The 144,179-nt window shown below is 43.0% G+C and overlaps 1 protein-coding gene across 2 annotated transcripts; it reads left to right on the top strand.

Annotated features, from left to right (window-relative positions):
* The first annotated feature begins 69,192 nt into the window (after nucleotides 1-69,192).
* RAP2A (RAP2A, member of RAS oncogene family) lies at nucleotides 69,193-87,371 on the top strand. Of its 2 annotated transcripts, XM_075590826.1 has the most exons (3): nucleotides 69,193-69,900; nucleotides 79,871-80,134; nucleotides 80,749-87,371. In XM_075590826.1, the coding sequence occupies exons 1-2, from the start codon at nucleotides 69,587-69,589 to the stop codon at nucleotides 80,106-80,108; spliced, it is 552 nt and encodes a 183-aa protein (XP_075446941.1). In that variant the 5' UTR covers nucleotides 69,193-69,586; the 3' UTR covers nucleotides 80,109-80,134; nucleotides 80,749-87,371. The 2 variants fall into 2 exon arrangements, with proteins under 2 accessions (XP_075446941.1, XP_075446940.1); XM_075590825.1 differs by having other exon boundaries at nucleotides 69,194-69,900; nucleotides 79,871-87,371.
* Nucleotides 87,372-144,179: the final 56,808 nt, after the last annotated feature.

Raw genomic sequence — 144,179 nt, 5'->3', positions numbered from 1 at the left:
TACTTCCTGGACACAGAGGACCCAGGAACCTGCAAGAGACTGACATGAAGGGCCACCTGCTTAAGGTACTTCCTGAGACTTTGGGGGGATAGGCTGGTAATGAGAATATCCCTCCAGTCCTGCAGATAGGATCTGGGGAAGTAAGTTAGTTTGTTGTTTTTGTATGTTTTGCCTGGATAAAGGAAGAGGCAAAATACTGTCAAGATGTAATTGCACCTAAATCGGTCTCCATTATATGTACCTCTGCACACATCTCTTACACATACGAATAATGAAATTATTTAAATACCTCTTCAGAGCAGATTGAATACTGAACAATTACTTAACTTTGCAATTGCTATTAATTTACATGACAATTTTCATTTTGGCTGAAGACATTGACAATTTTTTAAGGTAGTCTCTACAGACCTTTATTGAAAAGAGGACTAAGGGACCTACGCTGTAAGCGTTCATAAAAAAAATCGACGGGTCATTTAAATCGCCTGTTTTTGGAGCGTTGCTATCACGGTATTCAGAAAGCCTCGATTGTCTGTGATAGCAAAATTCCCAAAACGGGGGAGTAGCCAGTGGCGTGATGATTGCATCTCTGAAAAGGCCTTACCTGGCGATTTATTTCAGCTGCAGAGAGAGCTACTTAGAGAGAGCTGCCTCTCCATGGGCAAATCTCGCCCGAAATTTATGTTTTTTTAATAAAAAATGTAATAGTGTAGATGAGCAGGGGTCTCAGGAGCAGAACCGCATTTATTTGAGGTCTGGGGACCCCCTGCGTCCCGAGATACAGATCCCGTTATGGGGTGCCGGCATCTCCTATGCATTTTATTCCCACGGTAACATCATGCGGAGCATTTAAATGCAAAGGAGATATGGGCACACCATAACGGTATCTCGAGAAGCAGGGGGTCGCCGGACCTCAATTCAACGCGGTTCTGCTCTGCAGAACCCCATATCATACACTAGTATTAAAAATGATATTGAAACAGCTGCTACCCACAATAAACATTAAAAACACAACAACACTAATACCCACCTCCTCTACCCCCACATGATTGATACCAGAGGCCGTTGTCCGGGGGTCCTCAGGTAGTCCCCACGGGTGCCTGTGGACTCTTGGGTGGTCCTTGCGGGTGTCCAATGGTCATCAGGTGGTCCCTCGGGTGGTCCCTGCGGTTGTCTGGGGGTCGTCAGGTGATCCCCACGTGTGTCTGGCCTGCAGTACCAATCATGTGGACACATTTTTTTGTAATCCATTGAAATAAATACACCCTCTCTCTCCCTCCCCCCCACCCAACACATATAGTACTGTAATGGGCAAAATAATGGATAATAGTGCATAGCCCATTATAAAATAAAACATTAGCCAGCCAGCATAAATAAAGTAAATAATCCTTTCTATTAGACCCTGTCATCTTGAAGGGCATCTGTGTCAGCATACTGCAGGTCCATGTCCTCCGATGCCAATAAGAATACATGAAAAAATACAATCTAATGGTCCATAACTGCTATAGTAATTAAGGAGGTAACACACCCTCCCCCGCTACCCACCCAGGAGGCCTAACCACCCACCCCGGGACCACTATACCCACGGGGACCACCTGAGGACCCCCAAACACCTGTCGGGACCACCCGAGGTCCCCCACAGCCTCTGGTATCAATCATGTGGGGGTAGAGGAGGTGGGTATTAGAGTTTATTGTGGGTAGTGGGGGTGGGTGAAGGGGTATTTGGCCCTTGGTGGGTAGCGGGAGGGTTTAACCCCTTCATTGCCTTAGCGGTTAACCGCAAAGGCAATGAAGTTGACTGTAAATATATTTTTATTGCATGGGATTCATGCCGGGGATCTCCGGTGCTTATATTATTGGATATCTGCTCCTGAGACCCCCGGCATCAATCTGATGCAGAAACAAAGCATTTTATTTTCTAAGTCCTGTCTCGCTGCCTCTCAGCAGCTTCTCACCAGACTCACGCCCACTTTTCTTGGCATGAGGATTTTGGGAGAAAATCACCATTCTAGAGCCGTGATTAGTCTCGATAACCTAATCGCGGCAACTAGAATTGTATAAGTTTCAGAATCTGGCGATAAGTGGCTTTTCAACCGGCGATTTTTTTTACGACGGTTGCAATTTTTGGCGATTCATGCCTTTATCGCCCACTTATCGTGGCTTACTGAATAGCAGAAGGCATTTTGGCCGATAAGTGCTTGAGAAGTGGCTTATCGACGCTTATAGCATACCCCTAAGTCTCTATATTGCAATAGTTTTAAGAAAAATGTATGAAGCCTACTTTTTAGAGTTTATCGAATAGGGTCCTTCCTCTATGTGTTTAATGTTGTGTTATATTGCAAACATGAATACTGTAATAAAAAAATCATTGTGGGAAAATCCTGTTCGTAGCAACTGAAATGTTTCATGGAATCTAAACCATGATAGGGACAAAATAAATAATCAGTTGATTATAATTTAGGATCATAAAGTCTGCCGATTTGCTTTTCTTTCTTTCTCTGGGACTTAACCACCCCTGCAGAGATTAATCAGTGCTCCTTTCTGATTGGAGTCAATAACTGCCACAGACCAGCTGAGAATGGAGAATTTAATAGCCAGTTTGACTGGTATGAGTCTTTTTAAGTAACCTTTATTTCTCCGAGTTGTAGTGACAGTCAACTTAGTAGGAAGTAAATGTAGAAAAACAGTCAACTAATTAGATGTTATTGTGGCCAAATTGTTTTACTTAGCACTGAAATTAGGCTACATCCTTTGAAACAAATTAGGAGGTACAACATTAGATCGATTTAGCAACATGATCAACACGACTTTTAACTTTAATAATTTTGAATGTATATTTAAAATAGTATAAAAATAATTTATTTATTATTAAAATATATTTATCATGGTCATTGTAACATTTTTTTATAGTGGCGCTTTCGTTTTAAAAAATCACGTTATTTGTGATTTTACAGTTTTACAGCAATTAAATGATAACATAATTAGGGCCTTATGCAGAGAGCATAGAATTTTAAAATTGGCGAATTTCATAAAAAGTAGCTTTTTTGGAGAGTTTTATTCTCCATATGCAGAAAAGTGCGAATTCTGCTATGTTTAACATGGATGCGTGTGGCGAGTTTAAATTGGCGAGATGCGCGCTTCAGAAACGTGTAAAAACAAATTCGCGCCTTTTTTTCCCCTTTACTATAGGCGGCGAGCGCCATCTTTTCCTGGCGTGGCAAAAATGCGAGAATCGCGGCATTTTTTGGCGCGATCAGCCGCTTTATGCCGTTCGCACCTCTCTGCATTCGGAGAGTTTTAAAAATGGCGAGATGGAGGTTCTCGCCAGCCGCGAGGCGAGTTTTAGCAATTGAAAAAACAAAATGGCGCGTTTTTCGGAACTCGCCATTTTCTGCCGGTTTCTGCGCGAAATTGTACAAAAAATGGCGAATTTCGAAATAACGATGCTCTCTGCATAAGGCCCTATATATGTTATATTTGGAGAAGAAAGGAAAGGGAGGGAGAGGGGAGAAGGGGTTGGCAACATATATAATCTATATTCATAACATACAGATGTAAGATTTACTGCAGGTGTGGGCGCCGCGAGGTGCGGCGTGACGCCTGTGTGAACACTTTGTTGTCCATATCTCGTTCGTGACTGAGCCGCACCTTGTCAGCAAGCTCGGCTACGGTCAGCCAGAATAATTATTTGTGTGGTTATTTATGTTATTGCAGTTCATTACATGGCCAGCAGGTGGTGCAATGAATATCTTTGGGGATAGGGTAGTTTCCCCAGGGCGGGTGGTAAAGCCTAACGGGAGTGTTGCAGGAGGGATTAACCCCTTCATTAGCTTAGAGTTTACAACTGCCACGGTAATAAAGGTATTAACTCATCCTGCAACTCTCCTGGGAGGCCTAACCACCCTCCTCCGGGCAGCTACAGTACACCCTTCACCCGCCCCATTAAAACACCAGTAACCCTTAATTACTTTAGCGGTAGTAACTGTCACGGGATACCAGGTTATTTACACCATTTTACCAGGATCATTCATTGAGCAAAACAAGGTAATTAAATAAATTGTAGTTTATTCGGCATAAATTCGCTTACACACAATGATACACAAAATACAGACAAAAAGACACACTTACTTTGGGACTGGGTCTAAAACTAGACTTTCCTACTGTAGGTGCAGAGAGTTTTACCCTGATTGGAACATACTGTAGCCTGGAATCTCCTGGAACCCAAATCGGCATAAAATTCCATACACCACCGCTATATTCGTTTTTGAGATCTTGGTCCCAAAAAACTGGACTTATTGTCTAGCGGGCAGGCTCAAAACTGAAGCCGGTTGCTCTGCTATTCGCACAGAAGCAACTTTGAAAAGCCCGCCTGTGCTCGAACTACCGGAGAGTCTGAATCTGATTGGCTCACCGATTCTTGTAGTATTTTCAGTTTCATTCACAAAAATGAACAGCCAATCAACGCGTGGCAACTTTGCCAATCAGTCAATCAGAAACAAGCCGGCTAGAAAAGCCGGTCAGTGGGAAATCCAAAGTAGCCAAGAGACATGGGCAAGCCTGCCACCTCTCCCTGGCAATCTCAATGCCACCCGCTAGGCAGGCTCCACCAGGTCTGGCAGAACAAGTGGCATCCTAGAGGACTGGAAAGGCTGTGTGATCTCCCAGCAAGGTCAGGAGAGATGTACCTCAACAGTAAGAGACAAATAGCTCCATAGCACAGATCAGTGAGTATAAAATTGTTTATATGCTGGGATGCCCACACCACTTTGCAGTCTCTTTTATCCCAAATGTCAGAAAACACTGTATTTCTATTTACGTGGGGTTTATTTACAGGGGTTAAGTAACATATTAGCAGGCCCACCGTCCCTTTAAGAAAACCAAACAAAAATCCAAAGCATAAATAAACACCTATCCCTGTCAGGGAACAAACTGACTTCTTCAGGCCCTTACTATCAGGGCTGCCAGCTTAGCCGGTAGTCAGCCTTAAAACATATACATTCCATACAAAGTCTCTGCAGATAATAATAATAAAACGTTTGCTTTATCTGTTTAGTCCAGGTTTTGGAACAGACGTCTTCCGCTTCAGCACGGTCTCTGTCATCCGTTCGTCTCTTGGGAACTCGGCCCTTACGTTGTGCCCAGAGAAACCCCTCTGTAGGTCCTCTGTACTAGCTTCTTTAACCAGCTTCCATTAGCTGGGAAGCCCCTCTGTCTCCCTCCCCTTCTCTGGGAAAAACAGTCTGTCACTCTGTGAATCTCAGCACGGCTCTCTCACTCTCTGTGGCAGCATGGCATCACTCTGTGTTTGCCTTAACCACTTCCTTATTCACTGAGGGAGTCCATCCTGATTAATTAGCCAGCAGGTGACCAGCCATTACAGAGAGGATTAACTCTGTGTGAGCTGGAAAGCACACTTACTGCACTGTTCCAGCAGCTAGCGATACCTGATGGTATCACAATGTGTAACAGGGTATGTCCCATTATATCTTTCTTTCCCCCTGTTATCCCTGTTATGTAAGTCCTATTGGCTGCAGGCAGTAACAGGTTAAATCTATGGGCTCTTGACCCCCCTTATGCCCCTCTTGTGAGTGATGGAAGTAAGGTGGTGACTCATGGCCTGTGTAAGCCTATCAAGGATAGGTACAGTCCATGAGCCTGGGACCCTTCTTGAGTCTTCCAAGTGGGCGTAGAAAACATATTGAGTAGGCTTCCTGCTTCGGTGAAGAAAGGAAGAGAAAGCTATGAGTCTCTAACATGGCGGGATGAGCGTGCTCACCCTCAGACTTTGGACTGAGGGAACATCAGGCTCAGCCACCAAGGCCTGTAAGACCAGGGCCTTTACAATCTAGAGGTCTGGGACCTTCAAGACTCTGCAGCACTGTAGGTAGAACTGCAGTGGATGCCTGCTATGTATGCCAATAAAAACGCTTGTTCTACTATACACTCCTGTCTGAGTATCAGTCCTGTGGCTTCCTCCTGTGGCACTATTTTTGCAATTCTTCCCTGGAAACCTGCACCTTCATACTGAAGACGGTGACGTCACCCAAGAGCGTCGGAAACACGCGAGGTACACGCGGTGCCTGAACGGACTCCCAGTGACTGAGGCGGCTGTGTTTGTATGTGCTGGGCCGAGCACTTCTATATTGTATGCATACTCACCTTCCTTTGTGAGTATTTTTTATCTATGTTTTTAGGAAGGCGTCATTAAAAGTTTTTATTGTGCTGCACAATCCTCTGTCCTTTTTCTGTTCCTTAAACGAAGAAAAAGGTGCAGGTTTCCTTAATGACAAGATTTGAAGAGACAGCTTTTCAGGATCCACGGAGACACCGGATACCACGAGGGGTTCGTGCTATAACCGAGGCTTCCAGGATCAAGAAGGCACAAAGAACAGTTTCTCTCCACCGCATGTGATCTAGCCACTTCTAGTAAGTAGGCATTTCAGATAACTCAGCTTTCAAATAACCAGTGTTTGTTCAAACATACTGCGCAATGTTTGTTCTCTTTGCTTGATATTTCACATATGCAGGATCAAGTCCATCCCATGAGAAGAACTGCTTGTTGCCCCTATGAACTGTGAACTGGGTTCGTTTTTCAAAAGCCACTCAAGGTTGTAAAATTGGAACTATCACCTATCACTTATTCATTTGGGACTTTTTCATCACACACTTATGCGCCAGGTTTTGTATCTATTTTTGTGTATATTTATTATGTTTTGAGATATATGAGATGTCTCAATAGATTACCAGGCAGCTTAGTTATTTTATATTTTATATTTTAGTACAATATTGTTAATAGTAGGTTTAGCGCTTGTCACAGTAATTTTGTATTTAATATATGCCAATAAAGACGCTTGTTCTACTATACACTCCTGTCTGAGTATCAGTCCTTGGGCAGGAGGGAGATGAATGCAGTAGTGGGGGCTGATTTCTGGACAACCTGGAACCCACTGCGGCTGGAGGCGCTGAACACCAAAGAGAATGAATCAGAGAAGAATCTAAGCCTGTCCTGATCTCCACACTACCGCAGATCAGCTCAGCTATCCTGCTGCAAATAGGTATTGCACCATATACTAGGTAGCATAGGCCATGTAATCTCCCAGGGGGAGAGAAACAGTGCTACATATGAAAAAGTATTAAAATGCACTTACAAAAATGCAATTATAAAAGGGCACATAACCCTAACGTGTGGTGGAGAGACAATGCATCACAACCGCTCACCAACCCGCCTCCGTCGGACGTCCGTTCCCTCACAGATAGACTCTCTGGGGTCAGTCCTCATCCAGCTGCTGTTCTTTGCCGACCTCGTGTTCTCACATCCCCAGGAGGATGACGTCACCCTTCTGGCTTCTGTGGTATGTTTGTAACGGGCAGCGCGTACCCTACTTGCTCAGTATAGTGTTCGAGCTCCAAGATAGAGGGATCCTCCCACTCTATGCATTTCGCCCTATCAAATCATGACTTCATCAGGAGTATACCTCCCATAGTTATCCTATTGGTCTTTATATCCTAGGCAATCTAGCATTAAACCATACTTACAATCGGTGCTTAATTAATTCATGGGGAACATGTGTACAAATGAGGAAATTGTGTCAGGATATTACTGCTCACAAATACTATAATTTAAGACGATGTAGGATTGTTACAGCAGATAGTAATTCAGAAACAAATACCAAAAATACATTATCAGGGAGAATGTTATCAGGGGAGACTAGGTGAACTATTATTCAGACGCAGAACATGTACTATTCATACCTATTGTTATTTCACTTGTTTTCGAGTTGGATTCTTGAAAGAATGTCCCTGAATAATCAGGGTATATATCCATATTTTAGAGAAAATATATTAAGTATATTTTGTAAGTGCATTTTTATACTTTTTAATATAAACTATTTTATACTCACTGATCTGTGCTATGGAGCTATGATGTGTCTCTTACTGTTGAGGTACATCTTTCCTGACCTTGCTGGGAGATCACACAGCCTTTCCAGTTTTTCCTGCTACACAGACCACAGATCACCACAACCCATTGCTATATGCCTGAAAACCACTTGCATCTTGTGAGTAGGCTGAATATAGAGCCAAGATAACGACCTGATATTTTCCATTCATTGCAATACATCTGCACTTAGATTTTTGTTTTGTGTTGTTGTTTCTCCTTCTACACATGCTCCCCATGGATTGTGAGAATACTTTTCCTACGTTCTGGGACCAGTGAAGACAGGCCCCACCAGAAGGTTTGAGCAGGGAGTTCTCAAATTTCTATTTGTATTCACAAAAGTCACTTCATAATCACTTTATTATATTTTTGTATGTAACAGATTTATTTATTCATTCACTTTAAAAATAGTCACCACTCTTTGTTGCTTTGCGCCTTATTTGTTCACCTTCACTTGTATCCCGGATGACTGCCATTGATCTCCAGACCTGGTACTCCGCTTTTCCCTGTTGACCAAATGCTATTCACACCTCTGGGCATCCTCTGGCTGCTTTGAACTCTGATGTCGAGAAGACTTACCGGCATCTATGGGTTAGCTCAGCCAATCTGTTTTGACATTGGTTCTGAATGTAAAAAGCATATGACATTATATCAAAGTATATTTTACTAGAATTAATATCAAATATTCAAGTCCTGGAACATTTGTGTAACAGTGATCATAACATGGTCTCATTTGAAATAAATTATCAAAAAACAGATTACTTGGGTACAACAAAGACCTTAAACTTTAGAAAGTCAGATTTTAATAAACTGAGGTCTAATCTACAAGTAATACACTGGGATGATGTTTTTGCAGGGAAAAATGTAGAAGATAAATGGGCAGCCTTTAAAACATTGTTAGAAAAGCACACTTGTCAGTGTATGCCCTTGGGTATTAAGTATAAAAGAAATAATGTCACTAAATAAACAGGTAGGGGAGGAAATGGACAAGAAGAAGAAGGCATTTAGATTCTTTAAGTCAGAATGGACGGAGGCATCGTATCAGATTTATAAGGAATATAACAGAAATTGCAAAAGGGCAATCAAATTAGCAAAAATGGATAATGAAAAAAGGATTGCAATAGAAAGTAAGATCAACCCTAAAAAGTTATTTACCTTAATAACAAAAAAATGAGAAAAGAAAATATAGGACCCTTTCAGTGTGAGATGGGTAGGCAGATTATTGGAGATAAGGAAAAAGTAGAGGTATAAAACAAATTCTTTGCTTCTGTGTTTACCAGGGAAGAATCAATTTCAGTTGTAGTGCCGCAGGAGGAAGCCACAACCTCCATATTAATAAACAATTGGTTAACTGAGGAAGAAGTTCATAAGCGACTTGAAAAAACTAAAGTAAATAAAGCACCTGCCCTGATGGCATACATCTGTTATGCCGGTGGTGCCCGCAGACCAGACTCGTCCCTTATACTGAGGTGGGGACGTATAAGTGCACGCACCCGCAGCAGAAGGAGCGTGTCCGGAGTGTGGGGTTTTGGCATTGCCAGGCCAGGTGTGAACAGGTGTAGAAATACTTGCCGGTACCGGTACTGAAGGAGCGAAGTGGTTGCCGTTAGCCAAAGGTCGGGGAGAGAGAGATCCGGAAGGTCGAGGTCCAAGCTGAGGTCGAGGGATGGAAGAAGCTGCAGGGTCAAGAGGGAGCCGGGATCCAGAGCCAGGTAAGCACGTCCGCCAAGCCGGGTCGTAACCTGAATGCACGAAGACAAAGGGAGAGCCAAAATAGATGTCTGTAGCAGAGACTATGTCGAGCGATGTGAGAGAGGCAGAACAGGCATTAAGTACTGTGGCTGACCAATGGTTAACGGAGGCAGGCCTGGAGGAGCCCTAGGAGCAGTCCAGGATTGGTTTCCATAATACGCTGCCAGGTGATAAGGTTTAGGGTTAACTAGTAACCAGCGTGTGGGAGGGAGGTGTGGCTTCACTACAAGAGCAGTGAATAAATTAGCTGGTGCTGGAATGTGTTCCGTAACAGCAGGGGATGCGCGCACAGAAGCAACGGCAGGCAGCCGAGCACCAGCCCCGTGCGGGGCAGCAGCAGCATGACGGGGAGGACGGGGAAGTCCCCTCAGCAGGGAGGCCGGGCGAGGAGGGAGCCGCACAGCCGCGGGAGCGGACAGAGGTGAGGGGAGGTCATGCTGCGACCGACGTGACCCCCGAGTCCTCACAGTACCCCCCCCCCTTCAGGGTCGGCCTCAGGACGATCCTTCCATGGCTTGGATGGAAACTTTTTCTGGAAGCGTTTAAGAAGTCCTGGTGCGTGGATGTCGTTAAGAGGTACCCAAGACATCTCCTCGGGTCCGAAACCCTTCCAATGAACCAAGAAATGGACTTTCCCTCTGGAGAGACGGGAATCTAGTATGGTCTGGACCTCGTACTCTTCGTTGCCCTGTATGATCACAGGATCTGGTTTAAGAGTGTGGTCCGGGAACAGAGGACTAGAGATGAACGGTTTTAGAAGTGAAGTATGGAAAACATTAGGAATTCGCATGCTTGTGGGTAGTTGAAGACGAAAAGCCACCGGGTTAACCTGCTCCATGATAGGAAATGGCCCCAGAGACCTAGGAGCCAATTTCGTGGAAGGGGTTTTGAGGCAGATATTTCTAGTAGACAACCAAACCTTGTCCCCTGGTTTGTAGTTGGGTGCAGGTCAGCGACGGCGGTCAGCCTGGACTTTAGAAGACAGGGAGGCCCTTTGAAGTGCAGATTTCTGGCCCAAGAGTCCTGTAGGAGGGAGTTGTGTTCATCCACAGCTGGAACTCCAGAGGAGATCTTGGAAATAGCTAGGCAAGCCGGGTGATAGCCGTAATTAATAAAGAAAGGTGTCTCACCAGTGGATTCATTACTGGTGGAATTAAAGGCATACTCAGCCCAGGAAAGCAATTCCGTCCAGTCACCCTGGGAGACAGAGACGAAGCACCTTAAATTCTTCTCGAGAGATTGATTGACCCTCTCGGTCTGTCCATTAGACTGAGGGTGATAACCCGAAGAGAAGGAGGAAGCAATGCCAAGTCTTCTTGTGAAGGATCTCCAGAATCTGGAAACAAACTGAGAGCCACGATCCGATACGATGGACGTGGGTATGCCATGGATAAGGAAAATTTCTTTGGAGAAAATATCGGCTAGGGCAGGTGAGGAGGGTAATCCTTTGAGAGGAATAAAGTGTGCCATCTTGGAAAACCGATCCACGACTACTAGAATAGTGTTCATGCCATTCGACCTAGGCAATTCGACAATAAAATCCATGGATATGTGGGACCAGGGGCGTTCCGGGATGGATAAGGGCAAAAGAAGACCATGGTGTCTCTGGCGAGGAATCTTGTTGCGTGCACATACCGGACAGGCCCGGGTAAACTCAAGAATAGATTTGGCCATATTGGGCACCCAAAAGGTACGACGGATGAGGTCCAAAGTCTTCTTGTATCCTGGGTGTCCTGCCGAACGGGAAGCATGTCCCCATTCCAGAATCTCCGGAATAAACTTGGCCTCCACATATAAGGTATCATTCGGGATCTCAAGATTGCTAGGAAGGTGGCTTTGAGACTTGATGATCCTCTCAAGATTTTTGAATGTGGCGACCGTGAGGATTTTTTGTTTGGGAAGGATAGACGCTGTAGTTTTCTCTGGTCTCTCATCAGAAGAATATTGTCTAGAGAGAGCATCCGCCTTGACGTTTTTAGTGCCGGGAATGTAAGACAAAATAAAATTAAACCTGGAGAAAAATAACGACCAGCGGGCTTGGCGGGGGCCTAAGCGACGGGCATTCTCGATGTATAAAAGATTTTTGTGGTCCGTGAGAATAGTGAACGGCTCTTTTGACCCCTCCAACAGATGTCTCCATTCCTGAAGTGCCAACTTGACGGCCAAAAGTTCTCTATTGCCCACATCATAGTTCCTCTCAGCTGGGGAAAACTTTGAGAAAAAACCGCAAGGGTGAAGTTTATCCTGGGGAGAAAACTTTTGGGATAGGACAGCGCTGGCCCCGCAGTCTGAAGCGTCTACCTCTAGGGGAAAGAAAAATTGGTGTCCGGGTGTCGAAGGATGGGAGCTGAGATAAAAGCTTGTTTTAGTGTTTCAAAAGCTATGACTGCCTCAGGAGACCAAGACAAAGGATCAGCTCCTTTTTGGGTCAGTGCTGTGATCGGGGCGATGATTGTGGAGAAGTTACGAATAAACTTCCGGTAATAACTGGAAAAGCGTAGGAACCGCTGAATAGACTTGAGGGAGTTAGGTTGCGGCCAATCAATTACGGATTTAAGTTTCTCAGGATCCATGGCCAATCCCGTGTTGGAAATAATATATCCCAGAAAAGAGGTGGTAGACTGGTGAAAGAGACATTTCTCCATCTTGGCAAACAAACGGTTCTCTCGGAGACGGGAGAGTACAAACTTGGTATGGATGATATGGTCCTGTAGATTCTTGGAAAAGATAAGGATGTCATCTAAATAAACAATTACAAACTGATTAAGGACAGCCCGAAAGACGTCGTTGATAAAGTCCCCAAAAACCACCGGAGCGTTGCATAATCCGAAAGGCATCACAAGATACTCGTAGTGGCCGCTACGGGTGTTGAAGGCAGTCTTCCATTCGTCGCCCTCCCGGATGTGAATAAGATAATACGCCCCGCGAAGGTCAAGCTTGGAGAACACGTTAGTACCTTGAAGTCTGTCGAATAATTCAGAAATGAGAGGAAGTGGGTAACGGTTCTTCACCGTGATGCGGTTCAGTCCCCGGTAATCAATACACGGTCTGAGAGTACCATCCTTTTTCTTGACTAAGAAGAATCCAGCTCCTGCGGGTGAATTGGAGTGCCGAATGAAGCCCCGTTTAAGGTTCTCATGGATATATTCGTCCATGGCTTCCGTCTCAGGAAGAGAGAGGGGGTAGGATTTTGATTTGGGCAAAGTTTATCCAGGTACCAAGTCTATAGGACAATCGTAAGATCTGTGAGGAGGTAGTAGTTTGGATTGGGTTTTGCAGAAGACACCCAGAAAAGCAGCATACGGAGCGGGCAATCCTCCCCTAGGGTTGGATGCATTGGCCAGCATGTGAAATGGGTGAACTGAAAGTTAACCCACCAGGCGCTCAGAAAGTGTTAATGAAGCTATTAATTGGTAGCTAAAACGTAAACCTGGGATTATGATTGCCACTACCCCCCAGCAGAGCCATCAAACATATAATTCTCAGCAACTGGCTTACCACAAGCACCAATGAAGTTTGAGATAAAGCAAGAAAAACTCACAGCTGGGGGATGTAGTATCGTGGCCGATCTGTCCTCTTGATTGTAGAAGCTGCTGATCCTGCTGCACAAGACTCCTCTGTATAACACAGTAAACTTGATGCTGATCCACACGAGCAACCAGCACTATCTTTGGCCGCCAACCCTGCACCCGCTCCGTCGCGGTGGGTGGTCACCTGACCGGCGGCAGTGCCGGGACTTCTGGGTTCGGCAGAGGAACGCAGGCAAACCAGTAATAGCCCAGCGTGCAGGCAGCAATCAGTGGTACCATGGAAATCCTCCCGGGGGAGGTCTATACGCCGCACAGCCATAGAGGAAAGAACTTCAGAGAAGGCTGATGTAGTGACTAATAAAAATCTTTAATGACACAGTGTGCAAACGGATCCTCTGACGCGTTTCGGCCCGTCAGGCCTTTGTCAAAGAGTGATCCGTTTGCGTGAGCAGCATACCTTTGTAGCACATGGAAACTGCAACACCTGTATGCAAGCCCTGAATAAATGGGCCACAGGTGTATGCCTTACCACTGCCACCCTTCGTATACAGAGTTAAAAACAGTGATAAAGATAAAATGACCAATCATATCGTTGTACAAGAAAACATATGACATAAACTAATATAACACATGTAAAACAAAAATCAATGATCAATTGGTCAAAATTAAAAACAAAATTGATTGAAGCAATATGCACACATGTAGTAAAGTCATAATAACATTTGTCAACAATGTTATAAAGTATGTTATAAAGTACCCCGGATGGATGAAACAGAATATCACAGGAGATAGTGAAGGGAACATGACATCATTATCTAGAGGCAAATATCATATATCAATTCTCTATCTGGTAAATGTTGCAGAAATGGAAATAACAGCCAAATATGCATGTTAAAGTAATGTAAAAAGAACCAATAAGAAAAAAGAGCCAATAAGAAAAAAGAACCAATAAGAAAAAAATGCCAATAAGAAAAAAATATAGAAGAAGAGATGGGGGGGAGGGGGTGTGGGGGGAGATGGGAAGTGTGTGCAGGGAAAGGAGGGGGGGAGGGGGAAGAGGAAGGGGGGAAGAGGAAGGGGGGAAGAGGAAGGGGGGAAAAAACAGGGGGGGGAAGGAAGGGGGAAGGGGAAGGGGAAAGGGATGGGGGGGAGGGGGAACGGGGGGGAAGAGGTGATGGTGATGGGAATGAAGAAGAAAGAAAAGAAGACACATATAATAAATGATATATATAAATACATAGATAATTTGAACAAAGATGTATGTGGACTATTCACCAAGGAAATGTTTCAATTCCCATTCAACATTTAAGCCATAGGGCTGCAATGTATTCAGGGAAAAGATCCATGACATCTCTTTTTTATTTAGCCGATTCAATCTGTCGCCTCCTCTAGCATAAGTGGAGACGTGTTCAACCGCAAAGAATGTAAAATTCTTGAGTCCACCAAGTGGACATTGTACAAAATGTTTGGATAGTGGATGAAGTAGATCTTGTTTATTGATTAATTTAATATATTCCGAAATTTGAATATATAGGGATCTAATTGTTCTGCCCACATATTTGTGTTTGCATCCACATATGATCACATAAACAACGTAACTTGTTTGACCTGTTAATAAAGGTGTTAATCCTGTGTTTGCCATTCGGGAACAGTGTGTTTACTCTTTTAGTGGGTACAGCGAATTTACAATATTTGCAAAAACCGCATCTATGGAATCCCTTTGGTATGTTACCTATACGAGGTTGACATGGTGATTTGAACATGCTTTTAGAAATAGATGAGGCTAATGTGTTGGCCCTTCTGAATGCAAATCTGGGTCCAGACGTTGTAAATAACTCCAAATCTTTATCCAATTTTAGTATATTCCAATGTTTGGACACTATTTATCTGATTTGTGACGCCTGTTTGCTGTATTTCGTGATGAATAAAGGACTGTCTTGGAATATTGTTTGTTTACTTCGGTTCTTTTTATTGTTCTTTTTTAATAAATCAACACGATCTACAGATTCAGCATTAAGAAGGGCCAAGTCCACATCTGCTTTAGTATATCCTCTAGACAAAAATTTAGAACATAGGGGCCTATGCAGAGAGCAGCGAATTTTAAAATTGGCGAATTTATTAAAAAGTAGCTTTTTTGGAGAGTTTTAGTCTCCATATGCAGAAATGTGCGAATTCTGCTATGTTTAACATGAATGCGTCTGGCGAGTTTAAATTGGTGAGATGCGCGCTTCAGAAATGTGTAAAAAAAAAATCGCGCCTTTTTTTTCCCTTTGCAATGGCCGCGAGCGGCAGTATCTTGCCAATTTTTTCTGGCGAGGCAAAAAGGAGACAATCGCGCCATTTTATTGGCGCGAACAGCCGCTAGATGCCGTTCGCGCCTCTCTGCATTAGGATATTTTTAAAACTGGTGAGATTGAGGTTCTCGCCAGCCGCGAGGCGAGTTTTAGAAATAGAAAAGAAAAATTGGCGCGTTTTTCGGAACTCGCCATTTTCTGCTATTTTCTGCGCGGTTTTCTCCAAAAAATGGCGAATTTCGAAATAGCGCTGCTCTCTGCATAGGCCCCTTAATGTTTTTGAGTGTTTCAAAAAGGTTTCCTGGTCTGAGCAGAGACGTTTGTATCTTAAAAATTGTCCTTTCGGAATCCCACAAATCAATGCCTTGGGATGGCTGCTGTTAGCATGTAGATAAGAATTCCTGGCATGGGGCTTTGTAAATATATCAGTTTGTATACCTGTTATTGGATCACCATGGATAGTCACGTCAAGATAGTTAATACTTGCGGTATCAGTTTGAAATGTGAAGTGAAGATTAATGTCATTAGAATTGATCATTTGAACAAACGTGTGAAGACTATCAAGATCACCTTCCCAAATGAAAATCAAGTCATCAATAAAACGTTTATAATAAATAATGTTGGAACGAAATAGATTAGTGCTACCATTAACGGGAACAGATTCCCATAAACCCATAAAAAGATTAGCATATGAGGGTGCAAAAGAAGTCCCCACAGCTGTACCCTGTTTTTGAAGAAAAAATTGTGAATCAAAAAGGAAATAATTGTGTGTGAGTAAAAAAAGAATAGAATCAGTGATAAAAGTGATTTGTGCTATAGAAAGTGTAGAGAGTTGGAGATAGTGATTAATGACCCAAAGGCCGTGTTCGTGTTCAATGATAGTGTATAATGACGTGACGTCCATGGTGACCCATCGGTATACCTCCTTCCAAACTACATCCTCCAAAGAGACCAATAATACCGTAGTGTCTTCAATAAACGAAGGTAAGGTTTTTACAATAGGCTGGAGGAATTTGTCCACATAACGAGAAACACCATCTCCCAAAGATCCAATACTGGAGACAATGGGTCGCCCCGGAGGGTTCTCCAGTGACTTATGGATCTTTGGGAGATGGTGGAACACAGGAATAATGGGAAACTCACATGCCAGGAATTGTCTCTCCTTGTTAGATAAAACAAACAAAGTGTCACCCAGTTCTAATAAGTTCTGAAGCTCCCCAAGAAACTTTTTTGTCGGATCTGTCTTGAGTGTAGCATAAAAATCTTTGTTGCTCAACAACCTTAAAGCCTCATCCCGATATTTAATGGACGACTGCACAACTATGGCTCCCCCCTTATCGGCATTTTTTATGATGATGTCTGTATTGTTCTTCAATAAATCTAGATCCAATCTTTCTTGTAAGGTGAGGTTGTCTGATGTATGGAATGAATCAGAGAAAGAGTAGCCCTTGGCCAATATCCTCAAATCTCTGTCCACCAACCTCTCAAAGGTCGACACACACGGACCCTTCGTATTGTTTGGAACAAATAAGGAACGTTTTCTCAAATTAGAATCTATATGGCCAAAAAAAGGGGGATCCACAGCTTCTACAGTACATCCCTCTTTATATAGGGACTGCATGTCAAACTCAAATGTATTCTCGGAAAAGTTTGGAACCTTTCTCACAACAACAATATCATCAGTGACGTCAGACGTATTAGTCAAAGGCTGAAGAGTTTTTCTGTTTTTTGTAAACAATTTTTTAAGAGCCCATTTGCGTCTATAATTTTGCAAATCAATTATTGTTGTAAAGAGGTCAAAGTTCTCATGAGGAGCATAGTTGAGGCCTTTGTTAAGTAATAATATTTGAGATGGTGTTAAAGTTAAATCAGAAACATTAATGACATTATTTGATGTTGAATCTAAGAGTATTTTTTCCTCTTGTTGTCTGCCCCGTATGGTTTTCCTACCTTTCTTGCCCCTTCTGCACTTTTTAAGTTTTTTGACTGTGTGGTGTCTGTACTAGGATATGTTGATCTTGAATGATCTTCTCTAAAGTTTGTCATATATGTTCTATCAAATTAACCGCCCTCTGAATCCTTGGCGGTGTGTTTATCCTGTGCAATAAAAGATACAGATGGTCTGTCATTATAGTCTGAGGAATCAGTATCAAAACTCTGTCTGCGATCTATGTGTGGTGATTTTAAGATAGATCTAGTGTTAGGTTTTTGAACATCCTCCTCTGATGACCATCTACGTGGTGTATATTGGGAGGGATATCTTGTTCTAACAAAGTCCCTAGTGGGAACAGGTCTCTCCCAGACATAGACCTGACCTTTTTCATAGTCAGTCCTATCTCTGGAGAATTTATCCTGTTTCTTTTCTATAACCCCTTTCTCCATTTTTTCAATGTTTTGCAGGAGGATTTTGTCATTATGGGAAAACCTATCCATATCTTTAAATCTATACAGTTCTTTTTTCATAGAATCAATATCAGATGTTAACACTTTTTTCTCATTAGCTTTGGCAACAACAATTAGTTCCATAAGTTGTTTGGAACATTCATCCAGTATCTTCCTCCACTGGAATTGAAACTCCTTATTAGGAAAACCAAAAGATGGCATTTTTTTGATTCTCAATCCTCTAGGGATACGCTTAACTTTTAAGTAGTTTTCCAGGGTTGTGATGTCCCAGAATAAACGAATGTCCTGGGTTAAAAGTCTCTCCAGTTTGACAAAATGATCAATAAGATCAGTAGCATTCTCACAAGTTATATTTCCTGACACATCATCAAAAATATGAAGGGCTCTTTTAGCTCTTTCAGTGTTATTACCACATTTTTGTACATAAGTAGTGGGTAGTTCAGTCACTGTCTCCTGATCTTCATCCATAATGATGGATAGAAATATGTAATATAGACAATAGATATTTAATGAAAAAATTATGAAAAAATGAAAAAATTAATTAATTAAAAATAAAAATAAAGAACAAGATGTAAATGTATACTGTAAATCCGGGTGTACAAATATAATCAAATGTTCTTGGTCACCATCAGCCTTTTAATTAAGTAGGGAGGAATCATTCATGCTTCCATATAAGTTCCAAGATTGTAACATGACTAGTATATGTCCTCCGTTTCAATGTATTTTCAAGCTGCCTGTAACATAGCACGTATGTGAAACGGGTGAACTGAAAGTTAACCCACCAGGCGCTCAGAACGTGTTAATGAAGCTATTAATTGGTAGCTAAAACGTAAAAAAAGTAGAAAAAACGAATGGCGCACAGCCAGGGAGTCAGGTGTGGGATAAAAAACTTTTCCTTTATTGTGTGTGTTTCTGTGTAATTTATTTATTATTAAAATTAATACTGTATTTTATGATGTCTCTGCACTTAAGTAGGGATAACTACTATACACATTTCATGTTCAACACTGGGGTGTCATTATTGCCTCTACTCTCTATATATCTGGCACTGAGGATGCTGAGCAATTAGGATAATTATTTATCTTTGTCTGTACATGCGCATCAACGTGTGGGCATGAGACTTAGAACAACTCTTAGAACAACTCTGCCCACACATGCGCACTGATACCGCAAAAAAGCCATCTCGAGTCCTTTATTGCTCCATCAGTTTTAGAATGTAAATGTCTATGTAGTCACGCATGCGCACTAGCTTTATTTAGCTGCCTATATTACGCAAGCGTCCCCTGACAGTCTCAGTGGGGAAGCACGGCACTCTGCGCATGCGCATCAGTCCCGTGTGCTACGCTCTGACAAGTGAGCAATATTAGACATATGTAAGAGTCCGGGTAACCCTTCCGCTACAACTGGGGAGATTTAACCATAAGCATCCTGCCAATCAGTGCTGGAAGGTTGGTTTGTTATGTTTTTCAGTAGTTGCGCTTACGCTCTCTTGCGCATGCGCAGTAGCTGGATGCCAATTACGTTACTATGGCGACCATAGGTTTTAAATAGCGTTCGGTTCATCCCTCATGCAAATTTTGTCCCTGAGGAAGCTCCGTAGTAGGAGGGAAACGCGCGTTGGACGCGTGTGGATGATGTCAGCCCCCTTAATGGGGCTATTTTAATACAGTACTTGTCAGCCATTTATTAGGTTAGCCATATATAAAAATTAGGTTAGTGGCAAGGCAAAGCTCCCTGGAGCGGTCTAAGACCTGATTAGGAGGTTATACTGCCACTATTAAGTGGTAATAAACGATACTAATAGCCACTACGATATACACTACTCTATCAAGCTGACCTGTGAAGTGGTGGGCTTAATTGCTCACTCCAGCTGTTTGCATCCTAGCAGCCTCCCATTCTCCAGTTTTAATGATATACTGGAGCATTTAAGCACATGAGACTGCTTGTTTGTACGAGTTATCTTATTTAATTCATTTTTTAAACATTGTCACCTGTATGCAAGCCCTGAATAAATGGGCCACAGGTGTATGCCTAACCACTGCCACCCTTCGTATACAGAGTTAAAAACAGTGATAAAGATAAAATGACAATTCCTATCATTGTACAAGAAAAGATATGACATAAACTAATATAACACATGTAAAACAAAAACCAATGATCAATTGGTCAAAATTAAAAACAAAATTGATTGAAGCAATATGCACACATGTAGTAAAGTCATAATAACATTTGTCAACAATGTTATAAAGTATGTTATAAAGTACCCCGGATGGATGAAACAGAATATCACAGGAGATAGTGAAGGGAACATGACATCATTATCTAGAGGCAAATATCATATATCAATTCTCTATCTGGTAAATGTTGCAGAAATGGAAATAACAGCCAAATATGCATGTTAAAGTAATGTAAAAAGAACCAATAAGAAAAAAGAGCCAATAAGAAAAAAGAACCAATAAGAAAAAAATGCCAATAAGAAAAAAATATAGAAGAAGAGATGGGGGGGAGGGGGTGTGGGGGGAGATGGGAAGTGTGTGCAGGGAAAGGAGGGGGGGAGGGGGAAGAGGAAGGGGGGAGGGGGAAGAGGAAGGGGGGAGGGGGAAGAGGAAGGGGGGAAGAGGAAGGGGGGAAAAAACAGGGGGGGGGAAGGAAGGGGGAAGGGGGGAGGGGAAAGGGATGGGGGGGGAGGGGGAACGGGGGGGAAGAGGTGATGGTGATGGGAATGAAGAAGAAAGAAAAGAAGACACATATAATAAATGATATATATAAATACATAGATAATTTGAACAAAGATGTATGTGGACTATTCACCAAGGAAATGTTTCAATTCCCATTCAACATTTAAGCCATAGGGCTGCAATGTATTCAGGGAAAAGATCCATGACATCTCTTTTTTATTTAGCCGATTCAATCTGTCGCCTCCTCTAGCATAAGTGGAGACGTGTTCAACCGCAAAGAATGTAAAATTCTTGAGTCCACCAAGTGGACATTGTACAAAATGTTTGGATAGTGGATGAAGTAGATCTTGTTTATTGATTAATTTAATATATTCCGAAATTCGAATATATAGGGATCTAATTGTTCTGCCCACATATTTGTGTTTGCATCCACATATGATCACATAAACAACGTAACTTGTTTGACCTGTTAATAAAGGTGTTAATCCTGTGTTTGCCATTCGGGAACAGTGTGTTTACTCTTTTAGTGGGTACAGCGAATTTACAATATTTGCAAAAACCGCATCTATGGAATCCCTTTGGTATGTTACCTATACGAGGTTGACATGGTGATTTGAACATGCTTTTAGAAATAGATGAGGCTAATGTGTTGGCCCTTCTGAATGCAAATCTGGGTCCAGACGTTGTAAATAACTCCAAATCTTTATCCAATTTTAGTATATTCCAATGTTTGGACACTATTTATCTGATTTGTGACGCCTGTTTGCTGTATTTCGTGATGAATAAAGGACTGTCTTGGAATATTGTTTGTTTACTTCGGTTCTTTTTATTGTTCTTTTTTAATAAATCAACACGATCTACAGATTCAGCATTAAGAAGGGCCAAGTCCACATCTGCTTTAGTATATCCTCTAGACAAAAATTTAGAACATAGGGGCCTATGCAGAGAGCAGCGAATTTTAAAATTGGCGAATTTATTAAAAAGTAGCTTTTTTGGAGAGTTTTAGTCTCCATATGCAGAAATGTGCGAATTCTGCTATGTTTAACATGAATGCGTCTGGCGAGTTTAAATTGGCGAGATGCGCGCTTCAGAAATGTGTAAAAAAAAAATCGCGCCTTTTTTTTCCCTTTGCAATGGCCGCGAGCGGCAGCTTCTTGCCAATTTTTTCTGGCGAGGCAAAAAGGAGACAATCGCGCCATTTTATTGGCGCGAACAGCCGCTAGATGCCGTTCGCGCCTCTCTGCATTAGGATATTTTTAAAACTGGCGAGATTGAGGTTCTCGCCAGCCGCGAGGCGAGTTTTAGAAATAGAAAAGAAAAATTGGCGCGTTTTTCGGAACTCGCCATTTTCTGCTGTTTTCTGCGCGGTTTTCTCCAAAAAATGGCGAATTTCGAAATAGCGCTGCTCTCTGCATAGGCCCCTTAATGTTTTTGAGTGTTTCAAAAAGGTTTCCTGGTCTGAGCAGAGACGTTTGTATCTTAAAAATTGTCCTTTCGGAATCCCACAAATCAATGCCTTGGGATGGCTGCTGTTAGCATGTAGATAAGAATTCCTGGCATGGGGCTTTGTAAATATATCAGTTTGTATACCTGTTATTGGATCACCATGGATAGTCACGTCAAGATAGTTAATACTTGCGGTATCAGTTTGAAATGTGAAGTGAAGATTAATGTCATTAGAATTGATCATTTGAACAAACGTGTGAAGACTATCAAGATCACCTTCCCAAATGAAAATCAAGTCATCAATAAAACGTTTATAATAAATAATGTTGGAACGAAATAGATTAGTGCTACCATTAACGGGAACAGATTCCCATAAACCCATAAAAAGATTAGCATATGAGGGTGCAAAAGAAGTCCCCACAGCTGTACCCTGTTTTTGAAGAAAAAATTGTGAATCAAAAAGGAAATAATTGTGTGTGAGTAAAAAAAGAATAGAATCAGTGATAAAAGTGATTTGTGCTATAGAAAGTGTAGAGAGTTGGAGATAGTGATTAATGGCCCAAAGGCCGTGTTCGTGTTCAATGATAGTGTATAATGACGTGACGTCCATGGTGACCCATCGGTATCCCTCCTTCCAAACTACATCCTCCAAAGAGACCAATAATACCGTAGTGTCTTCAATAAACGAAGGTAAGGTTTTTACAATAGGCTGGAGGAATTTGTCCACATAACGAGAAACACCATCTCCCAAAGATCCAATACTGGAGACAATGGGTCGCCCCGGAGGGTTCTCCAGTGACTTATGGATCTTTGGGAGATGGTGGAACACAGGAATAATGGGAAACTCACATGCCAGGAATTGTCTCTCCTTGTTAGATAAAACAAACAAAGTGTCACCCAGTTCTAATAAGTTCTGAAGCTCCCCAAGAAACTTTTTTGTCGGATCTGTCTTGAGTGTAGCATAAAAATCTTTGTTGCTCAACAACCTTAAAGCCTCATCCCGATATTTAATGGACGACTGCACAACTATGGCTCCCCCCTTATCGGCATTTTTTATGATGATGTCTGTATTGTTCTTCAATAAATCTAGATCCAATCTTTCTTGTAAGGTGAGGTTGTCTGATGTATGGAATGAATCAGAGAAAGAGTAGCCCTTGGCCAATATCCTCAAATCTCTGTCCACCAACCTCTCAAAGGTCGACACACACGGACCCTTCGTATTGTTTGGAACAAATAAGGAACGTTTTCTCAAATTAGAATCTATATGGCCAAAAAAAGGGGGATCCACAGCTTCTACAGTACATCCCTCTTTATATAGGGACTGCATGTCAAACTCAAATGTATTCTCGGAAAAGTTTGGAACCTTTCTCACAACAACAATATCATCAGTGACTTCAGACGTATTAGTCAAAGGCTGAAGAGTTTTTCTGTTTTTTGTAAACAATTTTTTAAGAGCCCATTTGCGTGTATAATTTTGCAAATCAATTATTGTTGTAAAGAGGTCAAAGTTCTATGGCGACCATAGGTTTTAAATAGCGTTCGGTTCATCCCTCATGCAAATTTTGTCCCTGAGGAAGCTCCGTAGTAGGAGGGAAACGCGCGTTGGACGCGTGTGGATGATGTCAGCCCCCTTCATGGGGCTATTTTAATACAGTACTTGTCAGCCATTTATTAGGTTAGCCATATATAAAAATTAGGGTAGTGGCAAGGCAAAGCTCCCTGGAGCGGTCTAAGACCTGATTAGGAGGTTATACTGCCACTATTAAGTGGTAATAAACGATACTAATAGCCACTACGATATACACTACTCTATCAAGCTGACCTGTGAAGTGGTGGGCTTAATTGCTCACTCCAGCTGTTTGCATCCTAGCAGCCTCCCATTCTCCAGTTTTAATGATATACTGGAGCATTTAAGCACATGAGACTGCTTGTTTGTACGAGTTATCTTATTTAATTCATTTTTTAAACATTGTCACCTGTATGCAAGCCCTGAATAAATGGGCCACAGGTGTATGCCTAACCACTGCCACCCTTCATATACAGAGTTAAAAACAGTGATAAAGATAAAATGACCAATCATATCATTGTACAAGAAAAGATATGACATAAACTAATATAACACATGTAAAACAAAAACCAATGATCAATTGGTCAAAATTAAAAACAAAATTGATTGAAGCAATATGCACACATGTAGTAAAGTCATAATAACATTTGTCAACAATGTTATAAAGTATGTTATAAAGTACCCGGATCGATGAAACAGAATATCACAGGAGATAGTGAAGGGAACATGACATCATAATCTAGAGGCAAATATCATATATTAAGGCCTGACGGGCCGAAACGCGTCAGAGGATCCGTTTGCACACTGTGTCATTAAAGATTTTTATTAGTCACTACATCAGCCTTCTCTGAAGTTCTTTCCTCTATGGCTGTGCGGCGTATAGACCTCCCCCGGGAGGATTTCCATGCATTGGCCAGCAGTCGAGGCGGAAGTACGGCTGGTGGGAACGGCTCCTCCGACCTCGACCTCCAAGCAATAGGATCTTGGGATGTCCAGCTGATGAGAGGATTGTGCTTCTGTAACCAGGGTAAGCCGAGAGTGACCGAAGTTCCAGGGGTATAGATTACATCAAAGGCCAATGTCTCCTTGTGTGAATGAGAAGAAAGGGTGATGGGGCGAGTTTCCAAGGAAATATATGCCGGGTTGATCGGACGCTCGTCAATCCCGACCAAGGCAATGGGAGACTTCTTCCTAACGAATGGAATCTGGTTCTTTTCAGAGAAGGCTTGGTCCATGAAATTTCCTCCCGCGCCGGAATCGATAAATGCCACAGTGGAGGTACGGAAGGTAGGACCCGAGAGAGAGACGGGAACGGTTCATTTCTTGGGAATTTCCTTCCTGGAAAGGGGACAAGGAGATTTAGCACCCAGGGAGAGCCCCTTCGTACTCACTGAGTTTGGTCGTTTCCTTGGCGAGCTTGCTGTATTGGTGTCCGGGAACGCTGGACTCCAAGTTGCATCGGCTCCGGAGCCTCCAAAGCGGGTAGCGGGGAGACGGCAGGTCCTGTGCTAGGAGAGAATCTCGGAAAAGGAGCACGGAAGGGTGTAAATCAGGGAAGCTGGCGTTGGAGGCGGCGTACCTGAAGGCGCTGATCCACTCGATTGGCCTGGGAGATGAGTTCCTCCAGAAGCCCTGGCCTGGGTTGTGAGGCGAGCTCGTCCTTGACGGAATCTGTTAAGCCTTGCCAGAAGACTGAGACTAAAGCCTCCTGGCCCCATCGTGTCTCAGCTGCTATGGTCCTGAACTCCAAGGCGTACTGGGCCACGGAACGACGTCCCTGGGAAAGTTCAAGCAAAGAGTCAGAGGCAGTTTCTTGGCGTGCGGGGGTATCGAAGACCTGTCGAAAGTCTCGTCTAAAGGTTGCATAATCACGGGTGATATCGGGACGGAGTTCCCAAATTGGGGAGGCCCATGCCAGTGCTTTCCCTGTAAGCAGGCTGTACACATATGCCACTTTCTTGCGACCAGTGGAGTACTGCTGTGGAGCCATCTCAAACTGGATCTCGCACTGATTGAGAAAAACGCGACAGGCGTGTGGATCCCCTGCATACGGTTTAGGTGCCGGGATCTTCGGGCTTGAAGTCGCGGCAGTACCCGGTTCTGGCGACAGTGGCGGTGCGGTCCCAGGTGGTGCCTGAAAAGAAACATCCTGTACCTGTTGAGTGAGGAGAGCCATTTGGTCAGTTAGGGCCTGGACTTGTTGATACATGGTCATCATCATGGAGGCCATGTCAGTCTGGTCTGCGTCTTGTGGGCTCGACATAATGTTACGCCGGTGCTGCCCGCAGACCAGACTCGTCCCTTATACTGTGGTGGGGACGTATAAGTGCACGCACCCGCAGCAGAAAGAGCGTGTCCGGAGTGTGGTGTTTTGGCGTTGCCAGGCCAGGTGTGAACAGGTGTAGCAATATTTGCCGGTACCGGTACTGAAGGAGCGAAGTGGTTGCCGTTAGCCAAAGGTCGGGGAGAGAGAGATCCGGAAGGTCGAGGTCCAAGCTGAGGTCGAGGGTTGGAAGAAGCTGCAGGGTCAAGAGGGAGCCGGGATCCAGAGCCAGGTAAGCACGTCCGCCAAGTTGGGTCGTAACCTGAATGCACGAAGACAAAGGGAGAGCCAGAATAGAAGTCTGTAGCAGAGACTATGTTGAGCGATGTGAGAGAGGCAGAACAGGCATTAAGTACTGTGGCTGACCAATGGTTAACGGAGGCAGGCCTGGAGGAGACCTAGGAGCAGTCCAGGATTGGTTTCCATAATACGCTGCCAGGTGATAAGGTTTAGGGTTAACTAGTAACCAGCGTGTGGGAAGGAGGTGTGGCTTCACTGCAAGAGCAGTGAATAAATTAGCTGGTGCTAGAATGTGTTCCGTAACAGCAGGGGATGCGCGCGCAGAAGCAACGGCAGGCAGCCGAGCACCAGCCCCGCGCGGGGCAGCAGCAGCCCGACGGGGAGGACAGGGAAGTCCCCTCAGCAGGGAGGCCGGGCGAGGAGGGAGCCGGACAGCCGCGGGAGCGGACAGAGGTGAGGGGAGGTCACGCTACGACCGACGTGACCCCCGAGTCCTCACAACATCCAAGAGTTCTGAAGGAGTTAAGTTCAGTAATTGCCAACCATTACATTTAATATTTAATGACTCCATTTGCACAGGCTCAGTACCACAAGATTGGCGTAAAGCAGATGTGGTGCATATATTCAAAAAGGGAGCTAGATCACAACGGGGGAATTACAGACCTGTAAGCCTGACTTCAATAGTGGGGAAACTACTTGAAGGTTTAATACGGAATAATATTCAGGAATAACTAATGGAAAACAAAATTATTAGTAATAGTCAGCATGGATTTATGAAGGATAGATCATGCCAAGCTAACCTTATTTGTTTCTTTGAGGCGGTAAGTAGGAATTTAGGCCAGGGTAATGCAGTTGATGTGGTTTACTTAGATTTTGCAAAGGCTTTTGATACGGTTCCACACAAGAGGTTGGTGTACAAAATAAAGCAAATTGGACTCAGTAAAAATATATGCACCTGGACTGAAAATTGGTTGAAGGACAGACAATAGAGAGTTGTCATAAATTGAACTTTTTCAAGTTGGGCTAAGGTTGTGAGTGGAGATCCTCAGGGATCGGTACTGGGACCCCTGCTTTTTAACTTGTTTATTAATGATCTTGAGGTTGGCATCGAGAGCAAAGTCTCCATCTTTGCTGATGATACTAAAATGCGTAAGGTAGTAGAATCAGAGCAGGATGTAATTTCTCTCCAGAAGGACTTGGAGAGACTGGAAACTTGGGCAGGTAAATGGCAGATGAGGTTTAATACAGATAAATGTAAGGTTATGCATTTGTGAAGCAAGAATAAGCAGGCGACTTACAAATTAAACGGGGATAAATTGGGGGAATCCTTGATGGAGAAGGATTTAGGAGTGCTTGTTGACAGCAGGCTTAGCAATAGTGCCCAAAGTCATGCAGTCCAGTAGCTGCAAAGGCAAACAATATCTTATCTTGCATTAAGTTTGTTGCAAGATTTTAACATTGCGGGGATACCGGCACCCCATAACGGGGACTGTAACTTGGGAAGTAGGGGGTCCCCGGACCTGAAATCAATCAGCTCCAGAGACCCCCTGCTACAATACTGTAGTATTAAAATGAAATAAAATCCCCGCAATTGCCTGTTAGATGCACGCAGGTAGAGTGACTGATTTAGCCTCTCTCTTAGTGCGCGTCTCTTACAGTCAGGTACAACCCGGTAGGATTAACACCGCAGGGACTCCTGCTGTATTAATCCAATGGGCCATTTAGTCTGCAGTGGACCATCTCGGACCACCACGCTTTATAGTGCATGTTTTAACCCGAGAAATGGTCGGATAATGGCCGCTGCATCTATATGCGTTTCATACAAGTATATCGGTAGTACGCGGCCCAAACAGCGTAATTCATGCATCGCTTTCTTCTCCATTATTAATAAATAACATTCTCACAATAATTTTACAAATGAAACTGCACTAGAGCCAGCTCAAAGAAGATGTTGGTTGAAGATTGTATATTTGGAAGAGGATTGAAGTAGATTGAATTATTTCACAAAGACTTTATTATTTATATTGTATTGTATGTCTTTATTTATATAGCGCCATTAATGTACATAGCGCTTCACAGTAGTAATACACATGACAATCATATAAATAACAAATAATATAAATAACAGATCATGGGAATAAGTGCTTCAAACATAAGAGTAACATTTAGGAAGAGGAGTCCCTGCTCCGTGGAGCTTACAGTCTAACTGGTAGGTAGGGGAACCTATAGAGACAGTAGGAGGGAATTCTAGTAAGTGCGTCTGCAGGGGGCCAAGATTTATGTATCATGTGTCCAGGATTATCCACAGTGCTATTCATATGCTTCTTTAAGCAAATGTGTCTTAAGGTGGGTCTGAAAGGTGGATAGAGAGGGTGATAGTCGGGTATTGAGGGGAAGGGCATTCCAGAGGTGCAGGGCAGTCAGTGAGAAAGGTTTAAGGCGGGAGAGGGATTTAGATACAAAGGGGGTAGAAAGAAGACATCCTTGAGAAGAACGCAAGAGTCGGGATGGTGCATAGCGAGAAATTAGGGCTGAGATGTAAGGAGGGGCAGAAGAGTGTAAAGCTTTAAAGGTGAGGAGGAGAATTGAGTGTGGGATGCGGGATTTGATCGGAAGCCAGGAGAGGGATTTCATGAGGGGAGATGCTGACACAGATCTAGGAAAGAGTAGAGTGATTCTGGCAGCAGCATTTAGGATAGATTGTAGGGGAGACAGGTGAGAGGCAGGGATGCCGGACAGCAGGAGGTTGCAGTAATCGAGACAGGAGAGAATGAGGGCCTGAGTCAGAGTTTCTGCAGACGAGCAACAGAGGAAAGGGCGTATCTTTGTGATATTGCAGAGGAAAAAGCGTCAAGTTTTAGAAATGTTTTGAATGTGAGAGGAGAATGTGAGAGAGGAATCGAGTGTGACCCCTAGGCAGCGGGCTTGGGCTACTGGGTGAATGATCATATTTCTAACAGCAATGTGGAAGGAGGTAGTAGGGCCAGGTTTGGGAGGAAGTATAAGGAGCTCTGTTTTTGCCATGTTAAGTTTCAGTCGGCGGATGGCCATCCAGTATGATATTCCTGAGAGGCATTCAGAAACTTTGGTCTGCATAGCAGGTGTAAGGTCAGGGGTTGAAAGGTAAATTTGTGTGTCGTCAGCATAGAGGTGATATTTAAACCCAAAAGATGTGATTAAGTCACCTAGAGAGAGTGTGTAAAGAGAAAAGAGAAGGGGTCCCAGGACAGAGCCCTGGGGTACCCCCACAGAGAGATCGATAGAGGAAGAGGAGGTGTTAGCAAAAGAGACACTGAAAGTACGATGGGAGAGGTAAGAGGAGATCCAGGATAGAGCTTTGTTCCGAATACCAAGAGTATGGAGAATGTGAAGGAGAAGAGGTGGTCCATAGTGTCAAATGCTGCAGAGAGGTTATTTATCTCTAAATTGTCATTTACTGTAATCTAATAAAAAAAATCATAATTTAAAAATACTCTTTAGTCATCTGAGGTTTTTAGGGGAATAAGTGGTGGGTTACATTTAAATAAATGGAATATCATATCATATGAAATTAACAAGAATAAGGGAAGGGTTATATACCACTTAGATTAACTGCACTATTGTGTCTAAAAAGCACACCAGTGCCTCCTATCATTACTGCAGAGTACTGCAATCAACACTAAAATGCAATTCTTTCTGGTCGCGGTGCACTCGCAGGTCAGCTGCACTCCCCTGCAAAATGTAAATAATTGCCGTGGACTTAGCCGTACCTTGCAGTGCCCACACCGGCAGTAAATCTTACTATATCTGTAGTACATATGTGGATAATAGTAATTTTGCCCATTACTATACTGTATGTGTTGGGGGGGGGGGGTGGTATTAGTGTTGTTGTGTTTTTGAATGTTTATTGTGGGTAGCGAGGATGGGTTAAGTTGGTATTTAAGCCTTGGCGGGTGTTTTTACCGCAAAGGTAATGAAGGGGTTAACTCTACCCACAACCCCTTCGCAAGGCCTAAACACCCACCAAGGGCCAAATACCACCTTCACTCACCCCCACTGCCCACAATAAACATGGCACTGGTAGTTAACCCCTTCATTGCCTTAGCGGTTATCCGCTAATTTAATGAAGTTACCTGTAAATGCATTTTTATTGCATGGGATTTATACCGGGGGTCTGATATTAATGGGAATCAGCTCCTGAGACTCCCGGCATCAATCCGATGCAGGAAAAATGCATTTTTTTTTTCTAAGTCCTCTCTCACCGCCTTCTCAGCAGTTTCTCTCCAGCATCACTTTTTCTGGCGTGAGAATTTTGGGAGAAAATCACCATTCTAGAGTCGCGATTAGCCTCGACAAGCTAATCAAGGCTATTAGAATTGCACGAGTTTCAAAACCTGCAAGTGGCTTGTCGCCGCTCACCCGGCGATGTGTTTTGGACGGCAGCAAAAAATGGCGATTCATGCCTTTATCGCCCACTTATCGAGGCTTTCTGAATAGCAGTAGGTATTTTAGCCGAAAAGGCCTCGATAAGTGGTTTATCGAGGCTACTAGAATAGGCCCCAAAATGCTGTAGTAAAATGTTATAGAGGAACAAAGGGGATTTAATTTGTTATTTATCAGTCTCCTGATAGTCTCCTAGCTGAAAACCCGAGACAAAACTGGTGCCAAATACTGCACCAGGGTTGTCAAAAAGAAAAACCTCATTGATTATAATAGGAAGGATTTGTGCAGACTTAAATATATGATCGCTTAACTGTTTAACAATATTGTATGTATCATTTCTTTGCTGCCAAGAGGTCATTGTATGAATTGATTAGATCATTGACCCATGATATATATCTCAAGATTTGAACATACACTATGCCACAAAAAAAAATAAGATTAATCTGCAAAGCATGATGCAATTGACCTGACAAAACTAGTACCTGAGAAAGTATTGCACTAAAACAAATGCCTTGCAAATGACTGCATAAATATTAATTACTTCCGTAAATATTCATAAAACAAAATGTCATGGTGCGAAACACCAGGAAATGTATAACATTTTCACTCTGCAAAAGAGTAGCCTGTTTATTCCTGGCTTTCACTGAGCTCATTGGATATTAATATTGTATGAGTGCAACAATAAAGTCAAATACAGCATTTCCGATATTATAGCTTTTTGCTGTGTCTTCAGAGAGAATTATTTCATTTTGTACATTCAGACCTACAGTACTACAACAAACCTACTGTAAAGTGTGATTTTTAACATCAGCAGTCTCACACAATTCAATGGAGTCTCGCTAAGTGATAATACTTTCCCATTAAAATGGTTTCAGGGTTCAGAGTCCCCAAACTCCCTGATTAGGGATTTTGAAGATTGAGATTTCAGAGACAATGCAGAAATGTTTTTATGACTGTAATCTGAGACTACTTGAAATGTATGGAATTATGGGATCATCCTACATTCTGTAAAGGAGAGTGAAGTAGCGATAAATATGCAGTCCAAGTTGGACAGGGGTGTGTATATATATATTGTGATGTAGCCAAAGGTGAAGTGCTTGAAGGGAGGTATTTAGAACCCAGCAACTTCCCAGGCTTGTACGGTTTCTCCTCATCTGGAGACTAGTTAATTAACTGCTGCTTTAATAAAGCAGTGCAAGCAAACCCCTACCCCTGCTGTTTCCTGGACAAGTCATACTCTGACAGCGACAGAGAGCGCTACAGCTGCTTACACAGGTAAAGGGCTCTGTCATGGTAAAGAGCTTAATGTAGCTTTCCATCTTGTAGATTTTAGTTAACAAAGTGTTAGTTAGGGCCCTAGAGGGGAGTTATTTTGTTTTGTTCTTGTTTATGTGTTATGCCCTGTTGATAATAGACCTGATAAGCGATCCATATGTATTATGTATGTGTTCTGTATGTATGTATGTGTGTGTACTGCTTCAAAATGTCAGGAAGGTGGTAATGGGTGTTCAAGAAGATGAACAGTAGCACTTGTGCTGGTAGTTTCAACTGTGCTATGGAAGCTTGAACAATATACCTTGTTAAAGTGGGAAAGGTACTTGCCAACGTGAGAAAAAAAAAACGTGTTATCTTGGGGGGCGCTTAAACCAATGGAGTGAGATATTTTAAACACAATTTATTTGTAACATTCAGTAAACAGGTGCAAATAAATTTTACATAAGTAAATAAAACGTGATATCGTAAAAAATTAATTCGCTGCTCAAACCCCTTTTGTGGATTGCTTTCCCAATCCTTTCCAAGAAGTCCATGTTTTCTTGTTCGGGGAGCGCAGATATGTGAAAAGAAAAAAAACACACACAAAAATAGTGCAAAAAGTTTAACATAATTCATTAATTTAATGGATCTTGGTCAAATCCTGCAGAGTTTGTACTCACAGGTTCCCAGTTCTTTAACGCACAACGATTTGTCAGTGGCAATACTGTGATTTCTTTAGGCGGCCTAGATGTCTGTACTTTGTAGGTGTATAGATGTACTATAATACCTTCTGGGATAAGGCAAAGAGAAGCCAAATAGTGCAGACGGTAAAAAAAAAACTTTATGCAATTAATAAAAGCCGGATACACTCACATGGTGTCAGATGTATAAAAGCATAGAAGCAAAGAAGTCAGTAACGTGCGCAATAAGCTGGGCACCTGGTTGGTTTCTCCACTTCTCTAACCCGCTAGATCCGCGTTGCTTGTCTTGACTGGTCTATGCTACCGCACTTCCGGGTTGAAGTCGCGGATGTCAGGAGTCTGGCAGGCAACCTTGCGTGAAGCGTCCCTCACAACGGATGTTTGGCTAGGACTCAACGCATTTCATCTGTGAACCGATTTCATCAGGAGTGTCTGTGGCTGTTCACACTACATTTAAATACCCATTACAGTCCTTTCATTGGTCGTCGCGGTGCTGAATGGGCAGGCTCATTATTAAATAATATATTTATGCTTAAAATGGTAATGTAGAGACGCATAATGTGACCTAACATGGAAGTGTCATACATAATTAGGTCCTCCATAGAAACATATAAGGAGGTCCAAAAATAAATATAAATATTTAATAAAAGTTTTAATAATTAATAAAATATATAAAAATAATAAAATTAACCAGGATGCAAAATTGGCTGAAAGAAATGGAAGAATAATTGTTTTGATCATGTAAAATGTCTACAAATCATGGAGTTCAGAGGAGAAATGTGGATGATACATAACTATAATTAAAGAAAGGCATTGAGGTCAAATTCAATATTTAAACCAGATGGTATATTACAGCCTAATTGGTATATCCAAATAGATTCTCTTTTGATCAAATCCACATTCCTATCACCCCCCCCCCTCCAGTGGGGCATAACCTGTTCAATACATTTAAAGGTCAGCCCCCTAGGGGCAGCATTATGCATCAGAGCAAAATGCTTTGACACACTATGTGTTAAAACTTTTCGTTTAATGTTCCCTACAGTATGTGTTCTAAAATACATATACGTAATGGGCAAATCGTCTTCCCAACATATTGAAGACCACAAGGGCATTCGAGGCGATACACTACAAATTTGGACCTACAGTCTATGGCGATTAATTTTATATGTTTTACCATATAAATGGGATTTAAATGAGAGAGAACACAACCGGAATCATCCAAAAAAGAGAATTAGGAGGAAAGTGCATTATCCATAAAAGGGTTTTCTAGTCATGGAGGGAAAAAGGCAAGGCATTACCCTACCAACATGTTTCGAGCTACACAGAGCACTTTATCAAGGCTTACACATCCTATCATCATAGCATGGTAAGCCAATTACTTTTTAACCTTTAAATATGCTAATGATGATAGGATGTGTAAGCCTTGATAAAGTGCTCTGTGTAGCACGAAACATGTTGGTAGGGTAATGCCTTGCCTTTTTTCCCTCCATGACTATTAAACCCTTTTATGGATAACGCACTTTCCTCCTAATTCTCTTTTTTGAATGATTCCGGTTGTGCTCTGCCATTTCTCTCTCCTACTGCATTCTATCTCCATGGACGGAGGCACACATTGAAGGTCTGACGGGATCAACATGGACGCTGCAGCAGACTCGTGAGTTTTTCCAGCTTAATACATGGTTATATTATTCTGTTAAGGGATTAGGGTATTATCTATTGGGGTGATTATTAGCCTTTGGGTTCCTGGACAACGTGAGTGACATCTATGCTGGTTTACCAACTAGGATACCACACCCAGTACCCTCCCTACAACCAAGATTACATCCCAGACCTCACACAGGATTTACCATAATTATTTCATTATTACTATGACTGTATACGGTTGTTAGCACCACACATTTTACTCCTAGGATTTAAATGAGGCCTGCATGGCAAGTAAAGCCTTAACTCTCAAATTTTAAAGGTACAGAAAAGTAATGGCCCTCATCAGGAAGTAAGGATTATCAGTGGACTTCGCAGCATTCAGGAAAAAGGCATGAAGGCATTGTCTGCTAAGAAACCCCGGAGGTTAAACACCACCGTTATTCAAACTTTAATCTGGCTACCTAGAACTGCTGGTCGATCTCCAGTGATGCAGCACTGAAAGAACTGGAAGATCTTCTGAGAAAGAATAAATGCGATACTGTAGGCATTAGTGAAGGAAGAAGAGCTCATTGAACTCAAAAGCAGACACCTATTCTATAACAGAGGTACAGAAAATGAACCAATCAGTGGAGCATGCTTCATTTACAAAGAATGGAAAAACACCATAAGTGGAGTATAAAAGCTCATCAGAAAGAACAATCAGAATCAACCTTCAATTAACAAAGAGATAAGCTTCAAATTGCCCAAGTGTATGCTCTGAAATCCCCCTTCAAAGTCCAACCGTTCTCCTCATTGTGGTGTTGGGGGTGGCAACGGTATCTGGCCTGGGGAAAGACCTGGCAACCTACCCGAGTATTTTGACAAAAAATATTCTATGGATCAATGACTCAACATTGATTCCAACATGGTATTGGAAGTGGGACCCCTTAGCTGGAAGGTACCCGAAATGCGATTGAGGAAGAGCAAGGAGGAGGTCGGAGTAGCTGGGGCAGTGATGACACAGATTGGATAAATCCATTGGAAGTCTCATCTGCTGATGTGGCCCGCAGCGAAACAACAACTCTGCGCTGTACAAAACCATACAAGATTGAAACGAGGAACGTGTAACGTGAACGGCCTGAACGCAGGAAAATTGGACATTGTGAAAAGGGAAATGAAGCGACTGAACATCTATATATAATGCATTGGACTGGCAATGGCTTCTTCAATTCCGGCGAGCACACGGTGTATCATTCTGGCAATGACACCACCAAACGACGAGGAGTGGGCTTTATCGTGAACAAGAAAATTGTCAAAGCCACCAAGAGATATCAGACACTCAGCAACCGAATAATGGCCATCCGAATCAAAGGGAAACCTTGTGACATTACGGTTCTGCAAATATACTCCCCAACAACAGAATAGGAAGTGGAAGAGTTCTATGGCGAAATTCAGGATACACTAAGCCACATACCCAATAAGGACATTATCTACATTATTGGCGATTTCAACTCCAGAGTGGGAACTACAGACGAGCCAACGAGTAATCTAAAGCTTGCCTTAAACTTGCCTTAAACTAGCCAGGTAACATGCTGGGTACATTTCAGTGACATTTCTGCAGAGGCTAATGGCCCATAGGATTAACATAGCCGGGGTTCTTGGCAGTCCCATTCAGTTTGAATGGGACTGCCAGGGACCCCCGCTGTTAATCCGATGTGCCATTAGTCTGTCTGCAGAAATGTGTGAAATGTTGCAGCATGTACTCAGCATGTACCCAGCATGTACCTGGGTCTTTTTGGAAATTGCCCCAGGTTTGTTTTAGAATAATCCTCGGCACTACAGTATGGCAGAACCCAAAATTGTTGGAAGATTAGGTTTAGGAGTGCGGAACAAGGCAGGAGACTGACTGGTTCAATTCTGTCAAGAACATCGGCTAACGATTACTGTCGCGGCCGAGTTTATTCTAACATTTGTCCGGTCTCGGCCGCGACAGATACCGGGCGCGCGCCGAGTTTTCCCGCACGCGTGCCGGAGCCTCGGAGGATCGGTCCTCCGATCAAGGCATCCCCCTCCCCTCTCTGGGTCCACCGGGTCACCCGGAGCCCCCCACCGCCATCCCCCACATCTCGGGACACCAGGGCTCCCTTCGGGGAAAGCCGGGAAACCTCGCGGCTTGCGGCTCTAGCCGCATTAGAATAAACTGTGTCGCCACTGTACCAACACTTGGTTCGAGCAACCCGGCGGCTGTACACCTGAACATCACCAAGTGGAGAATACAGAAACTAAATCAACAACATCGTGTGTCGGAAGAAGTGGCAGAGCTCCATCTTGGCTGTGAAGACATACCCTGGTGCTGATTGCTGATCAGATCACCAACTGCTGGTAGCCACAGCCAAACTCAGATTCTGTAACACTAAATGGCAGCCACAAAGAAATATGATACATACAAGATCAGCCCCAGCTATGCCGTATTAGTTAAGAACAGAATCGACCTCCTCGCTACAGAAGAGAGGAATCCAGACGAGATGTGGGGAGATGGAAAGCATGCATTATCATAACAGCCTTAGAACATGTCCCGTACAAGAAACTATCAAAATCAGCCCAATGGATTTCCGATTCAACCATCAGCATTGCAGAAGAGAGAAGAAAGGCCAAAGCTACTGGGAACAGAGAAGATTTCAGAAGATTGAATGCAGAATTCCAAAGAAAAGCTAGGAAGGACAAAGAGAACTACTGGAATGAACAGTGCCTGAAGATGGAGGAAGCGAACAGGAAAGGTCATACGCGAGAACTCTCCACACAAGTGAAGGCCCAGAAGGCTCAGAAGGCAATAGTTTGTGGGAGCAATGACCAGGAATTGCACTACCAGCAAGAAATATGTGATTGGTGGAAGGAATACACAGGGAAGTTGTATGAAAGTGAACATCAGAACCATCCGACAGAGGAGAATGAGACACTGGAACTGGAGCCAGATATAATGGAGGAAGAAGTCGTATGGGCAATGAAGCATTTAGCCAACGGAAAAGCCCCAGGAATCAACAGCAAACAAGCAGAATTGCTCCAGCCCATACCAGCGGCAGCATTAACAGCCTTATGGAAAAGAGCAGTATTCATCCCAATTCCAAAGAAGGGTGACACGAAGGATTGCTCGAATTACCGCACCATAGCCTTGATACCACATGCAAGCAAAATCCTTCTGAAGATTATCCAAAAATGCTTGAGTACAACTGTCTATAGAGAAATGTCAAATGTGCCAGCTGGCTTCAGGAAAGGCAGAGGCACTCGTGATCACATTCCCAACCTTCGATGGATTATGGATAAAACCAGAGAGTATAGGAAAGCTCTCTACATGTGTTTCATCGATTATTCAAAGGCATTTGATGTAATTGAGCAGAACAAGCTCTGGACCTGCCTCAAGGAAATGGGCACCACACCTGACCGAACATATAAGATCACTCTATCAAGATCAAGAAGCTACAGTCCGAATGCCATACGGATACACGGATTGGTTCAAGATCAGAAAGGGCACACGCCAAGGATGCATCATAGCACCAGCAGCTCTCAACATGTATGCTGAAACTGTCATGCGGCGAGCAGGCCTTGATGAGTCCCAGATTGACGTGAAAATAGGCATCAGAAATATCAACAACCTCCAATACGCCGACGACACTACCTGCTGGCTGAAAACAAGAAGGATCTCGAACATCTGATCATGAAAGTCAAAGAATAAAGTGAGAAGGTTGGATTAAATCTGAACATTAAGAAGACAAACATCATGACAACAGCAAAAAATGCGAACGTTAATATCAAGATCAATAATGAGGAAATTGAAGTGGTTAAAGATTTCATCTTCCTTGGCTCCAAAATTGATTGCGACGGTGACTGCACCCCTGAGATTAAGAGACGGTTGGCACTTGGAAGAAACGCGATGATCCGTATGAACATCTGTGTCACGGGAGACTCCTGTGGCGGGTAGGATCTCGGTGGCCGGAACAGCAGGAGCGTAGTAGGGGTCACAAGCAGAGATCAGAGGCAGGCGGCAGATAGCGAAGTCAGGTAACAAGCAGGGGTCCGAGGCAGGCGGCAGGTAGCGAAGTCAGGTAACAAGCAGAGGTCGGCAACGAGGAGACTGGAACAGGACAGGCGAGCAGGGACAGGTCTGGGAGCAGGGACATGAGAACGGGAACAAACAGGGACAAGCCAGATAACCAGCAAGGGCCTTACTGCGAACAGACTCAAATACAGGTACAGGAACAGATCAGGATCAGAGGCATGTGCATAGGAGTCTGACTTGAAACAAAGGCAAGGGAGGAACAGGAATGGGAGGTTTATATAGGCAGGCTGGGAGGTGGAGCACAGGTGCAGAGGTGTCAGGTATCAGAGTCTGGAATGTTCCTTAGTTTAGCAGCAGCAATCCCGGTGGACAAGTATAGGTACTGCAGGCTAGAACAAGACATTGAGAGTGGCAGCAGTCCCGGTGGCCAAACATGGGTACAGCAGGCTAGAGAATATGACATTACTCCCCCCTCCCAAGAGCGTTCTCCGGACGATCCTCCAGGCTCTTCCCGGAGGCCTTGATGAAAAGTGGACTCAAGGTGACCCACCTCTGGTGGTTTGTCAGCGGGCAGAGAGTACTCCACAGGTACATTAGGTGCTGCAGGGAACCGCCGAATGGGTGCGCTCAACCCAAAAGCAGGGGCAGAGACATCAGGAACGTGGGCATCAAAGACGGGTGCAGCCTTTCCACATGAGTCAGTTGGGACACAGAGTTCGCTCTCCATGGTCTCCTCTTGCGACTGCCATTTCGTGGCATCACCGAATGAAAGACCAGCTATTTGAGTTTTCGGCTCTTGAAGCTGTCCTTCTGCACTTCTTTTCCCACTCAAAGCAGTTGTCAGTTCAGCTTCTTTGGAGTTGAGTCGCGACTCCATATCTCCCAGCTGACTTAGAACAAGGCTTAAATGTATTTTGTTTTCTTTATTTCTGACCTGTAGCTGCCGGTACTCCTCCCAGACCTTGTCCAGCTCCAGCTGCAGCCCGGCCTTCTCATGGGCTGTGTGATTCAACACTTTGCAGGCCTCAGCCATCTTCACCTGATAGCGCAGTGTCAGGCCAACCAGTTGACGGCCGGACACCTTCTCCCTCTCTTTTTTGGCAAGCTGTGTCTTGAGCTCAGCGATCAGCAGCACTGTGAGATGCTGTGATGTGTGTTCAGCTGTCAGCTTTAGCTCTTCCTTTTTTAGGTATTGTTGCAATTTCCACTCTTCAGTGAGAGATCCCTGGTTAAGTGCATACTGCAATTTTCTTCTCAGGACTTTCATCTCTTCACTGAGATCATTTTGAACTAGTTTCCATGCATCCCTCATCATGTCTTGGAGCTCTGCAAATTCCTTTGCTATGATCTCAGCAGCTTGTCTTTTCCAGGTTTCTTTCTCTTGGGTGTACTGGTTGTTAGGGATGGAGCAGTGTCTCTGCTCCTCTAAGTCTTGCTTCAGTTTCTGGACCGCCTTGTGCTCCCTCTCAAACAGGGTTACCTGGGCTCTAAGCTCTTCCTCCAGAGAGGCTCTGGTTATGCTCAGTGTGGCCTTCAGCTCCTCATGCTGCTCTTTAGGGACACACTGGGTACTCAGATACTCTTGCAGCATTTTTACCTTGTAGGCAGTCTGGAAACTTTCTTCCTGCAGAACTCGCTGCTTTTCCTCAGCATTCACCCATTTCTCTTTCGTGTCCTGCAGATGTGTATGCAGTTCTTGCAGCTGACTCTGTAGCATATTTTCTGCTTGTGTGCGCTGCTCCAGGGAGACACGTTCTTCTTGCAGCACTCTCTCTGCATCCTGCAGTGCTGTCTGCACGTCTATTTTTTCCCGGGCCAACTGTTTCTTCTCCTCTTCTAATTCATGGAGTTTCTTATCTCCTTCACTGACTTGGACATAGAGATTCTTGCACTCTTGGGTTACAGTTTCAAAACTGATATTTAACCCTTCGAAGATTTCTCTCAATGAACATAGTTCTGTATTGAAGTGGCAACTCTTCTCCTTAGAGGCTTCCAGCTCTGTAGTAAGCCTGTGAACCTCTTTCTGAGATGCTTCCAGTGCTGCGTCAACTTGAGCCATGAAAGTCTAGTACTGGGCAGAATCAGCGTAGGCCTTCTCCTGCTTACTTGACAAGATCACCCTGTCATTCTCCAACTGATATTTTTCTTTTTCCCATTCACTATCTTCTTTTTCCAGTGCTAATTGCATCCTTGACTTTTCTTCAATCAATAGTCTGTTCTCCTCTTCTGATTCATGGAGTCTTTTATCTCCTTCACTGGCTTGGACAGAGAAGTTCTTACTCATTTGGTTTATAGTTTCAAACCTACTATTTAACTCTTTGGAGGCATCTCTCATAGAACGTACAGTATCTCTGTTTTTAAGTAGCATCTCTCCTCCCAAACGACTTCCATCTCTTTTTTGAAGTAGCAAATCTCCTCCTGGGAGACTTTAAGCTCTATATTAAGCCTGTCAATTTCCTTCATAGAGATTTCCAGGAATTCGTTACTTTTAGAAGCGAGGCGCTGATCCTCAGCAGCATCAGCATATACCCTCTCTAGCTCACCTGACATGACATCCAGGTCACTCTCCAACTGGTGCTTTTCTTTTTTCTGGAGAACACACTTAGCAATTGCTGAGGATAGACAGCTCTGTAGTGCAGCCTTGGCTTCTTGCGCTTTATCTAAACGTCCATGAAGACAATCAATCTCTTTTCGTGCAGATTGAAGTGTCTGAGTTAGGGCATCTTTTCCTGGATTAAATACATCGTTCTTTTCTTCCACTATTCTTGGGATAAATCTGTGAGTTGCCTTAAACTGCAGCATATCTCTTTCATCAAATGCAGACTCTGGGGTTAAAGGTTCATCCTTAATTTCAACTTCCACAGTAATACCTCCCTTCTTTTTCCTCTTCTTCCTTGCTTTGAGAAGTTCTGAAGAATCAGTGGTACTGTGTTCACATTTACTGCTCAAGACTGTTTTTTGAGTGGGAGCCATAATTTCAGACATGGGGAAACCACACTTCCCAAGAAACCAGTAAAGAGGAAATGTGTCTTAAATAGAAATGTGAGTCTGAAAACCTGCAGTGGCCCACTCACAATGCAGAGACAATTCTTGTCCAGGTAATGAAAGTCTGAAAATGGCAAAAACAGGTACTGCAGGGGGGGGTTGTAAAAGGGAATTCTTCTCAGGGAAAAAGTGGCACAAAAAACCCTGCAGAAACCTTTGCAGCAACAAAATCTTCAGGATCCCAACTGGGATTTAAAAAAAAAAAAGTACTTATCTTCCTCCAAGCGGATGGGGTCTGCTGAAGCAGGAAGGCAGAGAATCTGTTCCAGCGAGATCCAGAAGTGGCCTCTGTTTTCTGTCATGGGAGACTCCTGTGGCAGGTAGGATCTCGGTGGCTGGAACAGCAGGAGCGTAGTAGGGGTCACAAGCAGAGATCAGAGGCAGGCGGCAGATAGCGAAGTCAGGTAACAAGCAGGGGTCCGAGGCAGGTGGCAGGTAGCGAAGTCAGGTAACAAGCAGAGGTCGGCAACGAGGAGACTGGAACAGGACAGGTGAGCAGGGACAGGTCTGGGAGCAGGGACTGAGAACGGGAACAAACAGGGATAAGCCAGATAACCAGCAAGGGCCTTACTGCGAACAGACTCAAATACAGGTACAGGAACAGATCAGGATCAGAGGCATGTGCATAGGAGTCTGACTTGAAACAGAGTCCAGGGAGGAACAGGAATGGGGGGTTTATATAGGCAGGCTGGGAGGTGGAGCACAGGTGCAGAGGTGTCAGGTATCAGAGTCTGGAATGTTCCTTAGTTTAGCAGCAGCAATCCCGGTGGACAAGTATAGGTACTGCAGGCTAGAATAAGACATTGAGAGTGGCAGCAGTCCCGGTGGCCAAGCATGGGTACAGCAGGCTAGAGAATATGACAATCTGGAAGAGTTAAGACATCAGATTGGCAACTAAATGTAGATTGATCAGTGCGATCATTTTCTCAATAGCAATGTATGGCTGTGAAACCTGGACTCTGAGAAAGGCAGATAGGCGAAAGATCGATGCATTTGAATTGTGGTCCTGGAGACGTCTACTACGCATTCCGTGGACAGCCAGAATAACGAACCAAGCAGTCCTGGAACGGACCAAACCGATAATCTCATTGGAGGCCAAAATAACAAAGCAAAAGCTCTCCTACTTTGGTTATATCATCCGAAGCAAGTCGCTTGAGAAGGACGTCATGCTTGGAATGACTGGTGGTAAAAGAGGAAGAGGCCACCCAAGAACTCGCTGGCTAGATACCATCAAGAAAGATACTGGACTGAACATTGCAGAATTGAAAGATGCTGTGAAGGATCAGAAGACATGGAGCACACTGATCCATAGAGTGGCCGCGAGTCGTACTCGACTGAACGGATAGAGAAAGATGCTCTGAAATAGAGTCAGGAAAAAAAGATGATCCAACGCTCTATGGATTTGATATCAAGCTAGTTTATTAGTGCCACACAACGTTTCGACCTAGATTAGGTCTTTCTCAAGTGACTAGGCACTTGAGAAAACATAACTAGGTTGAAACGTTGTGTGGCACTAATAAATTAGCTTGATATCAAATCCGTAGAGCGTTGGATCACCTTTTTTTCCTGAGTATCGCCTTGGAATAATTCTGACAGGTACTCCTTAAACCAGCAGCACCGGTAAACTGTATGTATTATTTTTCTCAATTTGGTGTGCAGCATCCTCCATTGTGTACTGAAATAGAGTCACACAGACAATGAAGTGGACTTATATTAAGACATCAACTAACTTAACAACAAATGAAATTGCTACATCCAGATCATTATGGGAAATTGAATGCAGAAAGACAAAGCATTTGTTTGAATGTACAGTTACAGCAACAGCAATGAACGTGGAGATGGATCAGTGGTATTTGCAGAGTGTGAAAACTAGAAGTCAAAATAGAAAATGGACATTAAATTAAGCCAATGGAATCAATTGACTATATCCTATCTAACAAGAAATATGGACTTCACCATCCTTAACTATTTTGTCACAAGAAGTGATCACCAATTGTTTTGCTGCAATTTACATCTTAGGGGGAAATTCTAAATACTCCAAAACAGCAGTTCGGACCATTTTCGGTTAAAAATTCCCATAGATTTCAATAGGGATTTTCGGCTGCAAACAGCCGGAAGGCCGCTTTGAAGTATATAGAATTATTCTCCAAGTGCAAATACGAAAAGAAAGCAAACAATATCAAGTACCTCAAAAATGACATCTGAGAATTTCAAGTATACTGTAGCTTGTACAGTATCTAAAAGCAGAGAAAACACTGGAGAAACCACTAACAAAAAAACAGGATAAGAAAATGCCAGAAGCGGCAATACAGTTACGGAGGAAATAAGAAAAGAAGCAATCCCAAGATACAGGAACAAAAATTGAATATACAAAGCTGTGCAAGATGATCTGCAAGCATATAGCTGAAGACTTATAAACCTATTGTGAAGAAGACTATTAATGGTAACAAAAGAAAGAATATTTAGAAGCGACTTATGATTGGGAAGAATCAAATTATTAAACTCAAACAAGGCATTATCCACAATACTGTACATACTTCTTGCATCTTCACAGTTTTGTACTATTTATATCTTCCCTAGTTAGCACTCACTCTTAATGTTCTATGGAGGTATTTAAGCTTATTGTGGTTACTGTCATCTTAAGTGGCCATCTTCTGCGTAGCGTCCGTAACTCTCTGTATCGTTTGGACCCCATCTTGGGTTACCCTTACTATCATGAACCATGGGTTCATTATTCCAGTGCTGCGTGCCACTCTTAGGAACCGTTTCTGAGGTAACAGTGGGCCTCTTAGCAGAGGCGATCCGACTAAGTCCCAGGACTATTGTTCGGGAATACCCTGGGTACGGACGTAAACTGGATGGGACACTTACCCTCGACATAAAATAAACAGGGACAGTATTACTATACATAAACTATACACTTAAGGCAACTTTAACGTGTTTCACGACCCGAGGCGCTTTATCGAAAACAAAGCACCTGGGGTCGCGAAACGCATTACAGATGCCTTATACATGGACATCTTGTAGCCTCTTTTTCTTTGACGGAGCTGTGCGCCTTCATGTTCCTGCCGTGCAGCCAGATCTTCCTATTTTCACATCCTTGCCTGTTTATTATTCTCTTATAGAGCATAAAAAAAAACACGCTGCAGAAGAAAAAACACATTTTTCATCCTCTCATGTCACTTAATAGTAGTGGTGAGGCTATACATTTTAAGACATATTTGTAAGACAGCTCAGTGTAGAAAAACACAGGGTAGAAAAATATCACAGAAAAATACAATGATCAGATTTTGCTACCTATTATACCAGGAGTCAGAAATACAACATATTAACATTTTACAAGTGAAAGACATCTGTCTCATTTTCTAATACTTGCTCTACTTTTAAGGTATAATAAGGAAAGCAAAGGCTACCAGATTACCAGGTAACACAATGTGACAGGTGCATTTATCAGATTGTACATACAGATACAGCTGCGGCCGCCTTTATCCTAATGCGGCCGTAGCCGCGTCGCTCTGACAAGATGCGGCCAGATGCGGTCTGTTTTCTTTTTTTCCGGAGCAGTTTTCGGTATGTTAGCGCTCGGATTTTTAGCGCTGTCTGCTATACTGCAATACCGTCTAAAAACACAGGTGGACATTCGTGAGCTGTTGTCTTAAAAGTCTAATAGCAATTCAACCTACAGTACAGTACAGCCGTACATTCTCTGCAAGACTGTGTGCGCGCGCAGTACTGTAATTGTAAAATGAAACGCATAGGCGTGTTACAGTATCACATTTTTGGCGCATACAGCGCTCTCCCTCTCGCCCCCGCGCACACACAAGGCTAAAGTACTAAGGGTAAAAGGGGACGATAGACAGCACTCTGATAGTGTTAAATGTATGCAATTGCAGGGTGCACGGAACAAAAGGGGACCCTTATTCCCCTGTATAGTACTAACAAATCTACGTAAGTACCAGCACTCACTGTCTAATAGCTAAATGATGAAAACAGTTGTAATGCAGAATAAACATTTAATAATAAAACGAACCGGAAATAAATCAAATGTGTTTGCAGAAACCAGTATCACAAATGGGCATGTCACAAAGTGAGGGGTGGGGGGGGGGGGGGAAAGGAAAAGGGGAAAAAACATGAAACACAAGGAATATACACAAAAAACGGAGAACGGCAAGTATGCTAGGGGGGACTCCACACGAGCACAAGGAGCAGAGCCACAGAGGGTTTGATTACTGTCTTCATTTGCTATTCCCATTAACCTTTCATTGACTGTTGTGGACGCCTGGTGCTTCTTTGCAAGCTGCTTTCTTGCAAGCTGTGTTCAGCCTTTACTGTACCATTGCCCACAGTTTCTTGTGGTACTTGAACTAGTGGCATTGACTTTAGTGGATTCTTGCTGCCCTGCTATTAGCTGTTTAGCTGTATTTAGCCTACACTGTATGTTTGCTATCTATTTTCAGGGGTGTCTGATTTGACCAGTTATAGGGGAAGGGAGGCTTAGGGAAGTACCTCTGGGACCTTTTGGACCAGGGGGAATGGGCCAGATGAAGAGGTAGTCCCTTGAAATGTCGCCCCCCTAGCATACTTGCCGTTCTCCGTTTTTTTGTGTATATTCCTTGTGTTTCATGTTTTTTCCCCTTTTCCAATCCCCCCCCCACCCCTCACTTTGTGACATGCCCATTTGTGATACTGGTTTCTGCAAACACATTTGATTTATTTCTGGTTCATTTTATTATTAAATGTTTATTCTGCATTACAACTGTTTTCATCATTTAGCTATTAGACAGTGAGTGCTGGAACTTACGTAGATTTGTTAAGGCTAAAGTACTATTTCAACTTGTTATCTACAGTACACATCTCCCACACCATTCATTGGAATGTATGGCTTTCTGGCTTCAAACTTCCCGAACCTGTCATCACATTCCTGCGTACACTTGCGACACACTTTATTCGAGCTCGGCTAGTCCCACGAATTCGGGTATACCCGGGTGTATTGAGGTTTGTGACTGTTTTCTGCCCGAGTGCATTGAGGTATTTTCCAGGCAGGGATTGAAGCATTTTATTCCCGCTGGCTGCAATACTGCACAGTATATATATATATACTGCATTACAATTCATGAATTTATGCCATCTGGTAGACACGCGAAGCATTGCAGCCTATTAAATCCTAATCATTATCATTTAACAGATCAGCCGCCCGTCAGCCAGGCATGAACCCAGGCTGGGAAGGCAAATGCAACGGGGCTTGTCAGAGGTGAGGAGCGGCGCATTCCAGGTATCTGCCAGGTACATACTGGGTATTTGCTTGAATAAAGTGTGTCGTGCAGTATATAACGTACAAAGCCTGGTGTCACATTTCTGCTCATGCGTGTATAACTTCACATTCATTTAGAAGTTCAAGTCTGAAAATTATTATTATTTTTTTTGGTTTCGTTTCCAGACATGTGCCTGCATAAAAATTCTTGATATTCTGATATTCAATTGGTACTGTAGCTTTTTAATGCGACACTAGTCATGCACATGCTTTATGTGATTTGTATTTATTTGGGGGGGTGGGTGTGGGGATCTAAACATTACGATGACCTGTTGAAAATATTTCTTTCAACGACAATACAGGTAATCCTTCATGCAGCTTTACCCCCCTCCCCCCGCACACACACACAAGGCTCAAGGATTTGATTTCAACTTCTTATCGACACAGACCATTCATTTTCAAATGGTTAGCTTTGTGGTTTTAATCGTCCCGAGCCTGGTGTCACATGTCTGCGCCTGGTGTAATTCTCTTTGGGACCTTGTTTATTATTAATGCACAGGCCATTCATATGACTCATCTACCCACCGCCCTCCAACCCTTTGAGGCTTTGTTTAGGGTAACGCATGCGCACGTGTGATAATCCCTTCTCGAATTTAATATGTTAATCTGATTAGCCCTTCTTGGCAACTACAGAAACTAGTGTAGACTTGTGAGGTTTACAATGTACTGTATTGTACTGTTTAAATGAATGTAATGAATAGAAATGTGTATCCACACCTTCCCGAATTTAATATGTTAATCTGATATGCTCTTCTTGGCAACTACAGTAAGTAGTGTAGCCCACCCCTAAGCACTTCACACACAAACCCAAAGCCTTCTTCAAGAATCCCCCCCACACAAACACACACATTCAAAGTGAATTTAAAGTTCAAAGGAAAAAAAAGAGATTCAGCTGAATCATGTTTTTGATCAATTACCAATTTTTGGCATTCTTTCTTTTTCTTTGGGGGGGAGGGGGGCTTTCAATGATTATGATTATCGTGAATGTAATTAAATATTTATTTTATTAGGAATAAAAAATAAAAATAATCATGAATAATACAAAATTCATTCTTTATCTTCTTTGTACTGTACATGTACTGTAGTTCTTCCGTCAGTTGAAAATTGAGGGCCGGTGGATAATAATGGAAGAATGAAAAATACAAATAATCATGAATAATGCACATTTAAAATAATTAAAACAGAAATAATTTTTTTAGTCTTTCTCTTCCTCGTCATGGCCACATTGCATTCTGTAGTTCATTGAGAGAGGGTGGGGGGGGTTGTATAAATGTGTGTACTGTAGATACACTATACACACTGACAAAGTGAGAATATGATGTAAAGAGGGGGGGAGGTCTGACATAACAGTACTGGGATCTAAGCAGCCATTTTAAGTCAGCATCCATCTTAGGTGCCTCATATTGTCATCCATTTTGGGTTTGTCTGAATGAAAGGGAATGAGAATGGACGTTTGAAAGAGATTTTATTTTGCTTCCAATTTTTAAGTGATAATAAGCTGTTCAGCTAACTACAAAAACCTTGAAGAGGAGAGAAAAGCACCAATGTTATGAAAATAAAAGACAGATAACACGAACGTCTCGCATTCCGAGGGAGGTTCCCATGAAGTCCCATATGTAGAGAATAGGTCACCAGCCTGTATACGGTATTATTGCTGAGTCATTTCATTTTTAATATGAATCTCATAGTTATGCTATTAACTTAATGTGTCCATATTCATATTTTGTTTATCTTATATGCTTACGTAGTGACGCACACGCAACCTCGTATAGGGGGCATGGGCTTAGTATTTTGGGTATAAATAAGGCCTGTATGCCATCATGTCATTGGGAGAGTTTTACTTTGAAACTCTTCTATGTGTGCACTGTACACTGCAATAAACTTATTTGTCATTCTGCAATATATCCTCAGATTTGTGTCTCTTTTATTCACATTTTCACAACACAGTTCACAAAATGTACACATGATACCCCCCTCCCCCCGCCCGTCCTTTTTAGTGCAGCTCTCTCTGAAAAGGAAAGAAAAAATTAGTGCAGTTACAGTAAGTGCATATAATGGCATTGTGTACAGTATTGCTACTCCATATTGAACTACTGTATACTGGAACTACTGTTCCAATCCAATAATTATTGGTTTGTTTATGAAAAAGCCATTGTGCCGTTATCTTATCTGTTCAGGGTCAATTGGCGAAATGCCCAGAAACAAGATGACTTTTTGCCCGGGAACAAGCTTTGAAAAATTATTTTTTTCTTTAGTCAAATGTGGAGTGTCTTTAAAAATATAAAGATGGCAGTGTGCTCAGCACTGTGCAAAGAGATTATATAAAGCAAGACATTAGTGTGAAGTCTTATACAAAATCATTTGTCTATTAACTAAATATGTGATGTATGTTATAACTTTTAACCATTTTTTTTTTTCCAAAGGTGTCCGTAGGCAGTGGTTATTGTCAAAATTGCTGTAGACACCTCTGATTGTGACCAATCAGTAGCGGAGTATGGGTATAAATATGTTCTTAAATCAGTCCAATTTATCCCTGAAGAAGAAGCCTATGCTTCGAAACGCGTTGGATAAAGATTTTAATAAGTCCTAGGACCTTATCCCCACACTCTGTGTGATTTTTCCTGCATTGGACTGACTTCTCACAAAAAAACTGCATTCGGCAAATTGCAGTAAAGCTAAGATCGCGCTTTACGGCACCACCTCCCTTTGCGGCCGGTCGCAAACCCCGCGGGACACGTGAACTACTGCCGAAGTGAGCTGAGACACAGTGGCAGCTGGAAAACATACCCGAGAAGGAGCAGCTATAACGGCAGCGATCGGGGAAGGAGACTGACCAAGATACAGCACCGCAGTGGAGGTTTCCAACTACAATTGAGACAGTTTGTCCTGGATGCTGTGAGAGAGAGTTCCCAAAGTCTGGAGGCGGCAGTGCGGCGTTGGTAAACTCATGTATTGCACATGAAATGCTTTATACCTACTAACCTGATGTACGCAGATATTATACCCTAAAATTATATTCACCCATTTTTACAAACTTCACTATGTGCTTTTGCGCTTTTGTCTTTCTTGTGTTTCAGTTGCCTAGGGGTTTGCCCCTGTTCATATAGCTGCAGGTCACCCATCGATTTAGAGGTTGTATTTTGTTATTTAATTAATACACGGAGGTGAAGGGGTTAATCAATAGACATAATAATTTGCGCACTTTATCTGTTTTTTGTTACATTGTTTCTTCACAATATTTAGTGCTGCACTTATTTTCATTGTATAAGTTATCTGTGCTATTAACATCACTATGGTTTGGAGTCTAAATGCTTGCAGAGCCAAACGTGAAGAGGCCTTTGATCTCCTCTTTGCAGAGGAGCCCAAAGGGACTAATGAGTCTAGCAATGAGCAAACGTCTATGAAAGAAATGTTTAAAAACCTAGAAAAACTTCTCATCACAGAAAGCAAACAATGGTTTGAGAGACGTACAATGCAGAGATATCTAGACTGTGGTAGATTACCTAGAGGCCTACGCATATTAAAAAACCCCACATTTGGTAGGGACAATGAACACTTCATGAAGGAGTGGATACGCATTTTAGATGAATGTTCTAATGACTTAGTGCGATTAATAATATTTGAGAGAAATAAATCACTAAAAGAATTGGGAGCCCAAATTGAAGAACAAATTAAAACCATGGAGCCCCTCATTATCGCCAATGATTGCTCTGAGTTGGAACACGAGGTATGCGCCAACTTAGAACAACATGATGACGAGACCGCAAAAACCAAGCACTTTAAATTTTATAGAGACAAAAATGACTACGATACAAATAAACAACGTACCTGGGCCAAAGATAATACTAAAGGAAAGATGACTGATAACAAAACTGTGAATGACACTAATGGGGATTCTAATAGTCGCTCTAATGGAGATCAAAATGAGAGAGGGAGACAACATGGAGGTCATCAGTCTATAGATAGAAGGGAACATCCTAGAAGAGATAGATCATATCCCCAAAGGGGAGGACACCCTAGGAACCCTAACTATAAAGGGAGAAATTATGACGAAAACTATAAATACAATAAAAATAGACAAAACAATTATCAACAACAAAATGAGTCATTCAGACCTCCTGTGAGGATACAAGAACATACACGTGAGAATCGCCCTGCACCCTCCCCTTCTCCCTCCTCTCCATCTCTTTTTTTAGATCTAATAAGGAGGAGGCATGGCTCTCCCGAAAAAGAAGTGAAAAGCACAGAGAACCACAAACAGGTGATCTCAGGGACCAAGCTAAAAAGACCATTGCCAGAAGAGGGAAAAGAGGAGGATCCAGGGTCCAAAAGAAAAGAATTCTAGGGACTCAACCTACTCAGGTAGATAGAGGGATTTTCAATCTCTCCACGTTCATCCTCACAGAAGATCAAAAAAGAGTCCTAAGCAAAGGACTCTCTTTTTCTAAGACTAGTGGGGCAAACTCATTTCAACTTTTTAAAGATCTTAATAAATTTACAAGAAATATCACACTAAAAAGACACTTTATTAAGTTGAAAAAAGAAACTAACAATATAGTAGATACAATTCAAGAAATAGATAAAGATAAAGACACAACAGTATGTACACACACGCCGTTTAAAACTCAATCCACATTTTACCCATATCACTCTAGGGGTAACCATGTAGAAACCTTTTTTGATATGGTTTATAATGATCTAAATAAAATTAACAATAGTGATAGAAAATGGAACATTAAACAGAATATTTCCAAGGCTGAAAATCTTGCATTAAAATTTCTGCAGGATAATAACCAACTAATTATTAGACAGGCTGACAAGGGAGGAGGTGTGGTTCTACAAGATCGCTCCATATATGAGCAAGAGGCACACCGACTCCTTTGTGACCCTGTCTTTTATAAAAAACTAACCTCAGACCCTACATCATTATTTCTAATTACTCTTAAAAAACTTCTAGATGAGGCATTATCCAAAACAATAATCACAGAGAAAGAATATGGGTTTCTTTACAATAAGTCACCAAAAATACCGGTGTTTTACCATTTACCTAAGTTGCACAAATCTCTTATAAACCCGCCAGGGAGACCAATAGTCTCGGGTATATCCTCACTGACAGCAAATTTATCCCAGTATGTGGATTACTTCCTGCAAAGAATCGTAGGGGAGTTACCTTCATATCTAAAGGACTCCTCTGCGGTATTAAATCTCTTTGCAAAATTCGAATGGAAAAGCTCGTACAGATGGCTGACGTGTGACGTCCAAGCATTGTACACTAGCATTCCACATATTAAGGGTATTGCAGCAGTGGAGAATTACCTGAGACAGGAACCAAACATCACAGATCTAAACAGATGGTTTATATTAGAAGCCATAAAATATGTGCTTAGCCACAACTATTTTCTTTTTCTTTCCCAGTTCTTCTTGCAGGTTTGCGGAACTGCAATGGGCACACGATTTGCCCCCAGTTTCGCAAACCTGTATATGGGGAACTGGGAAGAAACCTTTATCTGGAAGGAAAATCCATTCCTGAAAAATATAGTGATATGGCGTCGCTATATAGATGACATTCTCTGTGTGTGGGAGGGTGATGAAGAATCAGTAGATGGATTTATGAATTACATCAATCATAATGACCACAACCTGGTATTCACCCATGTAACACACGCAGAGAATGTCAGCTATCTAGATCTGGACCTAACAGCCTCAGTGGCAGAAGGGGTAACAACCAAAACCTTCTTTAAAAAGGTAGATACGAATAATCTCTTACTGGCCTCCAGCAACCATAAAAAAAACTTGGATTAGCAACATACCTGGAGGTCAGTTTATGAGAATAAAGAGAAACTGCAGCAATGAGGCAGATTTTGAACTACAAGCCCAATTTCTGTTCTCAAGATTTTTAGAAAGAGGATATAATTACAAACAACTCAGACTTGAACTAGATAAGGTTAGAAAAATAGATCGGAATAAACTGTTAATACAAAAGAAAAATCCTCTAAATGTGGATGAGGATCGAATAGAAGTTCCATTCATTACAAACTATAACTCTATGCACAGACAAATAGAAGGAGTCATAAAAAAACATTGGGGTATTATCTCTACAGACCCCATTCTCAGTGGACACATAAACACATCTCCCAAGTTTATATATAGGAAGGCTCGCAGTCTAAAAGACACATTAGTACCGAGTGATATAGGTAAAACTGTAACAAATAGAGGTGCCCAATTTTGGTTGAGTAACAATTTAGTAGGGAACTTTCCCTGTGGAAGATGTTGTACATGTAAACTCCTACACACTGAACGCAAAACATTTAGATCAAATATAGATAACAAAGTGTATAACATTACTGAATTTATCAATTGCAACACAAGATTCTTAGTGTACCTACTAGAATGCCCCTGCGGCCTGCAATACGTAGGCCGCACAAAAAGATGTCTTAAAACACGTATACAAGAGCACGTGAGAAATATCAAACATGCACTACAGACTCATAGTGTAAGTCGTCACTTCTCAACCCATCATAACAAAGACCCCACAACCCTGACCTTCAAAGGGATTAAAACCATCCCCCAAAACAGACGTGGAGGAGATAGAGTAAAAGATATATCAGTCCAAGAAACTTACTGGATTCACCAGTTGAAGACCTTAGGTCCTAAAGGTCTAAACGAAAACATAGACCTTTGGTGTTTATACTAAACAATATTAGAAACAGGCCCCGTATAGGTATATGTATCAGAGAAATCGAGTACTTGGTTTTTATAAATATAATTTGAATAACATCTGTGATATCCATTCATAGTAATAAGTATTATTATTCTTTATACGTGTAAGTAACACCTGTTTGTTTTATTTCAGAGCCTTTGAATTATCCTTAATCACTGGCATTTTTATTTAAGTGTTTTTTAATATGTATTAATAAATGAATAAATGTATTGTGATTTTATTATACCCCTGGACCAGCACTGAATAGGTCAAATCACTAGAGCACTTTAAGAAGTCATTATCATAAATACCCACACTTGTGGGATGATGCAAAGTGAGGATCAGATTGGTGTAGACACCTCTGATTGTGACCAATCAGTAGCGGAGTATGGGTATAAATATGTTCTTAAATCAGTCCAATTTATCCCTGAAGAAGAAGCCTATGCTTCGAAACGCGTTGGATAAAGATTTTAATAAGTCCTAGGACCTTATCCCCACACTCTGTGTGATTTTTCCTGCATTGGACTGACTTCTCACAAAAAAACTGCATTCGGCAAATTGCAGTAAAGCTAAGATCTCGCTTTACGGCACCACCTCCCTTTGCGGCCGGTCGCAAACCCCGCGGGACACGTGAACTACTGCCGAAGTGAGCTGAGACACAGTGGCAGCTGGAAAACATACCCGAGAAGGAGCAGCTATAACAGCAGCGATCGGGGAAGGAGACTGACCAAGATACAGCACCGCAGTGGAGGTTTCCAACTACAATTGAGACAGTTTGTCCTGGATGCTGTGAGAGAGAGTTCCCAAAGTCTGGAGGCGGCAGTGCGGCGTTGGTAAACTCATGTATTGCACATGAAATGCTTTATACCTACTAACCTGATGTACGCAGATATTATACCCTAAAATTATATTCACCCATTTTTACAAACTTCACTATGTGCTTTTGCGCTTTTGTCTTTCTTGTGTTTTAATCTAGAATGGTTTGCCAGGAAGTGGTGAATTGGGAGTCACCTCTCATTTTTGGGTGTGTCTTGTGCATAGGGTTAAATACAGGGGATACACAGTTGCAAAAGCAGTTACATAAGTGAACAGGGTATACATTATATAGAAGGCATTTCAAATTTTTAGCAGAATAGTTACAGTGGAGTGTTTGGGTAAAAGCCAGATTGGGATTGTCTAGGGAAATTAGTATGGGTAAAATAGTTGCTTAATTGGGAGTGAATATTTTTTCCAGGACTGTGGATAGTATTGGGAGAAGAGAGATTGGCCTGTAGTTTGAGACAGTGTTTTTTGTCCCCACTTTTGAAGATTGGGACAAACTCTGGCAGTTTTCCAGGTCTTAGGGATATGGCCTGCAGACAGGATAGAATTAACTATGGAAGCAATTAGTTTGGCAATGGATGGGGCATCAAGTCTTAGGAACTTAGATTGTAGCAAAGTCAGGTTCACAGTGGCTACTTAGTTTTAATTTGAGGAACATTAATAGGGAATACCTCTGTCTATATGCGGATGCTAAGACAGGAGTAAACACATTGATACAAGAATTTATTCCTATGTATACATTATCTCCCTATGAGACACTTAGGGGATGACTTATGACTATTAGCAGTCCAAGGGAATGACTTAAGGACCATGTTATTGGTAATAAAACAATAAGTATCGTATGCAACTAATACATTTTTTGAGTCTCTCTAGGCAAAGTTGAAAGTGCACCTATGGGGTTAATAGTCAAATATTTCCTATGCTCTTCATCCCAGATGAAAAGGCCTATACTAAACACCAGTACAGCAATTAAACTTGCAGAGTTCTTTTCCTGGACCCAAAGCACGTAAAGCTCAGTCCAACTCCACCAAAGACCAAAGTCACCTAAAGCACAGCCGCATCAAGTTAACGTCTTGCCGAGTCAAAACTCCAACCGTTAACCAACGAGGAAAATAAGACACCAGGCTAAGGCCCGGTTTTATCAGAACATTTCATTTGTTCAAAGACTCAATATTTTTATTTTTAGAGTGTGTTTAAGTTAGAAATTTAAGATGTATGTACAATTGGGCCTTGATGGGAGGATTGGTTACCTGGAAGCGTGGCTTGTGAAAGCTCTTGTATGTGTTTTTGCAGTACTCATCACTCTCTATGTATGTTTCATGTGCAGCAAAACTTTGATCCAGAAGTGTGTTGTACCTCCACCGAAAGGGGGGGGTCACCCAGGGGCGTGTGTCAGCCACAAGGAAATGATCATAAGTCAGCCATTTTGACCATCGCAGACATTGTCTGTTCTGATATTCTGAGTGAATGATGTATATAATGCGTGCAGGGGTGAGGATCACGCATTCGCTTCCACCAATACCAACCCCCTTCAATTCTCAGTAATAGAATGTTGTGATGATTCTGAAAATATATGATGATAGAGATAGATGCCATTTCTTTTATCTAGCAACTGCATACCCAAAGAAAGGTTGCTTGCATAAAATAAGGTTTTTAGCATTATGTGTATAATTTCTGTATTTTCCCATTTTTTAAGCCAGCCTCTTTAAAGGGTGTATCACACACTAGGAACAAGAATCAATTTATGGGTCAAGTTCTGCACCAACCAATGAAACCTGTGTAAAAATGTATGTTCAATCAGATAACAATTTACAGGAAGGATGTGGCCTTAATTTTGCAGTGTTAATTTCACCATTAAACCAAGAACAGGTTCAGATTAGGTTTATGGCCTTACAAAACAGAATTGCTTTAGGCTATGTTTTAGCTTCAAAAGGAGGGGTATGTGCTCTAATTAAAGAACAATGTTGTGTTTTTATTCAAGATCAGTGTAGCAATGAACTAGATGAAATAGAAGAGATTCAAAAGAGGCTTAGAAAGGGGAATAAGACAAAATATCACCCCTGGGGTTAGGTGTTTGGCTTGGATCACTTGGAGCAAATTTTTTCAATGCTTTGGTGTGTGTGTTGGTGTTACTTGTTGTCATGTATATGTGTGTCACGTGTTGCAGAGGTATGATCCACAAATGTGCTACCCCCTCCTCCAATCTGATGCCACTCTTTGCAGATGCCAGAAACAGCAGTCCCTTGAAGAAAGAAGATGCCGATCACAGTTATTCAACTCCAAAAGACATGTTTGGGCCACAGCGCCTTACGAGACTATGACAGTGAAGGGCATGCGCCCTTGTCCTCTGAGTTATACCAATAAGCAATATCAGATGATGGAGCACCCCAGTATACAATACGAGTCTGTCTATGCGTCCCTGGACTAACATCACAAACTTAATTCTCAAAAGCTATGTTTTAAGAATAAAAAAGGAGGGGGTGACAAAGTGAGAATATGATGTATAGAGGGGTGAAGGTCTGACATAACAGCACTGGGATCTAAGCAGCCATTTTAAGTCAGCATCCATCTTAGGTGCCTCATATTGTCTTCCATTTTGGGTTTGTCTGAATGAAAGGGAATGAGAATGGACGTTTGAAAGAGATTTTGTTTTGCTTCCAATTTTTAAGTGATAATAAGCTGTCCAGCTAACTACAAAAACCTTGAAGAGGAGAGAAAAGCACCAATGTTATGAAAATAAAAGACAGATAACACGAACGTTTCGCATTCCGAGGGAGGTTCCCATGAAGTCCCGTATGTAGAGAATAGGTCACCGGCCTGTATAAGGTGTTATTGCTGAGTCATTTCATTTTTAATATGAATCTCATAGTTATGCTATTAACTCAATGTGTCCATATTCATATTTTGTTTATCTTATATGCTTACGTAGTGACGCACACGCAACCTCGTATTGGGGGCGTGGTTTTAGTATTTTGGGTATAAATAAGGCCTGTATGCCATCATGTCGTTGGGAGAGTTTTATTTTGAAACTCTCTTCTATGTGTGCACCGTACGCTGCAATAAACTTTTTTGTCATTCTGCAATATATCCTCAGATTTGTGTCTCTTTTATTCACATTTTCACAACACAGTTCACAAAATGTACACATGATACTCCTCCCTCCCCCCGCCCGTCCTTTTTAGTGCAGCTCTCTCTGAAAAGGAAAGAAAAAATTAGTGCAGTTACAGTAAGTGCATATAATGGCATTGTGTACAGTATTGCTACTCCATATTGAACTACTGTATACTGGAACTACTGTACAGTATGACTACTGTAAAATACTTTGTAACAAGATTGGGAGTTCAGCTCTCTCTGGAAAGGAAAAATGAGTGCAGTGAAGTACATGGTGTATACTGTAAAACAATCTGTGCCATACTGTACTTACCTGTATCATACTGTACTTGGTGTGCCTGTACTTACCATACTACAGTACAGTACTACCTTCCTGATGCATGCCCATTACGCTGTATCACAATGGGCAAAACAGTCGCAATATGGTCGATATATTTATTACATCGTTCCACGGTGAGTACATCGTTCCAAAAACTCAGTATGCCTTTCGACAACTCTGTCATTGGAGGGGGAAAAAAATTAGTTAAAGAGATACACAATAAACAGTGGGAAAAAATGAGACTCTGTTACCGTACTTACTCCGCTGGCGTCTTCACCCAGTTGATACCGCAGGCAAGAATATGCACAGTTGAGGCGGTGTGCTTGGGATCGTTGTCCTGGTAGAAACGGTGACCATCTGGGAATTTACGTGTGATGTATTCCACAATCTCTGGCACAATTTGCTCTTGGAAAAAAGCTTTATTCATGATTACTATAACAAGAAAAGAAAAGTGCTCAAAAAACTGCACACTAGTACAGTACAGTGCATAAGGCAAAAGCGTGTGTAACAGGGGAGTTATCCCTGTTCAGGAAATATGCCTCTGATCCAGCAGTGTGGTGGTTAACTGCTGGTAGTCAATTAACAAACACCACCTGATTAGGTTGCTTAGAAAAGCCTGCCCTTGAAACAGAAAGGGAGATTGTGCCTGACTCTCACAACTCGTGAGACTGACATGGGGACAGACGTCTTGAGCCTGCCAGAAGAAACAGCAGAGCCGCTTCTCTCCTGGAAATCCACAGGTCACCTTCTCCATCACTCTTCAACGACTCTGTCGCTTCTCTCCCGGAAATCCACAGGTCACCTCCTCCATCACTCTTCGCCGACGCTGCCGCTTCTCTCGAGGGAACCCCCATCTCATCCTCTTCAGCACCCATCCACCCAGATATCCACAACACCCCATGCACAAGATCCAGCTCGTTAGACCGCATGCTGAATGGGTTAAGTGTTGATATCCCTGGGAACTCTATGCTGGTAAAGATAGATCTTCTTTTAGAGACCATGCTAAATATGGATCAACGGATGGAGAAGATGGATCAATGGATGGAGAAGATGGATCCACGGATGGAGAAGATGGATAAGCGCATGGAGAAGATAGAGATTGACATAGCGGGGATACATAATTTGCTTGGAGTTCATGCCCCTGTATCTCTGACGCAGGAGTAGGAGAGTGGCATGGATGGGATGAATGGGACCTTCAACCTTCCATCACCAAGCGCACCCCCTCCATCAGAAGAATATGTGTTCATGTATACCATTGACAAGGATGACATGACAACCCCGTCAAGACCGCGCCATGAGACAACACAGACAAGGCGACCAAGACAGGAGGAAAGCATCCTCCCAGACAACCTACCCTCATCCTCCGCCACAAGCACACCCGCTCACAGTTATTCTATCCTAATAAATAAAAATGGCACTGATTCAGATTCAGCAGTGTGCAAGCATCGTTACAAAAAGCGATATCCATCGAAATCCCTCCATTTGCCGTTCTCAGCGTGATGACAACGTTTCTTTTCTGAGGAAGAAAAATAAAAGTATTACTGTAATGGTTGGTTCAAATTAGTCTGTCCCCTAAAGAAGTTCCCGCAGTCCCCTCGGTCAGTCCCAACAATAATTTTCTCGGGGGGCGTCTCTTGTTCACATACATGCATGCGCCTAGATGTGATGAGACGCATATGTGTTTCAACAAGCTTCCAATGTGCATGCGCCTAGCTGTCCACCAATTGTTCAGTATCTACTGTAGAAGCTGCTCAGCCAATGATATTGCTGGACTACATTTTGGCGAATTGTGACTAAAAGAACTAAATAACCATAAGCAAAGCGATTGATTACAGGAGAATCGCTTTACTGTGCATTGATATTGATATGGTAAAAAAAGAATTAAATACGGCAGCTGTACCCACCATAGACGTTGCCATTCGGTTGGCGCCGAGCCACTGCCAGTCCCGTAGTCTTGATTATACACGTAGTTGACAGGTGACAGCGGCCCTGCTACACCTATAGTTGACAGCTGATGAAGCTAGAAATCGTTTTGGTACATGCAAGCTTGCTGGTATCTGTACATGAAATCCTGCTCAGGCTGCAGGTATCCAGGCGGGGACAGATAGCAAGGGTTGCCGGTCAGCAGGTTTTCACTGACGGTCAGACCGTTATTGGAAGCCGGTGCTGGCGCTGGCGCATTGCTTGCCTGGGACTGACGATTCTTAGTTGGTTTTACCATGACCTTTCGCCTTTTGAAATCTCCATGATCAAAGATACTGGAAAAATCTGGGGCAACACACCAATACCCTCCTCCTGTAACTCCGGGTGCAGGATCAATACGAAAAAAACACGGATCGATACATAACTTTTTCCTTATTGCACGCTTCCACACATGAGCATCTGGTGAAAATTTGTAAAAGTCATAATTTTCGATAAAATATTGATAAATTTGACCAACTGTGGCCATCTTATCATCTGCTGAACTAATTGCTGACCATATTAAATAAGCGTACGTTATGTCGGTTTTTTTTTAACATGGACTGCAATGGTGTACTCATCTCTGGACCTCTCTGGACAATAGAATAGAACACCAGACACTTTGCATTTAGTTTTTAATATGAAACGCCTAAATAGATACAGTGTTGTAACTTCTTCAGTACCAAGGTCAATTCACAAAGGACCACTGTGGTATTTTTTAAACACCTGCAAGTCGACACATTACTGAAGCACATGTAGTGTACACATTAGAATTCATTACAATTCATGAATATCTGCCACCTGGCGGATACGCGAAGAATTGCAACCAATTAAATCCGAACCATTCTCCTTAAACAGATCAAGCGCGGGTGACGCCGGCATAAATGCGACATGAATAAGGCATGAATGTTGTATGAACGCGGCGAAGCGCGTGGCATTCGGAAAAAGTCACCGGAAAATATCCGAGAAGTGTTAAAATAAAAGCGGCCTTGGCTATATCATCCAACTAATTTTCCCCAGCCGGGGGCTGCCAGGAAAAGTCACAGACTGGATATTGACTTTTTTCCTGCAACTATGGGGAATGCTCATTGAGTTACATCGGTGGAAGAAATGAATACGAAAATAGTAACCTCTACCATTAGCATAATGCTATGATCATTGTCATGAACGGCACACCTGTTATCTCCCCGTAGGGTCCCTAAAATTAGTAATATCTCCCCTGAATCCATCACAATATTTCTTAACTCGCTGCCACCACCAAAAATTGTTTCAAATCTTACCTGCAGAGTTTTTGGTCTCTCTTTACTAGGACAAAATATGTAATTGGCACAAAAAACTATTGTAGCAAAATATGTCTGAAAATGCAGTTAATTTCTTCGACGCGTGCAAAGTTCAATTACGGCCCAAAGCAGAACTTATTAAATTTGAGATTTAATATACAAAAGTAGTACAGTGCTTAGTTACAGAAAAAAATGTTACAGGACCATACAATATAAGAAATTTAGATCCGTTACTACACAACAATATCAGATCGCTCCAAGAGGTCATGGAAATTGAAATATGAGAATTCACGTGTCTTGGTGGCATTAAAACATTGTTACATTCTAAATTCATACCCCAAATGCATGGTTTATATCCTAAAAATCTCTGCAATGGAAACAGAATAAGACCACCTTCTGGGGCGTGTCCTTAACTCGCCCTCATCCATCTCTAATTACACTTTTAAGGCTTGGGAGAGAAAAAAAAGTTTTTTGAATAACAAAATGAGTATAAAAATACCTATAACTTTACATCTATAGCATCTAGAAGGACGGGGCCAACCTTATTGCGTTCAGGTGAGTTTGACACATTTGTAGAGATTAGCCTTGACAGAGGAACGCCTAATTTGGAGGGGCAAGCAAATATATGACCTTTGCACCTTCACAATTGTGAATTGTTTGGCATAATTTAATCCGTCCAATTTCAAATGCCCTCTATTTGCCTCCCTCTTCCCATGAATTTTTCTCTCCTCCGTTTCACCTCTCACTCTCTCCATTAATTACCCCACTCAATTCCCCCACCTCACATGTATTTCTCTCCCTCTTCCCATGAATCTCTCTCTCCTCCGTTTCACCTCTCACTGTCTCCATTAATTACCCCACTCAATCCCCCCTGCCTCACATGTATTTATCTCCCCTGTGTCTCACTCTTACTTCCTCTTTTCCTTACTCACCCCCTCTCCTCCCTCACTCTCCCCCCCTCCATAAATTACCCAAATCAATCCCCCTCCCCAGACTCATTCTTTCCCCCCTCACACAATTCCCTGCACAAAATATACAAAACAAAAAAAACAACCCCAATGCAAAAAAACACGAACAAGGCGGGACCACGGTACTGATGTGGGAAAGTACAAGACTGTGCACCCGCAGCAGCGGGAGCACGCCTGGAGGGTGGATAGTCAGCGTAGCCAGGTCTGGGTTGGAGAGAGTGGGTTAGTGTGAGTACTTAATGGAGTCCGGAGGCGGAGCCAGTGGGGTGGTCAGTGTCCGTTGTGCCGTGGTCTAGGGTAGGAGCCAGGAGAGTGGTATATTGTCCGTAAGCTGAGGTCTGGGATGGAGAGGTGTGGATTGTCGGGTACAAGCCGAGGTCTTTATCCAGGGATGGTCCAATAGTCAAGCCGGGGTCTTTATCCAGAGGAGGTCCTATAGTCAAGTCAGGTTGGTACACAGGAAAGCAACAGAGAACACAGCAAGGCACAAGCGAGGCAAGGCAAAACAAACGCAGGAACAAAAGGCCATAAGAGTTATGCTAAGCAATCAGGAAGTGAAAGTGAAAGTTTTAAGTAGCACACAGGAACCAATTAGGCTGAGGGCGGAAAGGAGGCGCGGCCTCCACAAATGTCAGGATAGGCTGCAGGAGACAAGGGGCACTCAGGATACTTGCCACGCAGCTAAGAAGCGGTGCACAGAGTCACGTGAGCGTGCCGCGTGCGAGAGAAGCCCGGCGCGTCCGGGGGGCGGAGCTAGGCTCCGTGGCATGGCTAGAATAGCTGCGCGTGCACGAATGCTCTGTAAACAGAGCGGGGATGCGCGCACGATCAGCAACCAGCGCAGAGGGCTGTGATGAAGCAAGGAAGGAGGGAACACGCTGTATAGGACGTGAACCCCGATTCCTTACACCAAGTACCCCCATTCCCGCAATGTTATATATTGAAGGGGAGGTGTTCCCTACCTGTCTTCTGGGTTAGGGGGGATTCCAATGTCTACCGTATTAAGCTTGAGTCAGATCTGGAAGAAACCAGTACAGTTTATTCCGGTGTAGGTATACGGCAGTTAAGTTATATAGGGTAAATAAGATATCCAGATCCAGAGTGGGTGACAGAGACAGGAAGGGTGACAGAGAGAGAGGGAGATGGTGGGTGACAGAGAGAGGGAAAGAGAGAGAGATAGAGAGAGAGAGTGACACAGAGAGAGTGAGAGAGAGAGTGAGAGAGAGAGTGAGAGAGAGAGTGACAGAGAGAGAGAGTGACAGAGAGAGGGTGACAGAGAGAGAGAGGGTGACAGAGAGAGGGGGGGTGACAGAGAGAGAGAGAGGGTGACAGAGAGAGGGTGACAGAGAGAGAGAGAGGGTGACAGAGAGAGAGATTGACAAAGCGAGAGAGTGACCAAGAAAGAGAGAGAGACACCAAGAAAGAGAGAGAGAGATGGTGACAGAGAGAGAGTGAGAGAGTGAGAGAGAGAGAGTGTGTGTGTGTGAGAGAGAGACACAGAGAGAGAGAGAGTGACAGAGAGAATGACAGAGAGAGAGTCACAGAGAGAGAGTGACAGAGAGAGTGACAGAGAGAGAGAGAGAGAGAGGGTGACAGAGAGAGAGAGAGGGTGACAGAGAGAGAGAGAGGGTGACACAGAGAGAGAGAGGGTGACAGAGAGAGAGAGAGGGTGACAGAGAGAGAGAGAGAGAGAGAGAGAGAGAGAGAGAGAGAGAGAGAGAGAGAGAGAGAGAGAGAGAGAGATAGAGAGAGGGTGACAGAGAGAGAGAGAGAGTGTGACACAGAGAGAGAGAGAGTGTGTGTGACAGAGAGAGAGAGAGGGAGAGAGTGACAGAGAGAGAGTGACAGAGAGAGAGTGCCAGAGAGAGAGAGTGCCAGAGAGAGAAAGAGAGATAGATAGAGAGAGAGAGAGAGAGAGAGAGAGTGAGTGAGAGAGTGTGAGTGAGAGAGATAGAGAGAGTGAGAGAGTGTGTGTGAGAGAGAGATAGATAGAGAGAGATTGAGAGAGTGTGTGTGAGAGAGAGACAGACAGAGAGAGAGTGACAGAGAGAGTGACAGAGAGAGAGAGTGACAGAGAGAGAGCGTGAGAGAGAGTGTGAGAGAGAGAGGGACAGAGAGAGAGTGACAGAGAGAGAGAGTGACAGAGAGAGTGACAGAGAGAGAGGGTGACAGAGAGAGAGAGAGTGTGACACAGAGAGAGTGAGAGGGTGAGATGGAGAGGGTGACAGAGAGAGATAGAGAGAGGGGGTGACAGAGAGAGTGACAGAGAGAGAGAGTGACAGAGAGAGAGAGTGACAGAGAGAGAGAGTGACACGGAGAGAGAGAAAGTGACAGAGAGAGAGAGAGTGACAGAGAGAGAGTGACATGGAGAGAGAGAAAGTGACAGAGAGAGAGAGAGAGAGTGACAGAGAGAGTGCCAGAGAGAGTGCCAGAGAGAGAAAGAGTGATAGATAGATAGAGAGAGAGAGTGATAGAGAGAGGGAGAGGGTGGCAGAGAGAGAGAGAGTGACAGATAGAGACAGAGAGAGTGACAGAGAAAGAGGGTGACAGAGAGAGAGGGTGGCAGAGAGAGTGACAGGGAGAGAGCGAAAGTGAGAGAGAGAGACAGAGAGAGTGCCAGAGAGAGAGACAGAGAGAGTGCCAGAGAGAGAAAGAGTGACAGAGAGAGAGAGAGTGACAGAGAGAGAGGGTGGCAGAGAGAGAGTGACAGAGAGAGTGATAGAGAGAGTGACAGAGAAAGAGGGTGACAGAGAGAGTGACAGGGAGAGAGCGAATGTGACAGAGAGTGACAGAGAGAGAGACAGAGAGAGAGAGTGCCAGAGAGAGAGAGGGTGGCAGAGAGAGAGTGACAGAGAGAGTGACAGAGAGAGTGACAGAGAGAGTGACAGAGAAAGAGGGTGACACAGAGAGAGAGAGAGAGAGAGAGAGAGGGTGACAGAGAGAGAGAGAGAGGGTGACAGAGAGGGTGAGAGAGAGAGTGACAGAGAGAGAGGGTGACAGAGAGAGAGAGAGGGTGACAGAGAGAGAGAGGGTGACAGAGAGAGAGAGAGGGTGACAGAGAGAGAGGGGGATATAGGGTGACAGAGAGAGGGGGAGAGAGGGTGACAGAGAAAGAGGGGGAGAGAGGGTGACATAGAGAGAGCGTGACAGAGGGGGACGGGGGTGGCTGACTGATTGCGGAGGGTGACTGACTGACTGGGAGGGGGTGACTGACTGGGAGAGGGGTGACTGACTGACTGACTGGGGCATGACTGACTGACTGGGGGTGACTTACTGACTGGGGGGGTGACTTACTGACTGGGAGGTGACTGACTGGGGGGGTGACTTACTGACTAGGGAGGTGACTTACTGACTGGGGGGGTGACTGACTGACTGGGAGGGGGGGGGGGTGACTGACTGGGGGGGTACTTCTGGTGTCCTACACACACACACTACACAAGCCAGCTTAGGATATGAGTGATGGAGGGGGGAAGAGAGAGAGAGAGGGAGAGAAAAGGCCGGCGATCCGAGCAGGCAGCCACACGCCTCCCCCTGCACCCACCGCCCGCACCGGGTACAAGCCAGCCGCGACTGCGCACCGCCACTGCCCCGCTTCCCCCTGCGCCCATCTTCCAGGCCGGCATCCAATGGGACCAGGGGCAAGGGAGCGCCGGGAGGCAAAGGAGCACTTTGCCCCCTCCGAGGGAAAGAACAGCCTCTGCCACCTCCCGGCTCGGGTGGGCAGCCGCCAGAAGACGGAGTGGCATGAAGCTGCACTCGTCCACCCCCCCCCCCCCCACAAATGTGTCTAAGCCAGAGTTTTAAGTGTAGGTGCAGGGGGCCGCATGGGACAAGCCAGCGGGACCACATGGGACACGCCAGCGGGACTGCATGGGACATGCCAGCGGGACCACACAGGGGGCAAGAAGGGACCGCACAGGGGGCAAGAAAGGACTGCATGGGTGGCCACATAGGGAGCAAGGGGGGGACGCAGGCACTTGAGGCAGACAGTAAGACAGGGAATAACAGAGTACATACCAGCAGGACCAGAATAGAAAAGTAAGGGCCGGTTCAATGCGCAGCCTGGCTGCACACCTAGTCGCATCACACCAATCAGGAAGAGGGATTTTAAAAAGTTTTTTTTTTTTTTACAAGCACAGAACCGCGTGCGCTGCCATGAGGGGGGGCCGCCAGGGGCCAAATCCAGTCGCCCGACCGGATTTGTCAACGACTGTTTCTAAATGTGGCCTGGGTTCCCCGATCGGCCTCTTACCTCCGCTGCCGCTCGGGAGAAGGGGGGTTGCCGGAGTGGTGAGCGCATCGCCGGAGCTCCAATGGGAGCAAATGATCGGGGTGTCGCCATCTTGCCTTTGCGCACACATGCGCAGTATCTTCCCCTGGTGCGGCAGCCATTACAAGACTCACACATGCGCAGGGAGCAGAAAGGCGGCCATTAGGGATAGCGCACGCGGCGCTAATGATAAGAAGGTTCCGTGGGGATTACAGCCCCCAGAAGGCCACAGGGCTGGGAGTCAGGTGGCCAGGCCTGGCCAATTAAGTGACAGGATTCTTCTGTGAGGCAGTTGTTACAGTTGGTGCTCAGGGGGCTTGCTGGCAGTTGGAGCTGGGATACAGCTAGGAGAGGTTGTATAGGTGCAGGGGCCTATGACCCTCTGCACTAGGCCAGAAATCCCCTAGGCCCCAGTTAGGCCCAACTCACCCTAGATTGTGGTTGCTTTAGGGAAGGCCCCTACAGTTAGGGATCCTGCCCTTTTAGTGATTAGCCAGCTTAGGGCCACAGTGGTTTCATTTGAACTATTGCTGCTGCAGTCTGGAACCAGACTGCCAGAGAGTGAGCGACCATCATTGCGGAAGTCACTCAAGAGGGAGACATCCCATCCAGCGGAGGATATCGTTAGATCGGCGGATCCCCTGCTTCTTGTTGTTAGCGCGCCCGGGTGTGGACAAACCCGGCAGGTACCATTTGCCAAACATGCACCAACACCGGTATAATAAGGCGCTGATCACACCTAGAGGGGTGGGCATCTTTTGGGGACACTTATTGGGTGAAGTGACCAAGGAACACCTCTGGTACTGTGGACACGGTGTGGAGATACACGGGGGTGGGACAACGCCCAGCACGGCGAGGTTTAGCTGTAACCATTAGTATTGCTATTGCCTGTATGTGGTTTATGCTTATTGCTCAAAGTAAATGTTATTATTGTTATTCTTATAACCTGTGGACTGTTATTAATAGTTCCTGCTCGGGGTTATCCCATCCAATTGGGGTCCCGTGCAGGTGGAGGCACTGCCACTCAGTATATTTGTTAACCCAGGCTCCCAGTCGCCAGCACTAGTAGACCCTTCACATTAGAGGGAAAGAGGTCTACATATATATCTCAAATAAGAAGATCACTTGTGAGCACATTCACATGTCTTAAGACAGGTCTGCACCCCCGCCTTTCACCATTATCATCTAGCATACAGTGCTTCCACTGCAGCAAGGGATTCTGGGAAATGACATGCAAATGAGCACACTGTGTCACCTTTTGCCTGAAATCAATTTTTACATGGAACACTTATAAGATACTGCTCGCTGTTAACACAGCTTTTAAGCACAGCATGGGAATCAGATGCAAAGCCAGATAAACCACTCACAGACATGTTTTTACCTTAATGGGTCTCAGCAGTGTGAGGTTGGTTGTACTGGCTTTGCAATTTTCAATGCTGTAGGATTTACCATCACATTCTAAGTTATGGTGGGTGAAAAAGGCGACAAGAAACCTCCACTGTATTGCATATAGCAGATGTAGCCAGGTCCTCCGTTCCCCCCCCCCCTTACCTCCGCTGCTGTGGGGGGTGTTGCGCGGAGGCGACGGGCTCACCGGCGGCTCCCCCCGCAGGGTGCCGCCATGTCCAGGTGCTCGCGCATGCGCGGAGGCTCGCGCATGCACAGAGCGGTCGCGGCGGCCATGTTTGGATTGGCGCGAGAGGTCACGCTTCAGCAAGAGGTCGCGCATGCGCAGTGGAGTGGCAGAGAAGCGGCGGCTATTACAGCATCGTGCATGCGCAGTGAGGATCGCGCACGCGGCCCCAATAGGAAAGAGCTCCATAGTGGACTAGAAGACCCAGCAGCCCCTGGGGCTGCTTTACCGCCTCACGCCAGGGAGCCATTAGGGCTGCAGGATTCCCTGAGAGGAGAAATACATTGTTGTGCTCTGCACAGGAAGCGGCTGCACTAGGCCCGTAATCCGCTAGGCCCCCAGCTAGGCCCTGAGTCATTGAAAGTTTGTAGCTGCTACAGGGACATGCCCTAGATAGGGAACGGATCACCTTAGCAGCCAGGTGTATTCCAGTATAGTCAGGGACACAGCTGTGTGCAACGTGGCCTGGCAAGCTTGGTCTGGGACCAGACCTCTTCAGGATAAAAACTGTCTTCATGGTGGGATCGTCCAGCGGGACACCATCCCACGCAGAGGCGGATTCATCGTGGGATCACCCGGCAGGTATAATCCTACAGGTGCACCATCTATAACATCTTCACCTTAGGGGACCGTGAGGTCATATATTTGGGGTATTGTGGAATTGGGACTCTCATGGACACTGTGGTGGGTTACAGCCCTGCGAGGTGTGTGGGTAGTTGTGCCTTTAGTGGGTAGAGTGATAATATATTACCATAGAGTTATAAGTCATTACATTAGCAATATGACATGTTGCAGTAAAGCCCTTTTCTATTTTACTGTGTATGTGTTCATTGTAAGAGTGTCCTGTGAGGGGCTGCTCCCATTCTGCTGGGATCTCTCACAGGTGGAGGCGCTGCACCATTTATAAGAGTAATTCACCCCAGGCTCCCAGCGGCGGAGGCATAGGCCTCGTTCAGGGTGCCTGCTTCGCGACGTGCGCGGGCTTACGTGCGATTTGAACAGAGCAACACCCATCCCTAAGCTGAGGTCTGTAGACCCGCCTCCTCAACGCTAGCAAAGGTCTGCTGGGGATGATGTGCACACATCGCCCAGCAGATTGACGCGCGGCCTTCACCTCCTGTCTCTGCCACCCTGAACGAGGTCTCAGGCTCCTGCGAGCCAACAGGTAAAGGGCAGCACACTAGCTATTTACAGCCACCCCCCTGATCTCACTTAGGGGTGGGGGAAACAGGGCTACACAAATAAAAAGATCACTTTTAACATTCACGTTAGAAATATATATATATACACACACACACACACACACACACACACACACACACACACACACACACACACACACACACACACACACACACACACACAAACACACTGTGGTAAAGCGCTATATAAATAAAGATACACATATATACACTGTGATGTGTATTCAGGGCAGGGGTAAGCTCGGGTTGGTCCCTGTCTTTTCCGTCACGTGGTCCTGTCACTTTCTTATTGGCTGCGCTGCAGAAGGCGTTGTTACTGGAGGAGGTCGGCTGCCCTGTGTCGCCAGGCTCTCGTGCGCGTGCGCTTCTCCCCCCCTGAAGTTTAGACAGAAGGCAGGACCCGCTCGTTGCCAAGGCGACAGGAAAGTGGGACCAATAGCGAAGGAATGAAAGATGAGCGATGACGAGGGGGGCGTGGTCTGTGGCAGGCGGTTGGTAGCGGGGGGGAGGATCGCGAGACTGGCCGGCAGGCAAGAGACACCGGAGCCGTAGTGGTTAAAGGGCCGCGAGCGCAGCGGAGGAGAGAGAGAGGGGGAGAACACCGGGCACCGGCCTCTCTCCCATGCCTCGGGAAGCCGCTGGAGAGGGGCGGCGGTGGAGGAGGAGGCGGAGAGGCGCCGCCGCGCTGTGAGGAGAGCGGGGCGGGCGGTGGTGGGGGGTTGCATGCCGCCGGAGGGGGGACGACGATGCGCGAGTACAAAGTGGTCGTCTTGGGGAGCGGCGGAGTCGGGAAGTCGGCCCTGACCGTGCAGTTCGTCACCGGCACCTTCATCGAGAAGTACGACCCGACCATCGAGGACTTCTACCGCAAGGAGATCGAGGTGGACTCGTCCCCCTCCGTGCTGGAGATCCTGGACACGGCCGGCACCGAGCAGTTCGCCTCAATGCGGGACCTGTACATCAAGAACGGCCAGGGCTTCATCCTGGTGTACAGCATGGTGAACCAGCAGAGCTTCCAGGACATCAGGCCCATGAGGGACCAGATCATCCGCGTCAAAAGGCGAGCAGCAGCCTGGGGAGGAGGAGGAGGGGGTGCCACCCGCAGGGAGAGCCAGTGCCCCTGCAGTGGGGTTATCAATCTGGGGCATGGTGGGCAAAGGGCTTTAACTTGGTGTGCTGTGCAGCAAAACCATTAATGACCCGGGGTGGTGGCAATTTCTGTGGTGGTAGGTTTAACAACCCCATTCCCATGGAAGGGGCAAACATTGAGCGTGGCTGTTGATGGGGGCAAACACTAATGAAAAACTACAGGGTATTGAGTCCTTCAGATAATTTTGTTATTGCTGTCACTTATTAGCATTTTTAGATGTCTCGTTCATCTTGCTACCACTTGAAAACATATAATGTGTAGTGAAGCAAAAGGTAGATTTTATATGCAGTGTAACACTTTTTTTTTTTTAAATAATGGCAGCAGTGTGAGTGGTGCAGTACCAATGTGGTGGACTTATTTGGTTGCACCAATACTGTTGTGGTGTGTAACTGTCACTATCTTGTGTAGCATTAAGAATTGTTGCGTTACTACTCGGGTATGGTCACGAGATCCAGGTGGCAAATAATTATATCATTTGAAAAAAAGGTGTTTAACCACCGTTTTTTTTCTTACACTTCATACATACAAAAGTATGTTTAAAAGAATACATATTAGAAAAAATAATTGAGTCTTTTTGATTATATGCATTAAGATAAGATATATGGTCCCTTTTTTTGTGTGTGTGTTTCTCTTTCTGTAAAATGAATGAATACAACTTTTTTTGCATTTTTCTAATGTGGTGTCTGTATTCTTCTATAACATTGTTGATGATTGATTGAGACTTTCTCTATATTTATTGGTTTGTATAAACTATATTAGACATATTTGCTCAAAATAGCTTAACATTTTAAGATAATCCTTGCAGATCCTGGGTAGTATTAGACTACTGTGTTTGGCAAGCTTCAAAAACAGCATCATATGTCACCCTTCAGATGTGATGTACAGTATAAAGTAGGGAGAGATCTTGGTTTGGGCTTTTCCTATCTGGCTCACATGAGCTGGCCAAAATTACAACATTTCATAATATTCTTAAAAGGATATGCGTTGTGTTAATGTTTTTCAGTGACAGTGGCAGCTAATTCTTTCCCAGGTGTGGCCAATTGACTCAATCACTCATACATGTTGCCTTAGATTTTAGTACAGTATAGTATTTTTAAAATAGAAATGCTTGTTTTTGCAGTATGGTGCCAAAATAAAGCTTGCGGGGCCTTCATGCTAAAAGCTCTCCTGCCCCTTTGGCAATTCTTCATTTGCTTTTTTTTAAATCAAGGCTTTCGTCACATTGGTGTAGTAGATTAATTGAAAGCTGACAGTTTTTTGATGCTTGATCAGTGGTGCCATTTTTCAGATCTACTCGCACATGACTTTTGGAGACCTCAAATCTAAAGGCTGATTAGGTTGTTAGAGCAGCGTGCTATGCTTTTCTGTGTATTTTATTTTTCCTTAGAAAATGATACTGGGGGGGTGGGGGTACTTGTTCAATGATTTCTAGTAAATGTGATCAGTCACTAAAAGTTACTATTAACCTTTATCATATAACCCACAAAACACTGCTTGAAAAAAGCACTGAAGTTTACATTTTGACCAATTCTTATCACAGTCAAGATCTTTAAAAAATAAAGTAGAAATATTAGGAAAATAGTGTAACATAGTTTGGATAAAGATATGTAAATAGACTTCTGGTCTACAGTGTTACTCATGAGGTTCCAGTTAATATTGGTGTGCTTATAAAATGTATGTTATGACAGTGTATTTTACTTTCTTTTGACCCTTTTATTTATAAATGAAAGTGAAGTTTGTGGTTTTTTTTTTAAACATGAACTCTTCGATGATAACATGCCCGTTAAAACGTTTTTCATTAGGAGAAGAGCAACTCTTTAGGGAAAGAGTCTAGTTTTATCAAGGGAATCCCGACATTGGTTTCTGTAGACCTAAAAGCAGATGTTATTGGCATCAATTTTGCTTTTAAAATCCATAAGAAATTGCCCTTGAGATTGACCAGCATTCTGTATTGTATGAAAATGTGTGCTTCAGCTGCCATCTAGGGCTCTAGTTAAAACTGTAATTCATAACAAGCAAACCATAATAACAATCAACAGATGTTGGATATGGTCTTGGTACATAAGGTGAAAAAACCTAGTCAACCAATGATTTTGCTGCAGTTGGTCAAATTATTTTTATACCAAATGCTGGTATGTTGCCAACATTAAGAATTGTAATTTAAAAATGACCATAATATACCATCCCAATCAGGGCCGCCAACAGAAATCGTGTGGCCCAGGACAAACGTGAAGCAGCCCCCCTGTGTCGGCGGTATTGTGAGCCGCCCCCCTCCCCCCCCCCCCATTTTACACCTCACGAAGCCCCTCTCTTCTCCCCCCCCCCCCCCCACTTTCCCATGTATTTATCTACCTTCCATATCGCCCACTCTCACGGATCCCATGTACTGTATTTCTCTTCCCTGCGTCTCACTCTTACTCACTCTTTTCCTCATTCACCCCCTCTCTCCTCTCCCGTCAACTACCCCAAGCTCACTCATTCCCCCCCTAACAATACCCCCACAAGATATATACCAAAAAACTTCCCACCCCAAATACATACAAAAAAAGTCCCCACCCCCAAATATATACAACCTCACCCACACCCCCAAATGCATACAAAAAACCCACCTACCCAATACATATTAAAAAAATACATATATATGTACGTATACACACATCATATAAAAAAAAACCAACCCAGCCCAATACATATAAAAAAAAAAACAACCCATATAAAAATTCCCCAATACATATAAAAAAACCAACAACAAATAAATATAAAAGACCCCACCCCCTAATGCATGTAAAAAGACCCACTCCCCCAATGCATATAAAAAGACCCTGCTCCCCCCAATACATATATAAAAAAGTAGACATGCCTTGGGGGTGGTTGGGACTGGTGGCTGCGGGTTCCAGCGGAGAGTTGGGGTCCGGCCATCAGATGCAGGCCTCTTCACTCTGTGTCCCACGCCGAGCTTCCAGTCAGCGCGCACCGGCGGCTGAGGCGCGCTGACAGGCTGAGACAGGAAGGCCAGCATCTGATGCAGAGCCGGGGCCCGGCTGCAACCGGCAGTAATTATCTTTTGTCCCCCCCCCCCCCTCTTGGCGGCCCTGACTGTTGTGCAGGGTGCTCAGGCCCCCGACTCACCGGGCCCGGGACGCCAACCCCAGCAAACCCCCCCTGTTGGGACCCTGATACCAATAAATAGAAACGTGAAATTGAATTTGCTTAAAAAGCACTTTCAAAGAATTACAATACATTATAACGTATAAAATAGTATACGTATAGTCGCCAATCTAGTAATACTAGATAAAGCTGTTGAAAAATATCTGACTGCACTCGAAAATATGAGCGATGTGGACGTGCCGGATAGCTTTGGCATGGGTTCCGGTTACTACCTTGAAAATTTGTATAGGGATACATCAGAAATTACGAAGACTGAAGCTTGCAAGTTGGCAAAATGCCAGATAACAAAGCTTTTACTGTATATAGCATGTTTTCTGCCTAATGTCTGCTATGACATTTTTATAGAAAATATACAATTCGGTTAATGTAAGTACCAGACTATTTTTGGTCAGGAAAGCAAATGGGTGGGATTAAAGTAAATAAAAAAAATTTCTGGCCAATAAAACACTTTTTTTGAATTGCCCAGCTCTGTGTACCGATAGAAAAATAACTCCTATTTTTGGTCATTCATTAACTTTAGGACCTTTTTATTCATCTGTAGTCCCTCCTCTCTTCCCCCTCCCCCTTCCACCTTTTTAAACATTTATCATAAACAAGCCAGTTGGTATTCCAAAATAATCTAGGCAGCGGTGCGCAAACTAGGGGGCGCAGGCTGCGTGCATGGAAGCCTGGGGGCGGGCAGAGCTGTGCACGGGTGGCCAAGCTCAGTGCTGCTGCTTCTGTGTGATGTCATCTTGCAGCGGGTGCAGGGCCTTCCCTGCACACAGCCCCTCCTCCTTCTGTCCCAGTTTTCAGTCGCACATGGGGGACTGGAGCAGGCTTAATACTCCCTCCCAGGTGAAAGTGTGTGTGTAGACATATTGGGGGGAGGGGGAGAGAAAGAGAGACATGGAGAGGTGGGAGACATTGGGGGAGGGGGAGAGGTGGGAGACATATTGGGGGGAGGGGGAGAGAGACATGGAGAGGTGAGACATTGGGGGGAGAGAGAGACATGGAGAGGTGGGAGGAGAGACATGGAGAGAGAGAGAGACACTGGGGGGAAGGCGAGAGCGACACTGGGGTAAGGCGTGAGAGACACGGGATAGGTGAGCGAGAGAGACACTGGGGGAAGGTGAGAGAGATTGGGGGAAGGTGAGAGAGATTAGGGGAGTTGACAGAGATACACTGGCTGGAGGGAGAGACAATGGCTTAACGAAGGGATGAAGGTCAAACAGAGATGGCAGAATTGAGGGGCTTGGGAGGATGAGTTTTGGGGGGGCTGAGGGTTATTCTTTGGGTCAGGGGGGGTCACTTGGGAGTATAGATCAGCAGGGGAGATTCATCAGTACCCCCCTTGAGTTTGGTTATGGGGGTCCCTGATCCCTGGGCAACATTTAAAACGGGAATAAATAATACATACAACTGGTAGGTAGGAGTGGATGACACTGGGGAAAGCAAATGGGAGAAGGAAAAAAGGAAGGGGGGGGAAGCAGGGGGGGGAGGGAAGGGATGAAGCAAAGAGGTGGATGAATGCCCACTCAAATGGATTGCCTTTGCTGGCATCTGGTAATATGTTTTTTTTCTGGTGCATAAACGATAAAATAAACAGTGATCCAATACTAGTATACTGTCTGCGCGCATGCCTGCAGCCCAAGCTATTTGTGAACTTGGCTGCAGGAGATTGTAGACGTGTGACGGACGCATCACAAAGCTGGTTCGCCCTCATCGGCTGAACCAGCTCACGTGCGCTGACGTCATGTGATTTTAATTACATCAGGCAGGGGGGGCCTGAGAAATTTCATGGATGAAAAGGGGGGGTTCGGCATAAAAAGTTTGCTCACCCCTGACTAGAGTGTAGTACTATAGCCAACAAAGCCGCTGTTCAGGCTGTTCTCCGGCAAGTATCCCCACTTAAGTTAAACCAGCCTCTTTAAGATTTAGAATTTGAACTGTGCTGCTACAAAATTGGAGATCAGAGCTAGAGATATGTGATAGAAAGGATGGACAATGGAGAGGATTATGGGTTCTGTCTCGCGTACCAGCATATATTTAATTTGCATCTTTTATCTTTTTCCAATTTGCACCTGAACCTCCCTAACTCCAAAAAGCATATCAATAGTATTCACAGAACATATAATACATATTGCTGCCATTATGGATCCCGTAAAGATGAAGACCCTCCTAGGACCTAAGTGAATGGTAGTGACCTGTTTTAATAGGCTTGATGAAGGCGATTGACGCTTTCTGAAAAATCAGTCAAGTCTTTCTAAATTTGATAAACTTTTAAAGTTGCTATGAGAAATAAGCGATGTTTACACTAGTTTCATTCATTGGTAGCACTGTTTGTGATTCTTCAAACAAAAATTACCACTAGATTTGAAGTGATTTTGACATTGGTAAAACGGATTGGCATGAATTCAGTGGCCCTGGAAAACATCTTTCATAGCATACAGATAAGAAGTAGTATTGTTGCTTTAAGGGTGCTGGAATAATTCTAAAGAAGCAAATTACACATCCCTTTTATGTGAGGTATATATGCGATAGTCCAAAGTTTCCGTGATTTTGGCCCAGTTACAAGGCATTTTATTAGAAAAGTGGCAATGGCACTGGAGCATTTGACAGTGATTCAGATGGATATAAAACAGTCCTAAAAGAATATTTCTAAAACCCAAAGTGGTACAATTTGCAAAAAAATATAGCTGTTGAGCATGCATAGCTTGGGATATGTTTAATGGGGGGAAAAGAGAACTAAGTGTTGGCTTTTACAATGCTGAAGGAATAACAGCATGTTGAGCAATTACAAAGGTCGTGAAGCAGCCATGCTTGGGGTATAAATAGATGGCACTGTGCAATATATATGTTCCCACTTTGCTGAAAAGATTAGCAGCTCATTTTCAGTCATATTGAGTTTAAGGGAATAGAGGCACAGAGTTCATAAATAAATGAAGTCTCAGGTGTTTTTTGTTTCTTTATAGCCGGGTTCTACATATAGCGTATTTGGCCTTTTTGATTATTTTATTGTCTAGCTACAGTACCTCCCTCTTCACCCTCTCTGTCGCTGATACTGGCAAACATCTTCCCAGGGACTTTATGGGTCGGCACCAGAAGTGACAGGAACGCCTCTGCCGCTGAGTCCTCTCCCTCAGGTGCCTCCCCACTGCTAGTCTATAGGCAGAAAGTCGGGAACACTGATTATTGGCATTGCTTATATGCATTTTCACTGTTCATTTTTATTTTTTTCAAAACCTTTTTAAATATTAAATCATTCAAACAGAATCTATAGAAGAAAAAACTATTTATTCAGTAGCACACCACACTAAAAATACAATTTTCTTTTGATTTGTTTATTTTTGCTAATTTGAACCAAAGGCTTTCTTTTGAACATTAAAAATTGATAGTATCGCAAAGACCTGTTTTGTAATGCAAGCTGCATTATAGTGATATATTTTTCCCCTCTACTATCGGTGCCATTTGCATTTTCATTATACAGTATATGGTTTTACGAAATCTCTTAAATATGTTACTATTCATTTAGAAATGATTTTATATTGAAAGAATATCTTGCTCAGCTGAGATCAACTTGACTCATCAACTTTAAATTTGGAGAAAATTTCATTATCTTCTCAACTTCTTTTTTTTTTTTTTTTGGTCTTGTTTTTAGAAAGTCCTTTAAACACAATTTTATTTTGTTACTTTCATTTTATGAAGTTCTATTTTAGGGCCCACATCCCATGCCCTATTGGAATTGTATTCTATGATTCATATAGCACGAACCATGTATGTAGTACATATCAGAGATAATCTACGAGTCATATACAAATAAGTGCATAGTAATACCTAAAGGCAAACATTGCGCAATGTCTGCCCCAAAGAGCTTACAGTCTAACTAGTGCATTGGAAGACCTACAAGGACAGCAGTATATAGAAAAACAATTGGACATTTCACAGTTGGCACAAACCTCAACAAAATGCTTTTAGCTTATCACATTCCTACTATTATTTTTTCAATATACATTTTCTGCAGTAGGCCTAATGATACAATTGGAGACACAATGTTAAAAAGACATTAGAAATACAATAGCACATAACCACTAATTAAATTGATGGATTCATATCCATGCCAACTATAACTACAAATAGATGTCTGTACATTTCGGCCAAAGCAGTTTGCTGTAATAAACCTCAGTGATGCAGGTTCTATAATATTTTTGTAATTTTTTTCTTTTTTTTCCTTATGTTCTTGACTTGAGATTCTCTCCCAGTTTTAGAGTAGTGTATTGCAATACTATGACATTCTTCCTCATTAATCATATTGGTTATAAAGACAACAATGGCAGTATTTGCGTGCCTTTTTTAGTTTTAGAAGATGGCACATTTAGTTATTTTTGTCAGTGATGTTCAAACCAAGATACTCTTCACCACTGTTTCAATCAAATGATTGGCCCCAAAAGTTAGTGACGCTACCCAAAATGTTCAACTTGGCAAAAAAAAGCAGCTCTGTGACTTTACTGTTGTTCTTGAAGCTCAATTAAAAACAAAACCTAAATTGATCAAACATGCAATGCCCGTTGACTTAACACTTGAACAAACTTGTTGCAAACTTTTGTACCAAAGCAAACATCAAACATATTTAAAGAATCTAAATGGTTAACACTTGCAAAGATCCCTCCAGTTAGAGTGCGGTATGGGTGCTCTCTTCTACAGTTCTATAAACAAATGACAATTGATGATATATATCCTTTTATAGATGTCCTATTTGTGGGCGATTTTATAGTGGTTGCTTAGAAGAAGAAAAAAAAACCTTGAATTCTAATTGTAATGAATGATTTAGATTTTATTTTTTGCCTTGGGTTATCAAAAAGCAATGTGATCTTTTATACCAAATGTGAGAGAATAAATTCACTATAGCACTAGTCCTTTTATAATGGTTTATATTTTAGAATAGTGTGCCTATTTGTTACGCCATATTTGTGCCCAGAAATGAGAGCCCATGTTATTTTGTAATCCTTTTTGGAATTATTCATATGTATGTCGTCAACATACAGTACACATGAATGAAGAAGTAAATGTAGTATTTGGTCAATTCACAGGGGAGGGGTGTGGGGGTGGGCTATTAGGAAACTATGTTGAATAATCTGGCTAAAGCTATTTTAGGAGCATTTAAAAAAAAAAGTAAAATAATTTTAAAAGAAGCTTTGGTTTGGAATATTTACTGATTTAGCTTTTTTCATTCCTTGTCTGCCCCGCAGTTATATCGGTCACAAAATACCAATCTATTCACCTAATTGCAGATACATATATGATGCCATAAATGTAAAATAAACCCAAAAAAGAAGGGTGCTCCTGGCTAAGTGAAAACAAATGTCAGTGGTACTTGGTGCCATTGCAAAGTGAATGAATTGTGAGTTAATAAAAAGTGGATACAATTACTAATCTCCAATCAAGGGCATATAAAATACTGTGCAGTGATTAATACATTGAAATGTTAAAGTAATTTTCACAGTGTTCAGTGCAATAAAGTGAAAATCTAAAATAGAATACAGCTCTTAAACAATTTTCAGTTCCGAAATTCTTCCAAACATAGCAATCTTCAGAAACTTGGGGAGTACAGAAACCGAAAACAAGAGGAATACAAAACACAATGGTATACAATTGTTTGTAACACAATGTTTGTTTGTGTGGGTACAGCTTATGGATCCACACTCACATTCTCTATATCAGATTTAGGAAAAACCCATCGTGGCAATCTTTCAGGTGGATTTGATTTTCTCTTGGGATGCAGGTATTATCCTTCCTGAAAGTACCTTTTTTATTCAGTCCCATCTGAACTATTGAACTATTTTTTTCCTTTCTGTTTCTGAGATTGATCTGAAGGGATAATACCTGCATCTCAAGAAAAAATTGAATCAATTTTTTTTAGAGATGAAGTAAGTCTGCCAATTGAGATACCAGATTATAGATTGGGTCGGCCCCCTTAAGAGGTGTGGGTCAGGGAAAGTATACCCCTACAAAAAGAATCCCAATGGATTTTTTTAACTTGATTGTGTGGCCTTTAAGGGAATGAACTAATATATTGTTTTCAAAGTCTTTTTATAGGGATGTATGGATAGATCCTTTCCTATGGTTTTTGTACTGTAGTGTCACTATTTATGGTGGGGTTTTATACATAAAAAATAAAATAGATTTATTTATTTTTTATGGATACATTTATCGGTTCCTCACATCTCATACATCCGCTATTTCATACATATGTCATTTATGAGTACTGTACTGTATAACCAGAGGTTGATGGATTGGTGAGATGTAGGCAACTGATACCTGTTACTTGATATTTGATTGTGTTTTATCCAGTATTACAATTATGATTCCTTCACAGTGAAGGCAAATTGATTAACAGTTAAATGGGTTGTGATTTTGTACAAGAGAGCCAAGACAGTCTGTATTTATAGTTGTGCTGTGCCCCTTTTTTCTGCTGGCTCTGGAGTGTGGTCACTCTTTCCTGGTGACATGTACCTTGTGTAAATTAAAGGTTTTGCTTGTTTTGTAATATGTGGGAGTTCTTCCCTTTATAATTGTACAGTGTTGTTGTAAGCCACAAGCATTACTGTAGTAATTTACAAAGATTAAATAAAACCCTGAGCCTTGATTAAGGATAACAAATGGCTATGTTTTGGAAATGTGCATTTTAATGTACACTTTCTTTTTTTAATTTTTTTTTTTATTCTGCTTGTAGATATGAAAAGGTGCCAGTGATCTTGGTTGGCAACAAAGTTGACCTGGAAAGTGAACGGGAAGTGTCCTCAAACGAAGGCCGCACCTTGGCAGAAGATTGGGGATGTCCTTTCATGGAAACCTCTGCTAAAAGCAAAACGATGGTGGATGAGCTGTTTGCAGAAATTGTGAGACAAATGAACTATGCAGCTCAGCCAGATAAAGATGACCCGTGCTGTTCTGCGTGCAATATACAATAGCATTCACATGTAAAAAAACAATCTAGGTAGACTCTTTTTTGTTTTTGTTTTTTGCACCAATGGTAAAGGAAAAAACCTGTGGCGCTTTTTTTTTTTTTTTAATGTGTTTCATCGAAGGCAAAGCTTTGCGAGTAAATCATTGAGAAAGTATTGAGCATCATGGTGAATAATAATGTGCATTTAATTCACATAACTTGCCCTTTCATTCTTAAATCTGAAGTTCAATCCAGATCGCTAAAGTGTAAATTGTGAAATTTGGTTTTCATGACAGTCCGCCACAGCAATTGTGTTTCACATATTTAAAACATCAGAGCACATACACACACACGTAACATTTTCAGACTATCTGAAACTATAATTTGTGCAACGAACAAGGAGAAGTTGACCTGAAGACTTATCATAGAAACATAGAAATTGTCCTGGTGGTTTTGGCTGATTATTTAAAAAAAAAAATGCCCTTGCATTTTTATTTTAGTATTATTTTAAAGAAACTAGCAGCCATATGGGCAAATAGATACAAATCTTGCCTCAGAGGAGTCCTTTTTGTGTTTTGCATTACCCTTGTGCAAAATTGTAACCTCCTATACAGTTTTAGAAAATATTGTGACCCTCAAATAAGAAAGAAATGTCTACCACATAGGGAGAAAAAGGAAGCAACTAGAGAAGCGCACAGCTTGTGGGAATACATGATGAAGAGATGAGCATTTTAATACACGCATGAACAATCGAGTTGGAAATTGAAGCCATGTTGCATCCTGATGACATTAGAGAAATCAAACATTCTGCATTTTTATGTAGGTTTACAAAAGAACATGGACAACTACACTTCTGAAACTCCGTCAACTTTCCCAATGTTCTTGGCTCATTTATATTTCTTATAACAAGATAACATGTTTTCAAAGGAGCAAATTAAACATTAAGAAATCTGGACTTCTTCCTGATGCTCAAACTGGTTATTTTGAAGTGTACTGTATGTTGCCATGATAAGGTGCTGAAGCTCTGACATTTAATTTTGATTGTACTTGAGTATTTATCATTTGCATGGGCAATGGTGCACAAATGCAAGTTGTATGCTTAATATAGTCTGAAACAAAATTCTATGGATTTACAGTTTGAAGCATAATTTCACAAATAGTCTTATGGAAAAAAAAAAAAAAAAAAACATGCCCATTGAATGCAACATTTTAATTGGCTTTCTAAAATATTGGATTGTCAGAATACGTTTTTCATTTTATGTGGGAGTGAGCAAAGCTGTGTGAATATACAGTAAATACGTATACTGGCTAAAATAATTGTATCTGGGCTAAGGTTTTTTGTCTTTGCTCCACAGCATAAACTGTGTTCACTGAAATGTGCCCAAGAGGTAGCTTTACTGTGACTACCGGATAGAACTTATTAAAAATGTGTTATACAAAGCATAAGTGGATTCAGGTAATAACTGCTTAGGGAAGTGAATTGTATGTTTTAATTGAAACAGTAACTCAGAATTTTAACATTTCATTTTATGTCTTAAGAATTTTTTTGCCTTTCAGAAGGAATTCCTTGTGCTATCCCGACAACTCAAGTGATGCCTTTTATTTGAACCTTATTTTGTCTTGATACATCTATTTCCCTTGCCCGTTTATTTTATATTTTTTAATATAGTGTACTGTATGTGTAGGTGTTATTACAAATTCCACTATGTACCATAGGTCTTTTTAGATAAGTACAGGGTGTTTTGTAATGATAGAAGCTTCTGCTCCCATTTTCTCATCTGGACATTTCCCTCAACTCTTATAGCCTAGTGAGGCTACTGCTCTTTCATTTCTCACTGGCGGCCCATTGACACCTTGTTTTTTTCAGTGAAGATATAAAATTGAAGACGGTACTCTGTGTCATTAAGCCAAGTGCCTCGTGTAGCTGTAAGAACAAGCGACCGTTAAAGATGGTTTAGTTGTTAAATCAATGACCTGAGCCCATTTTTAAGCAAATTCACAGCAAGCTGAAAATTCCACAGAGCACCTAAATTGTAGTTTGTAAAATGAGCTCAGTCTTTTCATAACCAATTTTATACAGTGACTACAGCCATAAAGGGGTTCCTATAAACTATTTTAATGAACACACCTAACAAATATGGGCACTTTCTAAAGAACCCCAGTTTAAAATTCAGTAATTGTTTTTAGATGCTTTATAAACTTGGTTAAAAAGCAAAAAGGTACAGTATCTTAAAAGTGCTAATGTGTAAAATTATAAAATCAAGAATCCCTGCCGAAAGTATACCTGTGTCCAAATGATTGATATAAAATAAGTATGTAATTTAAATCTGTTTTTAAAATGTTATGGAATATGAGTTGAAATATCTTGAAGCCACATCTGTCTGGATACTGAATATCTTCCATTTGTACCAAAATCGGTTGTAAAATATTCATTTAAGTGTTGTGACACTCAATTTTTAATTGTCGATTTTTCAGATTTTTTTTTTTCTCAAACAGATTAATTTGAGCAGCCTTTTTTACATTCAAATTTACAAGCAAAATATTATTCTAACTTTGATCAGGACTACATTTATTTTGACATTACATTGAAGTTGTCATTGATTTACCCTGACAAGAAAAGGTTTGTGAACCACTTAGGATTTTCTCATATTTAAAACCTAAAATGTTGTTAGATCTTAATCTAAGTCCTGATAATAGATCAAGATAACCTGATCAAACAAATGACACAAACATGATACTTTTTCAACATTTATTTATCCACAAATGATTCAACTTTCAATATCCATGTGTGAAAAAGTATGTGAACCTTTTTAGGTTTAGTACTCCTTGAGCAGCAATGACTTCAGCAGTTACAGGAAATGCTTACTTGGTCAGTCTCTAACATTGGTTTTTGAGGAATTTTGGCTTATTCCTCCTTACAGAACTGCTTCAACTCAGTGACTTTTAAGGGCTTCCTTGCATGGACAGCTCCACTTCATGTCCTACCACCACATTTCAATAGGGTGTCGGTCCGTGCGTTGACTAGCCCATTCTAAAATGTGGATTGTCTTCTTCTGCAGCCATTATTTTGTAGATCTGCTTGTATGTTTAGGATCAATGTCTTGCTGCATTACCCGCTTTTGGCTTCAGCTCACAGATGGATGGCCTGACATTCTCCTCCTAGAATCTTCTGACACAATGCAGAATTCATGGTTATGTCAATGATGACAAGCCAACCAGGTCCTGAGGCAGCAAAGAAGCCCCAAACCACCATACCCCTACCACCATGCTTGGCGCTTGGGATGAGGATCTTCTGTTCGAACGTAGATTTGGTTTTCACCAAACATAACGTTTCTCATTAAGGCCAAAAAGTTCTATCTTTGACTCGCCTGTCCAGAAAACATTGTTCCAGAAGTGTTGTGGATCATCTATATGCTTTTTGGTGTACTTCAGACAGCAGCAATGTTCTTTTTAGGGAGCAGTGGTCTCCTGATCCTTTCATGAACACCATTCTTGTTCAGTCTTTTTCTGATAGTTGTCATCAACACTCACATTAGCCAAAGCGCGAGTGGCCTCCAGATCCTTGAAACTTACTCTGGGGTTTTTTGTGACTGTCTGGATAATTTGCTGTTTTGTTCTAGGAGAGATTTTGGTAGGACGACCGCTCCTGGGTAGAGTGACTGTGGTTTTGAACTTTCTCCATTTGTCTGACGGGATTGGTGGAGCCCCGATCCCTAGAAATAGTTTTGTAACCCTTTTCTAGACTGATGAGCATCAATAACTGCTTTTCTGCAATTCTCAAAGATTTATTTTGATTGTGACATGACTTGATTTCACACACCTGTATGGTGAAGACCAAACTTTAAGTTTCTGACCTTTTTTATATAGGGTGAGCCCCCTGAAATTCGACCTGAGATCTACCCTATGGTATGACTGAGCCACTAATTGAACCAGCTGTACTGAAGTAGGGATATCCTGAAAACCTGGCCTCTTTGCAGCCCTCGAGGGTTGGAGCAAGCCTGATCTACCTAATTATGTAAACACCTGATTCTAATTATCTCCTTCTAATTTAACTGATAAAACTAGGGCTTCACTTTTTTTTCCCACATACCCTGACTTTTAATTACTCATTGTTGACATGGAATTGGTTAATATAAAACCTATTGAATATTTAAAAAAGACTGGTTTTGATTCGAGAGGTTTTGATTCGAGAAGGTTATCGTGGAAAAACGATGGAATTTCTGTAAGTATCATTGCTGTTCATAAACTTTTTCTCGCCACTGTACATGGTGTAGGAAGTTGGCAAAACGTTCCACATGATCGCACAGTGCATTAAAGCACTGTTTTTCCAGGTTTTTTTTATTTTTGGTTTGTTTTTTTAAACTAGGTGCTCTGGTTCACTTTGCGCATCAGTCCTGTCACCTGCGAAATTACAGGTTTTACGATTTTTCTTTTTTCTCTGCTCCTCCACTTTCTCTCTCTCTCTCTCTGTTCCCCACGTCTGACTTTCTTTTCTTTTTCCCTCCTCCAATTTCTCTCGTCCCTGCCCACTCCTCTCTCCCTCCCTCCCTTCCTTCTTTTTCTCCACTGTACGTCTTTAATTTAGTACCTTATGTCATTAATACTTTCCGCTTCTCTCCAGCATTTTTCCTTTCTCACATATAAACTGTCATGCCTCTTTATCCGCTTTCTGTCTAAACTTTATAACTATACGAGCTAAAAGTACCAGGCATTGCTCGGGAAGTCTAAGAAACCAATCTCATCCCTCCTTTCCTCACCCCCTCCTCTCACCCCGTTACCCTCCTCTCTTCCTTTAACCCTCCTCCTCTTCCACCCCCCTCACTTCCCATTTAATACCTTTTTTTTGATAGCCTCAATTTTTTTCTGCAAATCCTCCAGCATTATTTTCTCCTCATGTGCCAACTGACTTTCTCTCTTTATCTGCTTTGTGTGTAAATGTTATAGCTATCTAACTCTCCTTATCTGCCACCAGGCTATGTGCATTATGATATCATGTGCCAGCTACATAGCCTACCAAGTACAACGCCCTGACTTGCTTGATTAAAGTGTAATAACTTCTAGAACTAAAAATAGAAGGTATCCAAACATAGACCAAAACCTGTTCCTTTATCGCAGGAAACATAGTACAAAATTTGGTTACGATATCTTACGAGGTGTCCAAATGCATAGCGAACAGACTTTTTTTTTTCTCTCCCCGAAATATATAGTAGATAACTCCATATCTGCCACCAGATTTAGTGTGTGTGTGTGTGTGTGTGTGTGTGTGTGTGTATACATATCCCTTATTTGCTCATTAAGTCCCCTCGCCCCCTTTTACGAATCAAGAAATAGATTCAATTTTTTTTATTTTAAATGCTACATTTTCTTTAATTTCCTAGTTATCAAAATTCATACAAGTAGCTGTTTGTGCAAAACTGTTCTTAAACCTTCTATTTCAGCATTACACTGTAAAATTGATGACTTTATTTGATATGTCATTTTTAAGCTAAATCGAGTCTATTAACTTTGTAGAGTTGTTTTTTTTTTTGGCGGGGTTGGCAACTTTAATATGGATAATGTACCCTGTGGGTAGAGTCAAAGATATTGAGGTTACTGACTCCCTGTCAACACTGACATTTCCCTCTGCCCAATAAAGATAACCCCATTGATTGAACAACTTGAATAAGTTGTAATAAAGATACATTAATTACAGAAACCAACGGCTTAAAAGTAACTTTTTGTATTTCCACAAAGAATATCCAGTTAGATTGCTGAACTCTAGTTCAGTCTGCTTTGTCATTTAGTCACACATACCATTACTTAAATGCTTCCCTCACTTTCTCAACCAGAATGTGTGTTGTAGTAGTTAGAATAGTGAGACCGTATTACATAAATGGTAGGCAGCTTCTATAGTCAAACACTAATAAATCCCTCAAAGCAATTCCGGCTAAATCTGAATTCATTTTTTTTTTTTTTTGCCTCATTGGAAGCAGGCTGCCACCTGAACTGTGTTATTTTCAGCTGTGGGGACCCACAGGTTTCCAAGATAATTAGTTTTCTGCCCTGTTGCATTTCCTGGAGATTCCAACATGGAGCGGCTGTCGACCAATAGGAAGCCACAACCAATTATGTTGTGGCTTCTTATTGCCCCGCAGGTCCTGCAAGATTTGGCAGTCCTATTCTTTCCCATGGGGGGAGTACTGGCACCAGTGGTCACACTGATGAATCTCGGATCCCAGGAGAGAGGGAGTAGGGTCCTTCGGAGGTGAAAATAAAACTGTTTAGCTCAGCCAGTTCCTATTGTGTAAACAAAGTAAAACTGTATAGGTGGGGATTGATGCTTTAAATACCAATGAGGCAGGAAGAATTTCAAATATGTTAAGGTAAGGAAGGAAAAATTAAAGTTTGCTCACTGTGGTAGTTACTTTACGAAATGCCCACTTCAGGGACTAAACTGCAGAAACTATAAATGGGGGACGCCATCATATTATACTGTTTTTAATCATATGGCTTCTGAGTGATCCTATAGCATCTAAAATGTGACACCAAATGCATACTGAAGAGTGCAACACATTACTCCACAGACATTTGATCATGATATATACTGTAGTTATTCTGTAATTTTCCTTATGAAGTTAGAGAAAAAGCAAGTGTTATTAGTTACTGACCGTGTGATCTTGTGACTAATCTAAAAAAAAAATGTATGTGATGAATCCCTTTTTTTAATTTTCATTTTATTTTCCCCTTTAGCTTCTATTTGTGACAAGTGGCAGCCATAACCCATGGAACCATGTTAATTATTTGTCTGCTCTGACATGACTTTTCATTCTTAATCCTTTCATCGGTCCTGGAGACTTGGTTTGCAGTAGGTTGTGACATTTTAATGGACATGGGAGCTCTTTATCTTTATGAATTGATAAAGATTGATTTAGATTTTGAGACTTCCATTACAAGGCCTATGAAATGCATGACAAGCTAACCTAACCTATTGTTAAACCTAGAAAATACAACATTTTATTGTTTTATCTCTGGAAAACCACATATTTTAGAATATGAAATAATTTGATTTGCAATACATTTACCACTTATTTTTTGGATCTTCCCTGAAGTAAGTATACAGTATGACCGGTACACATTTTACGTATAAAACAACTGGGGGTGGGGGGTGGGAATGAAATTGTTTTGTAAGATGTCAGTTGCTTACCTTTTAATGTTTCTGTTGTAATAAAAACATGTACATAACTTAATGCATACTCGACGGTTGTATTTGGAGTTAAATTATTTTAACAAATAAATTTATTTAATGAAATTTCACTGAATGATTTGTATTTTTTTCCTTTTTTGAGGCAATTTGATATTTTATAAATTTAAGTGATGGGTGTTATTTCTGTCACACCGCATTAAGTAAATGGCGTTTACTAAAATTGCCATGTTAGATGAATTATGTTAACAAATGTGGGAGACGTTGAAGTACACCGGAAAGTGTCCTGTAGAGTGTGGGAAGCTAGTACACATTGGATGCTTATAACTTAATTGATACATTTTAGCAGTATTACTTGCAGTTAAATACATTTTTATATTGGCATTATTTAAGTGTTCTCAGATATTTCCAGACCTGGAACCACAAACAAACACAAACAGAGCCCAGTGCTACATCCAATGGCAAAAATACACAGTGAAATACCTATATAGCTCTTGAATAAAAGGGTAATTTAGTTTAATACTTTGGCCAAAGCATTGTAAGCCTGTGAGCCCCTTCAAGGCATGACCACAAAATCACAGGTCCTAACACTAATTACAATTCTTAATAACTTGTACAATACTAGGAAGAATGATCATAATTGATCTGTCATAATCAGCTGCATGTTCTAAATCTGATTTGAAATTCTTATTTACCTGGACAATACCAGGAAGAATGCTCTGTATTAGACCTGTCACAATCGGCTTCATGCAAAGACCTGTGCATATGGAAAGTGGGATGTGACGAGCTTTAAACCTGGGAGGGGCCAACCACTGGGAGGGGCAAATCAGCTGGACAAAATTAACAAATACCCAGTAAGCTCATATAAACCCCCACAATTACATATATATATATATATATATATATATATAGTGGTTGACAAATCACCAAAAAATCTACTCGCCACCTAGTACCAAACGTGTGCTGCTTGGGCCAATATTTACTCGCCCGGGGGTTAAATCCACTCGCCCGGGGCGAGCAAATGTATAGGTTTGTCGAACACTGTATATATATATATATACACACACACACACACACACACGTCGACAAATCACCCAAAAATCTACTCGCCGAACAAAAAATCTACTTGCCACCTAGCCCCGCCCCTAGTCCCGCCCCCAGACCCGCTTTAAAAAAAAAAAATTATAAATTCCTAGTAAGAACAACATTCGTTTTTGACATTAGTTTATTTATTGTATTACATTATACTACAATTAGTCCTTGTTACGTGTGTGTGTAAATGTCGGATTTAGAAAAAAAGCCAGATGTGAATGACTAGTTTCCTGAACCCCACAACTAGTGCCTGGACGCCCCCGCATCACAATATCTAAAGCAGCAATCCCGCGTGGGATCTTACCTGATCCGCAGTCCCTCAATGTCCAGGTACCCCCCCCCCGAAGCGGCTGTCGCCGCAGCACCACAACACCCCCCCCCCCCGAACCGGACGCCGCCGCAGCACACACACCCCCCCCCCGAAGTGGACGCCGCACCCCCTCCAGAGGCGGACACTGCCGCAGCAGCCTACCTCCCGCCTCGGGCAACAAGCGGGGAGCCCCCAGCCTACCTCCCGCCCCAGGCAGCAAGCGGGGACACCCCTCAGCCTACCTCCCGCCCCGGGCAGCAAGCAGGGATCGGGAGCAGGGGGGGAGGAGATCGGGAGAAGGGGCTAACCCAGAGCTGCCAGCCGGCCCTCTTCCCCGCGTCAACCCAATCAGGGAGGGCGATTATTTATTTATTTATTTTAAATTGGCGCGAGCAGGGGAATTCATAGAGCTGCAGCACGGCTTGCCAGCGGCCTAAATCCACTCGCCACGGGCGTGTGGTTATGCGCAGTGTTCGACAATCATATACATTTACACGCCAGGGCGAGTGGATTTAACCTCCGGGCGAGTAAATATTGGCCCAAGCAGCACACGTGTTTGTTTTTTTAAATTTCCCTGCTCGCGCTGAAATTTTCCCTGCTCGCGCTGAAGAAAAAAAAAAAACATCCCCTACCTGACAGCTGATTGGCGCGCGCTCCCAGGCTTTGTGGGCGCGCGGGAAGGCTCTATATGAGCCCGCCCCCAACGAGCGCCCATTCTTTTCCCGTGGAGGACACAGTAAGTATTATCTGTGCCTTCCCCCCTGTCCCCGGCGCTCCCGCTGCCCGCAGTTATGGAGGTGGTAGCGGGGGTGTTCTCTTGTCCCCGGCGCTCCCCCCGTGACAGCCCGCGGGGCAGGAGATGGGAGCGGGGATGTCCCTCAGGTCTCCGCTTCCCCCTGTCACCGCGTGTCAGACCGCGGGGCAGGAGATGGGAGCGGGGATGTCCCTCAGGTATCCGCTTCCCCCTGTCACCGCGTGTCAGACCGCGGGGCAGGAGATGGGAGCGGGAATGTCCCTCAGGTCTCCGCTTCCCCCTGTCACCGTGTGTAAGGCCGCTGGGCAGGAGATGAGAGCGGGGATGTCCCTCAGGTCTCCACTTCCCCCCGATCCCGCGAGCGGGAGTTGGGGGGTGGGGGGGGGGGGGACTGGTCGTGGCCTTAACTCCCCCCCCCCCTGTGTGTGTGTGTGTGTAGAGAGAGAGTGTGTGTTTGTGTGTGTGTGTGTGTGTATATGGGAGAATGTGTGTGTGTGTGTGTGTGTGTGTGTGTGTGTGTGTGTGTGTGTGTGTGTGTGTGTGTGTGTGTGGGTGTGTGTGTATATATGGGAGAATCTGTGTGTGTGTGTGTGTGTGTGTGTGTGTGTCCATATATGGGAGAATGTGTGTGTGTGTGTGTGTGTGTGTCTATATATGGGAGAATGTGTGTGTGTGTGTCTGTGTGTGTGTGTATGGGAGAATGTGTGTGACACCAGATGTACCCCCCCCAATCAGTCACCCCCCCAATCAGTCACCCCCCCCCCGCCCCAGTCGGTCTGTCACCCCTGCCCCAGTCGGTCAGTCACCCCTGCCCCAGTCGGTTGGTCAGTCACCCCTGCCCCAGTCGGCCTTTCAGTCACCCCTGCCCCAGTCGGTCGGTCAGTCACCCCTGCCCCAGTCGGTCGGTCACTCACCCCTGCCCCAGTCGGACGGTCAGTCGGTCAGTCACCCTTGCCCCAGTCGGTCGGTCAGTCACCCCTGCCCCAGTCGGTCGGTCAGTCACCCCTGCCCCAGCCGGTCGGTCAGTCACCCAGCCTATCAGTCACCCACCCAGCTGGTCAGTCACCCACCCAGCCAGTCACCCACCCAGCCAGTCAGTCACCCACCCACCCTGCCAGTCAGTCACCCAGCCAGTCAGTCACCCTCCCAGCCAGTCAGTCACCCACCTAGCCAGTCAGTCACCCACCTAGCCAGTCAGTCAGTCACCAAGCCAGTCAGTCACCCAGCCAGTCAGTCACCCACCCAGTCACCCAGCCAGTCACCCACCCACCTAGCCAGTCAGTCACCCACCCAGCCAGTCAGTCACCCAGCCAGTCAGTCACCCACCTAGCCAGTCAATCACCCACCTAGCCAGTCAGTCACCCAGCCAGTCAGTCACCCACCCAGTCACCCAGCCAGTCACCCACCCACCCAGCCAGTCAGTCAGTCACCCACCCAGCCAATCATTCACCCAGCCAGTCAGTCACCCACCCAGTCACCCATCTACCTAACCAGTCACCCACCCACCTAGCCAGTCAGTCACCCACCCACCTAGCCAGTCAGTCACCCAGCCAGCCAGTCAGTCACCCAGCCAGTCAGTCACCCAGCCAGTTAGTCAGTCACCCAGCCAGTCAGTCACCCACCCTCTCTCTCTCTGTGAATCACCCACCCTCTGTGTGTGTGTGTGTGTCACCCACCGTTTCTCCCCTCTGTGTCTCCCCCCTCTGTGTCTCCCCCTATGTGTCTCCTCCCTCTGTGTCTCCCCCCTCTCTGTCTCCCCCCTCTCTGTCTCCCCACACTCTCTCTCCCCACACTCTCTCTCCCCACACTCTCTCTCCCCACACTCTCTCTCCCCACACTCTCTCTCCCCACACTCTCTCTCTCTCCCCCACACTCTCTCTCTCTCCCCAACCCCACCCTCTCTCTCCCTCACACTCTCTCTCTCTCTCTCTCTCTCCCCCACTCTCTCTCTCTCCCCCACACTCTCTAAATAAGGTGGCTCAGAATGGGTAATAACTGACTGAGTTGTAATTATCAGTCAGATGATATATAGGATCCCAAAAGTGGGTTCGGAATAGAACCTACTAACACTTAAATAAGTGTACTCCTGTACAACTATAGCCCCTTAGAGTATAATTGGATAGTATAATGGGTATAATTCTCATGTAGGTTTAGCTCCTTGGATAGAAAATGTAATACTTGTAGCGGTTGTTAGAATAACAATAGGCACATCAGTCCAAGACATGAACATAGGAGACTGGAATAAGACCAGTGCATACTGTATATTAATAATCACACTAAGGAGCAACAATTATTAGCCTGATGGGATATGAACGCTGTGCAGCTGGTGCTCCTGAATGCGGCCGCAAGAAGCACCAAGTCAGCTGGCGTCCTTCCCCCACGATGTCACTCCGTTCTGGCCTCAATTCGACGCATATTCGTCAGCATATTCCATCAGGCGTGACTCCAGGGGAAGAAGGAGCGGTGAGAACGTCTCTCGCCCAATTCACTCTGTGTTTTAACGCTCTTTTATACTGCTGAAATTGTAAGTGTGCGCTTGTGAAGTGCTTTTAACAGATTAAACTTTTGTACAGTCTGCGCTATGGTATCTTTCCATTTTTCTGCCTCAGTGCACCCTATCCACTTATCCTGCCTCTAGAGGGTCCTCTACATGGGACCACTGTTCCTGCACATTTAGTGTGACATGCTCTGTTTACTCACACTTATGTGAGTATAATGTTTGTGGATTACTGCCTTTGACTTATTGAGTTCCAACCACAGTGTTGCACTATTTTTTGTCCTTTTCTTCTCTTGCATATGTTGGTATCCCGCTCCCTCACCACATCCACCCAATATGTTGTTGGTGCCTGAGACACAAAGAGATAAAGTGACTTACCCAATGTCACAAGGAGCAGACACTAGGAATTGAACCAGGTTCCCCTGTGCCAGAGTCAGTGTCTTTACTCACTGAGCCGCTCCTTCTTTGACATGTATATAAGGTCAGTACCGTAGTTATACACTAACCACGGAGTGGGCAAAATATGGCCTGCGGGCCACATCTGCCCCGCCAAATTATTCTATCCGCCCTGCCACAGGTTGGTCCCCTCCACCCCCTCTCTCCACACCCCCTCCCCGGGCCCTACATGTGGTGCGGGGCCTTACCTAGTGGAAGGAGCCCACACAAGTGGTCCGAACAAGTCGGGTCCACTTCACCAATCACTGCCTGGGTGGGCACCCTCCGTCGGTACCCGTGAGGACCTGCACCACAGGTTGGAGCCAAGTGGGACAAAGGGGGAGGGGGGGAAGAATAGAATGAAGGGGGAGAGGGTGGGCATGTAGGTGAGAAGTTGATGAGGACCTACATCAAGTGTGTGTCCTGTGATGCTTACCAAAGCTTATGAAGTGTCCCGCTAGCCAAAATAATTGCCCACCCCTGCACTAACCTATGATCTTTTCATACTGTTGATTTGGTAAGGTTACATAATCGTTTTCGACCTATAATGTTTATGATTTGCATCAAACTATTTCATAGGCTGTGCTATTCAACATCTTGTTAAGGGAGCAGCCGAAATAATGTTCAACATGTGTTTTTAATAAATCAGTTCTGTATGTAGTCAAGTCCCCATGGGCTATCATTCCCTGACCCAGAATTTGTTTGTTTTTCCTTTTTGCAGCTGCTGCATGTGAATGCCGTATCATTTTCTCACACAGGATATATACTGCTCTTACAACTAGTCTGTAAAGACATGGATGTGACGTGGGAATCCCTGGTATAAGACTGAATGCAGGTGTCAGGGCTGCCAACAGAAGTCATGGGGCCCAGGACAAATGAAAGGAGGAGCACCCCCCCCCCCCCGCCCCCCGAACCCATAGCGCACCTACCACGAAAAAAAAAATTCGCTCGCAACTTTTACTTAACTGTTTTCTTCTTATTGTAATACGGAAAAAAACATTACAATGCAATCTATTTATTTTTATATTTTCAACAAAAGACAAAGATACCCAATGCTACATCCAATGTGATAAAAGGCCTGGGGGAGATTAAGTATTGGCCTGGTGGGGGGGGAGGGGGTTAAGTATGGGCCCAGGTGGGGGTTAAGTATGGGTGGGTGACTGACTGCCAGGGTGGGTGGGTGACTAACTGGATGACTGCCAGAGTAGGTTGACTGACTGACTGCCAGGGTGGGTGAGTGGGTGGGTGACTGCCAGGGTGGGTGACTGACTGCCAGGGTGGGTGGGTGAGTGACTGGGTGGGTGAGTGGGTGGGTGGGTGGATGACTGACTGCCTTGGCTGGGTGCCTGGGTGGGTGCTGCTTCCTTGCTCGCCAGACTTTTCCCCCTCTGCCACCGATCCCCTCGGCTACTGCCCGGGGTGGAGGTAGGCTCAGGGTGGGGGCGCGGGAGGTAGGTGGCTAGGGAAGGGTGAGACAGGCAGGCTAATTCCATAGGAGCCCGGGGCAGGAAGCTGGCACGGGCAGAGCTGGGTTGGCGGGCGCTGGGGGAACTGGGTTGCCGGGCGCACGCTCGGTGCTTCCCCTCCATCCCACATTGGGAGTGGGCGGGAGCGGGCCCAAAGGCAGCCGGCCAGACAACCTGCTTTCCCTGGGCATGAGCGCCGAGACCTCACGCACGGGGATCGCCGGCTTTTATATATATATTTTTCTGACTTTTTCTTTTTTTAATAAAATGGGCCAGGGCGGCCAAACCCTGACTTACGGGGCCCGGGACGCCAACCCCGGCAGACCCGACCCCCCCTGTTGGCGGGCCTAACCCTGGTTCCCCTGTAAGTCCCCATAATGTGTGGGCAGTGGGTGTATGATTCCTATGGGGTCTGCTCTATGTTCAGTGTCTGATGTTATATTGTTTGGCAGGCATCAGCATTAAAGTTATGAGCATCCTGTCACTGAAGTAAGGGGGCCTATGACAAGAATAGGCCATCTTACAAGCCACTCCCCAGGGAAGGAGGGGGGTGTCTTCCCTATAGTTTAGATTAAGAGAAGGAGGAGAGGGTTCTTATACTAACCTCCAAGGAATAAGGAGGGCTTCTGGAAGAAATGCCAGAGTATGTAGACCTTGAATGGAGAGTCTTCTACTAGAGAAGTGACTGAGCCCTAGTCCTTGATGGGATAGGGTACAGTGATAAGTAATCCAGTGAATGTATTTTGTTGCTGAATAAACCTCAGTCATATCAACAGCTGGTGTAGTCCTTGAAGCATGACTAGTGAATAAGTGTCCATGAGGTGCGTCCTGCACTATCAGGATCCTCTTGGACTGGAAGCTCTGACCACTAAAGAATCACAGTGAGCCTGTCCTGATGTCCTCCCCACAACATCGCAGAGATCTCAGGCCTCCTGTTTACCTCACAGGTATGAACAGCAGCCACAGAACACACTGGTAGCAGCACATTTCCCAACTCTTAATGCCATTTTTAATGAGTTTTAATATACTAATAATCCTTTTATTTCTATAGCAAGTTTAGTACACCTCCCCAGCAGTGCAGCATCTTTGGAACACTTTCCTATTTGTGATAATGTGTTGCCAATATTGCCAGGAGTTTGAGCTGCAAACAATAATTGATAATTTACTGTAGTAATATCAGAATATATTGTAGCTGCTGAGTTACACTGAAGGATTGATTTGGAATTAAATGGTAGCCACTTAGTGAACCCTGGGAAGCAGGATTTTGCTGATCGATCACTGGAGAGCTAATCGATCAGCAGCTTAGGTAATTCGTTTTCAATAGAGGTAATCAAAGACTGCATATATTAAAACAAAAACATATATTTATACAGCTCAACCCTGTTATAGAGCGATCCGCTACAACACGGATCCGCAAATATAATACGGTGTGAGCATGGCTTCCGTTTTTTAAAAGCTAACTTTTTTTCAAAACTTTATTGCTAACAAACAGACGGACTGTCCCCATGAGCAATAAGAATCTCTCCCTGCTTTGTCACTACTTTCCTCTCTCCTGCTTCAGAGGATCCTTGCCCTTTGCTTGCAGTGTGAGTAAGGATGAAGCTGGCTGCCTCCCTCTCAATCCTCCTGGTCTCCCTGCTCCTGGGCCGGGGATTTTGAGACAGCTCATCCCGCTGCGATGTATCCAGGTGCCCGAGCCCCAGCGGGTATGTCCCTGACTGCTGCAACTGCTGCCTCATCTGCGTTGTGGGAGAGAGTGAGGCGTGTGGTCGGGAGGAGGACCCACCATGTGGGGAAAGCCTGCTGTGCAAGCCTCCCCCTAGCAGAAGATGGGTTAAGGGGACATGCCAGTGCAAGCACAGCTACCAAGTGTGTGCCAACGACGGGCAGACCTATGACAACCTGTGCCAGCTGAAGGTGATGAACTGCTAGGCACTGCAGCAGGGGATGCCCCCTGTGGTGCTGGTGCAGAAGGGGGCATGCCAATCGGGTAAGGAGGTGCATGCATGGTGGGGACACAAGTGGCAGTTGCAGGTGACCTTGTCCATAATTAACTCTTTCGGGGCCAATTTAACGGGACATGTAGAACTTGTTCCCAAAGTAAAATAACTACAGGGAGTAATGGATAATATCCTTAGGTCAACCACAAATACCTCTGTAAAATAAGCTATACAAGAACATAGAAAGGAAGTGTGGACGTGTATGTGTAGATGACTTGTAATTAATTGCTTGTGGCAGAGAGAGTTTGAGGCAACCAGCTCCTCTCCTCATGGTAAGCCAACTCCTGAATATCCTAATACTTACTCTTCCCGGTTCACATACAGTACATGTAACACACACACACACACATACATACATACATACATACATACATACATACACCTTGCAGCATTGGAAAGTGTTAAGTTCATTTGGCCCCCTCCTCCCCTGCATGGGGGTGCCGCCGAGTTTCCAGATTGCGGGGCCATTTATTTATTTACTGCGATCCTGGTTATAGTGCGGTCGTATCGGGTGGACCCGAGCACCGCGTTATAACGGTGTTCATCTGTGTGTGTGTGTGTATATATATATATATACAGTTAGGTCCGGAAATAATTGGACACTGATACAAGTTTTGTTATTTTGGCTGTGTACCAAAATACATTTAAGTTACACTTAAATAATGAATATGGGCTTAAAGTGCAGTCTATCATCTTTAATTTGAGGCTATTTACATCCCAATTGGAGGAAGGGTTTAGGAATTACATCTCTTTAATATGTAGCCCCCTCTTTTTCAAGGGACCAAAAGTAATTGGACAATTGACTCAAAAGCTATTTCATGGACAGGTGTGGGCTATTCCTTTGTTATTTCATCATCAATTAAGCAGGTTAAAGGTCTGGGTTGATTCCAGGTGTGGCATTCACATTTGTAAGCTGTTTCTGTGAACCCACAACATGCGGTCAAAGGAGCTATCAATGCAAGTTAAACAGGGAATCTTTAGGCTGCAAAAAAAAAGAAAATCCATCAGAGAGACAGCAGGAGCATTAGGAGTGGCCAAATCAACAGTTTGGTACATTCTGAGAAAAAAAGAACGCAATAGTGAGATCTGCAACACAAAAAGGCCTGGACGTCCACGGAAGACAACAGTGGTGGATGATCGTAGGATCCTTTCCATGGTAAAGAAAAACCCCTTCACAACATCCAGCCAAGTGAAGAACACTCTCCAGGAGGTAGGCATATCATGTTACAAGTCTACCATAAAGAGAAGACTTCACGAGAGCAAATACAGAGGGTTCACAACAAGGTGCAAACCATTCATAAGCATCAAAAATAGAAAGGCCAGATTAGATTTTGCCAAACAATATCTAAAAAAGCCAGCCCAGTTGTGGAACAGCATTCTTTGGACAGATGAAACTAAGATCAACCTGTACCAGAATGATGGGAAGAAAAAAGTATGGAGAAGGCTTTGAACAGATCATGATCCGAAACATACCATCTGTAAAACACGGTGGAGGCAGTGTGATGGCATGGGCATGCATGGCTTACAATGGCACTGGGTCACTAGTGTTTATTGATGATGTGACAGAAGACAGAAGCAGCCGGATGAATTCTGAAGTGTATAGGGATATATTGTCTGCACAGATTCAGCCAAATTCAGCGACGTTGATTGACGGCGCTTCACTTTACAGATGGACAATGACCCAAAACATACTGCGAAAGCAACCCAGGAGTTTTTTAAGGCAAAGAAGTGGAATATTCTGCAATGGTCGAGTCAATCACCTGATCTCAACGCGATCGAGCATGCATTTCAGTTGCTGAAGACAAAACTTAAGGCAGAAAGACCCACGAACAAACAACAACTGAAGACAGCTGCAGTAAAGGCCTGGCAAAGCATCACAAAGGAGGAAACCCAGCGTTTGGTGATGTCCATGCATTCCAGACTTCAAGCAGTCAGTGCCTGCAAAGGATTCTCGACAAAGTATTAAAAATTAACATTTTATTTATGATTGTGTTAATTTGTCCAATTACATTTGAGCGCCTGAAATAAGGGGACTGTGTATGAAAATGGTTGCAATTCCTAACGGTTTCATACGATATTTTTGTTCAACCCCTTGAATTAAAGCTGAAAGTCTGCACTTCTATAGTATCTCGGTTGTTTCATTTCAAATCCATTGTGGTGGCGTACAGAGCCAAAATTATGAAAATTGTGTCAGTGTCCAATTATTTTCATATATATATATATATATATATATATATATATATATATATATATATATATATATATATATATATATATATATATATACACATATATATATATATACAAATACAGTGCTCGATGGTGGCAACCGGATTTTGCCCGCTGGCGATAGGTGCTGAGGTTCTCTTAATTTCCCTGCTCGCGCCGGGAAAAATAAATAAATATATGGAAAGAGTGAGGAAAACCCAGAGGTAATGGAGGATTTCATAGGAAAATAACAATTGCCTAAATTAACAAGGGAAAATCAACAAAGATTAAATTAGCCTATTTCCATAGAAGAAATATCAGCCGAGTAAAAAACGTAAAAATGGCAAAGCACCAGGGCCCGATGGGTTTGGGGCCAAATTCTATAAAATCTTAAGTGCGGAAATAGGTCTACCACTTAAGGAAGCGTTCAAAGATATATTAAAAACTGAAGAATACTTAGAAATGGGCAAGATGACTTTCATAAGGATTCTTCACAAAGAAGGAAAAACCCACTAAATCCAGAATCATATAGACCAATTTCATTATTAAATATTAGCTAATAGATTAAATAACGTCCTCCCATCACTGGTTCATCCGGATCAGGTGAGTTTTATCCCAGGAACACAAGCTGCGGACAATACCAGACGCATTATTGAGTTGGGGACATTAGCTACCAAAAATAATTTACCATCAATGGTCCTGAGCCTTGACGCCGAAAAGGCGTTTGATCGAATCGACTGGAAATACATGTCAAAGACATTGCAGGCATTTGGTGTGGAAGGCCCTTTCCTTAGAACAATCGAATCTTTGTACTCTACAAAAATATACTCCAAAGGTTTCTCCTCTGAGACTTTTCCTATAAAGAATGGAACCAGGCAGGGATGTCCCTTATCTCCGCTGCTATTCGCACTCTATATGGAGCCTCTAGCTGCAAACATAAGAAACAACCCCAATATAGCAGGAGTTCAGGTGAAGAGCCAGATATACAAAATCGCACTTTATGCGATGATGTGATCCTTACAATAACCAAACCTCAAACTTCACTTCCAAATTTATACTCCACTCTGTCTTGTTTTAAGGATATCTTAGGTTTCAAAATTAATAGTAACAAGTCTGAGGGACTAAATATAAATCTGCCCAAAGATCAAATTAAATTGATTGCTTTAAACTTTGATTTTAAGTGGCAACTGAAGGCGATCAAATACCTAGGACTATTTATCACAAAAGACTATAGTACTCTCTATAGGGAGAATTACCCAAAGGTCCTGAGAGCTATTAAATCTGATATTGAGTCGTGGTCCGGCCACGCTATATCATGGATAGGCAGAATACATAGTATAAAAATGAACATATTGCCCTTCTCCTGTATCTTTTCCAAACTCTACCCATCCCATTGGTATTAAAGGAATTTAAGACCCTACAGACTATTATAAACAAATTTATCTGGAAAAATAAAACACCAAGAATTGGGAAGAAAATTTTAAGTCTACCATGCCTTATTTCCAACTACAAGGCAGCCCAGACAAGCCAACTAATATTATGGCACTCTAATCAAGTCCACAGACGCTGGGTATCTTTGGAAACAGGTTTAGTTGCCCCAGTTGAATTAAGTAATCTTTCATGGTCCCCAGTAAGAAAGAGACCGGAAATATTCAAATCCAGCCAAATTATAGCCCACTCACTCAAATTATGGGACTCCGTAGCGATTCGACACCTCCTTACAACACGTAATACACTTATGACTCCACTATATGATAACCCAGAATTTAGTACAGGAATGGGCCATAATAGGTTTATAGACTGGAAAACAGCAGGTATCACAAGATTAAAAGATGTAGGCACAGAGGGAATTCCCAGACCATTTGAATATTTCCACAAAGAAAAATCAGTTCCTCCAATACCTTCAATTGAAGGCATTTTATAACAAAATCCGACCCCCCGAATTGCTAACTAGATTTGAGTCACTTTGTCTAGCATATAGTAACACATCTGGACTGATATCTAACCTGTATGGGTACTTTGTTAGCCCTCCTCCGCATATGAATCAAAAACTGAAATATATGATACAATGGGAGGATGATCTGGGGGAGGAACTAGACATGGAAGTCTGGAATTATATTTTTCAGACGGTTGCTAATTCCTCAATGTGTATCACAATCAGAGAAAATGCCTATAAAGTTATGATGAGGTGGTACTTAACCCCCACAAGACTAGCTAAATTAATCCCAGAGTACCCAACAATATGTCCGAAGGGATGTGGAGCACAAGCCACATTTATACTGTACATATGTGGTGGGGGTGCCCATTCATATCAGCTTATTGGCTGGAAATCAAAATGTGGTCACAAAGGTTTTTCGGATTGGATCTACCAATGGATCCCTGGTTATTTCTTTTAAACAAACCATATTACCTCCTCACGAGACATGAAAATAAATTACTATGTCACATATCTTCAGCCGCAAGACGCGAACTAGCGGTAGTATGAAAACAAACAACTATTCCCTCAATACCTAAAGTTAAAAATAAAATCTGGCAGATTTGCTGCATGCAAAAATTGGTTAGTCTTAATAACGACACCACCTGCGAAGATTTTCAGAAGGTGTGGTTACCTTGGATTTTGGGTGCTGGTCAACCAGAAATTAATACCCACTTAATTTTGCTGTAAAAAATGTTACTTATATTATTTGTGTGATTGAATATTATAATAATAATAGCATGTTTTGTATAGCGCTGCTAGTTGTACGCAGCACTTTACAGAGACATTTTGCAGGCACATGTCCCTGCCCCGTGGAGCTTACAATCTATGTTTTTTTTTTGTGTGCCTGAGGCACAGGGAGATAAAGTGACTTGCCCAAGGTCACAAGGAGCCGACACCGGGAATTGAACCAGGCTCCCCTGCAACAATCTCAGTGTCAATCAGTGTCTTTACTCACTGAGCCGAAGTTAGGTAAAATTCTAAATGAACGTGTTCATTCTCCTGTCGCTATTTTCTGTACCCCCCCATCTTTTATTTTCTCCATTTCCCCCTCTCCCTAAAATTTTTAATAAAAATTAAGTTTAAAAAAAAAAAAAAAAAAATTAGCAGAGAGGCCAGCATCAATCCTACCAAAATTGATCCATCCAGATCAATATGGATTTGTAAAGGGTAGACATCCGGTAAAGAATAATAGAAAAGTTCTAGCTGCTGTAAACTGGAACAAATCTATAATAAAAAATAAAAAAAATAATTTTATAATATCAATAGACGCCGAAAAGGCTTTTGATAATGTAAGCTGGAAGTATCTGTTCCAGGTACTGCAAAAAGTGCGGATTGAGGGACCTTTCCTTAGGATAATACCCACAGATCCAAAAGCTAAAATAATGGCAGCAGGGTTACTGTCTCCCGAGTTTAAATTATACAGAGGTACAAGACAGGGGTGCCCTCTGTCACCTTTGCTCTTTAATTTAACTATCGAGCCTTTGGTCGAGATGCATGGAAAGTTTCAGGGAATCAACCTAGGGAAATATGAGGCTAAATTACCTCTATTTGCGGACAATCTGCTGCTCCTTGTCCCTAATCCGGAGGAGGCGTTGCCCAACATATTAAAAGCTTTTGGGGAATTTGGTAAATTCTCAGGGTTCAAAGTTAATGTTACAAAAACAGAAATATTAATCCTCACAAATAAGAATGATGTAACATGGGATGAGAAGTTACCCTTTAAAAGGACAAGGAAATCTATAAAATATCTAGGCATTACTATTGCAGCGGACCTGGGAAAACTATATGTAGAGAATTTTAAGAGTATTTCAGAAGGTAATAAAGGAACTGGAAGGGTGGCAGAACCTCCCTCTGAACCTTTCAGGAAGATGCCAACTGAACAAAATGGTCAGCTTTGCCAGAATTCTCTACCCCTTACAAATGTTACCATTACTAATAAAACATACAGATACCAAAGAATTAAATAGAGCATTTTGTAGTTTCATGTGGAGAGGAGGGCGACCCAGAATAGCATTAAAAAAACCTACAACTATGCAGAGAATCGGGGGGACTAAATTTCCCTGATATCAGAAGTACAATTTAGCATTTGTTATAAGGCATGCGGGCGATTGGATATTGGAGAAAAGTTTCCACTCAAATTTAGAGATAGAGCAGCAGCAGGTATGACTTATGAATCTAAGAGATATACTACAGACAAAGTCAGGAGCATTGCTGTGAGAGATCATATATCAAGATCAAGATCAATATATTGGTAAGAGACACTTACGCAGCATGGAAGACAATAAGGTCGAATATGGGATTATCATACACAATCTCTAAATTTCTGCCTATTAAGGGAAATGCAAACTTCCTCCTAAGCCATCCTTTCAATTGTGGGAAGGCAAGGGCTTAAGTTGTACAGGACATTTGATAAAGGAAGACCAGGAAAGGCTGCTTACCTTTGAGGAATTAAAGGAAAGTGGGAGATACCTAGTTCACATGGTTATTCGTATGCACAGGGGACACATTATTGGAAATCATTGGAGAACTATAAAAAGGAAGTACTGTATTGTCAAATAATATGTTTGGGTATTTTTTTAGTCTTTCCAGACAGAATAAATACACTATATCAGATTTATATAATTTGGTAAGAGACAAAATTTATGAGAGGATTTTGAAATGGTTTTTGAGGCCTGGAACAAAGATTTCAAGGAAATAATGGAATTAGATGTGATACTTACTGGTGTAGATAGAACTAGAAAACTTATCATATCAGAAACGTGGAGAGAGATGCAACTAAAACTGATACACAAGGCATATTGTGCTTTTAACATAAGTTACAAGAATACAGGCAAATCCATGAATAGATGTCCAAAGTGCGAACAACCAAAAGCAGACCTAAAACACTGCTTATGGGACTGCCCCAAGATTGCAAAGGTTTGGGACCAAGTGCTGGATTATATACAGCAGAATGTTAAAATAATTGCAGTTAAAGAACAAGTTTCTTTGATATTTGGCAACTTGGCGGAATGGAAGATCATGAATAACGGGGTGAGAATACCTAAATTCGTAGAATTATATTATTGGCAGCCAGAAAAAAAACATAATGTTACAATGGATAAAGGATATACCCCCTAACATGGAGATGCTAAACAAATATTTAACACAATTATTTATATTAGATAAAATGGAAGCTGTAACAGGGGACTTACCCTGTTCAGAAAACTTGCCTCTAGTCCAGCAGTGTACTGGTTAATTGACCAGCACCTGGTTGATTAGAGGTGTTAGAAAAAGCCTGCCTCTGAGACAGGAAGTGAGACTCCTTAGCTCACATGTGAGCTTAACTAGGAGACAGAGCAGAGGTTCCAGAGTCTCCCAGGTGAGACTGACCGAGAGAACACAGATCTCTGGAGCTGACAAATAAGACTTCTAAACCTGGATGCTGATTATCCGGAGAAAAGGCAGCAACTCAGCAAACAGATAAGACTTTGTTTTCCAATGACTGTTGTCTATATATACATATCTATATGACTTGGGCTGATGAATAGCTTGGGGAGCCACCCAGTTAAAAGGCCTGGAATATAAGGATACATATATGCCAAAGTGGGGCAGGTTTTGTTTGGCTCACTATTTCTCTTAAGTTGCTCTCTGCTGTGTTTAAAGCGACAGGCACAATAAAGCCTTATTTAATTTCACCTTAAAACAGTCTCCATTGTGTACCTCTGCACATGTCCTCCTACAGAAGCCAAACCAATAAAGAGCTAAAAACGGAAACACTATTTAAAAAATGTGATCCCTTTATTGAAATTTTCCCAGACAGGGACAGAGAGGTTGTGATGCGGGCGTTTGACCAAACGTTGTGGTATTTTCTAAGAAGTCAGGTATGTGAGGGGAACAGAAGGTGATGAGAGGGGGAAAGAATAAAATATCTCATGTCTGTTATCCCTAGATACGGTTAGCACCTATAGCACAGAAACAACAAAAGGAACTGTGGGTAAGGGGGGAAAAGGTACAGAGGGAAATGATGCAATGCAGATAGAACCGACTCATCGATTTCCAATTTTATTTCATTTTTTGTTTATCATTGTCTAAAGTATATGTAATTGTAATATATTATTTACTGGTTTAGTGCACTGTTAAATGTAAAGGAATATTGTAATCACTGTAAACTGGTATTTTGTGGTCTTGTTGAAATGTTAGATGTTTTGTTTTGGAAAACAAAATAAAAAATGTCAACAATAAAAAAAAAAAAAGAATAAGGGTAGACAACTGCTGCAGTCATTAGCATATATTAATTTGCAGTGAGAATTCTCTTCTGGGCAGAAAAGTAAAATCTGGTGACTGACTTCCTGAGTCGCCATGTCCCATTCTACTAGGTGAAACTGTCTCTGTGTCCTCAGATATTTCACCAAGGAATGCAGAGGCAAAGAAAGCCAACGATAGGCCTAATGACAATAAAAATATAACCACAAGGTTGCTATTCATTGCACTAAAAGTGCAGGCTTTAAAGAGTTTTGTTCAGACACCATGAATATAACCCCTTATTTATTATGTGTTGCTTTCAATTTCTATGATCCAATTAGTTTGAAAAATGTAAGATAAAGGCGTTTCCTGGTACAGAGCATAATAATATTAATCCCCTTCTGGCCAAAAAAGGTAATGGTTTTCAGATGTAAGAAGAATGTCAGTTCAGGGTCCATGGAAGCTTCCTCTCAAAATAGACCTCCTTTAGCAGTGAATGTTTTTCATACCAATCCAACTTTTCCCCGTTTACCAGCCTGGAGGTTCAGAGGCAGATATTAGACAAAAGAAGAGTTTCAGATCCAACAATCAACATCTTATTACTAGCAAATAAAGAAAGCACAAAGAGGGTCTATTTATAGATTTTAGAAAACCTTCTGGTAATTACAACGTCCCATTTATGAGTAAATAAATCTTTAATATCTTAGATTTTCTTCATTACGGTTTTCTTAAAGGGCTGAAGTCCATTTCCTTAACAGTTTAGGTTTCAGCTTGACGAACATTATTGCCTCAAAAGAATCTGATTATTTGTTTCCTCAAGCCTGTATCCAGAATTAATCCTAGAATCATCTCGACTCAACTATTGTGGAATCTCACCATAGTCTGATCACAATCGTCAAATGCTCTGGAGTTTGAACCGCTGGAGACTCTACTGCTGAACCTTCTTACTTGAAAAGTAATTTTCCTTGTCACAATAACCTCAGCTCGTCATTGTTTGTTCATCTTATATGACGCTTTACACAAGGGAGAAGCAGTTATTACAGCTTCTATTTAAGATTCAACAGATAATGTCATTCTGAAGCTTATGTTAAAGCAGGGGAAGATCTTTCCTTTGGACATCAGAGACCATTCTACTAGAGCCACTGCAGCGTACTGGACGGAGAAGGCTCAAGCAACCCCAGAGGAGATACGTATAGACACCACTTGGTCTTCTTAGGACACCTTTATTAAACACAAGCCACGAGATTGATTATCCTCTGTAGATGCTAATTTGGATGGAAGGTCCTTCAAGCACTTTTCTCTCAAGGGCTAGTTCTCAAACCATGGTCATTTATACATTTTTCTCGATCCTTTCTCTATCCAATGTCGAATAAACTATCTCTAGACAGATCTCTTACAGTTCTTATATTTATTTGAGGCAAAATATCAAATGAGCTTCATCTACAGGTACAGGTATACAGGCTAAATAGGCATACTATGTACGGAGAACAGATATTTATTTGGTGCTTGATGTAAATCGTTCCGACAAAATGGTTCTAGGCAAAACCCAATAAAGAAATCTCCCGGTTAGCAGCCAAACTTTACATTGTTTGTTAGTGTTAGAAATTAAGCAATAATGAAATAAAATAAGACAAAACATGTTTTCATCCTTGAAAATTACTTATCAGAAGTCTGGGCACAAAGCCTATATCTTGGCCTTGGATGGGTATGTTTTTGTACCATCCTGTGTTCCATAAACATTTCATTTGTTCTAACCCTTCTACAAGTCAACAGATGTAAACTCACACTATGAATTTCCTTACAAAATGGATTCTGACGGACAAAATAGATTCGGAATCACAGAAACCTATCTGCAGGTCCCCTCTTAGTGCCTATGTTACTCTTTAATGGAGATTTAGCAGAAGATTTTTCTGGGACTCGTGCTTTCAGTTATCAGAATTCTGGTTTAACTTCAACTTAGAATACAATATATAATAAAACAGTATGAAAAAGATTAGTAAAATAAGTAATAATAAGACAATAATATGATAAACATTAGCATTGTGAATACAAATAGCAATATAATAGAAATATAATATGATGTATCATTAAAAATACAACAAACCTGTCCGATTACCTTTATCTTTCCCAAATCCTAAATCCATCCTTTGGATTTGTAGTACTCAAAATTATATGTACTATTTTACTATTATTGAGTTTAATTTAGACTGCACCATAATCCTTGTTTTATCCAATTAACTAATGTGCAATAATGGGTATTTATCGCTATTGCTCCATATCCTGATTGATAGCAGCATAATTTCCCTGCTCCTAAATATCATATGGGAGTTTGCGGTGGATTTGTACATATGGAGTTAATTATTTTAGACACTAATTGGTTGTTTTTAATTCTGTTTTTCCACTGTGTCTGATGTAACCAAAATACATTCAAATTAACCTTGCTTCTCAGCTCTTCTATCCTTATTTCTGTTTTAACATTCCACGCGTCCTACTGAAAAACATTACAAATGGCAAAAGAGGCCTTCAGAAATATTGATGTACTAGCGTGTAAATTCTGCAACTACGATATCTGTACTATTGAGCAAAAAAAATGTTTCCTTCTCTTTCCTCTTATGTGGCAATGATGATGTTAGCTTAAAATACTCCCAAAACATATACATCTAAAATCAGCATTTTTACTTCCTAACTAATATAATATTTTAATTGATAAGGTTTCAATCTCTATACCAGTTACTGAACCTACAACTCTCAATCTTCTTCTCATATGTCCCATGGTATAAGAATGTTACTATTGCTGAGCTGTTTAACATAAGTACCACATGGTGTATGGTCTCTAGTAATATTCCATTCAGACACATTCACATGCCAGGTATGGAGTCCAACTCTTTACTGCAGTACCCAGGCTACAGTATTTGGATTATCTGCATGTATCAGAATTGGATTTTTTGTTTTGTTAACCGGTACATTTTTGGGGCTATCTATCCATTTATTGGCTGCAAACTAATTCACATCTTAAACAGTGAAAAACCACATATGTCTCGTGTCCATTATATCTGTCATGCTTTTTCAGGAAGAGACATTGCTCCTCTGGTATCGGAGGGTCCATCACCCATGATACCTTTCGGTGTAGTCCTTGAAATGTTAGCATGGGCTGTGATGGTTTTCTTAACAATGTTCCACAAGAGCAGAGATTTTTTTTGAGTGGGAGAGAGGGAGAAAGAGAGAGACCTTACAGTCTCCAGTTGTATACTGTATATATATATATTCCCTCAAACGTCCCTCCAAATAAATTAGGGAAGCACACCTGATAAATATGCTAATGGTTTTGCAAAGTGTATTTAAATGAGTCCCCTCCCACACTTCCTAAAAGGCTTATCAACTGTTTATAGTTGGTATAAAAATCCTATGGTACCAATTCAATGAATGGAATGATGTCAGACCGTGTCTCCCATCCAGCTGAGGATTTTGTCCATTTAAGGGACCTGTAGCTGAGGAGATGTAGCCTACGAGTGATGTCATCGCCACCCACTGGACAGGAGGCATGGTACTCTACGCGGGTCTGTGACATTCACTATACCAGATAAGCAACTTTTTTTTTTTTATTATTATTCTGGGAGTGTTTTTCTCTTTGTATTGACTTAATACATTTACTGTACAGTCTACACATTGTTGGTTTCTTCTTTGCTTATATATATAAAATATATATAAAATATATGATGAAGAAAAGCAATTAGCACTCTCAGGGCTTCAAAAAGTTATTTGATGTTTATTAAAAAATCCCTTTTGAAGACCTGAGAGTGGTTGCTGCTTTTCTTCATCTTTACAACCAGCTGTTGTTTGATGTTTATACCGTGGGTGCCCTTTATCCAGAACTACATATATAGACACTTGAGTTTTATGAAACGTTTACTGCTGGGTCTGCAGCAAATGTACAGATCACAATAACTATCTGATCTAAAGCAGCAATACAGTACAGTTAGCAATATGTGGTAACAATTGTCACAGGGTGGGTATGTATCTGTGATTTGGTAACTCCACAGCATACTGTCAAGAGTTCGGTCACAGCAGGAGTCCATCCAAATAGAATAAACTGGTACAATATCTGGAATCTATATAACACTGCTTATAATGACAGAATGAAGCACAAACTCCCAATGAGGAAAACAGCAAAATAAGAGAGCAGAAGAGGGGTTCATGCAAAGATAGGCTGTAAATACTTAAATTGTTTTGTACTTAGTTTGGTTCCAGGTGTCCATGCTCTGAAATAGGGTTTTAAGGGCCTTCAATTAACTTCCTTATATTTCAGAAGATATGTGCTGTAAAGGTTAAGTGATGGTTATATTGAAAGATTAGAGCCTTGCAAGATTTTGCTCTGAAGGTTGCCATAGTGATGGCAGTAGCAGTGGTTTGAGGACTTTTCTTTCAATATGTATTTTAAAGCATCCATTGCTCCAAACTACATTTTTATGATCAGCAGAAGTATAATAATTATATTATTATTCAAAAGAATGTTGTTTTTACAATAATCAATACATTGTTCTTACACAGCACCATGAATAAAAATACAGTACATGATCAACATGCCCACTTCACCAGAGAGTTTACAACCTACTGTACAGTAATTTTAGATTCTGGGGCTCAGGGAAATCGTGGGACCTGGCCAAGGTTTCATGCAGTATGTGTTTGCATTGCTTGGTCTTTCCTTTGTGATGGTGTTATCTTAATTTAGTGTATGTATATGTACAGTATTTGTATATGTTTATGATTATTTATATAGTGCCACCAATATACACAGCACATTACAGAATTAGCAAGGCAGTGCAGGGTGATAATATACTAAGTTTAAAAATGGTCCTAAAGAGCTTACAATCTAAGTGGAGTAATGGGAGTCTTACAGAATACAATATGATCAAATGCAGTATAGAACCTTTGAGGCAGAGAGTAAATACACCAGGAGTGTTAAGAATAGGCACAAGTCTAAAATAACCAAATGCTTCAATGCAGGGGACCCCTTCCCCTCAAAGTACACAGTTCCACTTATAGGTGAATGTATGCTTAGTTGGTTATCCATAAAACATGGTCTAGCTGGGGTGTCCCAAGGAGGGGGTTTAGAAACACTATCTTAATTCATACATGCCCCCTCAGAGAGGACCAAAGAAAAGGGTAAGGCACTTTGCCAAGTGCCGATCCTGCTCAACACACAGGGATCAACGCAAAGGAAGTTGTTGTACGAATTTTAAAGCAGTTTCTGTAAATGAACAATGAAAAATACTTAGTTGCGGATTGATGCAAAATCAAACAAGATTTAACCACTTAAAGGAGCAATCCAAGGAGCACATCTTATATTATGTGTTTTTTTTAAATAAATCTGCCCTGTAGTATTAGATAATATTTACTACCTTTTTGTAATTTTAAATTCAACTCTTAATGCTATTTTTAATGAGTTTTAATATAATGAGCATCCTTTGATTTCTATAGCAGCTTTTAGCACCTCCCCAGCAGTATGAGATCTTTATGACACTTTCCTGTTTGTGATCATTTGTTGCCAATATTCCCAGCAGTTTGAGCTGCAAGCTGTAACAATAGGTAATTGACACGATAGGGGTAGCTGGCCTCACAAAATAAAGGTGAATCTCGGCTAGCTACCCCTAAAATCTTGTGTATATGGCCGAGGATCAAAAGCAGAGGCTGGGAGTGGCTAGGTGTTGGGCATCGGGCAGGCGGGAAGGACAGCGATCAGGTCTGTGGATGGGCTCTCAGCAGATGAGACCATTTGTTCTATCCATACTCTGTGGCACCTACCCAGCGGGCGGTAATGGGCTGGCCAGAGAAAGCCGAGACGGAGCTCATAGGCACAATTTCCATTGGTCAGATCATATTTCCCACTTGCCGGCATTCTCGTCATCACGGGGAGGTCCTGAACACCCAAGCATGTCCCCTCCTCCATTTGGTGCAGCAGGATGAGCCTCCGGCTTGTGATTGGCTGTCACTGTAGGATCCGTGCTCTGATTGGTTGCTACTCCTTGCTCCATGTTAAGGATAGCCAGCTAGAGCTATGTAAGGCTAAGGCCCCGCTCCCAGAGTCAGCGCACCTGCGCTGCTGACAGGCGGTGCGCTGAGATACACAGACCGCGATCTGCGGTCTGTAGGGAGCGGGAGCCGGAGCGGGAGGTGGGCGGGAGGTGGGAGGTTTGATCGGGAGGTGGGCGGGAGGTGGGAGGTTTGATCGGGAGGTGGGCGGGAGGTGGGAGGTTTGATCGGGAGGTGGGCGGGAGGTGGGAGGTTTGATCGGGAGGTGGGCGGGAGGTGGGAGGTTTGATCGGGAGGTGGGCGGTTTGACAGGGAGGGGGGGCGTGGCTTGAGCGGAGGGACCCGCTACTCTCCCCCCCCTCCCTCCACGGACTCGGGCTGGAGCTGGAAGGTAAGTTTAAACACACACACGCAGGCACTCATTCATACACGCGCACACACACACACACACACACACACACAGGCAGGCACTCACGCACTCATACACACACACGCGCGCGCACACACAGGCAGGCACTCACGCACTCATACACACACACACACACAGACAGAGGCAGGCACTCGGGCACACACACACACAGACAGGCACTCACGCACTCAGACACATACACACACACACAGGCACTCAGACACACACACAGAGAAAGACACACACAGAGAAAGGCACTCACCTGCTTTCACTCCACACTCCTCCCCGCTCCCCGAAGCCTCTCCTCCTCCCGCAGCCTCCCCTCCCCATTGGCTCACAGCCACACACGTCACGCGTCAAAGCTAGAAAACACCATTCTCTGGTGTCTCCAGCGGCTGACGCGCTACAGCGTGTAGTGCTCTGTGCAGCCAGTGGGGACCGGGACCAGCTCGCGAGGATTCCCCTGCTGGTGGGGAACTCGCGACCCGCCGCCCGCGCCAACGAGCGCAGCGGGACCGAGGCCTAAGGAGATGGCCCGATCAGAGTACCAGACACTCCTAGGTTTGATCCGTTGAGACGTGTGACGGGCTTTTCAAAAGTGCTCTGCTCGGAATAGCATTCCGTATATGAAAGGATTAGACCTTTACTGTTTCTAACAAGTTTGTATTTCTCTGTTTGCTCTGCTAAAGACCTTCAGTGTATCACACTCTAAACTGAAGCTACATGTCTCCAGCATCAGTCCAATAACTAGAACTCTGCATTGCTTCAGCTTGACGAAGTTGAGACATTAGGGGGTCTGACATAACAACTCATTTGATAACTGAATCTTTGTTGTAACATTTTTGCAGCTTTTACAAGCTGTACAGAGAATGTTAATAGACATAAATTTCACACACGCTAATATTTTCACTTCAATTTTTTGTTGTGAAAAAGATAAACTGGAATAAATTGTTTAATACATTTGCATAGCATTTTAACCCCATAGTCATTCTTTTGTAACAATAATAAGTTTAACATGTAGATTAGACACACAATATAGATGGCCCTCAGCTTTGTTCTGCTGGATGTATGCCACCTAGCAACAGCTGGGAAGGTAGCAGCCTCCTAGAGAATACCGCTGATAAGTAACAAAACACTGCAGAGTCTGCCGGTGCCTGTGATCCTGTGACCAGGAAAGCACCGATAACGTGCACTCTCCAAGAAACAGCACATTTCTCTTGAGCACAGAACATAGAGGACATGTTTATAACTGTCACTGCAGCTCATGCTGTTTTCACCTAAAACCTCTCCATTGTACCGCTACAAAAGTAATAGAAACAGAAGGAAAATAAGGCAGTTTGATTCCTTCTCTTCCTATATCGCAGGGATTGTGTTAGTTTGAATTATTTTCCGTATACACTGTTTTGTAATGATTTTTTTTTAGGTGACGTCACTGTACACTATTAATTGCATATTATTGCATTATATCATAAGCACTGGACAAGTGTCACTACATTTTTGATATATTAAATATTTTTTTATTCTTACTTTGTGATTCTATAAAATTGTGTAATTGTTATTTGATAGACAGGAGGTTGACAACTGCTCAATATATCCCTAATTGTTTTTATATATATATATATATATATATATATATATATATATATATATATATATATATATATATATATATATATATATATATATATATATATATATATAAATATATATATATATATATATATGTGATTTTTTTTAGGGATTGGTGCAGTGCACCACCTTTAAAGATAAATTTCACACACCTCTTATCCACACAGTTGTAGTGTATTTGACAGTCATATCACCACATTCACAGAAGTCTCATATATATTTGTTATATATATTCACTGAAATCCCTGTTGGTTCATGTAGAAGATGAGTGCAGAGGTACAACCAGGGAGACATAGATTTGGGACATAAACAGTGGCTTTTATTGAGCTTGTATCTTCCAAAACCAATGCAGTTTTTAGGCAGCACACACATAAATAAACAGCCTATCCCTTTACAAGCAAAAACGAAGTAACTGTGACGCACCACCAAAATGAAGAAGAAGGAGGACTTGAGTACAAAAAGGCTGTAATGGATCCTAGGCAAATAGACCGACATGTTTCGCTCGAGTTGCGCTTTCTCAAGGTCCCTCCTGAGCTAGCCTCTGTCGGGACTTTTAAATACCCTGCTTTCCCGGCAAAAAGAAGGTGGTCTCCGCATCATCACGCAACAGCTGGCATGCTGGTGCGTCATCACGCAAGGTATGTAACACATTAAAAAAATCTAAAACAACTTTATTAACAAAACACATTTAAACAAGGAAACGGGAGTTGCAAATCCTTTCACATAACTCCTACTACCTTGATATTGAAATAAAGTAGCTAGAAAGTGGCAACACACTATTCCTAGACAAATAAAAACAAAATATAAAAAAAAAAGGCTTAGCTTCTTTAAAATAATGGCCATTCGACACACAAAACCACATTATTGTAAAACAAACCATACAACATAACTGCGTATAAATATTGACAATGACTACCTAACGAAAAACAATATATAGAAGGATCATCAAATATTAATTAACTCTATTATAGATTAATATATCACTAGAGAATAATAGGATTCATTGAATCAATCTGGAAATCCAAAGGTAGGTGTCTTGGTGCCTCTCAATCCTCTAGAGATACGCTTAGCTTAAAATATAATTTTCAAGCGTAACAATGTCCCTCCATATTCTAACATCTTGTGAGAGGTATTTTTCCAACCTGGAAACGTGAGTTTGCAAATCAGTGATGTCTACACATTGTTCCACTTGGAGGTTATCAAATACTTGTTCTGCTCTCTTACTTCTTTGAGCATTGTCAGAACAGCTGAAGACATAACTAGAACTGCTGTGTGCCAAAGGTTCTTGTGTGGAATCGTGTGTATCCATGACCCAACAAAAAACAAACAAAGATGCCCAAAGCTACTTGAAATGTGACATAAGTACACAGTTTCATTTTGCTGGGTTACGACAGACCTAATGCTGATCATTCTTCCTGTAATTATGCAGGTAAATAAGAATTTTAACTCATGGAGTGTTAGGACCTGCTAACTGTCATGCCTTGAAGTGGCAGCAGGCTTACGACGCTTTGGCCAAAGGGTTAAACTAAATTACCCTTTTTCAAGAGAATATATAGGTATTGCACTATGTATATTTGTCACATTGGAAGTAGCTTTGGGCATTTTTGTTTGTTTGGGGCTTGTCAGTGCTTGTTGGGTATCTGTGTGTATCCATGATCCAGCAAGCTGATGTTAAAACAATGAATATGTATAAAAAATTGTAAACAAGTCTCCTCCTCCTAATATGTCATCAATGTAATTCAACATATTCACTAAGATATGTGTGCTGCCCAGCAAAAAGGTAAAGAGAGATTGAAAGTTCAGTGGAAACTGGGGCTCAAAAATATTCCAGCAACAAGAGACGGTAGAGGTCTCCTTAAAAATTGAGATAACTTTTCTTATAGAATATGTGGATAGGATAAGGTCCCTTTATATGTGCTGACTTCCCAGTCCATATCTGCAGGGCTATGAGGCTATCCAACCTCTGACCCTAAAGTCCAAAGAGGTTCCTGTAAGCAGGGGGCTGTTTATATCAGTCTCTGGGTTTGGGACGAAGTCCATGTAGTTCACCCTCTGGCAGGTTCCAGTGACCACTGTGTCCTGGAATAGCGGGTCTGGTTCTTTGGGATCTTGTTGGCAGCACAGTTCTTGTGTGCTCAAGACAAGACTGACTCTAGCTGCCATTAACCAGCTCCTTGCTGGACTCATCAGCTACAGACAGGCTTTTGGTGTGCTGACTTTTTAGACCGGGGAAAGGCCTTGTCCCAGATCACATTTCAGGTTTGTGTTTTTAAGCAGATTTTGTTGATAGCCATTTTTTGTCGGGAAAATTCTCAGTATAGTTCGTAGACGCTGTAATGGCCCATCGGATTTACACAGTGGGGGTCCCTGTGTTTGAATGGAACTCATGTATACTCATATAGGGTGTATACCCTTTGGTAGGTAATAAGTATAAAAGAAATAAGTCAAAACCAATGTGGCTAAATAAACAGGTAGGGGAGGACGTGGACAAGCAGAGGAAGGCGTTTAGATTCTTTAAGTCAGAAGGGATGGAGACATCGTATCAGAATTATAAGGAATGTAACAAAAATTGCAAAAGGGCAATCAAATGAGCAAAAATGGATAATGAAAAAAGGATTCCAATAGAAAGTAAGGTCAACCCTCTAAAGTTCTTTAAGTACCTTAATAACAAAAAAATGAGAAAAGAAAATATAGGACCCTTTCAGTGTGAGATGGGTAGGCAGATTATTGGAGATAAGGAAAAAGCTGAGGTATTAAACAAATTCTTTGCCTCTGTGTTTACCATGGAAGAATCAAGTTCAATAGTAGTGCCGCAGGAGGAAGCCACAACCTCCATATTAATGAACAATTGGTTAACTGAGGAAGAAGTTCATAAGCGACTTGAAAAAATTAAAGTAAATAAGGCAGCTGGCCCCAATGGCATAGATCCAAGAGTTCTCAAGGAGCTAAGCTCAGTAATAGCCAAACCATTATATTTAATATTCAAGGACTCAATTTCCACAGGCTCAGTACCACAAGATTGGCGTAAAGCAGATGTGGTGCCTATATTTAAAAAGGGAGCTAGATCACAACCGGGAAATTACAGACATGTAAGCCTGACTTCAATAGTAGGGAAACTACTTGAAGGTTTGATACGGGATAATATTCAGGAATACCTAATGGAAAACAAAATTATTAGTAATAGTCAGCATGGATTTATGAAGGATAGATCTTGCCAAACTAACCTTATTTGTTTCTTTGAAGCGGTAAGTAGGAATTTAGACCAGGGTAATGCAGTTGACGTGGTCTACTTAGATTTTGCAAAGGCTTTTGATACGGTTTCACACAAGAGGTTGGTGTATAAAGGGGATGGACAATCTAACTTATGAGGAGAGGCTAGCTAAATTAGATTTATTTACATTAGAAAAGAGGCGTCTAAGAGGGGATATGATAACTATATACAAATATATTCAGGGACAATACAAGGAGCTTTCAAAAGAACTATTCATCCCACGGGCAGTACTAAGGACTCTGGGCCATCCCTTAAGGTTGGAGGAAAGGAAATTTCATCAGCAACAAAGGAAAGGGTTCTTTACAGTAAGGGCAGTTAAAATGTGGAATTCATTACCCATGGAGCAGATACAATAGATTTGTTCAAAAAAAGGTTGGACATCTTTTTAGATGGGAAAGGTGTACAGGGATATACCAAATAAGTATACATGGGAAGGATGTTGATCCAGGGATTAATCCGATTGCCAATTCTTGGAGTCAGAAAGAATACATTTTTCCCCTTAATGGGGTTTTTTGTTTGCCTTCCTCTGGATCAATAAGTAAGTATAGATATAGGATAAAGTATCTGTTGTCTAAATTTAGCATACAGTAGGTTGAACTTGATGGACATATGTCTTTTTTCAACCTCATCTACTATGTAACTATGTAACTATGTATATGCTGTGTGAATCCTACTGGGCTGTGAGTCCCATTCAAATGCAACACCCCCGCTGTGTTAATCCGATGGGCCGTTACAGCATCTCTGGACTATGTTGCAGAGTGTTTGCAAGATGCGGCACCACCCGGCATCCCGCCCTGAAAATCCCATCAAAATGGGTGCGCGACGTCAAATTATACCACGTTGCTAGGTCTCTACGTGATGCCCATTGCCATGACAACAGGACACTACGTGACGTCACTACATCACGCAGCATTCCGTTCCCATGACAGCGGGGTATCATGTGAAGCCTCAGCGTCATATGGCAACCCGTTTTCATGGCAACTTGATGCCATGTGACACAGTGATGTCACATTATCATGGCAACGTGCGCCATTTAACGTTGCGGAGCCATGATGACTGGACCTTGCAGGGAGAGATGATGCAGGGGGAGATAACGGGAGATGCCGTCGCAAGTAAGATAAATAAATGCAAAAAATGTTTATTGCAAAAAGTCTTTGGGTTCGCCTTCAATAGAAGGTGGCAATCCTGTTAGTGGAGTGTATTTAGTTTACTCTGTTTTTCATTCAAAAATATATATTTCCTCTTTGTTTAACCTAACTTGCTTTAAAATGTATATTGTTTTAATTGTTTTTTTGAGAATGCAATTTTCCCACAATGGGTACTCCAAAACACCTCAAGCAGCAGCATGTGTTCGACCTGGCTGGACCTATCAACAGAAAATGTTTAAATACCGTGTTACTGAGTGGAAATTTGTTTTCCTTACTAGGAACCAGTTGAAGAAAGAACTTAAGTCATGAGTATGATATTGAACAGCCCATTAATAGGCATTTGTATATTACTTTTGTTTGTCAAAAGCATAATCTACAAACTTGAAGCACTCTGGTTTAGCTGGTAAAAGCTTGAAGGATGCCTTTGTGTCTATCTTCTCTAGGTGTGCACCTAGACCTTTCTCACCTTGACAAAGCGCAGTTGCGCGAAACGATCGTCGGTTGTTGATGACGTCACACCCGTGACGTCAGCAGTGAGCGCGGAGCAGGGAGGAGTGTTTGAGTAGCAGAGGCCACGCAAATCAGGTTGTATACTGCTGAGTTCTACCTGCAATTGAGCTTTGAGAGTGCTCATACTGCAGAGCTGTCCTGCTGACATCATAACAGATGTATCTATGATACTTTGTATCCTCACTAAGAGGCTTGTGTGCCGGGACGGTGTGTTTTCATGTGGGGGGAGCCTATCATTGGATATTGAAGTCAAGAGCCCCCATACATATCCCCTGTGTGAAATAGCAGTAACAGTGTGCCTCTGCATATTCATGAATCCTGGCAGATACACACTCTAGCCATTACTACACTTTAGCACATACCCCCTCAGGGAGGGACATCACGTGTTAACTCCTGATACAATATTAATGGTGGACGTGTTACAAGTCCTTTTTGTGCTTGGGCTTCTGTGGTGTAAAGACAGTACACAAAGTGTGCCTGTCTGTGTGCACACTGCTATAATCTATGCATAGGATTTATCAATAGGTATGAGAGTTGTTTAACTGTGTGCATACTGTGCACCATTCAGAATTACACTGCTCAACCCACTCCCTGCACCCACCCCCTGTTTCTTTTAATAATTATAGAAGTCTTTGCATATATGTTGAATAAAGTGGTTTTATATTTATCGTTTTCACTGAATGGCGTATGGGTGCTTCACCCAGGGATTGAATTCTTCCCAGCCATTTTATAGTATAAGGGAGTGCAAATAGGATCTCTTTTGGGTTATCTATTGACCCTCCTCCGTGCTGGCTTCTCCAAAAATGCTGGACACAATAGTGAAAGGTGTGACGAGCTCGAGACACATAAAGTACAAACACACACACTTTTCTCGTCACATTGGCCACACCCTCAGGCTCCTAACACCTCCTCCTGATTGGCTCCTGCTTAGTAATGCAGTCAATCAGGATGGAGGAAGCCATCCAGCCCCCTAGCAAAAGCCCTGCTCTCTCCCGGTTCGGGGAAATCCCACGGCTCCCCAAGCCGATCAGGTCACTGTGTCCAGAAAGGTAATACTGATATACACATACATGTTCAGTATTACCTCTCATTTTTTACTGGACAGAGCATCCAATTACAGGAAACTTCGGTTCAATACTGGACACCTGGCAACCATATGTGCACCATGCCCCCAATCCCTTTATTATCTGTATTGCCTTTTCAATATTTTGTCTTATGAGACAAAATTCTCCTCTTTTTTCATTCATCCTTGTGTGCTTCTTTCACAAAGAAGTATATGTGTATGTGAGAGAGAGAGGTAATTGGGCTGGTTTATATTAAAGTAAAGTACCTCAAGAATAACACTTGGGACTAATTTATTAAGCAGTGCTAAACTGTATAGCACAAATTCACTTGAATGGGCAATAAAATAGCTTGAGGACTTAGCACTGCATACAAAATATGTCCCTTGGTGTTTATAAAAGTCCACAACCAATTGCACAAATATGATTACATTGTAAGAAAGTGTGTAGAAAATGTGTCATATCTGACAGAGCAGATATAATTTATAGCTTTTCAAGTTAAAATCATTTTATCCAGAGGACTGCTACAAAAGACAGCATTATGGTTTTAGAACATTTTGTTCAGACATTGCAAGGGTGACACACTTTTTATCCCAAGAGCTATCCTCCCATCCCTCCTCCCCCGCATCCCCCCAAAGAAAGTAATAAAGCAAAAGTCTGCTCATATCTTGTAGACATATATTTGTTACTCTAAAAGAAGTGAAAATTACAGTATCCCTCTGGACCTTGTTATATATTTCCTCTCTTCATTTATGTATATATATGTGTGTGTGACGGAAGAGGCATCATGACACTCCAAATAAATGTTAAGCCTGCATGCTGTCTCTGCATGTCAAAGTGGCGACCGACTCTAAGGGTTAATGTTGCCATCCTAGGATTGGAACCCTACCCATGTAATATGTAACTTGTGTTTATGTATATATTTTACACTGTTTGAATTTATCTGTGGGACTCATTGTATGCCAAGGTTAGTAACAATGACTGAGTACCAAGTATACAATGAGTCATGGGGCTAGCCATTGTGTTGGCCTGGTGCTAGGCTCAGGGACAATGGGGAGCTTGGGAAGGATGTGCATAGTTCTCTCCCATGCAGCAAGGTGTATAATGCTGCTGAAGGCCTTGACCTGAGCTTTGGGGCCCACATTCGGGTCCTAGCATTGTCAGCACGGTTCCCATTGTTCATTTACATTTCTGACATTCCCAGGCCTCGCCCCTCGGGGTTATCCTTCGGCACTGGCTACACCACATCTCCAGATTGGTCCATTCTGTATTCCCCCTCACTGGCTCAGCGGATTAAAGTGACTCCAATGTTTGGTTGGCAGCAGTTTCTATGTTTCCAAATAGAGGTCGGGAAACTATAGATGCTGATCCAAGCTTCAGAGTTGTTCCAGGTTGGTGTCTGTGTCTTGAACCAAACTGTATTGTGGCCTATGTAGACCCGGTGCGGTCTTCCATTGTGATTGGGAACATTTCACAGACTTTTGAGGTGGCACCCAGGGTAAGCTACCTTCGGCAGCACCCTACAACTAGCAAGCTAGAAGTCCCCTGTAAGTCCCTGTTTTCTTAGGTTATTGTTCTGATACTAACATGTTGCTTACTGTTGGTTCTGGACAAATAAACTAATATTTATTAACGTAGGTACAGATCATTGCAGGTACTATTAGCCGGGGTCTGGGTTGGAGAGAGGAGTATAGTCATTGTACGGGTGCCGAGGTAAGGGTTGGAGAGGTGTGGATTGTGGTAGATTGCCAGGGTCAGGAGTACAGAAGAGTGGAGTCCAAAACAAGTCGGGTCAATAACAGAGAGCTGCGAACAAGAGGACAAGACTGCAAGGCTAGGAAACAATGAACACAACGGAACATTGAATTATGCTCAGCCAATTTTCCAGTTGGGCAGCTGAGCAGAGAGCATCCTCTCAATAAAGAGAGTAGTCAGCGGGCACTGCTCGGAAAAAACGACTGAAAGCTGGACTGTGCAAAAAGATATGCCTTTATTGATTCATGGCAAATACAAATTTAAAAAGGGAGAAGGAGTCCCCCCTAAGCGCTCTAACGCGTTTCGCCTATGGGGCTTTGGCAGCTGAGCATAAGTAGGAGAGAGTAACCAATGAGCAACCTTCAGCATGAAGGTGCGTCAGCAGCGAGGACTGTGGTTGATGGATCCGGAGCAGGGATCAGGTGGGATGAGGAATCCTGACAAGTTCTGAGGAGGCAGGACCTGTATGCGCGCCGCACGCCCCCAAAGTCGGAGCGAGGATGCAAACCGGAAGAAGAGGCATTAAGCCTGGAGTGGGGTGCACGCTTGAGCCGCCCACAGAGCGGTCCCCAAAGGAGCGACGTCCACACCAACTGTGGGAGCGGGGAAGATGGGAGCAGGGAGCGGAGGTGAGTGGGGAGCATGCCGAGGGCGGCATGACTCCCCGATCCTTACAGTACCCCCCCTTCAGAAGCGACCTCCGGGCGTCTCCAGGCAGGCTTGAGAGGATATTTCTGATGAAAAGCCTGTATGTGTCTGGGAGTGTGAAGATGGTGGTGAGGAACCCAGGACCGTTCCACCGGTCCAAAACCCTTCCAGTGGACCAGATATTGTATTGCTCCTCTAGAGATCCTGGAATCCACGATGGACTGAATTGCGTATTCCCGTTGCCCCTGTATGAGAAGGGGAGCTGGATGCGAGGAGGAATTGTGAAAGCGATAGCTCTGGAAAACAGGTTTCAGTAGGGTGACATGAAAGACCGAGGGGATCTTCATTGATGGAGGAAGACGTAGGCGATATGCAACTGGATTGACCTTCTCAATTACGGAATAGGGTCCAAGGAACCTGGGTGCCAGTTTGAGCATGGGCACCTTGAGGTGTATGTTTTTAGAGGATACCCACACCTTATCTCCTGGACTAAATTCCTGGATCTTGCGGCGGTGACGGTCCGCCTGGAGTTTGTCTAGCCGTTGCGGTCCTAAGATTCTCCTGGATCCCTTTCCATGAATCCTGTAGAAGATGAATTCTGTTGTCCACAGCCGGTATGTCAGAAGAAGATGTGGACATCGGAAGGCGGGATGGGTGGAATCCATAGTTTATGAAAAAAGGCGACTCTTGGGTGGACTCGGTACGCAGACTATTGTGTGCGAATTCAGCCCAGGGAAGAAGGTCCATCCAGTTATCTTGGGTGTCTGAGTTGAAATAATGCAGATATTGTTCCAAAGACTGATTGGTTCTCTCTGTCTGACCGTTGGTTTGGGGATGATACCCTGAAGAAAAGTGTAACGTGATGCCCATCCTTTGAGAAAAAGAACGCCAGAACCTTAAAACGAGAACCCTGATCAAAGACAATGCTCTGTGGTACCCCATGCAGACGAAAAATCTCCTTGACAAAAATATCTGCTAACTTGGATGAGTTGGGAAGACCTTTCAATGGAATGAAGTGTGTTTGTTTGGAAAAGCGATCAACGACAACAAAATTGTGTTCATCCACTTGGAAACAGGAAACTCTACTATAAAGTCCATAAACAAATGGTTCCAAGGACGATCCAGTATGGGGAGAAGATGTAAGAGTCCAGGTGGTTTGTTCCGGGGAGTCTTGCGTTGATCACATGTCGAGCACGCATTGACAAATTCTTTTAATGTCCCTTTAAATGCCGGGCCACTAGAAGGTCCGTTCCACAAGATCGGTGGTTCTTCTGGTACCTGGATGTCCAGATGATTTGGAGGAATTACCTAATTCTAGAACTTTCCACTGGTATTGTGGTGAAATGAAAAGGCGGCCCTCCGGGACTTCGAGATCCTCTGGGATACGAGATTGGTCTTGTAGAATGTCGTCCAGTACGTTAAACGTGTTGGCGGAGAGAATGTACTTAGGAGGAAAAATTGTCTTTAGATGATCCTCAGATTTATTATCAACCATGAACTGTCGTGAAAGAGCATCAGCTTTGATATTTTTGGAGCCTGGTAAAAAAAGAAATAATATAATTGAAGCGGGGGGAATAAGTGACGAGCGGGCTTGTCGAGCATTAAGGCGACGAGCACCTTCTATGTAGAGCAGATTTTTGTGATCGGTTAAGATGGTGATAGGGTTCTCCGTACCTTCCAACAGATGTCTCCATTTTTCGAGAGAAAGCTTGATGGCCAAGAGTTCCCGGTTCCCTACGTCATAATTCTGATCAGCAGAAGAAAATCTTTTAGAAAAAAAGGCACAAGGGTGAAGCCTGGCCTGAGGTGATCTTCTTTGTGATAAGATGGCTCCGGCCCCGACATCAGATAAGTCTGCCTCCTAGGTGAATGGTAGTTTGGGATCCGGATGAATGAGGATGGGAGCAGACATGAAGGCTCCTTTCAGGAGATCAAATGTTTGAATGGCGGCTGGCGGCCAAGAAGCAGAATCTACTCCTTTATTGGTCAAGGCAGTAATGGGAGCTACCATAGAGGAGAATATCCGAATAAATCTGCGATAATAATTCGCGAAGCCTAAAAAATGTTGTACGGCCTTAAATGTAGTAGGGTGAGGCCAATCCAGTACTGCCTATAGTTTGGCTGGATCCACGGCGAACCCAGAGTCAGAGATGATATATCCCAAAAATGCCGTAGTAGTTTGATGGAACTGGCATTTTTCCAGTTTGGCAAAAAGATGATTTTCATGAAGGCGTAATAGTACCTGTTTGACGTAGTCGATGTGTTCTTGGAGAGATTTGGAAAAAAATCAGGATGTTGTCCAAGTAGACAATAAGGCACTGATTAAGAAGATCCCTGAAGATGTCGTTGACGAAGTCATGGAAGACGGCAGGGGCATTGCAGAGACCGAAGGCCATGACTAGGTACTCATAATGGCCATCTCGTGTGTTGAAGGCCGTTTTCCATTCGTCCCTGTTGCAGGGTACATGCAACCACACACGCGGGTTCCCTTGATAAGGCTTATTTATTGAGCCTTAAAACATACAGCACACAAAAAACAAAATAGCTTCTCATCAGCAGACAAAAGGAAAATAGCTTCTTCAGCAGACAAAACAAAATAGCTTCTTTTTAGCAGACATACCAAAATAGCTTCTCTTTAGCAGACAAAACAAAATAGCTTCTCTTCAGCTTAGAAAACAAGGGAGCTTCTCTTTTGCATGCAAGACACAGACAGTTCATCACATATGTACTTTGCAACACAGACCTTATAGCAGTAATCTCTTCAGTATTTTCAGTCCTGTCTCCTGACCAGCTAGCTTACATGTGTGTGTAGCCTGGGGGTTTTAAACACCTTGATTATGCAGCTGGGGTCAGAGTAATTAAGCAGCCCTTCTCCACTGAAAGTTAACCTCATCACTGCTGCACTGCAAACTTAGACATATGTTTGCCAGGTATATGGCTGGTGACGTTCATTCACCCTGTCACAGTCCCCCTGGCGAATCCTTACCAAATTGAAGGCTCCTTGCAAATCCAACTTGGTGAAGATGGTAGCCCCTTGAAGACAGTCGAAAAGTTCCAAGATCAAAGGCAAAGTGTAACGATTCTTAAGGGTAATCTTATTAAGACCGTTGTAGTCCATGCAGGGGTGAAGAGATCCGTTGTTTTATTTTTTTACAAAAAAAAATCCTGCTGAGGAAGAGGACTTCCAAATGAGCCCTTTTTAAAGATTTTCTTGAATGTAGTCAGTAATGGCTTTAGTCTCCGGGAGTGAGAGCGGATACGACTGAACTGAACTGGGTAAAAGGTCAATAGGGCAATCGAAGGGGCGATGCGGTGGTAGAACCTCTGTTCTTGCCTTGTCAAACACATCATGGAATTCGATATATATCTCGGGTAAAGAGCTTGTCTCCTCTCCTGGGGTAAGTGACCCACATATCTTTTGGGGGGAGACCGCGCAGTCTTCTGCACAAAGGGTGCTCCACTGGATAGGTTCTTTATTGGTCCAGTCGATACAGGGATTATGATGTTGAAGCCAATTAAACAGAGGTTTCTAATGAATTCTGAGCTTGCATATATTGATCTGTGTGGTTGATTTGAAGTGCTGGTTGTTTAAAGTGTGCAGTTAAAAGCAGAAGGAAAGGGAAGTGCTGTGTATACTAGTGTATACTAGCAGGGTGGCTGATTTTGGGGAGTGTGCAGTGGGTTAATTTATTTTTATAGTGTGTGGTAATTGAAGCCTGTAACTTTTTTTCGCTTTCTCCTGCCTGAGGCAAAGTGGGTGTGGTTAGTTAATTGCTAATCTAACACACCTGCAGTGGGTGTGGTTGGTTGATTGCTAACCTAACACACCTGCAGTGTTTAAACAGAGGCTTCTAACGAATTCTGAGCTTGCGTATCCTGATCTGTGTGGTTGATTTGAAGTGCTGGTTGTTTAAAGTGTGCAGTTAAAACCAGAAGCAGTTTGAACAAGGAAGCGGTTAAACAAGGTATAGTATATTGAAGTACAGTTTACTATTAGTACTTATAAACTTCATAGTTGCTAGAATGAGCAGGATTGAAAATGCCACTCAATGCACATCTTGCCACATGTATGTGCACTTGGACCAGCTGTTCCAAGGAGCATACCACTGTGGGAAGTCTGTGCGGGTGGTCTCTTAGAGTCAGAGATTGCTGATCTGAAGTGGCAACTTGCAATATTGAGGGACATTGGCAATCTTGAAAGAGGTTTAGAGCTCACTTAGCAGGCCCTTGCTTCGACTAGTGGTGCAGATGTTTGTGCTGTTAGTGAGGAGCAGGTATTTAGCTTGGATGCTGTTAGCGAGGAGCAGGTTGGTAGCTGGGTAACAGAAGGGGAAGCAGGGGCAATAGGGAGAGGCAGGTCGTTTCTGAGCTGACAAAACCCAATAGATTTGCCATGTTGAGTGAAAATTTTGGGAGTGTCGGGGCAGAAATGGCATGGCTGGGGAGACTAATTCCTCTAGCAGTCAGGGGAATAGTTCATCCAGCACAGTGGGGACTTAACTTCTTGAGAACTCTTGGATGTATGCCATCGGGGGCCAGGTGCCTTATTTACCTTAATTTTTTCAAGCCGCATATGAACTTCTTCCTCAGTTAACCAAGTGTTCATTAATATGGAGGTTGTGGCTTCCTTCTTTGGCACTACAATTAAAATTGATTCTTCCCTGGTAAACACAGAGGCAAAGAATGTGTTTAATACCTCTGATTTTTCCTTATCTCCAACAATCTGCTTGCCCATCTCACACTGAAAGGGTCCTATATTTTCTTTTTTGATTTTTTTTTTGTTATTTAGGTACTTAAAGAACTTTTATGCATTGATCTTACTTTCTATCGCAATCCTTTTTTCATTCTCCATTTTTGTTAATTCGATTGCCCTTTTGCAATTTTCATTACATTCCTTATAATTCAAGAATCTAAACGCCTGCCTCTTCTTTTCCATCTCCTCCCCTACCTATTTATTTAGCCACATTGGTTTTGACTTATTTATGTTATACTTATTACCCAAGGGTATGCTTTTCTAACAATGTTTTAAAGACTGCCCATTTATCTTCTACATTTGTCCCTGCAAAAACATCATCCCAATGTATTACTTGTAGATTAGTCTTCAGTTTATTTAAATCTGCCTTTCTAAAGTTTACGGTCCTTGTTGAACCCAATTACAGTAATCTGTTTTTTGATCATTTATTTCAAATGAGACCATGTTATGATCACTGTTACCCAAATGTTCCAGGACTTGAATATTTGTTATTACTTCCACATTGTTTGATATGACCAAATCCAGAACTGCCCCTCTCCTGGTTGGTTCCTCAATAATTTGGGTCATATAATTGTCTATAAGCACCCCCAAAAACCTGTTTCCTTTTGTTTTAATGCTAATCTATGTCTGGATAATTAAAATCCCCCATTATGCAAACATGACTTCTCCATTTGCAAAAGTATTTTAGCTTCCTCAATCTCACAGATATTTGGTGGTTTATAGCATATCCCTACAAACATTTTGTTTGTACTTTTACCACATGATCTTTTCCACAAAAACATATTGCACTATATTCTGTTCAATTTCTTGTACTTTCTGGTTACCACATTTGCCTTCCCCTGACATGGATGATGAAAGAATATGGGCAGAATTGGTGGAACAATTCTTATAAGGGTTTGAGCAGCAAAGTATCCACTCATTCTTTGTTAATTCAGTTTGTTGTGCACAAAGTCACTGTGCACTTACAGATGAAGTCTCCTGTTCCATCTCACCCTCCTCGCGGCTCCTGCGTGGGAACACCACCCCCCCCCCCCCCAAGCCATGCGTGTGCTTCATCCGGATTTTTACAAGCTGTAGCGTGTGAACATGCACCAGGAGGGCAATAATTCACCCGCGGGCAGCCTGTCTTATTTGTATTTACACTGAGGACATATTGCCTACATTCACTAATTGGTCTGAGGTGAGGAGCGCCATTTGTAACACATTCTTGCATCACAAAACACCATTCAGCAGCTCAGTCACAGAGCCGTGACATGCAATGAAGTGCCGGGGAGTTGCACTTGGTTTTGTGCAGTCATGGGACATCTGTATGTAGAGGTATCCAGTTGCTGTTTCAAGCTTGGAATGTTTTGTCCCAACAAGTTGAGCAAATCGCAGGGATAATTGAAGAATTAACTGAGGACTTGGCTAAGAATATAGCCTTGATGATAATAGGGTGTTGGTTCAGACTGCAACTCACACAGCTTCTGCCTTACAAGACAAGCTGGGTGAGAGTGAATGAAAGATTCACAGGTAAGAAAAGGACGTGGAGACTCATCAGAAGAGGAATCCGAATAGAAAACCTTGCATTAAATTGGGAGGTACTAAAAGAGGTAATTAGGTTTTTATAGATCCTAAACAATCATCAAAGAATTGGATACAGGTAGGTACTTTGCATACTCCAAGTTTATGTTTAAAGGATTACGAGAAAAGTGATGATGCGTGGGATAAATTATGAGTGGATGCTGAGCTGGAGAGAGATTGTTGAATCACAGTGCACAGCTATCTGTCCTCTTGTGCCCACAGCACCACCACCACCATCTATACCTATATGCTTATATCTATCCTTATATCTACACATTTGTGCAGTTCACAAACAGACAAATGAGAACTCCCATGTGCCCCTTGTCCCTGATAGACTTGTGAAAACAGATGATATGAAACAAGGGGTAAAGGAATATATACAGTTGATGGAAATGGACAGTGTGGAACTGTTAAAAGAACCATACATTTCAGTGCTATGATTGTTATTTCTGGAATAGCACACAAATGCCAACCCACCCTGCAGCCTATCAAACATCCAGTGTTTCTTGAGGGACATCAGGCTGATGTAACAAGTGAACTTTGTTGGTTTATTGATGGAATCTCATCTGTTCTGGATGGTAAGAGAATGACTGACTTTACAGGACACTGTCTGGAAAACAAAACAATTGTTGACAGCTTTTCTTACTCTTTCTCTTGAAAGAATGCAGAGGTTGAGTTTGCAGAAGCGGCTGATCTGTTACATGCTCTGTTGACATAACTGCATGACAAAATTAGTAAAGGTGAATGTCATGTGGTTGTGACTAATTCCATGTAGAGATGTAGTTAAACTTATTGTCCCCGTGACAGCGAGAAACGTGAAACAATAATGAAAAAGAATAGTCCTCAGTGAGCTGGACTTTACTAGAAATGCAAAGTAACGTCTGTGAATGCACCAATTCACGTGGGGGTCCAAAGGTTTTGGACTGTGTTAGCCCTTCTTCTGGTCCAAACCCACAAAGAAGAGAGAGTGACTACCTGCACTTTCTTGAGTATGGTTGTAGTGAACAGCTTCTGTAGGCTCATGCAAGTAGCAGCATTCCGTGCTCCATCTGGTGAACCTCTGAATGTGACTCCTGTCAATCATTCTCAGGGATGCACAGATAGTCTCTCTGTCTTCTTTGTGGGTTTAGGCCAGAAGAAGGGCCAAACCCACAAAGGGGCAGCCCGAAAGGCAGCCCAAAAATGTTTGGTGGATACACAGACGTGACGTTTCATTTCTGGTTAAGTCCACCTCATTGAAATCTCTTCTATTTCATTGTTTTTTTTCACGTGTTGCTTTGTGTCTCACAAATGGATAGTTTTCTTTCACTTATATGAAATTGTAGAGCCAGCGTATGGTGGAAACAGTGACTCTGACTTTGTGCTAGTATGACAGTAGACTCTCTACCTAACATTAGGATTATTTTTGCCTTCTTTTTCTTAAACCTTTTTTTTTTTGCACAGGAACTTTACTTATCCACACTGTGTCAAACCTAGCCCATTCCAACTATTCATACACTGGCCATATTTGTCTCTTTAAAACATGTAATCCTTGTGGGACTGTAACATGTATGCATTTCTATACTGTACATGCTCTTTCTAAATACAAAATATTTTTGATTCAGCCGCATTTGCTTCTTGTTAGTTCTTTATGTGCTGGGACCCCACACCTTGCAATCTACTGAATGTAATGTAACTGTTCCTCCACCTGAAGTTGCTAACAAAATGTTCTGGATCATGGGCGCATCTTTTTTAGCACAAAATGTAAAATGGTTACTCGGACAAATACATTTAACTTTTGATTCGAAAATCCACAGTGCCTTGAATCATCCTCTGATATACTGATTCTGGATTATTTTCACAGATATTCCCTGAGCCAGGAGCACCGGTAACCGAATGTATTGACAAATTTAATGTTGGTGTGCAGCATAAAATCTATACACACATCTATACACAAAATGTGACATATACAGATTCCGTCAATAAGTCTGAGGTGTTGCTTCATAAAGGTACGTGGTGCACAAACTATTCTATTATCAGTGTGTCAATTGGCTCTGTGCATTTTACATTATTTCACAATCAAAATGGATATTTTGGGTGGTGTGTCTTAGAGCTGGAGCGAGATAGCTACTTAGAGTGAGAGCTCCGATTAAGCAGGACGGCAAATCAACCCAAAAACCTACAACTGTGCTGTAAACAGTCAATGGACAACACCTACTCTCCAGTAAATTAACCAGGATAAAGACAAGACAAACAAAAAACAGAATCGGTGCAGGTTTCACAATTCTTTGCAAAGAGCTAACCTAATATTTAAGTAGACCTGGTACTGCCTACACAAACATTGAATAAAAGATTAAGACATAGGTTAAATGAATATTTATATGCTCTCTTTAAATACGAGCTACTGTTGATGAAGCTTGATCCAGCTATCTACCCAAAGCTGTCATAAATTAGAATCTATACTAATGGGATACAGATGGTAACAAATGTGTCTAATCATATGTCAATGTGTTAATGTATTACATTGTTTCAAACTACACATACAAATGTACCTAGATATGAGAAAAGCAATTAGTCCCATTTTAATTATGTGTATATGCATGTAAGTATATGTGTATATACAACAAAATACACATACTCAGAAAATGTATTACACAAAAAAAGACTGTGATAGATGCATGCACTCTAGGTAATGATGTCACAGTCATGAGTTATGTGTCATGAGTGAAGCCATTCAATTAACAATTGGCTCCAAAACGAATGGAGACAGGAACAGCGGTATATAACTTTATTCACTTCATCTATGTAAATATTTCACCTGAGGAAGGGAGATTCCCGAAACGTTGTGCGTTTGAAACCTGCAAATAAAACCGTTTATTATGCTACAATGTCTAGTGTAAGACTTTATTAGAATAGTGCGGCAACCGAAGTTATCCAGCTCCATGTATAACTACGTGGCAGAAGTGGGATCCCAGCCACTCTTCAACTGCCTGCACCTTACGAAGAAAAAGCACACCCACTGTAACCGAAGTGCGGTAAGAACTAAAACCTTTATCCTGATCTCAATTCTTTGCAAAGAGTGATAATAGAGCGGTAGGCCTGCCAAGCGGTGAGCTTCTGCAGGATCCCACTAACATCACTGAGGAGCAATCTTCCTCATCAGAGCCTGAATCAGAGGACTCTACCCCCATAACAAGCAGGGAAATGCACACATTATTTGGCAAGTTCCAAATTACCCTCCAAAAGGAGATCTAGAAAGTGGTGCAGGAGCTGCAACATGATATGCACCGACATTTGTGATTTATAATGTAACCTATTGGACAGACATAATCAAACTGAGGTCTGCAATAATTTAATACCCAGGCAATTATTCCACTATAATGCTGTGTTCGCTATTGTATATAATAGATTTCCCAATAGTGTTAGAGTTAGCTCCTGTTATGGACCTTCTTTTTATATCTTTTCTTTGCTTTTAATGATCCTGCTTGTCCTCAAGGTGCATGTGAGTTACCATGGCAATGGATCGCATAAATGTCCGTGAGCAGACGAGTCCACCCACCCCGATGAAGTTCTGTCTGAAAGAAACGTACGCCGGTATCTTTGACGCAAGTCATTGTGACGTCACTAGCGCGACTGAGACACAGGTCTCAGAGACGGATGCTGCAGCATTATTAAGTGTATGATAGGAATTTTATTAGCTACTGTAGCCTTAGCCTAATATTACCACAGATATCTAGTACAGCTAGAAGGGAACATCGTAGATTCAGATAGGTCCAGTATGGGACTCATAACAGTTATAGCCACTGACAGAGTATAGTGGTCAAGGGGCACTATCCATGGGAGCATAGCTCCAGATAGTATCACCAAGAATATTTAATTCATCCACTTTTTGTTATCACTATATATTATATATATATATATATAATATATATATATATATATATATATATATATATATAGTGATGTCTCCATCACAGCGTAGGATCTTATGTCCCACATTAAGGCAGGAAACTTAGTATTTCTCTATATGGGGTATATTTACAGGAATACATAATACACTAACAGGCTCACAGTCCCTTTAAGTCAAAACAATAACATAAAATAAACTCCTACTCCTCTTAGGAGACTAACTACACATTCAGCTTCAACCCTTACTACCTGAATAGACAGCAAGGCTGGTTACCACCCCAAATAGGTACTATTATAGCTGAACATATATAGTCTCTGAACGCAGCCATGAAGTGTTTTGCTTATCTGTTACTCCAGAGTTTGGAGCAGACGTCCCTCAGCACGGCCTCGCTTCCTTCCTAGGGGATCTCAGCCCCACGAGAGCTCAAAGAATCTCTCCTCTGTAAGTCCAATGTTAAGGACAGGACATCCCCACTTCAGCACGGTCTCGCGTCCTTCCTTCTTCTTCCTGGGATTAACAACCCAGGCAGTTCCAGCAGGCTCCGCGACCACCATCCAGCGGGCCTAGGGGACTGTGCCAGCATTTCTTGCTGGGGAGAACTCTTTTCTGTCCCCCCTTCTCTGGGAACAGCAGTCTCCAGATGGCAGCTCTCAGTCTGCCTTAAAACACTGCCTTGTGCATTCAGCAGTTCAGCCTGCTCAATTAGCCAGCAGCTGCTGCTGGCTTCTCTAGGGAGATTAACTCTCTGTGCGCTGGAAAGTCCCATAGCTGCCCTATTTCAGCACCTAGAGGACAAGGACAGTGATGTTATCACTATATATAAATATATATATATCTACAAAAACAGGAAAAAAACAGGCGCACTCATAGCGTAAAAAGGTATAACAATAAATTTATGGAGTCAAGGATTTAAAAATACACACTCACAAACATAGCAGAATAAAAAGCAATTTTGAGTATAACTCAACCAGCCAGACACAGGAACCAGGTAACGGATGAATTCAGTAAAGTGTTCGGTGTAGGTGAACTGCAGCAACCTCTGTAAAAGCCTCTGGATCTCGTGGAACATGAGGGACGCCGCCTTCCTCTCAATCCCCGGGATCCGGACGCCGCCTTCCTCTCAATCCCCGGGATCCGGAGGCCTGTTTTTTTTTCTGTTTTTGTAGATATCTTCAAGGAAGTGGTGTTCCCTTCATTCGGGCTGCAGAGACTCTTTTGGATAGCATTTGGAGCATTTTTTAGGATTTGTATTTTTTATATATTTTTTCTGGACTTTTCATCTTTTATTATTACTATTTTTATTTTATGTATTGTCTATATTTTTTATTTTATCCATTTTGTATAGTATAGGTTTTTTTCATCATTTATTGTCTTTTCTTATATAGTGGGTTTAGGTTGGCGCCATTTTTTCTCCTTTTTTTGTGTTTGTATATATATATATATATATATATATATATATATATATATAAAAACATAGAAAAGGAACAAAAAGCACTCCGTAATAATAGTCACTGGTGTGGGTGCAGATCATATAATGAAGAATAAGCAATACGATACCATTTGGAAACGAAATCAGCAGGCAGCACTCCAGAATTGAACAAACAAGTGTATTGAAAAAATAAACACAAAACCAACGTTTCGGTCCACGAATGACCTTTGTAGCACCACCTTGACAAAGGTCCCATTCGTGGACCGAAACTTTGGTTTTGTGTTTATTTTTTCAATACACTTGTTTGTTCAATTCTGGAGTGCTGCCTGCTGATTTCGTTTCCAAACGGTATCGTATTGCTTATATATATTATATATATTTATATATATATACACTGGCGACACACTTTATTCGAGCTCGGCTAGTCCCACGAATTCGGGTATACCCGGGTGTATTGAGGTTTGTGACTGTTTTCTGCCCGAGTGCATTGAGGTATTTTCCAGGCAGGGATTGAAGCATTTTATTCCCGCTGGCTGCAATACTGCACAGTATATATACCGTATTTCCTCGATTCTAAGACGCACTTTTTTTCCCAATTTCACATCTCTGAAATAGGGGTGCGTTTTAGAATCGATGTACTAAAAAAAAAAAAAAAAAAAACCTGCTTGGGGGCGCTACAGACGGAGGGCTTGCAGCTTTCAGCGTTTTAACAAAAAGCGCGGTAGCCGTCTGCTTGAACCACGGCCCCCCGCCCGCTCTCCCCCTTGTCTCAGTTGGTTGCTTGAAGTGCTGGCCCCCCCTCTGCGACCCACAGCAGTGCGGCTGTAGCGGCACCAAGAGCTGACCGCCCCTGACTGCTACTCACAGCTTCCAGCCCCACGAGCCCTCTGCTACTCACAGCTTCCAGCCCTCTGCTACTCACAGCTTCCAGCCCCACGAGCCCTCTGCTACTCACAGCTTCCAGCCCTCTGCTACTCACAGCTTCCAGCCCTCTGCTACTCACAGCTTCCAGCCCTCTGCTACTCACAGCATCCAGCCCTCTGCTACTCACAGCTTCCAGCCCTCTGCTACTCACAGCATCCAGCCCTCTGCTACTCACAGCATCCAGCCCTCTGCTACTCACAGCATCCAGCCCTCTGCTACTCACAGCTTCCAGCCCTCTGCTACTCACAGCATCCAGCCCTCTGCTACTCACAGCTTCCAGCCCTCTGCTACTCACAGCTTCCAGCCCTCTGCTACTCACAGCTTCCAGCCCTCTGCTACTCACAGCTTCCAGCCCTCTGCTACTCACAGCTTCCAGCCCTCTGCTACTCACAGCATCCAGCCCTCTGCTACTCACAGCATCCAGCCCTCTGTTACTCACAGCATCCAGCCCTCTGCTACTCACAGCTTCCAGCCCCATGAACCCTCCGCCCCCCCTCTGCTACTCACAGCTTCCTGCCCCATGAACCCTCCACTACTCACAGCTTCCTGCCCCATGAACCCTCCGCTCCCCCCCCCCTCTGCTACTCACAGCTTCAGCTGCCAGCCCCACGAGCCCTCCGAGCCCTCCCTTGTCTCTGTCACTCTGTGTGTGTATGTGTCTCTCTCTGTGTGATTCTCTGTCACTCTGTGTGTGTATGTGTCTCTCTCTGTGTGATTCTCTGTCACTCTGTGTGTATATGTGTCTCTCTCTGTGTGATTCTATCACTCTGTGTGTGTATGTGTCTCTGTGTATGTGTGTGTCTCTGTCACTCTGTGTGTGTGTATGTGTCTCTCTCTGTGTGATTCTCTGTCACTCTGTGTGTGTATGTGTCTCTCTCTGTGTGATTCTCTGTCACTGTGTGTGTTTGTGTTTGTGTCTGTGTGTGTGTGTGTCTCTGTCACTCTGTGTGTGTGTGTATGTGTCTCTCTCTCTGTGTGATCCTCTGTCACTCTGTGTGTGTATGTGTCTCTCTCTCTGTGTGATCCTCTGTCACTCTGTGTGTGTATGTGTCTCTCTGTGTGATTCTCTGTCACTCTGTGTGTGTATGTGTCTCTCTCTCTGTGTGATCCTCTGTCACTCTGTGTGTGTATGTGTCTCTCTGTGTAATTCTCTGTCACTGTGTGTGTGTGTGTGTGTGTGTGTGTGTGTGTGTGTGTGTGTGTGTGTGTGTGTGTGTGTGTGTGTATGTGTCTCTCTGTGTGATTCTCTGTCACTCTGTGTGTGTGTATGTATGTGTCTCTCTCTGTGTGTCTGTTACTCTGTGTGTGTTTGTGTATGTGTCTCTGTGTGTGTTTGTCTCTGTCACTCTGTGTGTGTGTATGTGTCTCTCTCTGTGTGACTCTGTGTGTGTTTGTGTATGTGTGTGTGTCTCTGTCACTCTGTGTTTGTGTATGTGTCTCTATGTGTGTCCCCCTCCCCACCACTGTCTCCCTCCCCCCCTCCCCTCCACTGTCTCCCTCCCCCCCTCCCCTCCACTGTCTCCCTCCCCCCCTCCCCTCCACTGTCTCCCTCCCCTCCACTGTCTCCCTCCCCTCCACTGTCTCCCTCCCCCCCTCCCATCCACTGTCTCCCTCCCCCCCTCTGTCCCTCCCCCCCTCCCCTCCACTGTCTCCCTCCCCCCCTCCCCTCCACTGTCTCCCTCACCCCTCCCCTCCACTGTCTCCCTCCCCCCCTCCCCTCCACTGTCTCCCTCCCCCCCTCCCCTCCACTGTCTCCCTCCCCCCCTCCCCTCCACTGTCTCCCTCCCCCCTCCCCTCCACTGTCTCCCTCCCCCCTCCCCTCCACTGTCTCCCTCCCCCCCTCCCCTCCACTGTCTCCCTCCCCCCTCCCCTCCACTGTCTCCCTCCCCCCCTCCCCTCCACTGTCTCCCTCCCCTCCTCCCCTCCACTGTCTCCCTCCCCTCCACTGTCTCCATTCTTCCCCATCCCCTTCTCCCCATCCCCTTCTCCCCCATCCCCTTCTACCCCCATCCCTCCATTCCCTCCTTTCTCCCCCCCTTTCTCCCCCCCCTTCCCTCCTTTCTCCCCCCCTTTCTCCCCCCCCTTCCCTCCCCCCCCTTTCTCCCCCCCTTCCCTCCCCCCCTTTCTCCCCCCCTTCCCCCCTTTCCCACCTCCTTCCCTCCTTTCCCCCCCCCCTTCCCTCCTTTCCTCCCCTTCCCTCCTTTCCCCCCTTTCCCCCCCCTTCCCTCCTTTCCCCCCCTTCCCTCCTTTCCCCCCCTTCCCCCCCCTTCCCTCCTTTCCCCCCCCTTCCCTCCTTCCCCCCCCTTCCCTCCTTTCCCCCCCCTTCCCTCCTTTCCCCCCCTTCCCTCCTTTCCCCCCCTTCCCTCCTTTCCCCCCCTTCCCTCCTTTCTCTCCCCCCCTTCCCTCCTTTCTCTCCCCCCCCCTTCCCTCCTTTCCCCCCCCTTCCCTCCTTTCCCCCCCTTCCCTCCTTTCTCTCCCCCCTTCCCTCCTTCCTCCCCCCATCCATTCTCTCTCTGCTCATCCGATACTGTCTCTCTCTCTCCCCATTCTGTGTCTGCCTCTCTCTAGTGCAGATAAATGTATGCTACTGTTTGCTTAAAAAAATAAAAAAATCTGCACATTTAATATATTGGGTTTTTTTTTCCCACAATTTTTTTATTAAATCAAGGGTGCGTCTTAGAATCGATGGCGTCTTAGAATCGAGGAAATAGGGTATATATACTGCATTACAATTCATGAATTTATGCCATCTGGTAGACACGCGAAGCATTGCAGCCTATTAAATCCTAATCATTATCATTTAACAGATCAGCCGCCCGTCAGCCAGGCATGAACCCAGGCTAGGAAGGCAAACGCAACGGGGCTTGTCAGAGGTGAGGAGCGGCGCATTCCAGGTATCTGCCAGGTACATACTGGGTATTTGCTCGAATAAAGTGTGTCGGTGCAGTATATACTTTGTACACTGTGCACAGTTTTCACCTATGTAGTATCACGGTCTTCACTTACACAGGTTATAACAATGACCCAGGCCTTCATACACTACCAGTGACTAGGAATACAGCACACATACCAGTGTCTCAAGTTTTGTTACCCAGTCACAGCTATTATTTAATCCTTTTTTAAGTATTTAGTTCTCTCCATAATAGTTTACTCTCCCCCTTCCCCTCTTTTATATTATCTATTAAAAGTTATATTTTATTATACATTCGGTGAGGTCTTTGAGCTTCAAGATGGGATCCTTTTGTAAATAGTGTTCATAGTTCAGTTAACTGTCTGCAACAGAAAGTTACCAGGACACAATTAGTATCTACCACAGATCTATTTATGCAGCTATTCTGTGTGCTTTATCATATACTGTTGAGCCTTCAATCTCACTTAGTAGACGGTGTTGAGATAGAAAATATAATTAAGTTAATGCGTGGTAAGGAGCTGACACTGTAACTATCATTTTAACATTCAAATTGTGTTACCCTCTCTCCTAATTAATGTTACATAGAACACTGTAATGTGAAGACTGTATAGCTAGGACTGTGTACAGCGATGGGAGGCTGGTGACTCAAAGTCAGGATGGGTGATATATTTTGGTAAGGCCTTACAATGAGAGAGACCAGTAACAGACCAATTCTTTTGGAACAGGAAACAAGCAGTTTTTAGAAAATGTTTTGTGACTGATTTTCAATAGACCACTGAAAATATTAATATTGATTAGGGTTAGCGGGCCATAGGCATGGCTAATATTATCCAACTCATGTAGTAATGAATAGTGGATAAGTTAGATTGCTTTCATACCATTCTTTTTAACAGTCTTTTCATCCTGCTGTTATCTTAAACTTTAAGTGCAGCAATAAAGTTCTAAACTGAGAAAGAACCTACTTCAATTTTTTATTGTTGAGCTTTTTAATCACATTACAATGTAATGAGAATATATCTCTGACATTATTGGGACTGACTATTTTTTACCAAACCCCTAGTTAACTGGGTGTGTTGGCATCCAGCTTGGCAATTGTATTGTATTGTATGTCTTTATTTATATAGCGCCATTAATGTACATAGCGCTTCACAGTAGTAATACATGTGGTAATCGAATAAATAACAGATAATATAAATAACAGATCATGGGAATAAGTGCTTTAGACATAAACATAACATTAAGGAAGAGGAGTCCCTGCCCCGAGGAGCTTACAATCTAATTGGTAGGTAGGGAGAACGTACAGAGACAGTAGGAGGGAGTTCTGGTAAGTGCGTCTGCAGGGGGCCAAGCTTTAGTATCATGTGTTCAGAATATCCACAGTGCTATTCATATGCTTCTTTAAGCAAGTGTGTCTTAAGGTGGGTCTTAAAGGTGGATAGAGAGGGTGCTAGTCGGGTACTGAGGGGAAGGGCATTCCAGAGGTGTGGGGCAGTCAGTGAAAAAGGTTTAAGGCGGGAGAGGGCTTTAGATAAAAAGGGGGTAGAAAGAAGACATCCTTGAGCAGAACGTAAGAGTCGGGATGGTGCATAGCGAGAAATTAGGGCTGAGATGTAAGGAGGGGCAGAAGAGTATAAAGCTTTAAAAGTGAGGAGAAGAATGGAGTGTGAGATGCGGGATTTGATTGGAAGCCAGGAGAGGGATTTCAGGAGGGGAGATGCTGAGACAGATCTAGGAAAGAGTAGAGTGATTCTGGCAGCAGCATATAGTATAGATTGTAGGGGAGACAGGTGAGAGGCAGGAAGGCCGGACAGCAGGAGGTTACAGTAATCAAGACGGGAGAGAATGAGGGCCTGAGTCAGAGTTTTAGCAGTCGAGCAACAGAGGAAAGGGCGTATCTTTGTTATATTGCGGAGGAAAAAGCGACAAGTTTTAGAAATGTTTTGAATGTGAGGGGCGAATGTGAGAGAGGAGTCGAGTGTGACCCCTAGGCAGCGTGCTTGGGCTACTGGGTGAATGATCGTAGTTCCAACAGTAATGTGGAAGGAGGTAGTAGGGCCAGGTTTGGGAGGAAATATGAGGAGCTCTGTTTTAGCCATGTTGAGTTTTAGGCGACGGAGGGCCATCCAGGATGATATAGCAGAGAGACATTCAGAAACTTTGGTCTGTATAGCAGGTGTAAGGTCGGGTGTTGAAAAGTATATTTGTGTGTCGTCAGCATAGAGGTGATATTTAAACCCAAAAGATGTTATTAGGTCACCTAGAGAGAGTGTGTACAGAGAAAAGAGAAGAGGTCCCAGGACAGAGCCCTGGGGTACCCCCACAGAGAGATCAATAGAGGAGGAGGAGGAGGAGGAGGTGTTAGCAGAAGAGACACTGATTATTGATAATAAAAGAGCATTCATCTGACAGGTGCTATATAAATTAAATTATACATACATGCATGTTCTCACAAGTCAAAGGTAACATTGAAATAAGCTGTCATGTTTAGGAATAAATGTTAAATATAAAAGTAATGCCTGCTAACCTTTGTTGTTATCCCTATGTGTCAATCTGTTTGCATAAAGAATACCACCTGAAGGTGTATAATGAAATGCCTTTAAACTGCTTCCTGCATATATCAAATTTGTATTGTATATTTTTTTAAAGATTGAGAATGTATAAGTATGTTTCTGCTGTTGCAAAGCTATTTGCTCCACTTAGCCACCTTCTCACCATTGTTTTTACACAAACCCATTAATCGCCACACATACTGTAAGCACTCAAATTGGAGGATTTAAATTCTTGTGGATTTTGGAACAGGGGCAAGTACAGTTTTCTAAATGTCAATAATATCCAACAGGCTTTTTGATTTACCAATGCCTGGAGTGTTTTGTGCAACTAATGTACAGTAGCAGCCAGTAATCCACTGTTGATGTGTATCCTCTATTGTCTGAAAGGGAGAAATCTGTGCACATTGCTGAATTTGGTCACCTGGACAAATACTTTATCAAAAGGAAGAGAAGCAGACAATCAGTGTTGCTTTCTTTAGGTGGTTAAATACCAGAACCTCTCATTGGTACAACCAATATGGTGAGAAATTGCCGCTGCACAGTTGACAATGTGCTATTTTCAATAAAAGCAAAAGGACAGTTAATGCACTGTTAATTACACCCCCATTTTACTCACCAAATTGAATAATGAGATGGGGGAGGAGGAGGTCAGCTTTGATTAAACAAAGTTATCGTGAGATCAGCGTTGCCTCCTCTCCAGGTTTGACCAGGAGACTCTGGGTTTCGGGCACTTACCTCTGGGCTACGGCTTGCCATTGTCAATATCCGAGGGGCGGCGGGCTGCGGCGGCGTCTCTGGCATTCTCCATTATTTTCCTGCTATTCCTCCTCTAACCGCAGTGAACATGACTGCGCGGCGCCATGCAGCGTCATGTCACGTAACGTCCAGTTGCCGTGGCATCATTTGCCGCTGCGCAGCCATGTTCGCTGCTGTTGGAGGGGGAATTGCAGCAGGATGCTGGGAGACGCCTTCGCACCATGCCACACCAAGTAAGGGTATTTTTTTCTCTCTCCCTTTCCCCAAAAGTCTAAAGAGGTACATCAAAGCAGGTGGCCCTTCATGTCAATCCATGGGTCTGGATTGGTGTCCGATGAGGGGCCAGCCTCTGGTAGGTTCCTGGGTTCACTGCACCCTGCAACAGAGGTCTGGTCCCCTGGTGTCCTGATATCAGCACACAGTCATGCCTGTGTGTTTAAGAGTCTATGGGCCTGTTCCCAGCAGAAGGTTTTTACACTTGTCTGATTACCCAGGTGGAGACTGGTTAATTGTCTAGCCGCAATTAACCAGTGCCCTGCAGAATTCCTCAGACCATTACAGGCTTACATTGCAGTCTTATTTAAACAGGGGTTAAGTCCCTGCTACACCCCCCCCCCCTCCACCAAATATACACAGGCTGGCCTGCCTCCTGCACTGTCCCATGCCAGGCCAGTGCAGCGTGCTCTTCCGGCACACACCAGCATGAGAGAGGCCCAGCGTGGGACCGTGCAGGAGGCAGGTCAGCAGCTGAAGAGATGCCTGGCAGCAACCGCAGGCCCGAAGAGCGCCGGCTGGGCCCCCCCTCAGCCACCGGCAGCACAGTGAGGGAGAGAGGCAGCAGTTTGGGAGCAACCCAGGACAGTGCAGGAGAGCTGCATGTAGGTGCAGGAAGAGCCACATGTGGCTCAGGAGCCACAGGTGGCCGACCCCTGGACTCAATGCACACCTTAAATTGACCTCAACAACCCTACCAATCCAAAACCCATTCCAATTAATCCTGCAGGCCTGAATTAAAAATGTCCAGGATCACATCCGATAAATGAACCATGTCCTTATAATTTAACCAAGAACTTGCATATTTCAAATTTACATGCCCAAGATGCCCCAATTTCCCTTACAAAATCTGATGCCCCTGAATTGGTCTTCCTCCTGCACTACCCGAGAGCTTTAACGGCCCTCATGTAAGACCAATGCAACTGTAAAAGCCCTTCAGACCAGGAAGACTAAGATCCTAGCTACATCCCTCTTCATTTCATGCATCAACTCCCCATACCTCAAACAACCCAAATTGTTGGCCCCCACATGGATGATTAAGATGTTCGGCATCTTCCTACCCTTTGCCCAACGCATTAACACAGGTAAAACTTTTTCCCAGCGCATAAACCGATAGCCTCTCCAAGAGTCTTGAACCAGCCCATTTTGCAGACCCAAGTGTCTCCAATAAGGATGGAGATCTCTTCTAATGCTGGCCCAATGGATATCGGAATCTCCACACAGCCAAATTTCAACTGGAAACAAACCTATATAAAACAAGAAAGGTGAACAGAGACAAAGTTGAAATTACAATTGATATAGCTCAAGAATCTCTGTTAGTGCCACTTCACAATCCAGCAGATCGCTTCTTCCACCAATTTCATCCTGGCAGTTACCGTATTGACCCCAAAGCGGAAAGAGTGCCTGCCGAAATCTGCACAATTCCATTCGTGCTGAGCCTTAAGAACTCTGTTATTGAAGGAGTGTTAACAGCGCTGGTTCTGGTGAGCCAGCAACAAACCCATTTCTTGATATTTTACCTAAAGGAAATCAGCAAAGCAGCGAACCAGACAGGAACAAATCCCGCCCAATTCACTCAAAGAGAATCAATGCTCCTTGCCCATCTGGTCTGTCATGAAACCTGAAAGACCCACATCTTCCCATCAGATGCCATTGGCCAAGATTTGGACCCACTAACTAGTGCTCCCATTGGACCCCAAAAATCCCCCCCAAAATGCTAGAAGGAAAAGGCTGACCTCAAAATCCAAAGAAAAAGAAATTGAACCAACAACATCAACCAGTTCCCCTAGTAATGCTGGAGATTGAGGCACCCTCATTTCAGTTGCCAAAATCAGCTCTTTTCAATCCACCACAGTAGGCCTTCTAACCACAAATTCCTTTGATACGTCATCCAACCTATCAGCTTGAAATTGAAACATACAAGGTGATTCTGGCGCAACAGGCAAAAGTGGGTCCCAAACAAGTAGTATTAAAAATATTCCTTTATTAATTCATCTAAAAAAGTGGAGGCACTAACCCTCCTACGCGTTTCGTGTTACAAAAACACTTTAAGTGTTGTTTGGGACCCACTTTTGGCTGTTGCGCCAGAATCACCTTGTTTCTCAGATTTACCTCTCTACTCCAGGCTGCACGCTCACCAGGACTTCAGGATCAAGAGATTTCAGTGAGTACTTTCTCATTCATGATTGCTCAATGTGAGTCCAGGGACCATCCCAATGAGGGTTTGATGGAGTTTTTTTAGCCTTAGGCCTCGGGCATGGTCATCGCTTACGCGCTGAGCCGTGCTAAGGCTCACTTGCACTTACCTGTGAGCCCCTACAGCTGCAATGAGAGCGGCTTTAGTAGGGGCTCGCCTACGCTTCCGCAAGCTCGCGGAAGCATAGGTCTTAGATAATTTTTAAAATTACGCGCTTGCCGGAGTGCAGGGCCGGTCACGTGAGTGGTTCGCCCAATGAGGGCGAATCAGCTCCGTGATGTCACTGGCCCGCCCCCGGCCCACCCCCGGCCCGCCCCTAACACGCCCCCTGACGCCGCGCTGTCTAATGCCAGGGAAAGCACCCGCTTTCCCTGAGCCTCAACACGCCTCAGCACGCCCGCCGGAACCCTGGACGAGCCCTTACACCTTACCCTTCAGGGAATATTGGCCTACCTGGGGACTTTACTATTTACAAGCAGTTTATCCATATCCTTATTCAGTCCTGTTTTATGCATACATATTGAAGGGATTCAGTGCTGAAGCGCCTTTGTCACTTGGAATTGGGACTGAAATTGAAAGATACTCAAGTGAAGAGCTGCTCAGCCGAGCTGATGGACAAACCATGATCTTTCTTCTCCACCAGTAGGGCCAAGATTGTAACCAACCATGCCGCCTCCAAAACCACACCCTCAAAATTCCCAGCATACTCAAACCATTCCTTCCAGTTGCATGAATAAGACAGCTACATAGCGGAAACTACCAATCTCTTCTCTAGCTCCCCACCCACCCTTCTATCCCAAGCTTCCAACTGTAACTTGAACCTTGAGCATCTGTGCTGGGGGCCAAAAACCTGGGCCCTTACAGTCAACAATACAGACATGTCTACTTGCAGCTACGCTCCAGTAGCTGCCTAGGCCACTGCGTTGTCAGCTGCTCGGGGGTCTTTCAGATCTTCCGCAACCAACCGGTCACAAGAAAATAGAGTTTCCTGCCACCATCTCGAATTCCTCACACATCCTGCAAGACAAGGGGGGAAACACAAGTACCAGCAAAACCAAACAATCACATTTGATTCAAGTAGACCTTAACTCATGTTTTGGATTGTACATCATTGGGTAATCATTCAGGTAGCATTAGCACATTATGGAATCAGATTCTACCTCAACAAAATCTTTTTTTTTTTGTTTACTGGTTACAATCATAATCACAATTCCAGAAATCCTCAGATAAAAGAAAATACTAATGATAAAAATGACACATAATTAACCCAAACTGTAAAGTTGGCTGTATTCAATAAAAAAGCTGTACAATCTGTCATACAAAGAAATAGCTATACACACACACACAGGGAAAACCATTATAAGTAATTGGTAGCACTATGCATGTTTTACAGCTATTCAAATGTCCATGTGGACTAGGTTATGCAGGGATTTGCAAATTAGCCATTTTAAAAGTCCAATAATGGAACTTACATTTGTTGGAGCTGTAATACCTTTCAATGGATCAGCATGCAAGTTCTTCATACTACACATGGATTCATAATGTTCTGTGCCTTCAAAACCTCACATGTCTCTTTTTCATTTGTTATGCACAGTATTTTTTAGTAATTGTATGCATCCAGCATCCAGCAGCCAGCATTTGGTGAATACTTGCCAATTGTGTGAGGAGCAGAGTTATATGGTACTTTTAACTATCTATCTAGATATTACTAGCAGCGAGGAACAAGATCAGTCTCACATGTGTTTTTCTAGGTTAATAAATATCATATTAATAAATACATTGAGTTAAACCAACAGGTGTGTGGCTATGTGCCATAAGATGCAATTTACTATTTTACTATTTAATTGTTACCTGAAGGAGCATTTTGAACCTGTATATCTAAGCACCAATGTATCCGCTTTCAAATTTTGTGCTGTGGCTAGAAAAGGAGCTAGGGAGGAATTACAGTATGACACATATAATGTCATGAATCAAATTTTTCCAAGTCTGGCTTGATGTAAACTCTTCTATGTGGCATTAGAGCTGGAAGATTCGTTATGGCGATTCAAGGGAGCCGGAGGGTATATTATGTAATAGCACCACTTAATAAATATGGGACGTGATTTCTCACCGTTGGCACAGAGGTAGGTAATCTAAAAATATTGTTTTGCTGTGCATCTAGATACATTTTGAGAGTTTGATTCTAGGAATTTTTAGCTACTATTGACTCAATGCGGCCTATTCACAAAGCGGTGATCAGTGCATTGGCAC

This window comes from Ascaphus truei, chromosome 3, assembly GCF_040206685.1.
Source record: "Ascaphus truei isolate aAscTru1 chromosome 3, aAscTru1.hap1, whole genome shotgun sequence".
NCBI classification, from domain to species: Eukaryota; Metazoa; Chordata; class Amphibia; order Anura; family Ascaphidae; genus Ascaphus; species Ascaphus truei.
Note: the sequence above shows the minus strand (reverse complement) of the source record. Positions and strands in the feature narration are given on the sequence as shown.

Excerpts from the sequence above, each read along its gene's own strand:
- RAP2A (XM_075590826.1), top strand. The coding sequence starts at position 69,587 with ATGCGCGAGTACAAAGTGGTCGTCTTGGGGAGCGGCGGAGTCGGGAAG. Across the intron at positions 69,901-79,870 it reads CAGATCATCCGCGTCAAAAG|ATATGAAAAGGTGCCAGTGA; the intron begins GCGAGCAGCAGC and ends TTCTGCTTGTAG.